Source organism: Uloborus diversus, chromosome 7 (genome assembly GCF_026930045.1).
Source record: "Uloborus diversus isolate 005 chromosome 7, Udiv.v.3.1, whole genome shotgun sequence".
In the NCBI taxonomy this organism is placed as follows: domain Eukaryota; kingdom Metazoa; phylum Arthropoda; class Arachnida; order Araneae; family Uloboridae; genus Uloborus; species Uloborus diversus.
The window spans coordinates 123,724,800-123,868,978 of record NC_072737.1 but is presented as its reverse complement, the minus strand read 5'-3'; the positions used below and the strand labels follow the sequence as shown (position 1 = coordinate 123,868,978).

The 144,179-nt window shown below is 33.5% G+C and overlaps 2 protein-coding genes across 2 annotated transcripts; both read left to right on the top strand.

The window, feature by feature from the left end:
* The first annotated feature begins 4,472 nt into the window (after positions 1-4,472).
* Positions 4,473-32,804, top strand: LOC129226503 (V-type proton ATPase 116 kDa subunit a 4-like). Its single transcript, XM_054861114.1, has 10 exons — positions 4,473-4,617; positions 10,359-10,498; positions 11,103-11,239; positions 11,735-11,822; positions 12,531-12,649; positions 12,743-12,965; positions 15,065-15,157; positions 19,200-19,356; positions 28,110-28,284; positions 31,724-32,804. The coding sequence occupies exons 1-10, from the start codon at positions 4,506-4,508 to the stop codon at positions 31,815-31,817; spliced, it is 1,338 nt and encodes a 445-aa protein (XP_054717089.1). The 5' UTR covers positions 4,473-4,505; the 3' UTR covers positions 31,818-32,804.
* An 8,199-nt stretch (positions 32,805-41,003) lies between these two features.
* LOC129226869 (V-type proton ATPase 116 kDa subunit a 1-like) lies at positions 41,004-101,438 on the top strand. The gene is made up of 17 exons (XM_054861499.1): positions 41,004-41,218; positions 50,700-50,778; positions 50,881-50,978; positions 53,416-53,544; positions 58,046-58,128; positions 60,626-60,752; positions 60,838-60,920; positions 61,647-61,740; positions 63,764-63,976; positions 65,369-65,519; positions 71,642-71,781; positions 78,189-78,328; positions 93,935-94,022; positions 96,651-96,769; positions 96,858-97,101; positions 99,453-99,545; positions 101,271-101,438. Exons 1-17 carry the CDS (start codon positions 41,102-41,104, stop codon positions 101,436-101,438), a joined length of 2,166 nt encoding a protein of 721 aa, XP_054717474.1. The 5' UTR covers positions 41,004-41,101.
* Positions 101,439-144,179: the final 42,741 nt, after the last annotated feature.

Here is a 144,179-nt window from a genome sequence, read left to right as displayed (position 1 = left end):
TTCGGAGTCAAAAAACTAAGTTGGAATGGGGGGCATGGTTCAAGCATCAGGTATCGAGAGAATGAAATTTTTTTAGGTATTGCTAGGACTGGAAATAAAGTGACGAACAAGAGTAGTAATGTTAACAATTGTAATTTAGGAAATTTCAGGGTGTTAAATAAAAGCAACTTAGGCATGCTTAAAGTTTTCTATACCAATGCTCGCAGTATTAGGAACAAGATGGATGAATTGAAAAGCATAGTTATGGATGAGAAGTTGGATGTTATTGGAATTACAGAGACATGGGCTACCGAATCTGATGCAGAGTTATTACATATTGCTGGGTATAATTTGTTCAGACAGGATAGAGTAGGTAAAAGAGGTGGTGGGGTTTTTATTTTATGTTAGAGACAATTTTATCTGCAATGAATTGGTCATAAATGATAAGCCTAGTGATATTGATATGGTTTGGCTGGAGTTGATGAGCAGTAAGGGCAAAAAGCTACGCTTTGGAAACATTTATAGGCCACCTAATTCAAACCACGGACAAGATGAACAGATGTACCGTATTATAAGTGACATGTCCAGTAAAGGATCCGTTATCATAATGGGGGATTTCAATTTTCCGGGTATTGATTGGAATAATTTTTATCCTGGTAATGGCAAAGAAGAGGAATTTTTAAAAGTAATTGGTGACTGTTTCTTAGATCAAGTTGTAACTCAAGGAACTCGAGAGGAGGCCATTTTGGATCTAGTTTTTTGTGACATAGGTAGTTTTGTTCAAGGGTTGAGTGTAGGGGAGCATATTGGAGATAGTGATCATAACAGCATTAGGTTTCCGGGTTAAATTTGAAGTGTGCAAAGATGATAATTTTAGGTTTGTGCCCAATTTCAGAAACACCGATTTTGTTGCACTTAGGCAGAGCTTGAAAGAGGTTTTTTCGTCAGGGTTGGAAAATAATGACGTAGATCAGCAGTGGACGGAATTTAAGGATAAACTTGCTAAAACTGTTGGGGACTATGTTCCATTTAGGAGAAAAGGTGTTAGTACCAAAATTTGGCCCATGTGGTTCTCCAGGGAGACTAAAGAAGTTCTTAATTATAAGCAAGCCACTTTTCGTAAGTTTAAAGAAACTGGTCAGAGTGTGGAGAGGCTCCAGTATGGTAAGGCAAGGCGAAATTTTAAGTATTTGGTACGGATTCAGAAAAGGGAATTGGAGCAAAGGCTGGCAGATGACATTGATGGGAACCCTAAGAGGTTTTTTTGCTTACGCTAATTCTGGGAAAGCTCGAAACAGTCAAATTGGGCCTTTGGTTGATGAGTATGGAAATTTAATCCTAAACGATAGGGATATTGCAAACGTTCTAAATAACTTTTTTTCCAGTGTGTTTAACGATAACTGTATCTCAACAGTTGACACTAACAAGACACAAGCTATTATACAGCTTGAGGATTTTGTATTTTCCAGGGAGGAGGTCTTATTTCATTTGAAAAAGATTAAAGCAACTAAAGCTCCGGGACCAGATAATATTTATCCAAAAATTTTAGTTGAATGTGCAGATGAATTAGTGGATGTTATTTTGATTATTTTCAATGCTTCTTATAACTCGGGGACGGTGCCAGAGGACTGGAAGCTGGCTAACATAACGCCACTCTTCAAGAAGGGGTCTAAAGGTATTGCTGGGAATTATAGACCTGTAAGTTTGACTTCGGTGATTTGTAAGATTTTCGAAACTTTGATCAAAATTAAGATCATGAAGTTCTTAGAGACTAATAGTCTGTTGACTAGTTTGCAGTATGGTTTCAGGAAAGGTAAATCCTGTACTACTAATTTATTGCATTTCTACGACAAGGTTACCTCAGCTTTAGATAACAAAAAATGTGTGGATGTTGTTTATATTGATTTTCAAAAAGCTTTTGACAAGGTACCGCATGTTGCTCTTCTCAGCAAGTTAGCTCACATAGGAATAGGAGGAAAAACTTTACTTTGGGTTAGAAATTGGCTCACTGGTAGGAAGCAAAGAGTAGTTGTGAGAGGAAATCATTCTAATTGGAGTGATGTTTTAAGTGGGGTTCCTCAGGGATCAGTTTTAGGGCCTCTTTTGTTTATTATATTTATGAATGACATCAATGAAAATATTTCTGGAAGCATGAATTGTTTTGCTGATGATGTAAAAGTTATGGGGATTGTCGAAAATGAAGAACAAGTAAATCAGCTTCAAGAGGATTTAAATCATATTACGAAGTGGGCAGATAAATGGGGTATGGCAGTTAATGTAGGGAAATGTCAAGTGCTACACTTAGGTCATGGAAATAAGCGTATGAGATATCATTTACAGGGTTCAGTCATAAATCAGGCAGAAAATGTTATGGATCTGGGTATCTTAATAAATCAGGACTTCAAGTTTAGTCAACAGTGCAGTATTGCTAGTAACAAAGCCAACAGAATGCTTGGGTTTATCAATAGATCTATTTCAAACAAATTTAAGAAAGTTCTTCTGCCTTTATATAGGAGTTTAGTAAGACCTCATTTGGAGTACGCTGTTCAGTTTTGGTCGCCTTATCTGAAGAAAGATATTTTTGTATTGGAAAGGGTTCAAAGAAGGGTAACTAAATTAGTAAGGGGACTCTCAGATTTAGATTATGATACCAGACTTAATAGGCTTAACATGTATAGCCTGGAGCAAAGGAGAGTCAGAGGGGACATGATTCAGTTATTTAAATTTATCAAAATGAAAGATGTAAATGGATTAAATTTTTGTGGGGAAAGCAGGACAAGGGGTCATTGTTTTAAGCTATTTAAATCTCAGGCTAACTTGGAAATCAGGAAAAACTACTACTTTAGCAGGGTCGTGGGCACTTGGAATAGCTTACCGGAAGAGATGGTAATGAGCGAGGGGGTGGATAGCTTTAAGAGGGCCATTGATCTTCATTGGGGTCTAATTAATTGACTAGGACCAGCCTAGCTGGGCCCAGAGCCTGTTGCTGGTCGTCACATTTGTATTTGTATTTGTAATTTTAATTCCAAACGTAATACTGTTGTGGTCACTGTCTCCAATGTGTTCCCCTACACACAACCCCTGAACAGAACCTTCCATGTCGCAGAAAACTAGATCCAAAATCACGTCCTGTCGAGTACCCTGAGTTACAATTTGATCTAAGAAACAGTCACCAATTACTTTCAAAAATTCCTTTTCTCTGCTATTACTATGGTAAAAATTATTCCAATCAATTCCTGGAAAATTAAAATCTCCCATTATGATGACTGTCCCCTTGCTAGAAATGTCACTAATAATACTAAACATCTGTTCATCTTGACCCTGACTTAAGTTGGGTGGCCTATAAATGTTCCCTAAACGTAGTTTTTTGCCCTTATTGCTCATCAACTCCGGCCAAATCATATCAATCTCATTAGTTTTATCATTAATTACCAATTCATTGCAAGTTAAAGTGTCTCTGACATAAAATAAAACCCCACCACCTCTTTTACCTACTCTATCTTGTCTAAACAAATTATACCCAGCAATAGATAATAAATCATCATCACTTTCGGTGGCCCATGTCTCGGTAACTCCAATAATATCCAACCTCTCGTCTATTATTATGCTTTTCAATTCTTCCATCTTGTTCCTAATACTACGAGCATTTGTATGAAAAACCTTAAGTAAGCCCGTCTTACTTTTATTTAATCCTGCACGATTATTTGAATCCCAACTGTCAAAATCTTTTTTCTTATTAGCCACCCTATTTCCGTTTCTACTAAAATTCCAATAGTTAGTACCCTTTTGAATTCTGCTCCTTAAACCATGCCCCCCATTCCAACTTAGTTTTTTTGATTCTGAAGCCTCTGAAACCAAATCACTAACCATTTTGACCCCTGTAGAGCTCAGATGCAGGCCATCCCTAGCAATCCAATCGCGTTTACATTTACCCCACACATCAATAAACCTTATACTACGCTTAACGCAAATTTCCTTGAGTACCAGGTTCATACACCTAGCCCGTTGGTTTAACCAACTCCTATGCACTCCATAGCTGGTAAGTTTTAAAAGAAACATTAAAATTGCAATATCATTACTAATTCAAGTTTTAGTGAGCATTTTATTTATGTGCTATTCACAAACAGACATTCTTATTTTTGTTGATTTTAATTTTTAACGAAAACTTGACTGCAATTGTAATTGCTTCAAATTATATTAAATAAAAAGATAAGTTCATGTAGATGTAGTTACCAAAAAAAGTAAAGCTTTCAGAGTGGCATGGTTGAAACACTTTTGAAAATTATTAGAAGAAATTTTTAGATTTTCAAAAGCTGAATGGTAGTGTACATGCAAATGTGTGTATTGTATATGTGTGTATGTTTTTTTTTTACATCTGAGAATTAAAACCTAAAAATTAGAACGAATCCAATTCACATCTAGTACAACAAATTAGATTAAACATACTTTTTTTTTCAGTAAAAACAATTTACATTTCTCCTCATTAGGAAGAGAGTGGCAGCAGTCTTTCTTCAATTATAAACCGAATGGAAACTAAAGAATCTCCCCCAACGTATAATTTAGTGAATAAATTTACTTCTGGATTTCAGAATATTGTTGATGCTTATGGTGTAGCATCATATGAGGAAGTAAATCCAGGTAATTATATACTTTTTGATCATTGAAAATAAATAGCTAACAAGGGTTAAATGTCCCTCTTGTTGTTCCTCTCCCAAATGTGAGCTGTTGTATAGTATATAGTTGGCTCTCTGTTTAATGACGCTCTATTTAATGATTTTTTCTATTTAACTCTAGAACCGCGGAAATTTCCGTATACCTAAAATCGCGGGCAGGGGTCAATTTGACCCAAAGCTTAAAATGGGTTCTTTGATGTTTAGAAAGAGAGCCTCACTAACTGTTAATTTACGCCTATTTCTTCCAGCCATTTTCACATCAGATCAATTTTATCCCCGTGTAAACAAGGCGCCAAAAAATCAAACAGACTGGTACAACCAAACTATCCAATGCGATGCGAACAACCAGTTGTGAAGTCATAAAGAACCGGATGTGCTCCAGTTCACCACTTCCCTTCTAGGCCGAAACAAAAAACATCAGAAAGAAAACATTCCTTGAATGCACTAACCAGAAGCATTTTTCCCTCAAAGAACGATAATGTTAGGGGAGGGGGGGGTCTGCAATTTACTACTACTGCAGACGCCCCCCTCCCACCTGCACTTCTGTTATCAGTAACAATTTACTGAGCTTGAAGTATTGTTCTGCTTTCATCTGAGAAATGGAGAGAGGACTGAAAAAGCTTTTCCTATTCTAGGAAACGTTGAACTGCAACTTTAGTGCTTGTGATTATAATGGGGTCAAAATGACCCATTCCGCGGTTTTAGGTATAAGTATTAAAAACAAAAAAGTGGTAAGTATTTAACGTATCATAATTTCACAGATTATTATTGGTATGAAAATAGGAAAAGTCACGATTTTTTTTTCAATTTCGTTCGTAGCTTTTTGAGGAAATCGGAAACAAAATTGCTTTTGGGTCAAAATGACCCCATCCGTGGTTCTAGTGTTAAAGACTGCTTTTTACGGTCCCGGATGCTCCACTGTAGTTTTAAAAGCATTCTATTTAAGGAGGCATTCTACTTAAGGAGGATTTTTTGTGGTCCTTTAAAAGTCGTTAAACAGAGAGTCAACTGTATTTTTGATATACATTTTACGGGGCAGGAGGAAAGGGAATGCATAATTTTTTTCCAAACTTAGTTGAATTTTTTCATTTTTCATGATTAAAATTAAAAAAAAAAAATAACTCATTTGCAGTGCCTTTTAGTTGAATAGAAATCATAATTATCATTAATGTTGATACCGTACTGAAGTGTAGCTGGAATAATTATATGATAATGTAATACTGTCATCTTCGCTTGATTGGATTACGAATAAACAAATACTTATAAGAATAAAACCTTCTAGAACCAAATATTTCCCCATAGATGCTACTGTAAAGATCCCTTTTAATTGAATATTTTCCCGAGATAAGCCAATTTACTTGGGACCAATCCAATCGACTGGTCTACTTTTATATTTCTGCTAAGCAGAATTATAAATAAATTAAAGAATAGAAAAACTTATAATCTAAAGGAATAACAGCAAAATGTCTTTTTATATTTAAATGGACAACCTGAAAGCTGGAACCATGCTGGAAGCAAAATGAAGGGCTCCATAAGGTTTTAGAATACTATGGTGATATTTCTGCTAGCAAACTCAGCAGCCAAATGCAGTCTCCTCGACCTGAGAATTGAATTTTGAATATCTAAGTGGGGTTTTTAATTTTTTTTATAGTTTAGGAAAGACAGTACAAAAAAGCTCCCAAAATACTATGAGCAAGCGATTCTATATTTCAAAAAGACCTTGCAAAAAGTTGTGTAGAGAAGCTGATGCCAAAACAAAAATCAGGGGTCAGTCCAGGATTTTTTACAGGTTCTGTTTTTGTGAAAAATCAAATAATTTTGTGAAAAATCAACTAATTGAATAAAAAATCAAATATAATTTTGCAAAAAAAAAAGTCAAAGCCAAATTTCAAAATTTTGAGATGGCGCAATCAGCATTATTGAAACTCTTAGTGTGGTGTTTTTTCTCTTTTCTGTTGAGAATATCATTCGTGAGGGTTTTCCTGGTATTTGGGAGGGGGGGGGGGGGAGAAGCGGCATCGCTTTCTGGAAGATGGGCATCCCCTAAGTATCAGTGTCTATATACCATTCTACATTAACGTTAAATTATACTAGAAACGTTACATGTATAGTATTTAAAATAATTGACACAAAAAAAAAAAAAAAAAAATCAGGCAGGGGTTCAGTATTTAACTTTGTGACCTAAGAAACTCCTAAAGAGCATGGAATTTTGTTTAAAACTTATCAATTTCGTGATTTTAATAAAAATAAGATTTTATTTGCTTACCTCTTAACAAAGCGTACTAAACATCAAATGTTTGAAAAATCCGATTCCGATAGAGGATGCAAAGACATCGCATTCCTCAAAGTGAAGGCATCAAAAGTATAAAAACAGCTTATAAAAGAAATATTTTTTGTAAAATTATCATAGAATTGCATATTAGAGGCCTTATGATAAACATAACATTAATATCTATCGACACAGTTGAAGAAAAAATAAATTAAACCATTAATTCAGCATTTTAATTTTTAACTCATAAAAGGAATTTTACTTTAAAAACTTGAAATGATCATTGTAACAGAAATAAAGACACTTTTCATTTTTTTGCCTCCTAATAAAGCGAAGTTAGCTTGAAAAAAGAATAAAATATGATTCTCATATTGGATGTAAACAGTTTGCATTTTTCAAAATGAAGGCATCAAAAGTATAAAAACGGTAAATGCAACAGTTTATTAAGTTAATCATCCTTGTTAGCATGAAAAATTCAAATCAAACCCGTATAATTTTCTCCCCAAAAAACATTCAAACGTAGCACCGTAAAAACTCAAATATTGCCATGCTGGTACAATTATGATAATATTTTCTCATCAAGTCACTATAAAGGTTTAAGGCCAGGTGCTAAGTGGTGATAATTTTAAAGCTGGTAACCCTATCTGAAGCGATCACATTTTCCCCCCACCCCTGCTATCTGTTTTCAGTTCTAAGCAAGGGCGCCCATATAGGGGAGCAAGGGGGGGGGGGCTCGAGCCCCCCCTTTGAAATTAGAACTTTCTTGCTTTTAGTACTTTTTTCCTTCCAAAAATGTAAAAACATTTCTTCTCCAGCCATTAATGAATAAGTTATTAAAAACGTCAAATTTTAATGACTTTAATCTGTCTTGAAATCAGTTTCCACAGGGAAAATATCCAGCTAAACCACTGGGGAAATATTTGAGCCCCCCCCCCCCCTTGCAACTTTGCATATGGGCGCCCATGGTTCTAAGTTCATTTCGCTGATATATATAATTATTATTTTTATTCTTTGTGTTGTGTTTAAAATCATGAGGGGATGAAAAGTGCTTACGTTGCCTTTGCCTTTTCAGAGAAGTGAGAACTTTATAACAACACCACTGCAGAACAGCTATAATAAAATAAACAAGCAAGATTATTTGAAACAAAACTGACTTTCAGCTGTTAATTTCTTTTAAAGAAACAAACAACAAGCATTGTATTTATTTGACAACATTAATTAATTATCGCTTGCAGAAGTGTCACAAGATTGCCTTTTTTTTTCGAAATTAGCAGATCTTGTATAAGCTGATTCCTCCAATCTTAATATATAAAAATCTTCTGTGCGGACGTTTGTCCCCATAAGGCTTTTAAACGGCTGGACCGATTTTGATCAAATTTTTTGTGTGCAATTAAGTTGTGGCAAGCATGGTTTCGAAGCACGATGGATCGAATCAGAAACGTTTTTGTTAATTAACTAATTAATTAAAACTTTGGATGGTTATATCTCCCAAATGATTAATATTTATTTTAACCTATTGTTGAGCGAGAACTGAAATAAATATTTAACGCCGTTGCCAAAGGACACAACACACAATAAGAAAGCCAGCTCTGCTTTTTGTAATAAAATTTCCTACTGTGATATGTCAATTGAGAATAGATAAAACGTAGAGAGAGAGAGAGAAGCCTTCCCACACACACACATACACGTACATACATTTCTTGAAAGCAACGATTTTAGGTCTCGTGTTATATTTTAAAGTAAAGTACTGGAAGGTTCACGCAAAACGTGTGTTCTGTCGTCGTAGTTGAACCATGTGACCGGATCGGTGCTTTAGGTTTTCCCAACTAAATGATCAGAAAGTACCGTGCCTAGCAACATTTGTTTCTCGGCTGAAATCCATCTGAGTTTTGTCACCAATGTCAAGAATACTTTAAGAATTATCTAACTAATCAGTATATATTAAAGGAAAAGGTGATGGAATTTAAAGACGGAAGAAATTTTACTTTCGTCCACATAAAGTACAACAGGATAGTTCTGTACACAAAATATCAGTGCAGTGGAAGATCTTTATCTTTGGTGGAAAGAACAAATTAGGCAATATATGAAGTTTTAAAAGTTTTTGTTCAAAAGATCGGATTGCTAATCGGTCGGAGTTAGCTTCGCTCACTGATCGGCTGGATTACAGTGGCTTGGCGATTTTGGCTATAAACAATAGAGTTGCGTGATCATTTGTTTACATTTTAAAGCTACTGTTAATGTAATTTATTGTATTTTTTGTTTATTTGGTGAAATAAACAAATTGCAAAGAATTGTTTTTCGTTTTTTAAGGGTGTTTAGTCATTTTAGTTGAAGAATGTTTATTTTACATCGGGAGTGGGGGGGGGGTGGATATGAGTGATTTTCACCTTATTCAGAAAACTGTTTTTACCTTTATCATTTTTTTTAACGATATCCTTTCGATTTTTTTATTTTTTTTTCATATGGGGGATGTTGCAGCGGGATTTCCTGTTTGTTCTAGATGGGCAGTTAGTTTTTTGCACTTAATATCTGAGGACGCTTTTTATCCTTTAAGTATGGCTGAAGAAACAAACCATTAAGTAACGGAGAAAAAATAGTTAATAAAACAACTGCTCAGTGGGCATTAGATAAATAAAGTTGTAATAAATATACGCATTCTGACACCATGCAGCTTAAAACATTTTCTTTTTACTTATATTTTTCAACAAAACGGTTCAAACACTTGATAGTTTATTGAAATTTTTTAACTTTTCAATTTACAAAGTTTGAACAGAACAACGTCTGTCTGGTCCTCTAGTTTAATTTTAAATAAGGTTCCAAAAATTATCGGTTTACATGGAAATATGCATTATTTTCGTTTTAGAGATTTGCTCTTTTAAAAAATAGTTTGTGAAAGATCCGTTTTGTTTATCAGAATTTTGTGAAGGGTCTGTTTCGGTTGATCTGAAGTTTATGAAAGGTCCGTTTCGGTTGATTGGATTTTTCTGAAGGGTCCGTTAACGGACCAGAATTTTCTCTGGCCAGACCCCTGAAGATTTTTTAATTTAAGTTCTAAGTTACTTCCATTTTTAAAATTTTTCTTTAATTATTTTATTTTGTTTACGGAGCATATTTCAAGAACTTCTTACCACTAGCACATTTTTTTTTTTTTAAATAGCTACTTATTTAGTATTATGTTTTTAGACAAGCCTTATCAGTTTGGTAAGGTACAGAACTTTTCTCCACGTAATGAAATACCCCACTTAATCAAATATTGTATGTGGAACCAAAGATATTTGTTTAATTGGGGCTGACAGTGTTAAGTTCTGTACTAGAAATCATACCTTCAATTAAAGACTTTTTTTTCCTTTTTTTAGGGGATAAAAGCTGTGCATTAAGTTTGAAACTATATAGTTTTTTTTCATAAAAATTTTATGCCTTTTTTTAAAACTTTTCAGCTCCTTACACCGTTATTACTTTTCCGTTTCTATTTGCTGTTATGTTTGGTGATGCTGGACATGGTTTACTCATGTCCCTTTTTGCTTTCTGGATGGTAGTGAAAGAAAAGCAACTTTTAGCTAAAAAAAGTGACAATGAAGTATGTTCACTATTTTTTCTTTTATTTTACTTTTTGAATATTATTAAAATTCAGAAATTACTTATAAATGTTCACTTTTTTAACTACTTAATTTTATGTGCGCAAAAATACTTGCAATTTTACGTTAATTTGTTGATTTTGTGTTTCGTGATTTGCTCATAACTTAAGTTTGCCACAACCACTTGGGTATTATTTAGCATTTCAATTTACACAAAAAAGATGAAACTCCTGAAATATTTGAACTTAGCCCTGAGTACAGAAAAATATCATAAGCTATTTTCTAGAAAAATAACAGGAATAAAATCTGCACATTAAAAACATTGTCCTGAGTTTTAATGATTTCTATCTTTATAATATCTATGAGGAAGATCTCTTCAGGGCATGTGGAATTTGTTCTGAAATTTTGAAAAAAAAAAAAAAAAATCCTTTAATTTCTTTAAAGTCATCTCTTGAAAATTTTGTTTTTTTATTTTTAAGTCTGATAGCATCCTAAAATAAATAGCCTTTGTTCTGAAAACAATTTAGAGGCTAAGTAATGATTCTAACATTTTAATGATTTAACAAATACTATTTTTACTATCATTTTTTAAATTTTATATTTTAGATATGGAATACTATGTTTGGTGGACGTTACATTATTCTTTTGATGGGATTATTTTCCATATATACGGGTATGATTTATAATGATGCTTTTGCAAAATCAATGAATATTTTTGGATCTGGATGGAAAATTCCAGCAAAGTAAGCTTTATGTAGCTATTATTTTTCAGTTATTAATTTTTCTGCTGTTTTTTATTATTATTATTATTTGAAAATCATGGTCTGAACAGAAACATAGTAAACACTAAATGTTTTTTAAACTAATCTAACAATGCGCCTTAATTTGAACATTTTTCAAGGAATTTCATTAATCTATTGATTTCTATTTACGTTTGTTATCAAACTGCTAATTCAGTCAGTTTTAGAATTTTCTTCCTCTGAAAAAAGCTGAAAGTATAAGAAAATATTTACTTATCATGTTTTGAGTTAAATGTTTATTCAATAGTTCTTTTTTGCTTTAGTTAATCTGATTAATTGTTGGGTTAAAACAAAGTTTGAATAAATAGGTGTACTACTGTTAAAAGTGAAATGATTTGTACAAAATAAATCATTCCTTTCGAAACAAATGTATTTCATTGTCAGTCTTTCAAAATTGATGTTTATATTTTAAAATTTCTAACCTTTTCTTTCTTGCAGTTTTTCAATCACTGACAAGGTTGCTACATTAGATCCACGAGTAAGTTTCGACTCCAGTCGAACTGCATATCCGTTCGGGGTGGATCCTGTAAGCAAATCTTGAAACTTCTTCCTTAGTGTTTAGTTTTTTTCCCCCTCTTTCTTTCCTTTTCTGTTCTTTTTTCTTTGTTTTGTTTGTTCATACTCACTAGCACACAATAAGCTGTTGGTGTAACTGTTTTTGATTTGACAATCCTAATCGTGAAATATAAGGATGACATTCAGCAATCATCAAAAACACTTAAATGAAGGATTTATTTCTTCAATTTAAAATGAGTCTTTTTAATGTTAATTCTGTGAAAGTAAATAGATTAAGCTATGGTTTTATTTATGATGATAAAGTGATTGAGATTATGATGTTTGTTTTATTATGTTATTTATTATTTAAATTAATGTGTACAATGTTTTTCTAAATGTGAGAATGTATTCAATTCAGGAAGTGTAACTTTTTTATAAATTCTATCATCAACAAAATCTGCTATTTTCTTCATAATAAGAAGAATAAATGAATAAATAAGATAAAAATAAAAATTAAAATGCTGTTTTCACAGATAAGTTTTCACCATACAATTATTAAAATAAATGAAAAAAAAAAGACTGTAAGCACGTTTATTAGTGTGTGAGCACTAGTTAAAGTTTTGCTGCTTGTTTGTATAGCAAAAATGAAATAACTTTCTCTGTTTATTATTATTATTATTTATTTGAACTAAAAGTGGACTCTTTTATGTTTTGATATATTTTTTTGTTCTTTATTTAGATATGGCAAAGCGCAGCAAATAAAATTAACTTTCTTAACTCGTACAAGATGAAAGTTTCCATCATTTTGGGTGTTGCACAAATGTTATTTGGTGTCCTCCTTAGTCTTGTAAATCATGGGTCTGTATAACTGTTCATTTTTTTTTTTCATTTAGGAAATGAAATTTCTTGCTTTGTTCTCATATTGTTATAACTTTTCCCCCCTCTTTCCAGCCATTTTAGGAAACGAATTAATGTTTTTTGTGAGTTCTTCCCTCGAGTTATATTTCTGATGAGCATTTTTGGATATTTAGTCGTTATGATTTTCATGAAGTGGACCAAATATACAAGTAATGAGTCGGGCTGTGCTCCTAGTCTTTTGATATCATTAATCAATATGTTCCTAATGAAATATGTGGATGAACCTTGCTATTTGCTGCCCATGTATAATGGTCAGGTGTGTAGAAATATTAATATGCTATTATTGTTTTTATTTTTTTAAGCATCTGTTGTTGAAAAAATTCAAAAACCTTTCATCATTTTAGTAAAAGAGTCTTCTTCGTCAAATGATGAGTTTTATTGTATTAAAGTGGTTTTTTTTTTTAAATTTAGCCAGTTCATTTACGATGTCTCATAAAACTCTGACGTATTGCTAATTTCCAAAGTAAAGTGATGCAGAAAGGAAGGGGGTAGGGCCTTATTTAAATAAACATTAGCATTCTGTTTTTTTTTTTTTTTTTTTTTTTTTTTTAAAGGTTTAGATTGTGTTTAGTTACAAATTTATTCAACAATGAATAATAGTAAAGTAAAATAGCTGAATAAATAAACATACATTCATATTAATATCCGATTGTATGAAACAACCATTGCTTTTATATAGTGGAACCCGGATTTCGTGTTTTCTGTTAGACCAGTGATAAAAAACATTTCAAGCAAGAAAACATAAAATCTGGGCCACATTAAAAATCAGCATATTGTTTAAATCTTGACTGTTATGCAATGAAGTTGTGGGGAAAATGTGTAATCTCTTTACTTGTTTTTTGTTTTTAGATAAAATTTCATTTATAGTACGATCTATAGTAACAATTTTTTGCAAATTTGCTTATTAGTTGGTACTTACAAATAAAAATAGTTTTATATTGTCTGAAAATACCCGTAAAATATTTTTGTGCTTAGACTAATGTCAATGTGTAAAAGGATGGAGTTTGTGAACTTTAAAAATTTCCAATGTGTCTCTAAGTTCCAGATTTGTTTTGATTGTTCAAAATCTTTGAGTTTCTTACACCTATAACTGGTATTATTTTTTCTACGCTTCGTTTCTGCAACTGTAGAGATCTGGAATCGGGTCGGTAAGACTCCAGCACGTTGTCAAGTGTCTCAGCCACAGGCTATGGGAGATTTCTTCTCCGAGTTATCACTAAATCTCATATTTAGTTTTAAATAATGTTTTTCAACACTATCAACAAATTTATAAGCCATTTTATCACACAAATGTCTTTCTAGTTGCTGCAGGCTACATCTCTGTACAGTTAGTGCACTAAACATGAAACAAGTTGGTGCAAGGTCTTTTTTACAGACACAACTGTAACAAAAGTATTTTAGCAATCAGGAAACAAAAGTTCTTCATATAAAACCACAATGGATAAAAAAATTGTCATGAACCTGTTGTGCATATACCGTATTTTTGGGAATAAGCGCCGCATCGAAATATATTCTCAAGGAAAAAACTTTTTACTGTATGCGCCACACCCGGTATAAGTGCCGCACCCGCCATAAGCGCCAAACACAACATTAAACAACTTAAAAGCACAATTAGTAGTTGAAGAAAGCTGGAATGAAATGCAAATGAAATAAATATTTTTAATTAACTAAACTATATATACTTTACTGTAAATATAATTTTCTTACCTTGAGGGGAGACATTCTTTGGTTAGCCAGAGCGAGGGACGCAGATCCTACTCCTCAATGCCTGGCCTATGTCAAACTCTCTGGCCCTAATGGCACAAAAATATTGACCTACGTAGCACGACATAGGCTGACGTTTGAATATCGAACAATAAGGGATAAGGTTTTAGGAACATATAGAATTATGTCAAAGTACATTTTTTCGCCAACTTGATTTAAAAAGTCATTATTACTAATTATTTTGATGTTTGAAATCAATAAATCATTATTAAAAGCGTTTATATATTAACATTGTTATTTATATAGAAAAAGACTGTGTCCGCCGCACCCGATATATGCGCCACACCGGCAATTTTTTGCATTTTTTATTGTATGCACCGCGGCGCTTATTCCAGAAAATACGGTGCATGTATATCTGCGGTAAACTCTCAAACTGCTCTTGAATGAAAATGCCTGTGAGAAATAATCAAATTCCTAGTTGTAATGAATTTTATGTGAAAGGGGAATTTCTAGAAAAGTAGTTTTCCAGAAAAGCCAAAACTGCTTTCTGGCACTTATTCGCCCCTAATATAAATGTAAATGTAAAAATTGAAGTATAGTGTTCTTTTTAAAAAAAATTCATGCTGATTTTATTTTTTATTTGTTTCACAGAAAACTGTGCAGATGGTATTAGTTTTTGTTGCTCTAATTTGTGTTCCATGGATGTTAATACTTAAACCTATCATACTGCATATGCATAAACAGGTATTTATTAATTTTGTTGTTTTGTGATTAATGTATCTTTTTCTTTTGTTATATTCTAATACAAAAATTTTCTGCTTTGTTTTTGATCTTTATGCAATGTTTATCTCTGAACAATACTTTATTGTATTGATGGTATTTTTCAACCTTTTTCTTTTTATAACACACATAAATTAATTAAGCTTCAGTTGTACATTTAAATGTATATTAAATTTCTTGTTCTCATACATCGCTAATATAATATTAACATTACATTTTATTGATGTAGTATATTGATTTTTTTAATGTAATTTTATTTTCATTTAAAAGAAATAAATTAGAGATTTAAAAAAAAAAACCCTACTAAGCAGAATTCACTATATATATATACCAACTGCGTTGCCTGACATTACAGGGTCTACCTCAAAAGTAAAAGTTGTCAAGTTACTCATGTTAAACAATCAAGCTTAAACAAATATAAAAAAAAAGAAAAAAAAAACAGATTAAAATTTTTTTGTCAAGGTGTAGAAAAGCATACTTTTATGACTCAAAAATCAAATTTAGACCTCATTGAATTTTTGTTAAATTCAAAAAATTCAGTCGTTGCTTTTTATAGTTTTTTGATAAAAAAAAAAAAACCCCATGGCAACTTATGAGCATTAAAAGACCTCTATGCCAAATTTGGCAAAATTCCAGCATAAACTGAATGTGTATAAGGATTATACACACATACACATGCAAAAATAAACATCCATTTATATATATATATATATATATATATATATCTATACATATAATAAAATAAGATGTTTGTGTGTGTGTGTGTGTGTGGCGCGCATCCCGGGAAAACGGTAAGGCCTAGAAAGATGAAATTTGGTATACTGGTGCAGTTTTTGCTGAAGATGTGCACCTCGGGCTTCGATTTTTGATATTTTAATTAGAAAAAAAGTTATTTAATGTTTTATGCGTTTTTTTGCACTTTTTAGTACTTTTTACCTCACAGACCCCGAACCAATCGCACCACACAAATATTTTTTGTACTATAGTGTAGAAATTTTAATTTTAAATAGGATGAAGGAAAAAATTTTGAAGATAGAGCAATTTTTGTATTTTTTATAAATTTTTGAAAAAACCTTTATTTTGCATTTTTTTCTGGGTTTAGTTTTTTTCGAAACCCATCCTGTAAAAAGTATTGTGCCCTCAATTCCAAAATTTTAGTTGGTAATAGTAAAAACATTCCGCCCCCTTCAGAAGAAAAAAGTTTTTAAAAATACGCAAAAGTTTTTTTTTTACAATTTTTTAAATGCAGAACACGACGCGACCTGTAAGCATTGCCGGCTAAGTTCCGCACTTCCTCATCACGTGACCTAACTGAAATCGTTTGCTTTCTCTTCACTTTTTTTTTTTTTTTAACGTTCAGAGATTTCTTAGATCTTTATTTTTCCAACTTTTTTTTTTTCTGGACTGTTTGCTACATTTATTTTTGGTCAAATATTTTTGCGCATTTTAATTCAATAAAAGCGGTGATTTTTTTTTAACTTTTGCAAGCGCTGCTTTTTGGACACTACAGGGAACATAGAGCCTTTTTTTACGTGTAATTTTAAGTAAATAAATAAAGCCCGCGGTTTTTTAGCATGATTTTTGTAGGGATTGGTGGTTGTGTTTGGTAGATAGAGAGATGATATTAAGTGGGCAAAAAATGTTTTTTTTTTTACATATAAAGGATTGTTAATTACTATCAGAGGTAGATCTGCTTGGATCGTATATATAGATAGATAGAGAGAAAGAAAGGTGGACAAATATAGAGGTGGATACAGTAGATGGACAGTAAGAAATAGAGGAACTTCAACGGGGGATCAATAGCCCCCCCCCCCTCACACACCATGACTTTGAAAAAACAATGCTTTCACATAAAAGTGGAAATGCTTTTTGTTATTTTCCGACAAAATTTGCATGAAGAGTATGCCTTTTGTGCCTCTCCTCCCCTCCCCCCCCCAGGACGTTTTTCCAAGGTAATATCGCTGTTTTTTCTAAACATTCGATTTTGGTTTGTCAGACGGACCGCATCAGGACGGGATCATTTTAGTCCCAGTCATACTTTTGCAAACTGCAGGTACCAGAGAGATACCATTTTTTGTGCTATTTTAAAAAATAAGAAAGCGCGCTTTTTTTTGCCATGATTTTCTTTTTGTTAGGGAATAAGGTTGGAGGTTAGATAAAAATAAATAGAGATAGAAATTGCCATCAAGAGGTAAATTTGCATGGATCTGGAGAATGATAAATCTACAGGTCGATAGACACTGAGAGACAGACAGGCCCGTTATTTAAAGAAAAACAACGGGGGGGGGGGGGGGTTTCAAAGCCCCCCCCCCCGCTACTACGATTTGAAAATATAATTCCTAACGACGGAACTGGAGATATATCTAGAAAATATTTTATTCAAACTACTAATGTTATAGATAGATATAGATTGATTGATACTGCCACGAAATTTATTTAAGCAGCCGACGAAGGCGGCAACATTGGCGTAAAAAGGCGAATGATAATATTGATACATAAAGAAAAACATTGATTAATACCGTCCCTAAATTGTCCAAGCAGCCGCCGAAGGCGGCAACCCTGGCGCAAAAAGGCGGACCAGCTGGTCGCCGAAGGCGGCTAGTATATATATATATATATACACTCAAGAGCCAAAACATTATGACCACCTGTCAATAACGTGTTGGCCCACCTTTGACGCGCAACAAAGCTTCAACCCGCCTTGGCATGGATGCCACAAGTCCTTGGTAAATGGCCGGAGACAGATTGTACCAGATGTTTAAGTAATTGTGACGCAAATCCGAGATATTGCGAATTGGTGGTCTTTGAACTCTGAGCTGCTGTCCCATGACATTCCAAATTTGTTCTATTGGATTGAGATTGTGTGAGTTAGGCGGCCAGGACATTAACTGGAATTCAGCATCATGTTCCTCGAACCACTCCAACACATTTTTGCGTTGTGACACGGGGCGTTGTCCTGTTGAAACATTCCATTTCCAGCTGGAAAAACAGAAGCCATGTAAGGGTGCAACTGGTCCGCAATGATGTTCAGATACCCTGTGGCATTCAGGGTCTGCTGTACCACAATCATGGGTCCCAGAGACGCCCAAGAGAACGTCTCCCAAAGCATAATACCGCCACCACCGACCTGTGTATGACCTACTGTACATTGAAGGAGCAACTGTTTTGCTAGGTATATTTTAGGAATGATCTATGTTTGGTATTAAACACATCAGATTAAAAATTAATTCTACTAGCAATTATCTTGTGGATTGTATTTGATTTTACGTTTGAAACATCTAGAGCTAAAGTCGTTCAAAACGATTTTGACTTGATGCACTTTAGCTCTGAACTTGGGTGTTCGAACTTGGCAACAAAATATTATGTTCATACTTGAGGCGTTTAGAGCTAAAGTGAATCAAGTTGAAATGGACTATGGACTTGATCCACTTAAGCTCTGAATGTGTTATTTAAGGTGTATTTGCAGGCTATTTGTGTGCAAAATTTAGATGTATTTTCCCTATGACCTATTTTTTTTTCCTTTTCATTAAGTGTGTTATTTTTATCTGTAATACTTTAATCCCAACCAAAACATATCATAGTTTTGACTTGTACTTGTAATTAATTTTCTACTTAGTGACGTTGGTTTTCATTTGTAGATAGCTTTAATGGGAAATGTTTTAATAAATTTGTTTGTTCAAATTAGCTATTTTCACATAGAAACCCTTTTGTATGAAACAGGTGAAAACTTCATAGATCAGTTTCTTTTTATATCATACATGTATTATTTCATTTTTGTATCAATTGGTATTTGGTTCAATATTTTAAATTTTTATTGTGGAGCAGTGTAATCCTGTTCTGTAGATTCGTTATTTTATTTCTTCTGTCTTCGTCTCAGAGCAATCGTAAGACATCTAATCCCGGAAACAACATTAAGATAACCTACTCTTACTCTGAGGTGACAATATGCCCTATTTGTTTCATCAGTTGTTACATTTTCTGACCCTTACTCCACTCCTACTTTCAGAAATATGAAGTTACACCTGCTGAAGGTCATGATGAAGATGAAGGGTTTGGTGATCTATTTATTCATCAAGCTATTCATACCATTGAATACTGCTTGGGCTCCATATCTCATACTGCATCCTATCTTCGATTGTGGGCCTTAAGTTTAGCTCATGCACGTAAGTATCTCATTTACTCAGGGGTGCCAACAAGGGAGGGGGGGGGGTATATGGTGAAAGCTACATCATTAAACTTTTTAGGGAGGGGGGTAATTTGAGAGGGCTTTTGATTTGGAGGGGGGGGGGTGCACCATAGCTTTTAGGGTTATGGGCATTTTTGCATTTTCAAATTTAAGTTATACGTTACTTTCTGTACTGAATGTTACCAATGTGCGGGATGCATATTTGCAAAAACACTGTAATAAAAATCCTGACTTTTGATAAAGAGAAATAAATTTTGACTGCCACAAGTTTACGACCTTTAAATTGACCAATATTGTTCCATATGTTGGCAGTTGCTTCACTTTGGACAGTTTCCGAATTCACCACTATCGTTATTACAACCAAGTTGTCATCCATAAATAGTGTCATGCTTTGAGGGGAAAAATTGAAGGTGTGACAGCTTGTGACAAGGGGAAGAGAAGAAATGTGACAACACTTATTTTTCAGTCCAATTTGTTTATGTTTTCAATTGCATAAGTATGAAGTAGATTTTTAGCATGATGCATAAATGAATAAGAGTTATACTTGTTTTTCTTTACCTCTGACTGGGATCAAGGGTGATGAATGTGCAAAGGAGAAAGACATACCATAATTTCCTGCGTATTATCTGTTAAAAAAGTAAAACTAGTGAGGTGCGGATTATGTGCCACTGCGGATTATCTGCAGCTTTTTTTTCCCGCAATTTTTTTTCCGAAAGATTATCAATTTTTAACCAGATTCACAAATAGATGGCGCTCATTTCAAAACGTGATCGATAGCAGATGTGACTGTTTCCTTTTGCGCATGCGTAGTAGCCGCTACGAAACTCCCATGCTGCCAAATGCAAATTTTACGTGTTCAAAATTTTTAAATTCTGAAAAACATTATCCTTAGATTTATTTATTTATTTGCATTCCATAAATATATTTTATTTATTGATAACGACGATAACGATCATAATTATAACTTTTGACTTTCGAAGATCATTACTTGTTCTGGAAATAAGTCGAATGTAGAGCATTAAATTAGGGCGATAAAATTTTGACAAATATTAAAATTGGTAAATATTATTAACAATAATTATTTGCTTATTATTGTTCAATTTTATTTTACATTTCTACCAAGTAACTTTCAACTGCTCAGATGTGGCAACTGATAACTTACGATGTTTAAACGAAAAGCCGAAAGGCTAAATTCCGTAAGTCAGTCAACAATGTTACATGCTTATACAAGCAGAGATAATACCACACAGTGGAAGATGCAGAATCAATTGTTAATGTGAAGAAATGAACATTGGAAACTTGTTTAAAATCTTACCAAAAATTTATTGGTCCATAGAAACTAAAATAAATAAATTAACAAAATAAGTTCATAAGAATATACCCTGGCCATAAGTGGAGGCGGAGTTCGCAACTCCCCAACACCTACCGGACCTAACTCACAAGAGGCTGACGAACTCAAAAGAAGAGAGAGAACGATTGGAATAGTTCACTATTTGTACTTGCCTCATTTGCATATGATTGGGCATGAAAGGATGCCAACCTAACCCTAAAACTTTACACGTGCCGAAAGAGTTGAGAACTTAATCTAATTTGAATAAAGTAAATTTTATATTACATTACATTAGGAATGAGAACGCGGATAAATATCGTTTACCGATGTCTATCAGCAACAGCATTGGATCCATTGCATTTTCTTATCTTCGATGTTCGTTGTGCATGTGATCCTTTCTCTGTAGCGTCAGTACTGATTTAGTAGCTTGCTTAAAAATGTCTAAATGAGTTAACTATACAAATGAATTCAAATTAAAGGCGATTAAAAAAGCTGAAGAAGTAGGAAATCGGGAAGCTGCGAGGGTATTCTGTATAGATGAGTCTAATATTCGTTTGTGGAGGAAGAAAAAGGAAAAGTTCTACGGCAGTGAATGGAGTAGGAGATCGTTTCGCCATGGGAAGCAGTCTTGGCTGGAGCTGGAGGATTTGCTGTTCCGGTGGATTGTAGAACAACGAGAAAAGGGAGCCTCTGTGTCCACCGTGCGCATTCGGCTGAAGGCCCACAGTCTTGGCCCAAGAAATGGAGATTACGAACTTCAGGGTGGTCCCACGTGGTGCTACAGATTTATGAAAAGGAAAAGCCTGTCGGTCAGAAATCGCACCACTGTGGAAAAAAAACTACCCGATGATTGGAAAGTGAAGCAAGAAAATTTTTTGCTGTTTACAAAGAACTTAATCCGGGAAAACAATTTCGGTGATGGCGATATCTACAATATGGACGAAGTTCCATTATGTTTTGATTGCCCCCTCGCTCCAGACACTCGATAGCCTTGGCAAAAATACGATTCCTGTCACCATGACAGGAAATGAAGAAACTTCTTTCACCGTTATATTAGCGTGTGCAGCTAATGGATACAAGCTGCCACCAATGGTTGTTTTCAAACGTAAGACAGTCCCGAAACAAAACTTCCCAACGTGAGTTGAAATACGTGCCAATGGAGAGTGGATGAATGAGAAGGCGATGCTCGACTGGCTAGCCAGTGTTTGAAGGAAAAGGAAGTGCAGCTTGTTCAAGCCTCAGGCCCTCCTCGTCATAGACTCGATGAAAGTGCACGTGAGTGATAAAATTAAAAGTGCATGCAAAACACATCTGGTGCCAAGTTGTAGATCATCCCAGGAGGCCTGACCAAAATTTTACAACCCCTAGACATAGGGGTAAATATCGTAGTTTCAAAATGAAGGTCAGGGAATCCTGGGAAAAGTGGATGTCAGAGGGAATGCATTCATTTACAAAGGGAGGAAAGATGCATCAAGCATCTTATGAGGAAGTGGTAGCATGGGTGAAAAGTGTGTGGGAAGATGTTTCTGTCGGAACGATTCGAAACTCTTTCCGGAAAGCGGGACTAATTGAACATGCAGATGCAGACTCTGCTTCAGAAACTGAAGTAAACGATTGGTCTGCATTGGATGCAAACGTTATGGAAATGTTTGTGTCGGACACTGACACTTCTGACTTTGAAGGGTTTAATTAATTATGTTTGTAAATTTAAACTTGTTGTAATATTTTACTGTAAGTATTTCAGTGTTAATAAAACCTGTTAAACCTTTTCATGAAATAATCTTTAATTTTACATGCTAGTATTACTGTTAGTATATTTTGATAAATTACATTCGTTTCTTATGATAAATTTGCTTCAGAAAATGGTATGCAAAATAGAACCAAATTTTCATTTGTTCTACCGTATTATCCGCAGATTATATGCCGCCGCTGACTATACAGAGATTTTTTTTCTTCTCGCCTATTTTTGTTATCTTTTAATAGTATAGTCACCCTATATTATTTTTTATCTCGTTGCTTACTACTTAAAGATTTGTATAAGAATTGAGTGTTTACTTACGGCATTCGGCCGCATGTTATATCAGTAGGCATCCTGTAAACACCATCCATCAAAGTTAAAGTTTGAATACGTACTTCCATGTTTTCGCCACTTGGTGGCGCCCTCGTCACGATCTCTCATGAGCGGGAAAGTTGTAGAAAGTTCCAGAAGCTGTTACATCGATCATACTTGGTACACGTGGACCAATGAGCGTTGAGCACGTCGTTTTGAACTTCTGTTCTTAAGGGGGAATCGCCGTTATGTTCGGTGTGATCGGGCAATTGATCTCTGTCCAAGTATGTGATCTGTTAGCCATTGGAGCCATGTGAAGGCTTGTTTACAGCCAGTTCGGAAGATTGTATCAACGTGAGCAAGGCAAGGAAGGATAGTAGAATGTTCAGCATACCTCCAAGTTATAAGATGCTTAGTTGAATTTCTCCACGTTGGTAATATAAGATTTGAATTTCATCTAGTCATTTTTGCTCACTACTTGAAAGTTTTTACTCATGGTTGTAAACAAGATTAGTATTAGGCAGCAGACGTAGGGTATGATATAGTGCAATATTTTTCCTGCTATTTCAATTAGTGCAATAGTTTAAATACCCAATGGCCCAGTTCATTGTTTATTCTAACAAATGTTTTTAATGTTTTATTTACATAACATTTTTGCCTCAATAAAGGCTTTTGTTGTATTACATAATCGATTCTTTCTTGCAACTTTTGGCACAATTACACTCACAATACGTGAGTATTCTTTTAACAATGCAACAATTTTGGGACCTGCGAATTTTACGCCGCCGCCGATAATACGCACGCAGGAAATTATGGTACTTAAATACATCTTGTTAAAGTGAGGTATCATTTTTAGTAAATTTCTAGTACTTGTACATATTTAACTTCATTTTAAAGCAGGGTTGGCCGGATTGGACTCAATTGGGTTGGACCCAATGGGTTTTTTTGAAAAAACCCATTTAAAAAAACCCATTATTTAGCCCTTTTTTGGTTTTTTTTTAAATTTTCTGAGAAGGGTTTTAAAAAAATTAATTTAACTACTTCCACAATTTAAACTTCTTTTTTATTTGTTCTTCACCACAGACAATAGACATAAAAAATGAATTTTACACTCTAACAGCATTTCTTAACTCTTAATGGCATTAAAAAAATACTTCAAAGATTTTAAATAAATATATTTAACTTTTTTCTTTAACTGGTCAATAAATAACTCAAATTATCTTGGCTAAGTCCTGTCACATCTGATTTTCTCAATATTTGTAGATTGTACAGAGGAAACTACTCTAGCTAAAAGGCTTTCATTTGACTTACAGTCAAACTTCGATATCGCGACACCTGGATTTCACAACACTCCGGATGTCACGTCACCTTCCTAAAGTCCCAAACTTAGGACACATAGTTTTAATGTTAGTTAACTCCGGATTTCACGATGGGGTCACACTTTGAAACTCCGGTTATCACGACGCTTTATGCCATTCAGACAGGATGGAATCTATCTTTATAAATGAAATTCTTGCAATTAAATACTGAAACCATATCGAAAGGTTTATTGTATCCTTTTCTGCAAAGCGATAAGACACATTTCTTTACACCCATGCACTCAAGGCTATCCCCTACCCCCTCAAGAAGCGGAAATCACGAACCAGCAGGGTGCTTGTCTTGAAATCCCCGGGGGACTTGAAAGCCTTTGACATTTGGGACAGTCGAAAGGAATGTAAAGCTACCTAGTAGCATTGTTTGAATACAGCTTTAGATGGACACCAGAAAGGAGGGATAAGCTTCCCTGGAATTGCTCACAGGATTAGAAATCTGCTGTACATATACAGAACAAAGACAAAAATAGAAGAATGCATATGGCCATATGGTATTGAAATTCGACTGTGGAAGCAGCACGAAAGGAGAAATACCATAGTTATTGAGCTGAAGTTGTGAATGATCATAGTAAGCTTCCAACATTAGTGACAAAAAGAAAATTGCACCCTTCCAACTGACAGGGGAAGAGTTTCTCAGAAGAATTAGAAAGTGTTTCTTAAAGTACAAAAGGTGGAAATTGGCTGTCAGGAAAGAGGACCAAGCCAAACTGGTCAAAAGTGAAAATTCCTTCAACTGGAAATTTATCGCTGATAATGCGCTACAGTAGATCACTCCATTTTATTTTTCAACTGAAAATCAACTTGTTGGTTAGTGTTAATCATTCAGTACGCCAAATGCACGCGTAAGCTGCGGCACTTTTATTTTTTTCCCATTCCTGATTCAGAGAGAGAGAGAGAGTGCACATGTTAAAAGACTAATCTTAGATGAGGTGTCTGGTTTAGGATCTTTACTAATAATAAAGCTGAAAGTCTCTCTGTCTGGAGGATGTCTGTATGTCTGTGACGCGCATAGCGCCTAAACCGTTCGGCCGATTTTCATGAAATTTGGCACAAAGTTAGTATGTAGCATGGGGGTGTGCACCTCAAAGCGATTTTTCAAAAATTCGATGTGGTTCTTTTTTATTCCAATTTTAAGAAAAAAATTATCATATGATGGACGAGTAAATTACGAAATTATCATAACGTGGAACCGTAACATGAGCACAAGTCACTTGGCGAGATACGAAATTATCATAACGTGGAACCGTAAGATGGGTACAAGCCAACTGGCGAGAAAATTCACCATACATTATTTGTAAATATACAGGCGAACCAAAAGACCTTTTGATTTTTCTATTACGGGCAAAGCCGTGCGGGTATCACTAGTTAAGAATAAAGTAGTGGAGGTTTGATTGAAATGGCTAAGATCAAAATTTCTTCCTTTTCGTTAGAGGAAAAAAAGATTTTAATTGACGAATATGATAAGTTGCAGATGTCTAAAGCAGCTTTCGCGCGAAGTAAAGGTATTCCACGAACTACTTTCCTAACAATTCTTTCCGCAAGAGAAAAAATTAAAAGTTCCCTATCAGAGCAAGACGGAAACAAAAGAAAGAAACTTCGGAAGTCCAATTTTCAAGATATTGAAGACGCGCTGCTAAAATGGTTTCGCTTTGCAAGAACAAATAACGTTCCGATATCAGGACCGATTTTAAAAGAAAAGGCGTTGGAAATAGCAAAAGCATTTGAAGAAGAAAATATTTCTGCTAGTAATGGATGGATGGAACGATTCAAAGACCGCTACAATTTATCATTAAAAAAAGTTTGTGGGGAAGCTGCCGCAGTAAATTCAGCAGAAGTCGATTCCTGGAAAAACTCAACACTAAAAAATATGTTACAGCGATACGCCCCGTGTGACATTTTTAATTTAGATGAGACCGGGCTCTTTTTTCGAATGCTTCCAGAAAAAACTCTAGGTTTTCAATCTGACCCTTGCTCTGGAGGGAATAAAATAAAGAGAGGGTAACTGTTTTGCTGGGAGCGAATATGACTGGTACCGAAAAATTAGGACCTTTGGTAATTGGCAAAAGTAGCAAACCTCGCTGTTTCAAAAACTTAAAAGTTCTGCCAGTCACGTATAGAGCGAATTCAAAATCCTGGATGACATCAGGAATTTGAAAAGAAACGATTAAATCTTTCGATGCAAAATTTCATTCCGTTAATAGGAAACGTCTTCTTTGTTATAGACAACTGCGCCGCTCACACTGACGTGAAAGGATTGAAAGCTATAGAGCTGATGTTTTTACCACCAAACGCTACCTCCGTTTTACAGCCTCTTGATCAAGGAGTAATTTTAAGTTTCAAGACAAATTATAGAAAATGCCTAGTCCGGAATTGGATTGCTGAAATAGACAAAGGTCGTAACTTTCGTCCAACTTTGATGCCCTGAAGTTAATTCATAAAAGCTGGAACGACGTAACTGAAAGAACAATTGTGGACTGTTATAAAAAAGCAGGTTTCTTTTATAATGACACTGAGCCTATTGAAGATTTATCATGTGAGTTAGATGAAGATGACATTCCACTTGCAGTTCTTTTTGGAGAAATTCAAAATAGAGAAAGTTGCACCTTAGAAGATTTGCAAGCGTATCTTAAAGTTGATGAAACTGTGTCTACTTCAGCTGAAGTAACAATTTCCGACATTGTGGCTGAAGTACGGGAACGTGACATTGTTTTATCTTCGGAAAGTGAAAGTGATGCTGAAACTGAAACAGAAGAAAAATTTCCTACAAAATCGGAAGCTTTACATTTTATTGATGTTTTGGAGAAATACCTTTCTTCTATTGAAGAAGCTGAACAAGCAGATTTTGACTTTCTTGATAAAGTACAAAAAATTTTTTTTAATTGTACTTCAAGGAGCAAACAAATGGTAATTGAAAAGTATTTTAAAAGTGACAAATAAAAAGTAAGTGATTATTTTCCTGTGATTTTTGCCTTGTCTTAATTACATAGTTCAAAATTGTGTCCATTAAATACAATATCCAATTACTTTCTTTATGAAATCCGTACTTGTATTATAATTATCGAATGAGTATGCATTTTATAGCTATTCCGGTTATGACGTCGCTCCGCTTATGACGACATTTTGTGAAAAGTCCCCAGGGTGTCGTGATAACGAGGTTCGACTGTACTTTCTGCAAACCAACACGTCACAAATCTCGAATAAACAGGGTATATTTTTTAGAAATTAACAGGTGTTACAAACGGTCGGACAGGAAACAGAATAGGATGTACAGTATTTTCATTATCTTACGAAAAAATTTAATATCTCTTACTCTGTACACAGAAATAGAAAAACAGGCAACATAAAATTCAAAGAAATGTTTTGATTAAGCTGGAATTCAGTAAAAAGGGATTTAAACTACTTGAGGTTCTACAGTAGTTTTGCATAACAAAATGAAATACAATAAAGTAAAATTCAAAAAAAAAAAATGTAGTAATTAAAAACGAACAATAGATTTTATCACTCGAGAAGTAACCTTGCCTTAACTGTTGATGATCATGGAAACTAAAAAATCTGAAACTTCACCATTCTTGGGTTTCGTGGTATTTTATACTTTTCTTCAGAAAACGCTGAAATTTTCCAGCTTTTTTTACCCTAAGACTATTTTTGTGCTTTGTCCATATACTTATGCTACAATATGCTACAAGTACCCACATTTTCCCCAAAAAAAAGACAAAAAAAACCCACATTTCTTTTAAAAAAAACCCAGCTTTAGTTGGGTTTTTTTGGGTTTTATTTAAAGAAACCCAAAAAACCCTGGGTTTATGGGCTTTTTTTAAAAAAACCGGGTTTTTGCCAACCCTGTTTTAAAATATTGAAGTGTTCAGTTTTTGTGGAAGAGAAGTTTATAAATTAATTCTTGTTATGGACAAAAATATAGCATTTTAAGTTATCTTTTTTAAGTTGATTCATGATGTCCAAAACTTTTAATCTTTCAGAATTATCAGAAGTTCTGTGGAATATGGTTATGAGAATGGGCTTCACTGCAGTTTCTGGCTATGCTGGCTCTATTGTCATGTTTGTGATATTTTCATTTTGGGCTGTTTTAACTATTGGAATTCTATTGGTTATGGAAGGATTGTCTGCATTCTTGCATGCTTTGAGGTTGCATTGGTAAGACACTTTACACTCTGCTAAAGTTTTGGATTTTAAAACTTTGTTAGCAATGAAATTGCAAGCAATTTTGTCAGGATGCTTAAAATTCAGTATGTTTTGTGATTTACTATGATTTTAATATTGTTACAAAGTTGTGAAGGGCAATCGTAAACACATCTTAACACTAGCATATCCAGGACTTTTAATCGATGGTGTACAAAAAGGGCGGAGACAAACACATTTTGGAAATTATCAAATGGTAGGAGCGCACAAAAAATATAATGCAACAATAATTTGATGTATTAAGATACAGCAACTCAATACAAATTAGGTAATCAAAATATGTATCTGCTTGGTAAAATTTATTGCTTCAGTATCCCACTCAGCAGAACTGGTCGAGCTGACGTCCTATAATGGTCGCATGTTTGACATCTGGAGGGCGCCTCAATGTGACGTTCGTTCACAGGATGGCTTTAATTTCATTTAGAGTAAAATTTTTAGCAGAAAATAGTCAAAAGATGAAAAAATTGTTGAAAATAGGTGAAAAATGTATATTTACTTCAAAAAAAGTTTAATTAATCATTAAAACCTTGTTTTTCCAATTGGTCTTACCAGTCAGGTTTCAGTTGGTCCCTGCGACGACACCTCATTGACCTTTTTAGGACTCTTATCAGGTCCTGGTCCTCTGATTGGTCCCTGGGACATCGAGGAGATGGATTCACTGACGTCAAGGAGACAGTTCATTCTTAGGATCCATTCGAGCCAAATGAAAAATATAGTTCCTTCATCATATTTTAAGATTTGCTTCTAAAACCTTGAAAAACACAGAAAACCTTCTGTAATTGTTCATTTTAATTGATTTAAAACAAGAAAAATGGGTAAAATATCGTTCGTAGTTAGCGGAACTTACGAAAATGGGTTCTTTCTAATATTCATCCGCTGTGCATTAAAAATATGGGCTATTGGGTCATTTAGGCGGGAATTGCAGTCCAGTTGCATTGTGTGTCTGAGAAGGTTGTGTATGTTAGATATGTGTTTAATGTCCGCCAGAAAAGGTGAGTATGCTTGTTTTTTTTTTTTCATTTAACAATTAAAAATGGATAACTGTTACTCCGACAGACATTTGCGTCAAATTAGACACCAAGAAGTAGAAGAAAAAAATCGATATGAAAAGTTTGAAAATCTTCAAAATTCTAGCGTTGGCGAAAATAAAGCTCACTCTACACAAAATATAAAGCACTATAAACTGTCACCCCTGACGTCGGAGGGCCTGTTTGTGAGACGACCCTAGGACGCCATGAGACCGTCGCTTTCACATAGTTTGGTCCGCCCTCGGGTGATCCCACGACGCCTCTGCATCATCTTCTTTAGTAATAATAAAGCAGAAAGTCTCTCTGTCCGGAGGATGTCTGGATGTCTGGATGTCTGTGACGCGCATAGCGCCTAAACCGTTCGGCTGATTTTCATGAAATTTGACACAAAGTTAGTATGTAGCATGGGGGTGTGCACCTCGAAGCGATTTTTCAAAAATTCGATGTGGTTCTTTTTTATTCCAATTTTAAGAAAAAAACTATCATAAATTACGAAATTATCATAACGTGGAACCGTAACATGGGCACAAGCCAATTGGCGAGATACGAAATGATCATAACGTGGAACTATAACGTCAGTACAAGCCAATTGGCGAGAAAATTCACCATACATAATTTGTAAATATACAAGCAAACCAAAAGACCTTTTAATTTTTCTATTATGGGCAAAGCCGTGCAGGTACCACTAGTCCCTTAATAGTTGCAATCTGTCTCCCGGACGTCAGACAGTGCCCCTCTGGGGACTTCTGCAGGGCGTAATTGAACCTGGACATGGGGGCAGACTTTGGACGGCTTCTGTCATCAGCAGAAGACGTCCCAGTGATGCCTGGGCAACGACAGCTTGCTGAGTGGGATATATGTTGGCAGGGGTGTGCACAGAAATTTTGGGGCCTGTCACAGATAACTTTTCTAGGTTCCCCTCCATATACACCCTACATTTCACACCTAGTTTTAAGAACATTGCCCGGGCCAACAGGTGTCCCTTCTCCCCCCCCTCCCCCTGTGCATGCCCTTGTATGTAGGTTACTAAGGTTAGGCGTCACTGATCTGTAAATTAAATAATTTTAGACGTTTGTAATAGATTCATGGCCACAGCAAAGGGTAGATTTGTGGAGCTGAAAGACCTCTGGAAAGTTGTCATGAAGTTTATTTTATGACTAGAATTTCAATATTGTTTTTTTCTCTGCTGTAGTTTCGTAGTCGCCATTTATTTAAAATAGATATCAACCACACGGGAATATAGAAATTGTATTTCATGAAGATAAAAATAATGTGACAAATATTTTGTAAGAGTTTTTTGTGGAAAAAAAAGAAAAACCAGTTTACTTTTACTGATTTGAGAATTTATACGCTACATGGAAAAAGGTAGTTAATAACAAAGGAAGTTATTAAATAAATATAAAAACTTGGTTGAAACTTATTTGTTTGAAAAAAGTGCCATTACTTTTAGGTCCTCTAATCTTTCAAATTTTCTGTTTTGCATGATGTTTTTTTTTTTTTTTTTTTTTTTTTTTTGACTAATCACATGCCTGGTAGTAAAGTTTAAATTGAATGCAGCAATTTTTGTTACATCATTCTCTCGTTACTAAATTGATATTTCAGTGAGTAACATATCTTGCAAGGTTGAGTTATTTGTGTTTTACCATATTTTTATGTAGAGAAAGCGACTAGTTTAGAAGGGAAGTGAATCCTTGTGAAATAAAGCACTTTATTAAAGGTCCTCAATTTTTTTTAGTGCAGAAAGGGCATAGGTCCCATGTATTTGATGAATATGATTAATTTTATACGCATGTGAAACTTTTGCTTTTTTCTCTGTTTGTTAATTTTTATTCTTTATTATTTCTTTTGCACCAGACTTTATTATTTCACGAAAACAAGACGAGAGAAAGAGAAAAGTACAAAAAGTATTTTCTTAAGATGATGATTTTATGTATATAGACTTCACTAATTATTTTTGTCTCTTTGTTATATTATTTTCAATTATCATAAATCAGTTTAAAATAAATCTATTTTACTCTATTTACATTTTTATCACTCTAAACTTAAATTTCAGGTAATAATTAAACAGGTGTAATAATTAAATTACAGAAAAGGCATGAGTCCAAATTCATAAGTTCTTTTAAATTAATTTCAGTAACAGAATTAAACTTAATTTAAGGAGAGGTAATGATCCTACTTATGGCTGGATTAGCCATAGAAACTCTTGTAGAGCTTAGCTCATTTATGAATGAAATCAACTTTTTATTGAATCCTGAAAAGTTTCATTATTGGGACTTAATGCGCTTTTTAAAATAATCAATTAAACCATTTATATTTATCTTTTTGGCTGTGTTGACTTTAATGAGTTTTATTTAAATTTTTTTTAGGGTTGAATTTCAGAGCAAGTTTTATGATGGTCAAGGATATGCATTTGTTCCATTTTCTTTTAAAATTCTTCTGGAAGATAATCCAGAGCCTTAGAGCTTGATAGTTTAAAATTAGTCCAAGCATTTATATACAGAGCTTTGTCACTTTCTGTTAATCAAGATATTTGTATTTAGGGAGCGCTTATAAACTGTTAAAATTCTATATTTTAGAGACTTTACACGTTTTTACAGCTGTTTGTGTGAACATTATTCATGTGTGTGTTCCATTCATGTTAATGGGTGTATAGTTTTTGATGAAATGAAAACATTTTGAAAAGCATATATATGTACAGTAATACCTCAGAATTGAGCTTTGGTTGGACTGAAAAAGCAAGGTGTGATTTGAATTTACAAAAGTCGAGGATTTTTTTTTCTTCTTTTTCAAATACATATCATTTCAGGACAGCTGAGATCAAAAATTTTCAAAATGTTGATCTATTTTTAAAAAGTGCAATATAATTGAACGATAAAAAATAAGAAACCTTGTATTTCTGAGTTCTCATAATTCAGGGGTCACATAAGTCAGAGTATTACTGTATATGCATTTATTTTTAACTTATACATCTTGGATAAAAAATTTTACAAAAGCATCAAATTGTTATTTATTTTCTGATAAAAAGATTAAAATCTTTAAAATATTTGCCATTTTACTAAAGCTAACATAATTGATTAAACTAATAAGTTCAGTGATTGTTAGTTTTTTTTTTTTTTAGCAGTTGGAACTCTGTTGGATTTAATTATAAAGGCAAATTTTAATGTTTTTATCCACTTAACTGGAATCTGTAGTAGAATAATGTGATTTGTAGGTTTTTTTATTCTACTATCATTGCAATTTCTGAAAACACAAAATTTTGCAAGTTTTAAACTTTAAAGTTATAGTTTTTTCCAAAATGTTTTTTCTGTATGTTTGTTTTATTTATTGTTGTAGAGATAGTGAGAAAAAATATTGTTATTTTGATACAGTTTCAAATTAACTTAACGAGGTTATTAATCGTCACATTTTAATACATTTAATTTTTAATTCAAGAAGTTTTTTTTTTTTTTTTTTGATTCTGCATACAGTTACTTTTTCTTTCAGTATTAATAAAAGTATTATACCTGTAAAAATTCTCTTTTTAAAACAATGCCATCTGTATAAGTAGAGTGTTAAATTCTTTTTTCTTCAAAAAATGAAAACCAATTTTGAATTTTTCTAGGAGGGGGGGGGGGGGCAAAACGTGCACTCAATGCAAATTTTGTGGGAAAAACCACAAGCACCACACTCACTTATGTGTAAGGATATTAATTTTTCAAAGCCTCGGGGGGGGGGGGGGGGCAATTGACCACTCTTGACTGTCCTACATGACAGGCCTGATGATAAATATGTTGATGTATATTTTGTTCCACAAAACAATATTGCTGAATTCTGTACCATACATTCATTACTGTGTTATAGCAGAAATATATACTAATAGTTGGTTTTGTCCCTTAGGTGTCTGTTGGGGGGTGAAGTTTAATTTAAAAATGATATAACAAGATTTATTTAATATTTTTTGAAGAAAACTTTTAATGATAGATTTTTGCTCATTTCTTTATTTTAAAATTTATGTTTTATCTACACTATCCTAAGCACCAGAGGCTTCTACTTGTTGATTTGAAAAGCAGTGCCTTAGAGATAGAAAAGAAATACAGAACCATTTTTAAGCACTTTTGTTATACTTGGCCTGATTGTCACAGAGTAATCTGAGGCCTGGTTTGGTTTATATCTCAGCAATTAGACCTCTTAGAGACTTCCGGATTTTACTCAATGATTTGCTTAATCATAAGGTACAACTTAACACTGAAAAATTAAAATTCTAAAACAAAATTATTGTTTCGGTTAGGATGGAAAACAGCAAATTCATCACTTTAATTTTCTCCATTAAATGTTTAATATAAAACCCACTGTTACAAATTTTGTTGCCTTGCGACAGTAATGCTAATAGTAATCATAATGAAAATTTTAAATCAAGGCTTCTCTGGACATAAAAAAATTTTGTTTGAAAACAAAAAAGTATTCCTGTAGTTTTCAATTATTCCAAGAAAAAAACTTCTCTAACGAATAAAAGTGGGCTCAAGTCATTTCAAACTAAACCTTCCCATTAAAAAAGATATGCATGTTTCAACACTCAATGATTGAAAGCTAGATAATGATAAAAAATTATCTACATGACTTGAGCCACACATTTTTTTTTTATTTCAGAAGTCTTTTTCTTAGAATAATTGAAAACTACAGGAATACTTAAATTGTCCTTTCTGACCCAGAAAAGTTATTTTGTCATTTTGAGTGCATTGTGAAAAGTGCTTAGTATTTTTTAAAAAATTCTGTTAGTATTATTATGTTCATCTTCGTGATTTTTATCTATTTTAGCGAATATTTTGTTTCTTCTGAAGTAGAAAAGATTTTGTTTCAGAAATGTAATCTAAATTTCTCCTCATTTGTCAGAAACAAGTGTTTTGTTGGTCTTGTGAAAAGTTTCCTCAGGGAGTCCTCTTTAAAAGAATTTTGCCTCTTTAAAATATACTGCGTGCCTTCATAACAGAACCAAAAGCATTTTTAGCATTAAAACATTTTTTTTTATACATTTAAATGAGCAAAGGGGGAAAAACTCATGAGAACTATTTTGAAAGATGTTTTGAGAAACTCCTTAGTGTTTATATGTGTTGTTTAAATCACCTTTGTTTAAAGTACTTAAAACTTCTTTACACTTTTTAAATTATATCCACCATTTGTACAAACTATTTTCAAATAATGCTGCTCTAATCTATCCGAATAAAAAGTAGTTGACTCTTATTCATTTTGATGTGACGTAAACGTATAGGATGTTTAAAATATGTACTTAGCTCTCATTTCCTTGATAAACATGATTTTATGATAAGGGAAAGTTTTAGAATATTGGTACTTTACCACCAACCCGCGAATATACCAACAACTCAGTTGTAATATGTCGCTCAAAATAAAAAAAATTTTACTTGAATCTCGACTTCTTTCCAAGCAATTGCGGCACCGCGAGTGACGACCGCTATCATCAAGACATTTTAGCAATGGAAAGAAGGTGTCAGGGAAAGTGGAATTCATCTATGCTTATGGATTATTGCTGAAATGTCATGAGAGATGCCCCCCCCCCCCCAGATGTATTATTATTAACAAAAAACAAACCAAGAGCTATCAGAAAGAAATTCTGGTACCATATTTTTGTTTTTCGAACTGGTTGGAATTGACTATTTTTGTTCATGATAGAGGCAGCGTTAACTTTTTTTTTCATGACTGTGTAGATATTTATGATAATTATTATTGCTTTTAATATTTCAGTGTGATCTCTTTTGTATTTCTATTCGATGTTATTCAATTGGGCTTTTTTAAATTTTTATCATCAAGTTTAACTCACTTTGTGTCTTCATAAATTTCTCACTTTGGAAAAATTGAGCATTTTGAAATGAAACTTTTATAAATGCATCTCAGTCATTTTGTGGAATCTAGTCAATGAGAAATGAGTTTTTAACCTTTCAAGTTTTTTTATTATTTCTAATAATTTTGTCTTCAAATCCATAAAGAGCTTTTAAAATTCTTAAAATATCCTATATTTTTTCATTCAAACGCATTGGGTACATGTAACCTGTAGTCTTCCAAAATTATGAAACACTGTTGTTGATAAATATAAAAATACTAATGTATTTAAGGGCAAAATATATCAGAATTATTAAGATTTTCAAAATTATTTAAAGATATCAAATAAGTAATTTTTTCCCCCCAATGTAATGAAAAATATTCGATGCACATGAAAATTAGCTTTTTTTTTTTCTTTTCTAAACTGGCACTTTCACGCCTTGACATTGCTCATATTGACATGCTGCTCAGTTATTTTTGATAACAGTATATTGCTTAATTTTAATTTCTATTATACATAGCTCTTTATAAAAATAAAAAGCTTGGATGAGGCTATAATTTGTATGTAGATTTTGAATATGAACGATTCTGTGTATCTTTTGTATCTGCATGCTTTATGAAAATGTATGAAAAAAGTTTTTAAAAATGGTTCATATTCAATGTTGAAAATTGAGCATGAACCCATCCTAACCTATTCTGTAAATGCAATTACAAAAATTTTAATCCTTAAATTAAGCTTTGAGATCTATTTCTTGTGTATTTCTCATTTTTTCAAATCCATTAGACTAAAGAGTTAAATTAATATGGTTGATTTTGGTAACATTTCTGTTTTCTGATATGATGAGTGCATGTAAATTACTGGTTTTATTTTGTATAGTGTGACATTCTAAGTCAAACATAGATTCCTAGCTGTGACATTTTTCCGGACCACAATATAATTTATTGTTATTGAATGTTGAATCATTCTTTCACCAATTTTTATTCCTTACTAAGATTCATTACCTAACTCTGTTACAATATAAGTACAGAGTAGAAATCAAATTTGCTTCCTTACATTCCATTGTTGTTTAAGAATAAGTATTATTTACAATCTGTTTGCATTTAAATTAAACAAAAAATATATCTTTGTTATTTGTAATTTTATATTTACTCAAGTTTTTTTAGAATATGTTGATATTTTTATTTATCTCATTTAGTTTTGAAGCATTCATCTAGTGTTAAATATTTGTTCTATTAAAACACTAGAGTTTTTATGAAAAATAAATATATTCTAGTTACGTTAGTTTTGTTTATGGTCTGTTTTATTTTGAACCATAATTGTAAAAGTTATACTTCTTTTGGTATAATGGAAGTGTAACATAATATAGAAGTAGGGAAATGAGATTGAAATGATTGTAATGTCACAAATAAGCAACAACCCGGTGAATTTAGTGACACAATCGTTCCCAAAAAGAATGTTACAAACTCAGTGTCAATTTGCCAAGATTGCTATAGGTCTTAGTGCACTCTGAAGGCAGGGGCATGCACGAGAGGGGGGGGGTGTAGAAGGAACACCTGTTGGCCCGAGCCTGAAGGGGCCCAATATTTTTGTAACTAGGGATGAAATATAGGATTAAACAATGTGGAGGGGGGCCAGGAAAAGTCATTTGTGACGGGCCCCAAAATTTCTGCGCACACCCCTGCCTGAAGGGAAAGGAGTTGAACTCCAACCCCCTCCCCTCTTGCGTACTCCTCTGTGTCGTTCTTTATGCCATGCCTTTAACAGTATACTTTTAAAATAGGTATTAATGTAAGCACTATTCCTGTCAACATTACAAGGTGCGATTTCAATAAATTTTGCTTCTTGTTATAATAAGGCATTACCTACTATCGGTCAAATTTTTTTTTGCCAATCTAATTCTTATTCCTGATCCAATAATACCTGATTTTTTTCCTTTTAATACAGGATTTAAAATGTTGTCTACTACTGGTTTTGTTTCTCTAAACATGCTCTTTTTGTTTTTCTTCACATCACTGAATTTTGCTTTTTATCCGATTTTCCACCCAGAGCAAACTAGTATATTGTGCACACAGTATCATTTATTTACATTGGGATTTCCCTTTAGTTACAAACTGAAAACAGAAAAAAAAAAGACTTCAACAAGTCTGACTTTTAAGGTACATAAATGAGAGCACCAACTTTTTTTTTGTTTTGATGGAAATGTAATGTGTAAACTGTAATTATGAAATCTTATTCAATAGTCGAAAGAAATGTGCCTGGATCTGCCTCAGTTTATGTATATATATATTTTTTTTAATTATCTCTTAACATTTTTCATTGTACAGTCAGCCTTTTTTATGCAGTACTATATGTTATTTGAAGTACACAAACAAACGAGCTTTAAGTTTACACCCGTGCACGAATTGACAGCTCATGGTGAGGGTTTCAAATTTAAGTGTGGCACTTAAGCATTAAAATAAAAGTTTTTCATAATCCTCTTCCCCATTGACGAGACAAAGGGTTGCCAAAAGGTTTTTGCAGGGAAGTCTTGATCCCTATGTACCTCCCTTGTCACCAAAGAAAGATTAAAATTGCGTTTTAAGACTTCTTAATATTGGAAAAAATCCGGAGAGTCACTTGCTATCTCTATCTCTAGAAACTGTCCCTAGTCTAACAGTGCCAAAAGTATATGTATACCTATAGATACATCTATAACGTAAGTTTCTTAAGAACTACCTAATCTACTAGGGGTGTGTTGTGTACCTGTGCCATCCCCCCCCCCAGGTGGGTACCCTTGCTTCTTCCCCTTTCTTAAGTATCACAAGCTCAAATTTCGTTCTAACGCCTCAATGGCAATAAATATATTTGGGTGAAGAGCTGTTCCTTAAAATGTCTCTACTACTCTTGTCATGTCCTCCTGCTGGTCTCAGCAATGTTCTGAAATGTATTCGGGAATCGTAGAGCAACCGCAGGGGCGTGAAATGTCCCTTCTAGTGAAATACTGATGAGCACATCTTCAACATAACCAGAAAGGGCAACTTGAGGACTTTTCATTCTTTTTTTGGGGGGGGGGGGAGCAAATGCATCAGACCAGTCATTTCAAAGTTTTCCATGGGGAGGTGCAAAAGGTATGATTTCAATGCATTTTACAGGAGAAAAAGCATCAAAATTGCAAAAATGCATAATTTCATTTTTAATCCTAAAAACCTGGCGGGGGGGGGGGGGGGATCCCCCAAATGGGCGGGCCTGAGTAAAGGGAATAAAATCGGTACAAATTATATCAAAGTACAAAAAACAGGCCACTTAGGACAGAAACTTCTGAAAGTCAGGTAGGCGGTGGCCTTCTCTGGGCCAATAGCTACCGCTAGGTTGATCACCAAAACCAATGCTTCATCGAACGCTTTCGGTTGATCACCGGTTAACTTGCGCAGACGAATTCACCAAATTCCAAGCCACGCTTACTCTTTTGAACACTAGGTGGCAGGGCTGCACGGGGTCACTCAACACTTCCGGCGGAAGTCTTATTTGTATTGCTTCTTACGACGAATTGCTCTGTTTACGTATCTGTAATTTGATTGAATTTTTTAAATAATCATGAATTTCAAAGGCGCAAAATTTTCGTAAAAAGAGGGGATGTTGTTCTGCTTTCGGGTACAGCATGAGGACAGGAGCAAATAAGATGTCAGAAATAAAGATGTTCAAATTTCTGAAGGTCCTGATCGTCGAATCAAAGCCAATGCTTTAAAGCGAAAGGATTGAATCTTAATGAATATTATGTAGTAAACACACTTTGTGCGAGGTATTTACGAGCTGGAAACATTCACCTTAATTTCATCAGCTTTGTATTTTTACTGTAATGTGTGAAGATCTATATTAAATTGATTATTAGAAAAACTCAACCTGAACAATTTTTTATTTGCTTCCTGCAAAGCTGAAAGTTTCCAGTGTTTTGAAGGGTTTCAAACAGTTTGATTTGTGTGATTAAAATAAAGAACCACTATTCATTACCTCATGAGAAAAAAACTTCCCATAGCTCGAACTATCAATAACTCGAACCATTTAGCCCGACTCTTGGGACTTCGAGTTATTGACGGTACTTTAATATTAGGCGCTCTAATTGTAAACAAATTTAGATATTCGACAATCGGTAAACAAACTCATTAATTAAAGTTATAGTATAGTATCATAGTACAGCTATTGTTATTACATTCAAAGCAATTTTAACGCATGAGAAAGCACTCGGAGTAAATTTAAATTTTGTTATCTTTCAATTTTTTTTTATGCCTATCAATCTTGCTACAGAAGCAAGTTGATTAAACAAAAAAAAAAGTGATGAACAAATATGTAATAAAATATATTAAATATCAAACCTGAAAATTAGGTAGCAACTGTAATAAGTGTGTGTGAACTGAAAAGCTACAACAGGAGAATTGATTGAATATGACACCAAAACTCCCTGTCATAGCCATTCTGTGTGAACACAGTGCAGAAAAGCTTCCATCTTTGAAAAAATAGCTTCAACTTAAGAATAGGAATTACAATTCACAACGTACTTGCAATCCAGTAGATTTGTGATTCTTGAAAGCAGACTTTGTATCAACTTTATTTCTGTTTAGGAGGTATTCATAAATGCTTATCATTGAAATCGCGGTAATGATCGACAAACGAAGACTCGTTTTTTTTTTTTTTTTTTTCTTATTTCTGTATTTAAAGGATCAGGAAAATCAGATCCGTTGATCGACAATTTTTGAGAATAGCAAAGCCTATTATACTCATTTCATGCATTAAAATACGCAAAAGACATGATTCTACTTAGAACTGAAAGAAAACAAAATTGCCTGAACACTGTAAACATCAATCGTTAGTAATAGATTCGCCAACCATATACTAAAGGATCGGTAAGGTCACAGCCATTGAAAGATAATTTTTAACAATAACTAAGTTTGCCTTTCTTATTTAATGCATTGAAATACGCAGAAGACATTATTCTGCTTTTTAAAGAAGCACAACAAAATCGCTTTCGCTATGAACACCTATCTCTAGCAATGGAGATTGGCGCTTAACCGGAAATAAGACTCGCTACTTCCGGTCTACGTCAGTGGTTTGTTTGTTTATTTAGGATATTTGGTGATAACACGCAGGTGAAAAATACTTACGACTGGTCAGAAATGTCAAGTGGTTCAATCAACCAGCTAAATTGCTGTCGACCGGTGAGGCAAAGAGAACGACATCGGTAGCAACCTCTAGTTAATCGGTAACTCTCATAGCTTGCATTCGACGAACTCAACCGGTAGCTACCGGTTAGTCGATCACGTGAGAGCTAATGATCACGTGCTACAATCAACCAATCAACAGGTTAAAATGGTAACCGGTTGATGATAGAACGCTGCGGTTAGTAACCGGTTACTCACCGGTAAACTGCGAGCTACCGGTAGCTTACCGGTTAAGGTATGTGAACGCAACTCCAAGGTTGCGTTCGACGAAACTCACCGGTTGACCGGTAAGTAACTGGCTACTAACCGAAGCGTTCTATGATCAACCGGTTACCACAGCGGATCGAGCGGATACCATTCTAAGCAGTTGATTGGTTGATTGGAGCAGGTGATCATTAGCTTGTCACGTGATTAACTAACCGGTCGAGCTCGTCGAACGCAACCCGTGTGGTGAAATTTATCGGCTTTGCCATCTATCCATTTAACATATTTTTCCCCTCCAAAAGAAGTTTGTGAAGGCAGGTCTTTATTCTACCTGCACTTAGCTTACCCCACCAAATCATCGTGCGAGTTATGCTTCGAAGCTCTCGCTGTATAACTACCAAAAGTTATGACATCGCACCATCATATGATCAACAAAACTTTAGTGGCTCTTGTGGGTGTATGGTACCCGTGCTATTGTTGATTTACGCTTCCGAGCGTGTAAATTTTTGTGTTGGTCTGAAACAAAGTAATTCAAAATGGGAACACTATTTCGCAGCCGAACAATGGGTTTATACCAATTGTTCTTACAAAATGAATCGGCCTATTCCAGTGTTTCTAAATTAGGGGAATTGGGATTAGTACAATTTAGAGATGTAAGTATATTCTGTGCACATTATCTTTGAAATTGCAACTTTAGTTTCTACACCCATTTAAGGCAACTAAGCATTTTTCGCATGGATTTATTGATTTCTTAATTTTAGAGGGGAAATAAACTTAATTTTGATAGCCACATTTTAATTTTCTTGTGTTTACTTTTACCAGGGTTGCCAGACGTCCGGGATTTCAAGGGACAGTCCCGTATTTTGAAAAATTGTCCCGTGTCCCTGGGAACTTCCATACGGGACGGGTAAAGTCCCGAATTCTATCTCATAACAATATTTTATAGAACGAGACACTATTTTAAGGGAAACAAGCAACGGTATAATTAAAGATTTTAACCCCCCCCCCCCCCGACTGAATCGCAACTGTAGAATCAAAAGGGAACATTGAAAATAATTTTAAAAGCCTTATATTATTCAAAATCAATGTGAATTACTTTATTTGCTACTGGTGGTACCCGCACAACTTTGCCCGTAGTAGAAAATTAAAAGGTCTTTTGGTTCGCCTGTATGTGTATATTTACAAATAATGTATGGTGAATTTCTCGCCAATTGGCTTGCCCATGTTACGGTTCCACGTTATGATTACTTGGTAATTTACTCTTCCATCTTATGATAATTTTGCTCGGAAAAATGTTCTTAAAATTGGAATAGAAAAAGAACAGAATCGAATTTTCGAAAAACCGCTTCGAGGTGCACACCCCCATGCTACAAACTAGTTTTGTGACGAATTTCATAAAAATTGGCCGAACGGTCTAGGCGCTATGCGGTCACAGAGATCCAGATATCCAGACAGAGATCCGGATATCCAGACAGACAGAGAGACTTTCAGCTTTATTATTAGTAAAGATTAAATAGAAACTGGCAACAGATAAAAATTTTAAATCATTGTGTTTTATTTCCTTGTCGGTCAACAATGAATTCAGTGATCAATCGCGTGAATAAAGGCTTAGCCGTTATTAAAATCTGCTTTAAAAAACGTTATAATTTGAATTCTATAAAACATGGATGTTCCAAACTATCCAAACACATTCTATCAGACGCGGAAAAAAAAATCTCTTTATTTTGGTATTAAATTAAAAAATTTTTCACTGTGTTTTCACTGCAAAAATCGCGAAAAACCTTTTAGAGGTTTTAAATTAATATCTTCATTAATTAATGTAATCCAAAGATGTAATCTAGCTAAGAACACTTTTGATCAAATCTCCTTTCGAACAAAATTTTTTTTTTCAAAATCGGTCCATCCGTTTAGGCGCTAGAGTGCCACAGACAGGCCCACAGATACGTCAAACTTATAACCCCCTTCCTTTGTGTGTCGGGGGTTAAAAATAAAGTAAAACAAAAAATGTGAAATAATGAGCAATAAGAAAATCATGTGGCAGCAAACGCAAAAATTGTTTCCGTTTTGAATTGGTTTGTATGTTTTTGTTTTGTAGCAGACCATTAGAAGCCGTAAGGGCACCCACCTGGGGGGGGGGGCATAGCGCAGACTGCGCCATTGAAACTTTTAGGGAGGGCTCTTGCTTTTTGGGGAGGGCACCTCTGAGGAGCCAAATGGTTACTTCTTTGCTCATTCAAGGGCGGATCCAGAAACTTCTCAAGGGGGGGGGGGGCGATAGATTTTTATTATTTATCCCATATATATATATATATATAAACACATAAAAATGTGATAAAAATTGAGTTGTTTTAATTCATTGATAATATTGGAACAAGCTGAATCTGATTCAGAAAAAAAATGTCTTTTGAACGACATCGAATGCTAGGGGGTATGGGAAATCTTTCATCCCGGTAATAGGCAATTAATGTGAAATTTCTGCCTTAAAAATTAATTACAAAAAATCTAATTCGAAGTTTAAAAAATAAAACCCCAGGTGCAAACAATGGGGTGAGGGGGCTCAAAGTAATTTTGTACAAAATTTCAAGGTTGTAGGTGCTATGGGGTCTCCTGGACGCAAGCCCGCCAGACTTCCTTTCATTATTTCTTTGACCTTACTTTTTTTTAATACATAGAGAAAATATAAAACTGACCCCAGCTAAAGTGGCCCTAGTCAATTTATTCAATTTTGTTTTTTCTAATTTAATAAATTTTTGATAAATATTATAATGTGACCAGATTTTTCAAGCTAAAAATCAGGACACATGACGGGGGGGGGGGGGGGGGGTAGAGTAGTTTTTTTTTTCCACAGATTTAATATTTTACGTAACAGAAAAATGCCAAGAAATAACTCAAATGTACCAATAAAGAACTCAAGTTAAAAATAATTTAATGGTATTGATGTAAAGAATATTGCATCACACAACAAATTTATTAATCAAAATTATTATTTTCAGGTAGTTCAGCCTATTAAACATTAAAGAATAACATTTTACATGGTGTTCTTATGCTTACTGACAACAAAAAATAGAAAAAGCGTTTAAAAAATCTAGATTGTATGTTATATTTCTTGTGTGACGGAATTTAAACAAAAAAGCGGGACTTTTTCGACAAAGAGGGACAGTAAGACAAAAAGCGGGACGTCTAGTCACATTAAAATATTATCATCCCGGAACTTAGGTTTTGTGTTTTCAAAGGCTACAACAAGGTTTTCAAAGGCTTAAAACACAAACCGTCAATTACAGTTCACAATATTTTTGAACCGTCTTTTCGATTTTTAATGCATGTGTTTATGAGGAGTTAAAAATATCTATGCATGCACACTCACATACAGACCAAAACTTGTCGAATCAGAAAAAAAAACGAAAAGAGAATACAAAATACATTAAAGTACCTTGCCTAACAACATGTGGTAGCTCACCAGTTTCATGGGTTTAATCTTCGTTTTCTTGAAAAATCCTGATAAATTGATTTGTTTTCTTTTGGACTTATAGTCAACTTTTGGAAGTTAGATGTAACCAGTATTCAAGAGAGACAATGACTGAACATTCCCCCCCCTGTTTCCTAGAGTGACGCTCTACAGACAGAATGACTGGCGTCATCAAAAAACCGGCGGCTCTGAATGTTTGATTGCGAAGGTTATGTTTCCCCCTTTCTCCTTTATGATTTGCATTTTAGCCCGTTAGACTTTTTCTTTCTCGGTGAAGATCTTGAGGTTTCTGTTTCATCATATTGTTTCATCCTGTTGGACAAAGCAACCAACTGTTCGGCAAATGTCCAAGTGGTTGGTTTGCTTCCCAGGTATGGAGTGCATAGGAGTTGGTTAAACCAACGGGCTAGGTGTATGAACCTGGTACTCAAGGAAATTTGCGTTAAGCGTAGTATCAGGTTTATTGATGTGTGGAGTAGATGTAAACGAGATTGGATTGCTAGGGATGGCCTACATCTGAGCTCTACAGGGGTCAAAATGGTTAGTGGTTTGGTTTTAGAGGCTTCAGAATCAAAAAACTAAGTTGGAATGGGGGGCATGGTTTAAGGAGCAGAATTCGAAAAGGTACTAACTATCGGGATTTTAGTAGAAACGGAAATAGGGTGGCTAATAAGAGAAAAGATTTTAACACTTGGGATTCAAAGAATCGTGCAGCATTAAATAAAAGTAAGATGGGCTTACTTAAGGTTTTTTATACAAATGCTCGTAGTATTAGGAACAAGATGGAAGAATTGAAAAGCATAATTATAGACGAGAGGTTGGATATTATTGGAGTTACCGAGACATGGGCTACCGAAAGTGATGATGATTTATTATCTATTGCTGGGTATAATTTGTTTAGACAAGATAGAGTAGGTAAAAGAGGTGGTGGGGTTTTATTTTATGTCAGAGACACTTTAATTTGCAATGAATTGGTAATTAATGATAAACCTAATGAGATTGATATGATTTGGCTGGAGTTGATTAGTAATAAGGGCAAAAAACTACGTTTGGGGAATATTTATAGGCCACCCAACTTAAGCCAGGGTCAAGACTACAGATGTTTAGTATTATTAGTGACATTTCTAGCAAGGGGTCAGTCATCATAATGGGAGATTTTAATCTTCCAGGAATTGATTGGAATAATTTTTACCATAGTAATAGCAGAGGAGAGGAATTTTTGAAAGCAATTGGTGACTGTTTCTTAGATCAAATTGTAACTCAGGGTACTCGAAAGGACGCGATTTTAGATCAAGTTTTCTGTGACATGGAAGGCTCTGTTCAGGGGTTATGTGTAGGGGAACACATTGGACATAGTGACCACAACAGTATTAGGTTTGGGATTAAATTTGATATGCACAAAGTAGAGAATTTTAGGTTTGTGCCCAATTTCAGAAATACTGACTTTGTGGCACTTCGGCAGAGTTTGAAAGCAGTTTTTTCTTCTGGATTGGACAATAGCGATGTGAATCTTCAGTGGGCAGAGTTTAAGGAAAATCTAGCAAATACGGTTAGGGATCATGTTCCTTTTAGGAGAAAGGGTGTCAACACTAAAATTTGGCCAATGTGGTTCTCCAGGGAAACTAAAGACGCTCTAAATTACAAGCAAGCTGCTTTTCATAGGTTTAGAGAAACAGGTCGCAGTGCAGATAGGCTCCAATATTGTAAGGCAAGGCGTAAATTTAAGTATTTGGTACGGATTCAGAAAAGAGAGTTGGAGCAAAGACTGGCAGATAACATAAACAGGAATCCCAAGAGATTTTTTGCATATGCTAATTCGGGGAAAATTCGAAATAGTCATATTGGGCCACTGGTTGATGAGCACGGAATTTTAATTCAGGACGATAGTGATTTTGCTAAGGTTCTTAATAACTTTTTTTCGAGTGTTTTTAACGATAACTGTATCTCAACAGTTGACACCAACAAGACACAAGCTATAGTACAGCTTGAGGACTTTGTATTTTTCAGGGATGACGTTTTACTTCATTTGAAAAAAATTAAAGAGACTAAGGCTCCGGGGCCAGATAATATTTATCCGAAAATTTTAGTTGAATGTGCAGAGGAATAAGCAGATGTAATCGCAAACATTTTCAATGCTTCTTATAATTCGGGGACAGTGCCAGAGGACTGGAAGCTGGCTAACATTACACCGCTCTTTAAGAAAGGGTCTAAAGGGAGTGCGGGAAATTATAGACCTGTGAGTCTAACTTCGGTGTTTTGCAAAATTTTTGAAACATTGATGAAAATTAAGATAGAAAATTTTCTAGAGACTAATAATTTATTGACTAGTTTTCAGTACGGTTTCAGGAAAGGTAAATCTTGTGCAACTAATTTATTACATTTCTATGACAAAGTTACCATGGCTTTGGACAATAAGAAGCCTGTAGATGTTGTTTACATTGATTTTCAAAAAGCTTTCGATTAGGTACCGCATGTTGCTCTACTTAGCAAATTAGCTGATATAGGAATAGGAGGGAAAACTTTCATTTGGGTAAAAAATTGGCTGACCGGAAGGAAACAAAGAGTAGTTGTAAGGGGAAATTATTCTAATTGGAGTGAGGTCTTAAGCGGGGTTCCTCAAGGATCAGTGTTAGGGCCTGTTTTGTTCATTGTCTTTATGAACGATATTCACAAAAATATTTCTGGGAACATGAATTGTTTTGCTGATGATGTCAAAGTTATGGGGACTGTAGAAAATGAAGAACAAGCAAATCAGCTGCAAGAGGATCTAGATCATATTACGGAGTGGGCTGATAAATGGGGTATGGCTGTTAATGCTGAGAAATGTCAAGTGCTACATTTAGGGCATGGAAATAAGTGTACAAGTTATTATTTGCAAGGTTCAGTCATTAGTCAGGCAGACAAAGTTACTGATCTGGGGGTCTTAATAAGTCAGGATTTAAAGTTTAACCAACAGTGCAGCATTGCTAGCAACAAAGCCAATAAGATGCTTGGGTTTATCAATAGATCCATTTCAAATAAATCTAAAGAAGTTCTTCTGCCCTTATATAGAAGTTTGGTAAGACCCCATTTGGAGTATGCTGTTCAGTTTTGGTCTCCTTATCTTAAGAAAGACATTAATGTATTGGAAAGGGTTCAAAGGCGGGCTACAAGACTAATAAGTGGACTTTCCCACTTAGATTATGATTTCAGGCTTAGAAGGCTAAAAATGTACAGTCTTGAGCAAAGAAGAGACCGAGGGGATATGATTCAGCTGTTTAAGTTTATTAAAACGAAAGATGTTACGGGGCTAAAGTTTAGCACTGAAAACAGGACAAGTCGTCATTGTTTTAAGCTATTTAAATCTCAGGCTAACATGGATATTAGGAAAAATTATTATTTTAGCAGGGTAGTGGAACCTTGGAACAGCTTACCGGAAGAGGTGGTAATGAGCAAAGGAGTAGACAGTTTTAAGCTGGCCATTGATCTTCACTGGGGTAAATTGACTAGGACCAGTCTAGCTGGGCCCAGAGCCTGTTGCTGGTCGTCACTTTTGTATTTGTATTTGTATATTTTCAAGCCAAAATTCAATCCCAACAAAGAAGAAAATTTTTTTATAAATTCTTATTCCTATAAAGGCAAGAAAGAATGTTCTTTTGCCTCTGAAGAATATTTTGTTTTGCGAATATTCTTTAGCTGTGTTTTTTTTTTTTTGGTTAATTTCGGTAGGTTCCCGGTTATTTATCTCTTGGCTCAAGGGGGGGGGCGATCGCCCCCATTGCCCCCCCCCCTGTATCCGCCCTTGCTAATGTTGGAAATATATCTGCTCATGCGTCGTCATTCGCAATGAAAACGTTTTTTATACTTTGATAGGCGACATTTTGTGAGTTTTAATGTTTTGTTGAGATTGAATTTACAGCGACGTCTCAAAAATATCCCCCCCTTCCCTTTTCACATCTAGAAGCTTTTCCCGTATTTACTGTTCTTAAATCTGGCAACCCTGACTTTTACGGGAGACACTTTCTATGCTTTGTAACTTCTAATTTTGACTGCCAAAGTGCAGTGATTGTTGGTGCAAGTTATGATTGCAATTGTAGTTTCATCCAGCTTTGACATTCAATAACTTCAATTTCTAAGTACTAGGGTTGACATAAACTTGTAGATATCGCCAATCACTAAGCAATTTTTCATTATTGTCGCCAAGTAATAAATAACCAAGAGGATAAAAAAAAATGAAAAGTAGAAAAGCAGACCAATGCGCCCTATATCTCATTAATGATCTCAAGCTGGAAAAAAAGCTTAATATGTCCATGGGTAATTAAGCTGTGTAATGTAAATAGTATTCAGCTGTCAGGCAGAAATTTAAGAAATGTTATGTGCAATGCTGTGTGTACAAGATGCGTTAGGAAAGTAATGAGATAGGTAACGCTGCAAAAAATCGGACAATGCTGTGCTGCTCCATTTGTCCTACCAGATGCTTTTTAGATGCACAGTTTAAGTTTCAGGTCTGCACAGCTATCATGTGGTTTTTGAGAGTACTACCCAGTTACATGTTAGTTGTGATGTGAGTTTAGTTATGTTTGTCTTTATACTTGCTGTAAGTGTGTGGAAGCACTGTTCATTATTAAAGGAAAAAAAATCTTCTAAATAAGAAAATTTTATGAAGTATACACATTTATATCAAGGGCGAATTCAGCTCAACATGGGGGACAGGGCCAGGGGAGTTACTAAAACCTCCCAAAATTTTTCTGATGATTCAGCAAAGTTGTTATCTTTCGGCAAAATTTGGAGTTCCATTCGATAAATTGAGAGTTTCTGCCTTCCCAAAAATTTAAGTTTGGGGCCCCCCCTGGGCAAGTCCATCATTTGGGCAATTAGGTGACTGGTCTATTCCCCCCACCCCTCCAAAATTTTGGAAACCATAATTTTAAAAGGATATCGGCATTAACCCAACTAAACAGTAAACTCCAACTATTTCCCTTTTCAACGGGCTCCCAAAGAAGATGTATACACTTTCAAACTCTAATAAATTTATTACAGCCGAACTCGTTGATAAATTCAGAAATTGAAGCAATCGTCAATTTAAAGTTTTTTTTTTTTTAAATACAGTGGACTCCCTCTATCTGAACACTCTCTAATGTGAACCCCACAATATTCTTAACACATTTTCATAGTCCCTGCGAATGCAAATGCATTATCCAGTCTCCCTCTATAATGAACACCTCCATAACCTGAACACTTTTGTTTGGTCCTTTTAATGTTCGGAATAGAGATAGAATAGAGTCCAATATATTTTTATTTTATTTTATTTTTTTGGGGGGGAAAGGGGGGGCGGGCAGCTCCCTTCCTTGCCCCTCTCTGGGTAGATCCATGATTTGTATCGTAAATTTTCCTGATAGTTATTGAAATAAATTGATAAATTTGAATGTTGGCAAAATAAATTGAGAAAAGTAGCTCATTCTCTAGAGTTTATTAATACATAATAAAGTGTTGCTTTTAAACTATCATGTAATTAAAAACGACAGTTAACATCAAATACAAATACAATACAAATACAAAAGTGACGACCAGCAACAAGCTCTGGGCCCAGCTAGACTGGTCCTAGTCAATTTACAATCCCCAGTGAAGATCAATGGCCTTCTTGAAACTATCTACTCCCGTGCTCATTACCACCTCTTCCGGTAAGCTGTTCCAAGGTTCCCTGCTAAAATAATAATTTTTCCTAACATCCATGTTAGCCTGAGATTTAAATAGCTTAAAACAATGACCCCTTGTCTTGTTTTCAGTGCTAAACTTCAGCCCCGTAACATTTTTCATTTTAATAAATTTAAACAACTGAATCATGTCCCCTCGGTCTCTTCTTTGCTCAAGACTGTACATTTTTAGCCTTCTAAGCCTGGAATCATAGTCTAAATGAGAAAGTCCATTTATTAGCCTTGTAGCCCGCCTTTGAATCCTTTCCAATACATTAATATTTTTCTTAAGATAAGGAGACCAAAACTGAACAGCATACTCCAAATGAGGTCTTACCAAACTTCTATATAAGGGCAGAAGAACTCCTTTAGATTTGTTTGAAATAGATCTATTGATAAACCCAAGCATCTTATTGGCTTTGTTACTAGCTATGCTGCCTACTTTAAATCCTGACTTATTAAGATGCCCAGATCAGTAACTTTTTCTGCCTGACTAATGACTGAACCTTACACATAAACACTTGTACACTTATTTCCTTACCCTAAATGTAGCACTTGACATTTCCCAACATTAACAGCCCTACCCCATTTATCAGCCCACTCCGTAATATGATCTAGATCCTCTTGCAGCTGATTTGCTTGTTCTTCATTTTCTACACTCTCCATAACTTTGACATCATCAGCAAAACAATTCATATTCTCAGAATTTTTTTTTATAAATATCGTTCATAAAAACAATGAACAAAACAGGCCCTAACACTGGTCCTTGAGGAACCCCGCTTAAAACCTCACTCCAATTAGAATAATTTCCCCTTACAACTACCCAAATATCCTACCTTACAACTATCATAGAGATAAATATTCTCTTTTTAGATGTGTCATGTTCCAGGTTCAGTTATTCATATATAATTTTTTCCCTGTTATATTTTCATTCAATATTCAAAAGTTTTCTAAATATAGATTGAGTTGGCAAGTCAAACTGAAATTACTTTTCAGATTAATGTTTCCACCAGTGCCTTCCAAAGGAAGTTCATCAACCAAGTAAGAAGATGTGATGAAATGGAAAGAAAACTCAGTAAGTTTTTGCTAATAAATTTTGAACGTTCAGGACTTTTTTTTTTTTTTTTGCTTCTAATGTATTATTGTTATTCTTTTGTATTTTATTTTTAATTTTCAGCTTATGTTGAAAAAGAAATCTTGAAGGATGAAATTCGTATGGAAGACGTGTTTGTAAACCCTATTGCTCCTATGCCAAAAGAAATGATAGATTTAGAGGTAATATATTCTTTTCGAGTCACATAAATCTGTACCTCAGAGCCAAACCAACGTAAGTCACATAACCGCTACTTTACAGGAGAGTGGGAAAATGGTTGCCTGGTGCATACATAGGATAAGACCTGCGCTCTTTTAACAGTGGTAAATAATTATGTATTTTGAATTATGTTCATATGGCTCAATGCAGAATAGTATTCTATATACAATGCACTAACAAGTAGATAATCGCAATTTTTGAACTACGTTTGTCTGGCTCTGAGGTACAGAAATTTCAAAATACTTTTTTTAATTATCGCAAAAATCAAGTTTTTCATCGAAATTTAGTTGTTGTGCTAAAATAAAACATTAGATCCTAATAAAATCCAGTTTTGAGAAAGCTGCTTAAACTTTTAAGTTATTTACTTTCTGAAGATAAAAGAAAAGCTAATGTACTCGATTAAAGCAATGTGTACATTTCTGAAAAAAATGTTTAGTGTTCCTGTAGAAATTTATAGCTTTCATGCTGAAATTTTTTACTTGTAAGCATTTTGACGGAATGTTTTGGCAATACTGACTACAAACTATGGTATAATTCCTAACTTGTACAGAAAAAGCCAACTAGTGTCATATAATTGCTGGACCAGTATCTGTCATTTTTTTTCACATCCTTCAATAATGAAAGAAAAAGATAAATTATTAGCTCTTTGAGCATAAGAAGTCTTGCAGCCCAATATAAATCTGAAGTATCTTCAGGAGGGGAGATTATCATACAGAAAGAAGAATTTTGCACATCCTGAAGACCATAGCAGTTTCAGAGGTGCTCACTTTTTGAGTCAACTCCCTTATCACACAAAATGCAGCTAGGAGAGTCTACAAATCTAAATGTAAACATCTTGTAGGAGGTCATGCGCAGTTAGCAAGTGGAAGGAAGAGATCAATGGCTTTAGGGTGGTCTCTGGGAAGACAAGCTGTAAAAGGCTTTCCCAAGATTTATACAAATACAAATACAAAAGTGACGACCAGCAACAGGCTCTGGGCCCAGCTAGACTGGTCCTAGTCAATTTACAATCCCCAGTGAAGATCAATGGCCCTCTTAAAACTATCTACTCCCTTGCTCATTACCACCTCTTCCGGTAAACTGTTCCAAGGTTCCACTACCCTGCTAAAATAATAATTTTTCCTAACATCCATGTTAGCCTGAGATTTAAATAGCTTAAAACAATGACCCCTTGTCCTGTTTTCAGTGCTAAACTTCAGCCCTGTAACATCTTTCATTTTAATAAATTTAAACAACTGAATCATGTCCCCTCGGTCTCTTCTTTGCTCAAGACTGTACATTTTTAGCCTTCTAAGCCTGGAAATGCCCTTTGCAAAGACTTTTCTATTTTCTCTGTTGGAAATGCATGGTACTCACGAATTTTTTGCTTGAGCAAAACTTTGACATTTCTTAGGTTATCAGGGGACACAGGAGGTGTCAAGAGAGAAAGAAGCCTCTTTTGCAAGATTGTCTGCGATTTCATTACCCCAAAAGCCATAATGGCTAGGAAATTTTTTGTATAATAATCACCTTACCTGAAGTTAGGAGAGTATTAATAACTAGAAAATCGCCCGTCAAGGTATGACGGGTGAAAATTGCTTCTACATTTGAACGAAGTTTTTTGATAGTTGAAATTGCAATCCTAACTCCAGTGGATTAACTCTAAACTTCAGTAGTTAGCGTTCATTGTTGACCATTTTTCGTTTCTTTATTCCCCTGAAATGACACAGTCTTACCAGTAAAACAATTAAGTGACCGGATCGAGTTCAGCCTTATCACAATAAAGCCTTTCCCTGCATGTTAAACATTACCAAAACGTATCAAATTATCATGCCGTGGTGCAAGTTTCATTGTTGAAACTCGCGGGTTACTCGATCATTTAATATTATTTATATGAGGATGATCTTGCATTTTAATTCAATGGTGGTAGGAAGCAGCATATAGGATTAATAGTATGGACTGCAACATGACAGTCAATGAACAGTACAGATTTCTCATGTGTGCTATCTTTTGAAGAACCAGGTGAATTGATATTGTCCGAGTTTAAACTGAAAGATTTTTAGTTGAAAAAACCTGGAGAAAACACCACAGTGTGCTCTTCTAGAGGTTCACTCAGCTGAGCCATCTTTGTAAATATGTATCCACTTGTAAAATTTAGATGCTTTGAAGCAAGTTATATTTTTATCTAAGGTAAAACTTGATTTCTTTATGAATTTTTTTTCTTGAAATATTGTAATAAGTGGTAAGTTCAGGTTTTTGTCCATATTTTTGATCCATTAAGTTTAGCTTGAGTAGGTAGTAGTTTATTTGTTGAACTGTTGGCTTGTCAAATTCTTAATGCAGTTTTTATGTTAAAATTGCATTTTAAATTAATGTATAGCTCTTAATTTTTTTATGTAAAAAAGATACTTTTCTTTCCAGACAACATTTGAAAAATTAGAAAATGAATTGAAAGAAGTTTGCTCGAATTCAGATGCATTGAAGAAGACACATTTTGAGTTAACTGAGCTAAAGAATGTTTTAACTCAAGCTCATCTTTTTCTATCGGCTGTAAGTATTTAATCTGTCTGTAGGCACATAATTGATGAATATATGCATTTAATTGCTCTCATTTCAGTTGTTGGTTTATTGGGATAGTTGAATTTTATCTTCAGGAACTGATATGCAGAGCTGTCAACTTTTACAATTCTTCTGTAAATTGCAGCAGTTTTGATTTGGTCATACTATTGTACAGAAGATAGCTCATTTTGTACAAGTTATGATTTTTTTTTTGCATATTTCATGCTAAATGTTTGTCGAACCTAAAAAAACTAAAAATATGGCACGTGTTTAATGCTATTTTCGATGCTTTTAACAGATTACAAAACAAAAACCTGTAAAACTAACACAGATCTATACCCATCAACTTTTAATCATTACACATTAAAATTACTCATTTTGGCTGTTTCTAATTTAGCACTCAAGCTGACTTTTTAACCAAATTTTTAGGCTTACATGCAGGGCCCAATACATTCAGATAACAGTTGTTTATGGGTATCTTCATACAAATATTGCTTGTGAAATTGATAACCTTTTGAAAAATAAAATCAGCCCATTCACAAAATTTTATAAACATTGCAATTTTCACAAAAACCTATTTTTAAACAGGTTTTTGGAGATTTGCTTGAAGCTAAATTTGTTTGTGTAATAGAATACTGAACTGATTAATATGAACAGTGTATGAGTATAACATTTTGTAGTACGTTAACTTAATTTTATCAGTTTTTTGTATGCATGTGGATCACATGCTTACAAGATTTTTTCTCAGAAGTGCTGTAACAAAATTAGGTTAATGGATGGTAAATTAATTTGGTTAATGCATTGAGTTTTAGAATGCATGTATTGTCTCCTTTTTAAATTTTAATTTTCAAAAAGTCATTAAAACGCTATTATTAAGACTCGTCAACAAAACGATGACAGACTAAACACCCTAAGTATTCTCTCAATTGAAAAATTCATGATAAATAACATGCCTTTTTAATGAAAATGTTTTTGTTTTGTTTTCTCCAAAAGTAAATAACATATATAATTTATGGAAATATGACATGGTCAGTTGCCACTGATAAGAAAAGTTTATCAAAACAAAATGTTCGAAAAGAATTTGAAATGTTTCAGTTTGCAAACAGGATGGGAGCTGTGCACCTTAGGGTGCCACAGAGGGACACAAACTGTGCCATCAATTGTCCATGGTATCAATATAATGTAAACATAATAGAGATGGACTAGGGTGCCATGAGAAAATTCTAATTCTTCAAAGGGTGCTGCAAAATGGAAAAAGTTAGAGATCCTATATACAACTACTATATAGGACAACGGCGCACCGCTGTCCGCCATGTTTAGTCCAAGTGTCGCCATGTTTAGTCCAAGTGTTGTCAGCTCGAAATGCTGCACTGTGTGAATTTCTAGCTTTCCCACGGAATATAGGATATGAAATCTTTGAAGAACAGACTGATTTTTTTTTCTGTTCGTATTTTCATTAAACGGAGTTAGCGCCAAGTCTGGCAATCCGGCGCCAATCGTTTCGCATCGTCATAGCGCTTACAAATAATTTTTTTTTGTCAAAAACTTGTTCATAAAGATAGAAAACAAGTAGATATTTGTGATCTGCACATTGCATTTCATAAAATCATATCCAGCTTCCAATTTTTTCGATACAATGTACAGTGATATTTGGGGCAGAAAATGCATTACGGTCTACGGGGAGTGAGCATTAGGGTGGTCACAAGGTACATGGGGAAAAACTTTTTTCATTTAATCTTTTGCGGCACTCCCCTAAAATGTGCCAATAGACTAGAAAATGTGATTTGCAAAGTTTCAAGTCATTTCGATGATATTAACACGTGCCGCAAAGAGGCTAAAGTTACGAAAAATGGCAATTTTTAGCAAAAAATCATAGTTTTTCACCTGTAAAACCAAAACTATTCATTCTAGAAACTTCGTTCTGGTCTCGTTTTATAGAGAACTTTATTCTCTTTAAGTCTAATTTCATCTAAATTCTTGTAAAAATTTATTGAAAATTATTCAGGATTTTTCAAGTCAGGTCGTCGCTAATATCCTCAAAATCGCGTAAAAAGAACAAAACATTATAATATAAATTGTATTGCTTCTTTTAGTTAATGGTTGTAACCCCCTTACAATGTTAAGCTATCAGAGCAAAAACAGCAATATTATCAGAAATATATGCAGTGAAATCCCGTTACCACGAATACCGATACAACGAAATATCTGTTTCAACGAAAGACATTTTCAGCTCCGATTTGATTTCCATACGTTGCTTGAATTTCATTACTACTAAAACCTCGTTACAACGAAGAAAATTTCTGGTAATTTGAAGTTCGTTGTAACAGGATTTAACTGTACTATAGTCATGTCTCTAAAACTCAAAGCCAAAACAAACAACTGCATGTAAAACTTATGAAATTAGCTGTAGAGGCCATAAATACGGAACGTTGCTTTCCTCCTCGGTGGTCAGCGCTAAACACTAGCTTAAAAATCCCAGTCTTGCAAGGGTTTTCGACCCCCCCCCAGAGAAAGGAAAAACTTAGATTCCCAGGATAGTGGCCTGTGTTCTTAGATGAGGACTTGTTAGGGCTTTCGTTAAAATGACAGTCATTTTATGACTCCTTTCTGCAGTACAAACCTGCGTTTTATGAGTACAGTTTGTTAAAGAAAAAGTATTTAGCTTGTTGCTACCATATCTTAGAAGTTGGTTTGAAAGGAGTTTTGATTTGCAAAATAGGTACGTCCACTGGTCCTCAACCAGATATTTTTCAAGAATTTCAGGATGAATGATATCGATAAGAAGCAATTCAAAGCAAGTATAGAAGATTAAAAACAAAATAAGCAATCAAGGTGAAATTCCAAGCTTTCTTTTTGAGAAATGAAAACTAGCAGATTAGGGATGCCTATAAGAAGTGCATTCCACTTTGCACTTCTCTTATTTAGACTCTCTTATTTGGAGAGTCTTTCTCCAAACAATGTTACTTTTCGAGTACCTGGCGCTATTCATCACACAAGATGGATGGCAAAGGCCATATGACGTAGTGAGAAGCAAAGGGATGTAAGTGGTATGTGGATGTAAGTAAAGATAAAAAGTATTGAAGATATTTGGTTGTTTATCAACAATATTTACGGAAAAGTACGGCTTATTGTCTGCGATCCAGCTTTGACCCCCAACCAAGATCTACAGTTAGTAAAATCTTTGGTTCAATACAAGAGTATTTATGAAGATGATCTAGGAACCGAACTACCTAAAATAATTAACCATTTGTGGTCCCCGAACTCAGACAAGGTTGCATTTCCCTTTTTTGATGATACTTTAGGGAGAAAAATGAATTATCAAAACAAAGAAGGCTGCAAAATTAAAATCCGAAGTAGGAGATGATGAAGATGATTGTGATGATAAGGATACAAAAGCACAGCTCAATCTTAAAGAAGCTTAGTTTATTGGACAAAGAAGTAGATTTTTTCATTTCTCCTCCAACTTTTTAAGATATACAATTTTTTAAAGAGATTCGAAATCGGTACAAAGTTTTTAAATACTGATCTTGATGAATAGTGTGAAAACCAATATTATATTAAAGCTAAAACGATAGTAAACAATTAAAGGGTTGTCAGTGGCACAGCTGAAACAGGTGTAAAACTAATTTCTAACTAACGACAGTTTCTATTACAAGTTGTGTCCGAATGCAGGGACATTTTTCCATTCATCAAAATCTGTCATAATCGAAGCCATTACCACTTTAACTTCTCAGTGAAAAGTAATAACATAATGATGTATAATTTGACAGTGTATGCAATAAAATGCATTAGATTTTTTCTTTTCTTTTTTGTAATTTTTTACACTGCTTTCTCTTCTGAACTACATAGTTCCTTTATTTTAAATCAGCAATTTGTCGCATTTAATATTTAAAGTACCTCCAACTGAAGCCTTTTTAATGGATAAATTAAAATTAACCAAGAGCAAATAAATGTAATTGAAGATTGTAATGCTTTTAGGTATTTGCATGAAAATTCCTTATTGATGATATCTTCCACAACCTGACCTGAAAAATGCCAAGTAACGTTCTATAAATTTTGTTTAAAAAATGGATAAGATAACTCATCACGAGAATAAAATTTCCTATAAAATGAGACCAGAACGAAGTTTCTAGGATGAAAAGTTTTGGTTTTAAAGAAGAAAAACTACGATATTTTGCTGAAAATAACTGTTTTTTGTAACTTTAGCCTCTTTGCGGCATGTGTTAATATTATCGGATTGAGCTGAAATTTTGCAAATCATGTTTTCTAGTCCATTGGCACATTTTAGGGGGGTGCCACGGAAGAAATTCGAAAATCGATTTTTTTGACCACCCTGGTGAGCATCTTTGGATATAAGAAGGCCACCGTTCCGAAGTTGTCCAATCTCTCCGTATTTAGGATCTCTAGAAAAAATTGGGAACCCCTACTCTAATGTATAAGTGTGTTGGGATGTTTTATGTTAAGAGAACCTTTTTTTCTCTTTCTTTTAAAGCAAGAAGTAAATCATGTGGATACTATGGATAGTGCAACTTTGGTTGGAAATGAAGTATCGCCTGATATGCCGTCGCAGCATGGGTATGGTTTCATTTTTAAAGAATGCTTCCCCCTCACTTCCCAATTTATTTTATTTTTGATCAGGAAGTTCAGCGAAGCACTGCTTATACATTTTTGAAGGGACTGTATGAAAAAATGTATGAATGAAAAAATGTACAATAGGTATACGTTAATATGTTTTTGGTTTCTACAGGGACCGATTTTAAAAAACATATGAGAAAAGTGTATAAATGGTACTTTACTACATTTTAGTTTTTGATAATTTAATAAGTTTCAAAATAAATATATAAAACTATACAAACCCTTACTTTGAGCTTTGTCAAAACATGTTTTCGGAACTGTACTTCTCCAGATTTTTTTTGTAACTTAAAGTTAATAAGTACATGTGGAAACAGGAACTGTTTTCTATTTATAACATATCATCTAAACAAAACAAAAAAAAAAAGGCTGATAATTAGCACTACAACTCTTAAAGAATCAATGGGGATAGTTTCTCATTTGAATTTTATCCCATTGATCTCCTGCAGTGGCACGATCTGCCGTGGCACGGTAAAGGCTGTATCTACAGAACTTAGTTTTTAAAATACTGTCTGCCCTGCTTAATCAAATGCCGCTACTTACTAGAAACATTAATTGATTAAATAGGGAAATTTTCTTTACTTTACTAAATTCATAGCATTTGTCTTAAAACATAAAAATAATATATCAATACCTATATAAAGTAAGTAACTAATGTTATCGATAAATGTTTATGAAATAAGCAAAGTAAGCACCAAAATAGTATAATATTTAAGTTTGTAAGTCCATATGAAAATTATAAAAATGTGACTTACAACTTGAGCTATAAAATCTTTGTTTTGGCACCTTTTTTCAGCACATTATTTTTGAAAAAGTCCATAATAGTGGATTACTTTCTACTCCTTTTTTTTCTCTGCTCGTCCGCCATGTTTTAATATTTCGATATGCAGTCGAGTCCCGACTTACGCGAGGGATGTGTTCCAAGACCCCTCGATTGAATCGAAATTTTGCGTTGTGGAAAAGGGTATATATACGAATTTTTTATTTACATACGCAAAAATTTTAGACATTTTTAAACACTCCTCAAACTATTTTAGACAATTTTTTGACTATATAATACTGTGTCTTCCATTTAGAGCAAGAACTGAATTTTTACTGTATATTTAAAAAACTAGTATTTAACATAAAATATTGTTACAATGCATAAAGTCAATGATCAATGGGATAGATAGTTATAAAAAAAACAGTACGGTACGTACGGTATTAAGGAGCAATAATAAAATGCAGAACTCTAATAGAACTGTACAGTAGATACAGCAATTATATTTAAAAAGTTAAGATGATGATTTAATTCGGCGAAATCAAATCATGTTATTCTAATATATTTTTAAATACAGTTCCTTCGCCTTTATTTTTTATAACGTTTTCGTCTATGGTAACACCCCTCTTCCAGAGTTTCTATAATCCACAATACAAGAGCAGCTTCCAATGTGTGCATTTTGTTTAGATACTACTCTGCGAGCATTAATATTGAAACTAAGTTTTGAACATTTACAGATTGTCTTTTCTTGAATTTGAACTGTTCGTATTGAAGATTTACTCATACCTCCTAATTGTCATGCTACTTCTGATCCACTTTTTACTTCTTCAAGCATTTCAAGAATCATTACCTTTTCTTAAATTGTCACAAACTTTTCCTTTTACTTTCCATCCTTACAAACTTTGGATGAAACAGTTCTAAAAGTGGAAACTTGTCTTAAAATTTTTAGAATGTTTTTTTCCAATGATTTTTGTATACATATTTTAAGAATTTTTAGAAGGGGGGGGGGGGGGCTAGCTTCCTCTTGGTTTCCAAAAATTACACACTTTCTTCAGAAAATTTTACTTTGATCCACTCTCCCCTGTTTGTGTGTTTCTTCGTGTTATTTAAATTAATAATCGGGTACATTATGTATTGTTTTTCATCTTTTCCTTTTTTGTTATAGCAAAAAAAAAAAAGATTTAGTTGTAGAAATGTTTTGAATGAATATGAATTGTTTTTCTTGCCCATTGTTAGCAAATAGAATTACTTAGTATTAGTATTTTTATATCAAAAATTGTCCTTCTTTAATTTATTTTAAAATTATTCTAAAGTAGCTGCGTCACCCGACTTTGCACGGTCTACCTCGAAAACGTTCAACAATTAGGCTTCAATTAGCGAAAGAAAAACAAAAATGCTGTTAAATTTATCATCAAAATAATTCTTGAATTTCCCTAATGGCAAATCTAAATGCCTTGAATAACTTAAACGCAACACTCCACTTATGTAACTAAAATCCTTGATTATCTTCTGCTGGCTGTACATAAAAAGAAAAGAGTCAAAAGGGGAAAAATTTCCGTAAACAGTATAATTAGCAAACAGGATGAATAAAAATAAATAAAAAACAATAATAACAGTTAATGTAACATTGAATTCTACCTTTATAAAAATGTGGTTCACTTATGTAAAATTATTTTAAAGGTTTGTGGCTGGTGTGATCCTTAGAGAACGCATTTTAGTATTTGAAATGATGTTATGGCGGGTCTGTCGGGGAAATGTTTTCTTAAGGAGAGCAGATATGGATACTGTGATAGAAGATCCGGTTACAGTATGTATCTTTTTACTCTGGGGATATGTTATTCTCTTGTCAGTTGTAAAACAGAAGAAAATTTCAAACTTATGTTTCTTTGTAGGGTGAAAAATTGCACAAAGTTGTATTTGTTCTATTTTTCCAAGGTGATCATTTAAAGAGTCGTGTCAAAAAAATATGTGATGGGTAAGTTGCTTTTTTTTTGTAATGGTCATTGATGACTACTAGAGCCCATATTATATGTGCAAAGAAATGCACATGTGCATATGCAATTGCTCATTTTTGCTTCATTTGACTTTAATGCATGTAACTGCATAAGAACTTCAAATTTTCAAAATAACTGAATATTCCTGCATTTTTCACTCACTTATATATTTGTTTTTCATAAAAGAAAGACTAAAAAAATCTCAGCTCAGAGCTGAAAGCTCAAAGCTTCACTTTCAGCTTTGAGCTGAAAGTGAAAGCTCGGTCACTTTCCTATGCCGGGCTGATGAGTGCTAAAAAGCACGAAACTGCAGTCCTCGGCTGGAATTGACTGAGTTGGCAGTGTATTTCATGTAAAAAAATCTATTTAAATCTTTAAAAGGAACAAAAAATTAGGTGACCTGTGGATTTTTCTCAGGTCACCCAATTTTTTGTGCACACTATTTTTTGCTTATATTGCTACTGAAAATGTAAAAAATACAGGAATAGAAAGACCATTTCTGTGTTTATTCATCTGTGAAAACTTTCATTTGCATGAATAAAGAATTTTTAGAACATTTTAGTGCTATTTTTGAAGAAAATTAATGTTTATTATAGGAATTTTTAGTGTATATTTGCAGTCATATTTGGATGTTTTTACTGTGCACATATTCCGGACTTTATTAATGACATATAATTGTTATTAGAGTTATATTTCTTCTATTGCAGTTTTCATGCTACTTTGTATCCTTGTCCTGAAACATATGACGAAAGAGAAAATATGTTGGTTGGTGTAAAGACTAGGTTAGAAGATTTGAGCCATGTACGTAATCTTGGTATATCTCTATGCCAGTTTAGTTTAGTTTTATGTCAACTATCTGAAGAAAATATTATATAGAAGTTTGGAATTATATAGAAGTTTGGTAAGACCTCATTTGGAGTATGCTGTTCAGTTTTGGTCTCCTTATCTTAAGAAAGACATTAATGTATTGGGAAGGGTTCAAAGGCAAGCTACAAGGCTAATAAATGGACTTTCTCACTTAGACTATGATTCCAGGCTTAGAAGGCTAAAAATGTACAGTCTTGAGCAAGGAAGAGACCGAGGGGACATGATTCAGTTGTTTAAATTTATTAAAATGAAAGATGTTACGGGGCTGAAGTTTAGCACTGAAAACAGGACAAGGGGTCATTGTTTTAAGCTATTTAAATCTCAGGCTAACATGGATGTTAGGAAAAATTATTATTTTAGCAGGGTAGTGGAACCTTGGAACAGTTTACCGGAAGAGGTGGTAATGAGCAAGGGAGTAGATAGTTTTAAGAGGGCCATTGATCTTCACTGGGGATTGTAAATTGACTAGGCCCAGTCTAGCTGGGCCCAGAGCTTGTTGCTGGTCGTCACTTTTGTATTTGTATAAAAGATTTATAGAAAATGTTTTTAAAAAAAGAAAGAAAAGGAAACAGTTTCTTGTTTTTTCAGGCATCAAGTCGTTATGCAGTTGAATCTCGTTAATACAAAATTGCTTAACATGAAATATCACAAAAATACTCGTTCGTCCTATGTTAACAACCATTTAATAGTTGTTCGGATAAAATTCAGTCAAAAAAAAAAAAAAAAAAAACACGGTGATCCTGATTTCCTTAAGAAATCTATCATTAGATTCTCAGTTAGCTATAAATTGGTTTGAAGTAAATACAACTTTACACAAAGCTTCTGGAGGGGGACTCTAAAAGCAAATGAAAAACAAAATTGTCACAATAATCACACAACTGCTAGTGCAAAATGTATTTAAAAACACCGCCACATTTATAAATTACATGATAATTTTAGTGACAAAAAAAAGAAAAGAAAAACACTTGCACTACTCTAATATAAATTTTTAATGTAGTCGATCATTGTAAAAAAACCTTCAACAGACTAATTCAGAACCTCGTTGAAACCAAAGGTTTAGTATGCTCAATTTAAAAAATATTTGAGAAAGAAAATTTCTGGTAATTCATAAGTTTTACTATGCCTTTCACATGAAGATATGCACCGCGCATCAATGTGTGCTTACCTCTGGGGGTGCTGGATCAGGTGTTGCTTGGCTCCTAGTCAAAAAAAAACTCGGCTGCATCCAACCGGTTAAACCATGTATAGTGATATGTACGGGGGACCCTGGAGTGTTATGTTATATCAAATAAATACAAATACAAAAGTGATGACCAGCAACAGGCTCTGGGCCCAGCTAGACTGGGCCTAGTCAATTTACAATCCCCAGTGAAGATCAATGGCCCTCTTAAAACTATCTACTCCCTTGCTCATTACCACCTCTTCCGGTAAGCTGTTCCAAGGTTCCCTGCTAAAATAATAATTTTTCCTAATATCCATGTTTGCCTGAGATTTAAATAGCTTAAAACAATGACCCCTTGTCTTGTTTTCGGTGCTAAACTTCAGCCTCGTAACATCTTCCATTTTAATAAATTTAAACAACTGAATCATGTCCCCTCGGTCTCTTCTTTGCTCAAGACTGTACATTTTTAGTCTTCTAAGCCTGGAATCATAGTCTAAGTGAGAAAGTCCATTTATTAGACTTGTAGCCCGCCTTTGAACCCTTTCCAATACATTAATGTCTTTCTTAAGATAAGGAGACCAAAACTGAACAGCATACTCCAAATGAGGTCTTACCAAACTTCTATATAAGGGCAGAAGGATGTATGCTGTAAATGCTCAATGTATGCTGTAAAGTCATTTGCTTTTGCTTGGGTCCTGTCAACCATTACCAGGACTAAGAGTTGTGCTTAAAAGTTTTGTTCTAGATTGGGTATACCTTCTTGCTGCTTTTACAAAAATCTTTCTTTATCTTTAGATTTTAAATCAAACTCAAGATCATCGTCATCGCTTACTTGCCAACGCTGCTAAAAACATTAAGAGTTGGTTGATCAAAGTGCGCAAAATCAAAGCAATATATACCACTATGAATATGTTCAATCAAGATGTCACCAGAGAGTGCCTTATTGCTGAATGCTGGGCATCTACCAACGATTCAGCTCAAGTCCAACAAGCACTACGGGAAGCTTCAGTATGTGCTGATTTTTTAACATATTTTGTAAATCCTTTCCCGTAATCCCTCTTCCTTTGTTATGGAAATAGTTTAAAATTTACTCTGCTTTCTCATTCATAATTAGCAGTGTATCATTATTTTTAATACTGTGTTCAGTGATAAATTATATTTATTATTTATGTAATTTTTTTTATTGCAATAAGTTTTGGTATACTGAATTAAGTCTGCCATTTTTTCCCTGATATTTTTCTAGTTCCTACTACCCCTTATATGTCCTCAAAATGCCGTTATACATATATATTTTCAAAATTTTCTCCAGGGGAGAATCCCCAGAACCCCTAAAATGGCGGATATTCAGTAGCCCCCTTAAAGAAGGTCCCTGCATCACTTTCCTGTTGCCTTTTCTCTTTCAAGATTAATCGAAAAAAAAGACAGTGGGGAGAGAAAAAAAGAAGGAAAATAATGAAATAAAACCACATGGCTTGATATGTCACAGGGAAGAGACCACACATAGTGAGAGATGAAACTTAAAAATGGCCTGTTTTGCCACCATCATAACAAGTTGTATGGGCTACAAAAAGGGGCCCGCCCATTACCTAAAATAGCTCAGGGGCCTGCTGTCTAAATCCGCCACTATATTTATGTATGTGAATTCGGCAAAATATTATCATTAGAGTTGGCAATTTGAGAATTCTGCACCCCCCCCCCCCCAAAGTAAGAGGCTCGACACATCCCTGCTAATAATAAAGATGAAAGTCTGGATCTCTGTCTGAATACCTGTGATGTGCAAAGCTCTTGGACCGTTTGGCCGAATTTCATGAAATTGGGCACAAAATTAGTTTGTAGCATAGGGTTGTGCACCTCAAAGTGATTTTTTAAAAATTCGATTTTTTTCTTTTTTAATTCCAATTTTTTTTTAAACCCATTTTTCACATAAATTTGATAATATGGGGGGAAAATATTATATTGGGGCAGAAGTATGTTAAAGCTTAGTAAGCAATAGTTTAAACTGCTTAACTGATATTTATGCTTCCCTGAATTAATGATGACCTCAATTTAACAATACCTTTTTTCAATCCTTAAACCCCTACGTAGAGGCACATGGGAACAATTAAAGATACTTTTCAAAATACTATTACAATACATTTTATGGAAAATACTCTAAAAATTCTGCAAGACATAGACTATTTAAGCTTGTTTCATCTCCGAAAAATTGAAGATATTTTTTAAAAATAAAGGAATACAAATATGGTTCACATGTATCCCCTTTCTTCAAAATGGACCCCTTCCTTTTTTCTTTTTTTTGTATTTCTGAAGATTTTAAGTTTAATTGTTTAAATAATTTATTTAAAGTTACATTTTCAATAAATAAATAAATAAATAAAATTGAATGTATTTATAATTTTCCAGGAAGAATGTGGAAGTCATGTTCCTGCTATTGTAAATCGAATGGCAACATCAGAACAACCACCCACATATAATTTAGTCAATAAATTTACGGTTGGGTTTCAAAATATTGTTGATGCATATGGTGTTGCTTCATATGAAGAAGTCAATCCAGGTAACAAAATTTTAAATTCTTCCAAGCATTTTATTGGTCAATTTACATTTTTAAAAATGCATTTTTTAATCATCACTTTACCAATTTCAATATTTATATATTATTATTTTATGTAAATTCAATGTTGTAGTATTATTTTTTTTTGATTGATTTAACATGTATTATTAAAAAATTTCACATCTACTGATTTTCATTTGAATCGAATTTTACCATGAAAATTCTTGTTTTGAGTTAAATTTACTGAATGCTCAAGGCAGTAACGTCTAATCATTTTTTTCAGGGTAAAAGTTTTCTGTATGGAATAACTTTAATATTGACAGTAATAAAAGTGTGTGTTAGTTTTTTTTTTTCCTTTCTTTCAGTTTGCTTCCAAAATTTTTTCACTACCATTCAAGAAGAATATTGACCACCTACAGTTATTAATACAAATACAAATACAAATGTGACGACCAGCAACAGGCTCTGGGCCCAGCTAGGCTGGTCCTAGTCAATTAATTAGTCCCCAATGAAGATCAATGGCCCTCTTAAAGCTATCCACTCCCTTGCTCATTACCGCCTCCTCCGGTAAGCTATTCCAAGTGCCCACGACCCTGCTAAAGTAGTAGTTTTTCCTGATTTCCAAGTTAGCCTGAGATTTAAATAGCTTAAAACAATGACCCCTTGTCCTGCTTTCCCCGCAAAAATTTAATCCATTTACATCTTTCATTTTGATAAATTTAAATAACTGAATCATGTCCCCTCTGACTCTCCTTTGCTCCAGGCTATACATGTTAAGCCTATTAAGTCTGGTATCATAATCTAAATCTGAGAGTCCCCTTACTAATTTAGTTACCCTTCTTTGAACCCTTTCCAATACAAAAATATCTTTCTTCAGATAAGGCGACCAAAACTGAACAGCATACTCCAAATGAGGTCTTACTAAACTCCTATATAAAGGCAGAAGAACTTTCTTAGATTTGTTTGAAATAGATCTATTGATGAACCCAAGCGTTTTGTTGGCTTTGTTACTAGCAATACTGCACTGTTGACTAAACTTGAAGTCCTGATTTATAAAGACACCCAGATCCATAATATTTTCTGCCTGATTTATGACTGAACCCTGTAAACGATATCTCATACGCTTATTTCCATGACCTAAGTGTAGCACTTGACATTTCCCTACATTAACTGCCATACCCCATTTATCTGCCCACTTAGTAATATGATCTAAATCCTTTTGCAGCTGTTTTACTTGTTCTTCATTTTCGACAATCCCCATAACTTTTACATCGTCAGCAAAACAATTCATGCTTCCAGAAATATTTTCATTGATGTCATTCATAAATATAATAAACAAAAGAGGCCCTAAAACTGATCCCTGAGGAACCCCACTTAAAACATCACTCCAATTAGAATGATTTCCTCTCACAACTACTCTTTGCTTCCTTCCAGTAAGCCAATTTCTAACCCAAAGTAAAGTTTTTCCTCCTATTCCAATGTCAGCTAACTTGCTGAGAAGAGCAACATGCGGTACCTTGTCAAAAGCTTTTTGAAAATCAATATAAACAACATCCACACATTTTTTGTTATCTAAAGCTGAGGTAACCTTGTCGTAGAAATGCAATAAATTAGTAGTACAGGATTTACCTTTCCTGAAACCATACTGCAAACTAGTCAACAGACTATTAGTCTCTAAGAACATCATGATCTTAATTTTGATCAAAGTTTCAAAAATCTTACAAATCACCGAAGTCAAACTTACAGGTCTATAATTCCCAGCAATACCTTTAGACCCCTTCTTGAAGAGTGGCGTTATGTTAGCCAGCTTCCAGTCCTCTGGCACCGTCCCCGAGTTATAAGAAGCATTGAAAATATTCAAAATAACATCCACTAATTCCTCTGCACATTCAACTAAAATTTTTGGATAAATATTATCTGGTCCCGGAGCTTTAGTTGCTTTAATCTTTTTCAAATGAAATAAAACCTCCTCCCTGGAAAATACAAAATCCTCAAGCTGTATAATAGCTTGTGTCTTGTTAGTGTCAACTGTTGAGATACAGTTATCGTTAAACACACTGGAAAAAAAGTTATTTAGAACATTTGCAATATCCCTATCGTTTTGGATTAAATTTCCATACTCATCAACCAAAGGCCCAATTTGACTGTTTCGAGCTTTCCCAGAATTAGCGTAAGCAAAAAACCTCTTAGGGTTCCCATCAATATCATCTGCCAGCCTTTGCTCCAATTCCCTTTTCTGAATCCGTACCAAATACTTAAAATTTCGCCTTGCCTTACCATACTGGAGCCTTTCCGCACTCTGACCAGTTTCTTTAAACTTACGAAAAGTGGCTTGCTTATAATTAAGAGCTTCTTTAGTCTTCCTGGAGAACCACATAGGCCAAATATTGGTACTAACACCTTTTCTCCTAAATGGAACATAGTCCCCAACGGTTTTAGCAAGTTTATCCTTAAATTCCGTCCACTGCTGATCTACGTCGCTATTTTCCAACCCTGACGAAAAAACCTCTTTCAAGCTCTGCCTAAGTGCAACAAAATTGGTGTTTCTGAAATTGGGCACAAACCTAAAATTATCATCTTTGCACACTTCAAATTTAACCCGGAACCTAATGCTGTTATGATCACTATCTCCAATATGCTCCCCTACACTCAACCCCTGAACAAAACTACCTATGTCACAAAAAACTAGATCCAAAATGGCCTCCTCTCGAGTTCCCTGAGTTACAACTTGATCTAAGAAACAGTCACCAATTACTTTTAAAAATTCCTCTTCTTTGCCATTACCAGGATAAAAATTATTCCAATCAATACCCGGAAAATTGAAATCCCCCATTATGATAACGGATCCCTTACTGGACATGTCACTAATAATACGGTACATCTGTTCATCTTGTCCCTGGTTTGAATTAGGTGGCCTATAAATGTTTCCAAAGCGTAGCTTTTTGCCCTTACTGCTCATCAACTCCAGCCAAACCATATCAATATCAGTAGGCTTATCATTTATGACCAATTCATTGCAAATAAAATTGTCTCTAACATAAAATAAAACCCCACCACCTCTTTTACCTACTCTATCCTGTCTGAATAAATTATACCCAGCAATATGTAATAACTCTGCATCAGATTCGGTAGCCCATGTCTCTGTAATTCCAATAACATCCAACTTCTCATCCATAACTATGCTTTTCAATTCATCCATCTTGTTCCTAATACTGCGAGCATTGGTATAGAAAACTTTAAGCATGCCTAAGTTGCTTTTATTTAACACCCTGAAATTTCCTAAATTACAATTGTTAACATTACTACTTTTGTTCGTCACTTTATTTCCATTTCTAGCAATACCCAAAAAAATTTCATTTTCTCGATACCTGATGCTTGAACCATGCCCCCCATTCCAACTTAGTTTTTTGACTCCGAAGCCCTTAAAATTTATCCACTAACCATTTTGACCCCTGTAGAGCTCAGATGCAGGCCATCCCTAGCAATCCAATCCCGTTTACAATGACTCCATACATCAATGAACCTGATACTGCGCTTTTCGCAAATTGACTTCAGTAGCAAGTTCATACACCTCGCACGTTGATTTAGCCAGCTCCTATGCACTCCATACCTGGGAAGCAATCCAACCACTTGGACATTCGTCGAAAAGCTGGTTGCTTTATCCAACAGGGATTCCCATTCCCTAGAAAACTCCTCATTTTTACTGTGGCCTACATCATTTGTTCCCACCCACAAAGTAACCATGTCCTCCTTATTCAATACTCCCTTCTTTTCAGTAACGTCTTTTACCCGAGCCCCTGGTAAACAACACCTAGCCACCTTACGCTTTACTCTCCCAACTGTGTTACCCACCTCCCTTACCATAGAGTCCCCCAAAATTACACCCTTAGTTTCCCAATCTAAGTTATTTTCTAATCTTTCTCTTCATACATGACACTTCCTATTGAGTTAAATACAGGATTCCTATAAAATTAGCGCCTATAATATAGCGCCTAGACCGTTCAGCCGATTTTCATGAAATTCGGCACAAAGATAGTTTGTAGCATGGGAGTGTGCACCTCGAAGCGATTTTTCGAAAATTCGATGTGGTTCTTTTTCTGTTCCAATTTTAAGAACAAAATTATCATAAGACGGACGAGTAAATTACGAAATTATCATAACGTGGAACCATAACATGGGTACAAGCCAATTGGCGAGAAAATTCACCATACATTATTTGTAAATATACAGGCGAACCAAAATACCTTTTTATTTTTCTACTACGGGCAAAGCCGTGCAGGTACCACTAGTAAAAAATATATGAAAAAGCTAAAAACAAACAATAACATACAAGGGTGATTGTGTTCCGGTATTTTACTGGAGTTCCGGTATTTACATCTTGATTTCCGGTATCTTCATCTTCGAAAATACCGGAACCATCCTATATTTTCAGAAAAACCCACTTTTGTAAAATTTAGGTGGATGTTTAATGAAACGCCGAAAGTCCAAATTGAAGACGTTTCGTTTGGTATAAAGCGTAAGCTACCGTCATGTTTTGCAATCTCTATGGTAATTATTGACGAACAGCTGGGGTGAGAGATGGAATAAAGGCTAGATAAGAAGAGAAAGGAGCGTTACTTGATATTTTCCCCCTTAATATTTTCTTTTCAAGATGTCTAATATCGTTTCTCTGTTGCATATCTTAATATGCAGATGATGTAACTAGGGTTGCCCATTCCCCCCGTCTGCGATGGCACCCCTCAATTTTACCAAGCCCCCTTTTCCCTCAAGAATTGCCACCCACTAATAAAAAGACTTAAATTCTTCTAAATTAATTTCTCCAAAAGTTTCTGTGGTATAATCTGCTTCATGACCCCCCCCCCCCTCCCCTCCCGACATAAACACATGAAAATCCTTGCTGTAACTATATTATTAGATTAAATTGCTAAAATATTTATTCACCAAGATGGCCTATGGCTTTTCTCTGTTGTAGATGCTTATGTAATAGGGTTTACAGTCCCCCCCCCCCCATTAAATGTTGAATTTAACGACTTATATATATCGAAAATATCGATATTTGGAGAGCGATATATCGTGGCATTAAAATTTGGATATCGCCTAGCCCTATTGCGCAGTGATCATAATACATTCTGCCCCTTTTGCCCCAAACTTATTTAATTCTGAAATATTTATGCACTTTTAGAAAATGAATGTAATAAATGGTTAAGGATTCAGATACAATAGAGGAAAATAAAAGATTCTTTGAAAAATTTTTAGAAATGAGAAAAATTAAAAGAATTTAATTCTCTCCATGCGCATGGACATATTAAGTCCAATTAAAACTTCGAGTTTTAGCCCCAACAAATAATTATGTATATAAATAATGTGTGCATACATGTAATGTATATATGTATGCCCATCAAAACACTTTTTCTTCTTGGAAAAAAGTTCAGGTATTTTTTCACGGAGTCACAATCACCCCTGAACATAATCATCAGTCAGAGGAAAAAAAAATCGTTAAAAGACCTGCGGATAATCCGACCACCGGAGTTTACTGTATTATACTTTTGAATAGACATGCAAAAAATTTGATGTAAACAGTGCAGGGTTCCCATGGCATGCTTAATAATGATTTTTCATATGTTTCAAAAGAACCATAATTTTAAGATAATATGCAAAGCCCCATGTTCAAAAATCAAGTCAGTGATTTCTGAAAATTATTTCTGGAAAACCAGGGAAATTCGGAGAATTTAATTTTTTAAAGTGAGTGGGAACACTAATATTATTCAGTGTCACTCAAATGTTAGAACATCAAAGTACTATAGCCACAATCCTACTTATTGAACACTTATATAATTGAATATTTGTCAATCTGGGCAAGATTAGTTTTGCAACTCAAATATGTTAGAATTTAAATTCAAAACAAATTTAACTGTAGTGAAAAATTAGATTTTTTCAATCTGTGCCGTTCAACTTGCTGGGGAACAATATTTATGCAGCTTTTAAATGTGTTAGTTAGACCACTTTAAAATGGAGAACCACCACATGAAGCATTATAACCTTTAGATTTCCTATCCTTAGTATAGTTTTTCTTTTTAGTAATCACAATATTCTTACTAATGTTTTTTTTTTCTTTTCATTTTTAGCGCCTTATACTATTATTACCTTCCCATTTTTGTTTGCTGTTATGTTTGGTGATGCTGGACATGGTTTGTTGATGTCACTTTTTGCTTTTTGGATGGTTTATAAGGAAAGGCAACTAATGGCTCAAAAGAGTGATAATGAGGTATTTTCAAGCATTATAGTTTCATTGGCTGTTCCAAATGTTATTGGCTTTAATGTGTTAATGATTAGAAAATGTTGCTCTGGATTTTATGCTCTAAGCATCATCAAAAAATGCACTAAAAATACCTTAACTGTGCACTAAACAAAAAAAAAAAAAAAAAAAAAGAAAGAAAGAAAATGCACCAAAATATTTTTTACTTGAAAAAAAAAAAAGATGGTTCAAACACAAAACACATGATAGGTAACAAAACACAAAAATAGTGAGAGCACTATTTTTGTGTTTTGTTATTTAGGCAATAAATATATATTTAAACAATAAAATTTAATTTTTTAGACATTAATTACGTCTATTGCAATATATTATTACACATAGTATCCGTGTTTACATGAGACTTTTGTACTTTGCATTTCCCTGCTCCAACTCCGAAAAAAAAAAAGGTTAGAAAATACACGGTTCACATGCAAAATTAGCTTGTACCCCTGTATCCAAAAAAGCGGTTTCGCCCAGCATCCTTAGCAGCTATACCCAGCTAGTAAACAAGCTCGTTTTGCAAAGTGCATTCTGGGTAAAAACCCCGCATTTACTCCTGTCGATGGCAGGAGGACTAAAAATCAACATTTATGCGGGAAACATGAATGAAGTATGAAGTGAAAAGGGAGGCGCTTGAAACTAGCGTGAGCACTGAGACTTTAGGTCTATTGTACTAGTCCCGCTTAGACTACTAAAGGAGCCCAGTAACAGAAATAAATTTCAGCAGTTGCCTAACCGAAATTCTAGGCAGTTCCCAGGGATCTATATAGTTGTATCCCAAGTGCTCAATTCCTTGCGCAGAGTAGAAACGTGGGAAATAACCAGAATGTGATTAAAAGCAGGTTTGGGGGGGGGGGGAGGAAAGGGAGGTAGAAAATGTCCATGTAAATGCGGCTAATGTTCTTCACGGTTTACTCGACTTTGAGAGTACCTTTTGTCATTTACCATCATTTTTAAAGATGATAGTAAATGACAAAAATAAACACCAACTCCTCCGTCCATTTCCTCTCAACTTCTGCAGACGTTATTGAAGCATAATTTGCCTTTGTCTTGTGCTGTGAAATGCCAGTTATAGTCCTGGCCCCACAATGTAGTCCCGTAAAAATTTTTAGGTCCAGAGAATTTCTCTTTAGAATCTTGATCTGTAGGTGTTCTAATGCGAGAATTTCTTGGGTAGACATGTTGAATCCTGCGCGAAATAATTTTACAGGCCATCAAAGAAAGCGGCCATTTTGGTTCACTTGCACATTACGTTTTTCGCAACGGGCGTACACAGCAACTTCACTACAACTTCAGTTTAATTTTGAACTGCAATTTTTGGAGTTTAGGAAGTCAATTAATGTATTAATTATGTCATAAAAGCCGCTCTAGCTGTTTCCACAATTTTACGTGGAGATATCTCTGACATTTGTTGTTGAATATTCTAGTTACTAAAAAGTGTACAAAAATTAATAAATAATCCAAAATGCTCATTTTAAACTCGTGTTTATCGCATACATGTTTCTTCAACAACACAATAAACGAAAAATACAAGATTAGTTACTTTTAAAAAAGGTTACGACCTGTTTTTGCATTGCATGTTATTGCACTACGACGGACGTCTGTATCATTTGATGCCGCAACCGCTTTTTGAACCATTTTTATCAGTCCAGTCTATGTGTGGAAAAATTCGTAGATCTGCATTTTATAATGAGTTATTCTAATTAAGCTCTTCAATGATCTGTCTCAAATCTCCTATGAAAAGTATTGCAGATTGCTTCTTCATTAACTGTTAAACCGCTAGCACTTACTAAAAATGTAGCATTTTTAGTTACTGTAAATTTTCCTTATTTGATACTGAAGACCAGAAATTTTCTACCTGCATAGGTACTTGCATTTTTCTGTCGATTGCAGCAAGGTTTGTTTTGCCCTTAGTTGGTTCTCTTCTCATCCTTTCAAATTATTTCACAAAATGCTGCAAATAACTATTGAACACAACATGAAGTTCATGAAAAGGGCATACAGAAATGAATCCGTGCAGAACATTGCTGATAACTTCGCCAAAAGTTTTCTTTATTTAGCGGACTTGTGACATGAAATATATAAGGAGTGCAGTTTTTATTGGAGGATACTTTGCTAAATTAAAAATGTTCTGGCAACAGATATTTCTGTAATCTAGCTTGGTAGGTGAATCACCATCACCAGGGGCGTGAAAAAGGGGGAGGGAGAAGAGAAACCTGTTGGTCCGGGCCTGAGCCTGAAGTGGGCCCAATATTTTTAAAACTAGGGATGAAATATATGGGTAAACACTATGGAAGGGGGCCCGGAAAAGTCATTTGTGACGGGCCCCAAAATTTCTTTGCATGCCCCTAACCATCACATTATCTGTTCGTTAGAAACAAGTCGTGAGCTAAAATATTTTAAATGCATTCTCCCCTTTCTTTCGCTATTTCCATGTCTCTGCACCCTCGTTATAGTTGATTCTTTCCCATTAGCTTAGAAGTGATATTTTATGAAGAACTGTGTGCATCAAAGCATGGTAGGTTGACTTTCGAAAGTAAATCAGACAATTTTTGAATTAAAATGTATCCAGCCTAAACTGGCGGTACTGTTCTAATCAATGAATCATGATATTCATGATGCTGAGAAGGCGAATCTTGACACTACCATTCACAAGTCGTTTAGTGAGAAAGCTGTCAAGTTGCCCTGTTTCAGAAATCTCATGGGGATTTATATGTTGATAGATAAAATCAACAAGCCTTTTGACATTTTCATCAAAACACTAGCTACGATTGCCTATAAAAATAACGATGCGGGACACTCTCACAGTGATCCATTAAGTGAGAACTAGTAAGACCGCGAAACATTGCATATCATTAAAATTTCATGATACTCTAAATGCCACTCGACAACATACTTTTTCTCGTCTGCCCTGCAATTTCTTCGGCACTTTTCTGTGACCGTTGAATCGTTTCTTCCAACTTCATCTCTGACTTCAAAGCATTGAATTTACCATTCTATTTTTTAACAACAAATTTACCTTGAATGAATTTTTCCTGCAGGTAGGGACACTCATTTTCTAGCGCCCTTATCCTCTCTAAGTACCATGTTGCATATAGTAGATAAATGATGCAATAAAATATACGAAAGACTGGAAACAGTAATTCAACAGTCTGAACGTATAATTTTTAATTTTTTTCGCGATCCGCAATAATCAAGTGTTTTACAAGTGATATCAGTGAACGAAACACTTTACAATACCTGCACAGTTCCGATTTGTCACTACATCCCTTAACAAAAACTCAATCTCTGTTTTCAAGCTTTCAATATTTGTGCGTAACGATTAAATCATTATTTGACTTTTTTCCTCATCCTTTGAGCCAAGAGCATCCTGAACCATCTTTACTCGCTTAGCAGAACTTCTCTTGTAGTCTAAAATTAACATCTTATAATGATTTTCTCAAGATTCTCAATGATTTTCTGCAGTCTTCACGGCTTCTTGTGAGCTAAAAGCAGCAGCAAGTACTTTTGGAGATAAATGTTTAGAAAAAGCCAACAAAGGTTCATTATTTCTTTCGGAAGCCATAAAGAATGCTTTTATTATACGTTGTTACGAGAAATAGTTTTGTTTCATTAATATAAACCAATGCATTTTCATCTACATTGAGAGTATTGAGCATCAATTCCATTATTTCTGAAAGAATAAATCCATGCCCAGAATTTAAAAGAGGCTTTAATATTTCATTTGCCTTTTTAAACAGTTCAAATTTTGAGGATAGATGTTGCGAACACTGTGTATTGGTTTCTCGCTCATACTTTCGAATATGAGAACTTATACAGTTTGAATGTGCATATAAAATCGCAGCAGTCTGTGCATTTTTTCTACCATTTTTTTAGCGTTTCTCCTGGCGTGTATTTCTTGTAGCACTAGTTGCTGCAATGACACACTATATTTTCTTGCAGCGTTTTTCAATATTGCGTCTTTGTGTATTTCAGCAGCTTCACGAACTCGTTTTTGTCGGAGAACATAATTTTTCTCTTGATTCCTTTTGACAAATTACATATTCGTTTGCCAAAACTGTCTTCAAGGTGTCCTCAATTGCCCACTAAAACTTTCTGAACTCAGTTTAGAAATATCAACCTTTGCTGAAATAGTTATTGTCACAGAAAAACAAGAAACAAAAAGTTTTTGGAACTGTGGAATATTTGTACTCGAAAACAATTACTTTGATAGCAGAGGATAAATAACCTTGAACAGTGGTGGAGCGAAGAGGGGCGGGAGAAAAAACCTCTATAGCCACTGGTTTTAACATGAATGCAGTTTTTAATACAGTAGCTTACGTATATGAAAGGGTTGTTTTGATCAACAACCTCCTTCATAAGGTATTTCTGATCAAAAAATCCCCTTCATAAGATATTTTTGATCAAAAAAACCCCCTTCAGAAAGTATTTTTTAATTGAAAAAACCCATTCAAAAGATTTTTTCATCAATCCCCCCCCCCCCCCCTTCAGAAGATATTTTTTATCAAGAAATCCTCTCCAGAAAGTATTACTGGCTGCGCTGGTGACCTTGAAAAATATTGATTTACACAAAAGATTTTACACTTTAAAATGGTTTGGTTTAATTAAGGGTCATTAATTTTTGTACACTTTTTAGTAACTAGAATGGTAAACGGAAAACGTCGAAGATATCTCACGTAAAAATTGTGGAAATAGCCAGAGCGGCTTTTATGACGTAACTATTACATTAATTGACTTTCTAAGCCCCAAAAATCTCATTTCAAAACTAAAGTTAAATTTATAGGTACGCACGTTAAGAAAAACGTAATGAGCAAGTGAACCAAAATGGCCGCTATCTTTGATGGCCTGTAAAATCATTTCGCCCAGGATTCAACATGTCTACCCAAGATATTATTACATTAGAACACCTACAGATCAAGATTCTAAAGAGAAAATCTCTGGACCTAAAAATTTTTACGGGCATACATTGTGGGGCCTGGAATATTAGAAGACTTATACCTTTTCAGTAACTAGGTATACTACAGTACTGGGTATTCTTTGTTTTTTCCAAAAATATAATTGAATTCTTCCTCAACTCTTCTTCAAATGGATTGCACTTCCAATTGCAATAAAACCTTTTCCATGATAAAACTCTTCATGAGCAGATAATTACTGCTTATTTATGAGTAGAAATTCGAAAAGCAATGGCTTTCCATAAAGTGGCTTTCCATGGATCACTTGGTTATTAGTCTTTGTGAAGAGTTAAAGGTTTGTTTTTCATCTTACTTTAAAGTAAAATAGGAACTTTAAAAAGTCAACTGGAAAATACAGTAATGTGCAATTAATTTTAAAATTTGCTATGCAATACATTTATGTGCATGGGCAAAAAAAAAGGGGGAAAGTATACAATTTCATATACACCTATTCATTTGCAGATAAATTCAGTAGTTGTAAGCTTTTTGTTTTAGAATAACTTTTAGAATTCCCTTAAATACAAATAAATGTCTTGCTTGGAAACATTATCTTATTTTGCTATATTTGAACAATGATTGACGAATTGTTTTCTGTGCAAATTTACCCGTAATTTGATTTCTGAATGTAAATGTCTTTGCTAAAATTCTTTTGCTTTTGATGTAAACTATCAAAAACCTTTTTAACACTAGAAAGACGGAGGGGCCTGTGTGGCCCCTCGCGTAGTTTGTTGTTTAATAACTCGTATAACATCTAACGGAACTTAATGGAATTTTCTGACTTTTCATTATATGACACTATTTGAATGCTTGTTTAATCATTTAATCATTCGCCTCATAGTACTGTTAATAATGATCCTTATACCTAGAAAGACGGGAGGGGCCACAGTGGCCCCTAAGCATTTTGACAATTAAAAAATTTATTTTTTTTCCTTTCTCCTAATTGTTGTAGCATAAAAAAAATGCCATTCACTCTAGTTTAACCTGTAATTTCCTCTTTATGCAGCCGATTGGATATCCAAATGCTATAAACAGTACCGACTGCTTACCATCCTAACGGTGGCCATTGCTCTTCGAAAGGAATACTAATTCAACCTTTTGCCCAGTATAGAGAGAAAAACTAAAAATAATTAAGTACTAAGTTTTTGTTTAGTCATGAAAGAATGTGTATCAGGCATGTGGACTTCCTCAGGAAGAATTTTTAAAAGAATTCACTCCAAAAATGGGTAGGGGCCACACTGGCCCCTTTAGTCTTTCTAGGTATACATAAAATGTCAGTCGTTCTAGTGTTAACATACACGAGGGTTTTTAGTTTACCATTATTAAAATATTATACTTTTCAATTTTAATGTTTATTGCAAGCCATATTCATTTATGAACAAAAGTTAAATTTCTGTTTGTTTTTTAATGTGTCTGATTCTTTTACAGATATGGAATACAATGTTTGGTGGTCGCTATATTATTTTGTTGATGGGACTCTTCTCTATATATACTGGTCTTATATATAATGATGCATTTGCCAAATCTTTAAATATTTTTCATTCACAATGGGATGTATCTGATGTTAAGTATGTTTTTTTTAAAAGTATTTTTAACTGAAAAATATAAACTTTATCTAAATATTGCCAAAAAATACATCATTAACCAAAAAAAAAACCAGCGTCTCATAATATAAATATGATAGTATTGCGATACATTTTATTTCCACCATTTTTAATTAATTTACTGGCGATGAAAATCATTTTTTTTATATAGCTTGGTTATTTTTATGGTCAAAATTATTTTACGTAACTTGATTCCCCTTTTATTTTTCATTTATAGTCATGATTTAAAATTAAAAAAATTATGTTAAATTATCCAAAACTTTATAAAATGTTCAACTTTACGCTTATAAATTAAATATTCTTATATTTTTGATGGAAAACAATTTTTGCTTCAACATCGTTTCTAATTTATTTTCAGGGGCATACAATTTTTAAGTGTTTTTGTAGAATTTCTGTGTTTTACCCTTAACTACACCATTGGCGTCGTCAGCTGAAATTTATTGGGGGGACCATTTTGACTATCATTTTCAAGTTGCGTTGCATTAAGAAAAACTCGTGTATGTATATATATATATATATATATATATATATATATATAATGGGTTTACATTTAATACAATATTTTAAACAGGTACATCTTGAGTCACATAATTACACAATAAGAAAAAAAAAATTAATACCAACAAATACATTTTTTCTAGACTGCACATGGGATACGAATATCCGTGCTATTTTTTTGTGATCAATTTCGTCCAAGATGTTTTTGTGAATGTAGCATAAAGCAACATGATTCAACCGCTTTTGTGTCATAGTCGACCTTAGATACCATTTCAACTTTCTCAGCGCACTGAAGCTTCTTTCAACTTTACACGACGAAGGGCGGCACACCAAGAGTAGCCGCACCAAATTTTCAACATTTTGAAACAGTAGACAATTGAATCAACCGTTCTTAATGAATGAAATCAGCAAAAACGAAATCCAGCTCTATTGAATCAGCCGCTTTATGGAATCAAAGCTGTTCAGAACAAAATGTGACTCATATAAGCCGCAACAACTGTATAATTAAATTTTTATATTACATAGTGATAAACCCTGCAGCTCTAAGTTCTTGGCACAAGTTGGATTCGAAGGAGTTTAATTTGATGTTTTTTAATTAAAAAATTAAAGTATATAATTCACCGTTATGACATTCACGAACCTACGAAAAACACAACTACAAAAATAAAATAAGACACAAATAATTAAGCTCTCATAATATCATATTTTAATAATGCTACCTTTTGAAGTATTTTCTTAATTTTTTTCAGGATTTTTGTAACAAATGCACCAGAATTTTGCTTTTTTGTTGAATCCTCCATACACTCAATGCATATGAAACCAAAAAACAACAAAAACCATGTCCATGTTATTTTATTAATTTCTAATTTCTCAAAGTCAGCAGGGAAAGTGCCCCTCCTGATCCTCTTTAAGTGACAGGCATGCCTTGAGAGGCACACCTCACAGATTGAAAAGTACTGGCCTACACAGAGAACAAACAGCATTTGGTGTATAATTGAATTCTGATCAGCGGACGATGAGGAAGAGATAGAGAAACGAACTGCTTTTTTCTGACACGTGACAATAAGTTTTAAAATGGTTATTTCAATAAAATTTGCTCAGTAAAGCAGGATTATTAATGGATAATTTTCTGTTAAGCTTTAATAACTAAAAGGAGTATTATTTATTCCATTAAAATTTATAAAAGTTGAAACATTTCAAAAAAAAAAAAAAAAAGAGAAAGTTGAACGCATTAGCTCCCATAGGACTCATAATGTCAAAATATTGACTGTAAAGCATACCTGATTAGCAGGCATTCAGGGGCTACTCGATAAGAGGTCACTGTGAACTTTCATAAACTTTCCTTTCCTAGAAAAAATTTTCTGACGAATCTTCAAATTTCGAGTAGTTTTTTGCGAAATATTGCATTAAGGGGACCAGGTAAGTCAATTTCGACCAAAAATTCGATTTTTACTTTTTTATATCATTAAAAAGTTTAAACTTTTATCTTTCTAATGATGCATCACATTTGTTAATCCAAAAAGCAGAAGTGTTTGAATTCTTCATTCTACCAAATGCATTCAAGCGTACTGGCTCATTTAAAGGGCCGGTAAATGTAAACAAACGAACTTCGTATGTAAACAAACCTCTTTTCTGTCACAGAGCTGCAGCATCTGCTCTCCATTAAATAATATTTTTATTAAACTTTTATTATATTTGTTAGGATTGGCAACAGTAATGTTGACTGCAACTGTGTTGATAGTTTTTAACTGTTTATTTTGTTCTTACCGCTTTTTATAGTGAATTTTGATTTGAACTTCTGTTATTGATACTTCCTGTGTATCTTATGCACATACGCTCTACTTTAGTAACATTTTACTAAAATATCTAGTTACTTAACGTGCTTATAATGCCACGAAGTAAGCGTTTATTTAAAAAACGTAAGAATGTTGGAAAATCATCAGTCGCTCATATTGATACAGGTAATGTTTCAAATGAATCTGTGGAAAGTGACAATGCCTCTTTTGACAATTTATGTACTAATTATGATCAATATGATGCAAATATGAATCCCGGATATGATATTTTATCATTAGATATTTTGAATATTGCTTTGGACAACTTAGCTGCTTGTAAAAAATGTATTGGGAAAATATCTCTAAAAGTGAAAATGCGAATAGGTCTTGCATCAGAATTGCAACTCATTTGCTTGGATTGCGAAGAGTCTTTTGAATTTTCGAACACTGGCCCATCAGAAAATACTAAACAAAAAAAAAAAGTCTATGATTTAAACCTCAGATTTGTGTATGCTCTTCGCAGTATTGGTAAAGGTCGAGCAGCTGGTAGAATGTTTTGCGGAGTCATGAATTTGCCACCACCTCCCACAAAATTTTCACAATACCTAAGCATTTTGACTCCTGCTTCAGAAAATGTATGCCTTGAGCAAATGAAAGATGCTGTAGAAGATTCTGTAGCGAAGAATGATAACAGTAGAGATTTGTGTGTTGCGCTAGATGGTACATGGCAAAAGCGTGGACATCTGTCTTTGAATGGCGTTGTTACAGCAACAAGTGTTGACACGGGAAAAGTTGTTGACGTCTCCATCATGTCCAAATTTTGTATGTGCCCGGATAAAAATAAATCCAAACATTTAAATGCATGCACTGCCAATTACAGTGGAACAAGTGGAGGCATGGAGATCAGTGGAGCGAAAGAAATTTTCAATCGATCACAGTCTTTGTACAATGTGAGATACGTGAATTATCTCGGAGATGGTGATTCGAAAGCTTTTCAAACAGTTGCTTCATCAAAAATTTATGGCGATACACAAATTGAAAAATTAGAGTGCATTGGGCACGTTCAAAAGAGAATGAGCAGCAGATTATTTGAATTGAAAAAACGATATACTGGCAAAACTCTTAGTGACGGGAAAAAATTAGGAGGCAAAAAGAGGCTAACAGATGATGTTATCTTGAAGATCCAGAAGTTTTATGGGCTAGCGATCAGAAGAAACATTGGGTCCTTAAAAGATATGCAACAAGCTGTTTGGGCTGAATATTTTCACCTGCTGTCAAGCAATGAAAATCCGAACCACGGACTCTGTCCAGAAGGAGCTGAAAGCTGGTGCGGGTATAATCGGGCACAGGCAAAAGACGAAATTTATGACCACAGCAAACACACACATATTGCCCTTCCAATAATGGAAATTATTAAACCTATATTTAGGGATTTAGGAAATCCCGATTTGTTGAAGAAGTGTCTGCATGGAAAGACACAGAACCCGAACGAATCTGTGAACAATGTTATCTGGACTCGGGTACCAAAAACTGTATTTGTGGGCATTGACACTTTAAAATTTGGTGTTTATGATGCTGTTTCTTCTTTTAATGTTGGAAATATTACTAAATGTCACACTTTATCAAAGTTGGGAATTTTCCCTGGCTCTCACTGTGTAAAAGCAATGAAAGACATGGACAAAGAGCGGCTAATTGATAGAGAAAGGAAACTCTCAGAGTATCAAAAACTTGCCAGGAAAACAAACAAAACTATTAAAAGGAAACTAGAAACATCATACGAGGTGGAAGAAGGTGGTCCTTCATACAAAGCAGGTTGTTTTTGAGGTAAGCTACTTAATCACTATTAAAAACACAAATGAAATCTTTAAATGCGTTTTTCTCGAAACATGAGTTTTTCATGTTCATGTTCCTTTTTCTCAATATCTTTCAAAGTTACAGACTCAATTTTTTAAAGACAATTACACTATATAATACTACATATTTTAACACAAGGATTTGATGATATATTGATAAATATTTGTTTTACACAGTAAAAAGTCATCAAAAATGCAAATTTAAAAGCGATTTTGAGTAAAAAATTCAGAAAAAAAATTTATTTTCACATAAAGAGAAATTGACATGTTAAAGTATGTAAAACATGTTATTCTAACACCCATAAAAATTTCATAGTCCTATCTTTTACCATTTCTAAGTAAAAGGTACATAAAGTTGGTGGTCGAGAAGTAACCCCACCTGAATAGTATAAAATCGGGGAGCCCCTACATGTATTACACTCAACAGAATGGTACTTACCTATCACAATCTTTTGATTTTTTGAAGGTGGTTCCGTGGATGTTGATGATGATGATTCAGTTGTTAAAAATTGCTAAGGTTCATTTGATGTAGAAGGTTTGCTACATTTTCCCATTTCAAGCCACCTCTCCATATTCGTAATCGAATATGTAAAAAAAAGCATTTTTACCAAAATAGGAGCGCTCTTCAGGTCACCTACTCTCAAGGAGACCAAAAGACCACATGAAATTATCTTTATTTTTGTCGGAACGTCCTTTTATTTCTGTCTTTTTTTTCTGGTCGTCTTGCGCTTCTTTTTTCGTTGGTCTATCGGAAGTGACATCACAGTATCCATCGTTACGCTGGCTTACGATTTGCTTTTGAAATTGCACGTTAATTTTTAGACTCCTCCTCTTTTTTTTCTGTAACGTGACGCTTTTTTGGTCAAATTTGAGATGCCGCAATACATTTGAGAAACCGCGCTTCGGTAAGGTACTTTGAAGCCACGTGTTGAATAATGTCAAACAATGCCGCGTCTCCTTTCCCTTTCTACCCCAAACTTAACCTTTGACCAGCTAAGTGGTCTTCTAAATGTGCATCCTTTGGCCAGGGTGTTGTTGCCAGTTGCAAAAAACCGCCAAAGAAGTCTGGTGTCTCATTTTGTTTGGGAAACATCGGGGTCGCTATTGTTAGATTTTTAATTTAAACTTTCACAAAAAGTGAAAGAATCACTTAATTTGAAAAAAAAAAAAAAAAAACATACGTTTTTGCATCATGCAGAATCAATCCCTTTTCGATGTAAACATTGCATCACGTTGTGACGTCATGTGTGCGATCGGTTGCAATGACTCAGTAAAGTGAATGAACTTTTGGGTGAACCGAGTCACCAGTTCATTGTATCTTATAACCGCGAGAATTTTTTTTTGTAGATTGAGTTACTTTTTGATTGGCAACATATCTTTAATTTTCTTGCATTGGCAACACATCTTGTATTTTGCATATTCTTAATTTGAAAGCCATGTAAAGACCTTTAAATACTTCGAGCGATCTTTTTCGCTCTCTCTCTCTCTCACCTCACATAGCCGCAAAATGTGTTGTACGTGATTTCGTGATGTCTGCCAGTGCTCTTTACTCCTGGCAGGGCGTAATACAACGTGATGTCAATTTTAAAGTCATAAAACGCCTTTAGGCCTATTTTTGTATGTTACGTTAATGCCTTATATTCCTTGGAATCAGCATGTTCGTAAAACTGAATGTTTCGTTGTATTTTAGCGGCTAATCTTTGTCTATTCTTCTAAATGTTTTTTAAATATCAATGAAGATGTTGTTCGTCAACTTTAGGAATCCTTTGAGGATAATAAATACAGATTTTCCATGAGGAAAAATGCTTCACGTGTTTTTCTTTTTCTCCAACTTCAGGCTATGGACATTTTCTTTGCAAGTTCACTTCTACTAGCGGTGTAGTAAGTCTAAATTTCACTACACATAATGCTCACAAGTGGTTATGGGCCCAGGTCACCTGGACTTTGCAATTCCTGGCCATAACCTGAAGAACTTGGAAAATTTGAATTTTTATGCTCTGAAGAATTTTTAAAACATCGTGAAATTTTTGAAAGTATGGAAGTCCCTACAATACCTTTACTAAATGCCAATAATTGGAATACTTGGAAGAGAAACATACAAGTTGTCCTGCGTCATTCGGGCAGCTGGGAATTCATCGAAGCTGACGAAAAAGAAAAGAAACTTGAGGAAGAAAAATTGACGTTCCGAGATAAAGCGGAAATAAATCTTAGAAGAACTCGAGCTTATACTACTATTTATCAGTTCCTGTCAGAAGAATTCAAGCCTCTCATCGAATGCACTACTGAAGGAAAGATAGCTTGGGAAATCTTGTGCAAGTATTTTGAACCTGACACCCGTGCCAGATTAATATCCCTGTTGGATAAATTTTTTCAAGTCAAGTTTCAAGAAGGCGAAACTGTTGGTCTTTTCATCTGCCGAGTGAAAGCAGCTGCGTCACAATTAAAAGAAGTTGGCCATGCGATGTCCGACCTTTACATAGGTTTCCAGTATATCCGGAGTTTACCCCCTGAGTTTGCATCCATTGTACAGCAAATCTACAGATGGTCTGACGTGGACTTTACCCCATTGAAAATAGAACAAGAACTGTTGCTCGAAGCAAATAGAATTTCTGAAATGAACGTTCCACTACAGACACCTGCTGTGTATGTGACCGTTCCGAATTCGCTACCTGCCGGTAAGATCCATCCTTGTAAAAGTAGTTGTAAACCTGTGTCAAATTTTAGTAAAAATAGATTTAAAGGGAAATGTAATTTTTGTGGGATTTTTGGGCATAAAAAGGTTGATTGTTTTAAATTTAAGGCAAAGTCAAATTCTAAAAATTTATCTCAAGGGTCTTCTAATTCTCAACATAATGTGAGTGAAATTAATGAGTCAGAAGCTTTGAATATTACTTTATCTGATTCAGATATAACGTGGATTGCCGATTCTGGAGCTACGTCACATGTCACTAAAAATAAAAATCTTTTCTCTGATTTTAGGCCAGTTAATAATTTAAAAATGTCGATGGCTGTTGACGGTAAACAAAGCAATATTTTAGGGATTGGTACAATTCAATTGTTGGTCAAAATTAATGGTAGACATAGGAAAATTATCTTGAAAGATGTTCTGTACAATCCTGAAATCCGTCGTAATTTATTGTCATTATCTAAATTGGAACAGGAAGGAAACAAATTTGTTGGTCATAATACCATTCTTAAAGTTTATGACAAAAATTGGAATCAATTATTTTATGCAAAGCGTAGAAATGACATAAATTTATATTTCTTTAAGCCTAATAGATATTTGTATTTGAAAAATAGTGAACATTGTGATAATTCTGAACCTGTTTGTAACATTTCTGAAAAAATTGGTAAAATTTCACCTGAAGATTTATGGCACAAGAGATATTGTCACATTAATTGTGAATATATTTCTAGAACTAGCAAAAACAATAGTGTTAGAGGTCTTCCTGAATTGAATAAAAATGTTAACTATTGTGAAATTTGTAAATATACTAAAGCTAGGAGTATTTCTTTTAAATCGATTGGGGCCGTGAGATCTTCTAAACCTTTAGAGCTTATACACATGGATGTAGGTGAAGTCCCAAATTTAACTTTGAGGGGAGAGAAATATTATTTATCCATTATGGACGATTTTTCAAAACGCGTTGCTGTATACCCTATGAAATTGAAGTCGGATGTTTTCAATATTTTTGTAAGATTTTTAAATCGTAATGAAAGGCTTTTAGGGAGGAAAATTAAATCAATTCGTACAGATGGGGGGAAAGAATTTTGCAATCAAAATTTTGAAATTTTCTTGAATAACCGTGGCATTAGGCATGAGAAAACTAATCCCTACACACCAATGATGAATAGCATAATTGAACGGTTTAACCAGACATTAATGGGGGGAGTTAGAGCACTTTTAAAAGACAGTAACTTACCCTCGAAATTCTGGGGGGAAGCTGCATTTTGTTTTTCTTATGTTTGGAATAGGTCTTGTCATGGGAGCAATCATACCCCGTTTGAACTGTTTTTCAATAAAAAGCCTAACGTGAAACATCTCAGAACTTTTGGCTGTTTAACTTTTGTAAATGTTCCAAGCCAGAAAAGAAAGAAATTGGACGATAAATCTAAACCAGGAATTTTGTTAGGTTACGCTCAAAATACTAGAGGTTATCGTGTCTGGCTGGAAGACGAACAAAGAATCATAGAAACATGTAATGTCAGTTTTGATGAGGGAACTAAAAGGGCAGATGTTGTACTAGGTTCTGGATCAAGTAGTCCAAGGGTTATGAAATACTTACCTGACAATTTTGATTATGAATATCCTGTAACTTCAAATCAGGGAGTGGATGAGCTTTCCGGTGATAGTCCTAGTGAAGAATTAAAACCTTGTTCCGAAATTAATTGGTTGCGTCAAGCTGTTCCTAGACCATCAGGTGATAGAACTGATATTTACTATAGGATTGAAGGTTCAAATATTCGCTTGCGTTCTTTAAATGAAGTTATTAAATATTGTAATGATAACAAAATTGAATTTGATGAATCATATTTTGACTTTTCGGGCAAAAATTTAAAAGAGGGAAAGGTAATAGAAATTTTAGAGGGAAATCTTGCTGAAATTAAACTTCCATTAAATTTTAAAGAAGCCATTAATTCTAGGGAATCTAAACATTGGATTAACGCGATGGATCAGGAAATACAAACCATATATAATCGCGGTGTATGGGAGTTAGTGGATCCACCTGAACATAGTAAAATTTTGGGAAATCGGTGGGTATATACGGTAAAAGAAGATCAGCAAGGGAATATTGTGAAATACCGTGCTCGGTTATGTGCCCAAGGTTATCTTCAGGAAGCTGGAGAATCATTCCAAGAAGTTTTTAGCCCAGTCATTGATTTTTCTATAATCAGATTGTTTTTCTGTATTTTTGTATGTCTTTTTAAATGGTGTCATCTGCATGTAGACATAAATAACGCTTATTTGTATGCTAATTTGGATACTAATGTATATATGAAACAACCTAGTGGATATGTACTAGAGCCTGGTAAAGTTTGTTTGTTAAAGAAAGCTTTGTACGGTTTACACCAAAGTGGCAGAATGTGGTACTATCAACTCCATGAAACACTTTTGAAAATGAACTTTACTAGTTTAGATTGGTGTAATTGTTGTTACATATATAAAAATAAGGTTATTCTTCTTTTTTATGTTGATGATATCATACTTTTTGGCAAACTAAAATCTGATTTGAATGAAATTGTAAATTTTTTAAGAAATCATTTTGAATTAAAAATTTTGGGTGAAATAAGAAAACTTCTGGGTGTTGAATTTCAAAACATTGATGGTAATTGGTATATTCATCAGACAACGTATATTAATAAAATTGTTGAGTTGTATTCTAGTTATAATATTCCAATTAGTAATGTTCCTATTTCGGTTGGGGTGGTTTATTCAAAAATTGATTCGCCTACTAGTAAGTTAGAAATAGATAAATGTAATTCTTTACCATATCGAAATTTAATTGGCTGTTTATCCTTTTTGGCTAGTAGAACTCGTCCCGACATAACATATGCTCTGAATATATTTTCCCAATTTCAATCTAATTATGGTGAAAAACATTGGCATGGTTTACTTCGTCTTCTTGGTTATGTTTTGTATACGAAAAATCTTAAATTGAAGTTATCAAATATTTCAAATTTAAATATTAAATGTTATTCTGATTCAGATTGGGCAGCTAGTAGAGATGATAGGGTTTCAATGGGAGGTTACATCATTTTGCTAGATAATACACCTATTATGTGGAAAACCTTTAAGCATAAATGTATTGCTCTTTCCACTATGGAAGCCGAATATGTCACTTTGACAGAGGCTGCTAAAGAATTTGTCTGGATCATAAAAATTTTAAAAAATGAAAATTTGAATTTAATTTTGAAAAATTGTGAAATATTTTGTGACAACATTGCTGCAATAGATTTTTCCAAAAGTCCTATACAAAATCAAAGAAGTAAGCATATTGATATAAAGTATCATTTTTTGAGAAATTTAGTAAATGAAAAATTGTTTAAATTACTGTATGTGAGTTCTAAATTAAATTTAGCTGATGCTTTGACAAAACCTTATACCAAATCTCAACTTGGACATTTTTGTGACATTATTTTTGGGGGGGAAAAATATATAAACTAAATTTGAACTTTTTGGGTGTGTAAAATTTTTGTGAAATTCAATGGTGACTTTGTCAATTTGAATTTATTGTGAATTTTTCTGATTGTTGTGCATGTTGCAAAAATGGGGCCGCTTGTTAGATTTTTAATTTAAACTTTCACAAAAAGTGAAAGAATCACTTAATTTGAAAAAAAAAAAAAAAAAACATACGTTTTTGCATCATGCAGAATCAATCCCTTTTCGATGTAAACATTGCATCACGTTGTGACGTCATGTGTGCGATCGGTTGCAATGACTCAGTAAAGTGAATGAACTTTTGGGTGAACCGAGTCACCAGTTCATTGTATCTTATAACCGCGAGAATTTTTTTTTGTAGATTGAGTTACTTTTTGATTGGCAACATATCTTTAATTTTCTTGCATTGGCAACACATCTTGTATTTTGCATATTCTTAATTTGAAAGCCATGTGAAGACCTTTAAATACTTCGAGCGATCTTTTTCGCTCTCTCTCTCTCTCACCTCACATAGCTGCAAAATGTGTTGTACGTGATTCCGTGATGTCTGCCAGTGCTCTTTACTCCTGGCAGGGCGTAATACAACGTGATGTCAATTTTAAAGTCATAAAACGCCTTTAGGCCTATTTTTGTATGTTACGTTAATGCCTTATATTCCTTGGAATCAGCATGTTCGTAAAACTGAATGTTTCGTTGTATTTTAGCGGCTAATCTTTGTCTATTCTTCTAAATGTTTTTTAAATATCAATGAAGATGTTGTTCGTCAACTTTAGGAATCCTTTGAGGATAAAAAATACAGATTTTCCATGAGGAAAAATGCTTCACGTGTTTTTCTTTTTCTCCAACTTCAGGCTATGGACATTTTCTTTGCAAGTTCACTTCTACTAGCGGTGTAGTAAGTCTAAATTTCACTACACATAATGCTCACAGCTATAAATTGAACCGAATCGGCGAAACAAACATTGCAAAACTTGAAACAGAAACCTGGAAGAGCCGAGAAACGAGATAAGAAAGAAAGGGGCAGAAGCTCAGATCCCCGTCTGACGTCTGTTGACTTATTAGCACGAGAGTCGTAAAAAAGGGGGGGGGGGTGCATATACGCTGGAGACTCGACTATGGATGGTTGACATTGCACTCGGGAGCGTAGAGCAGAGCAATAATTTGTCAATGAAGTTCACTTTCCGACTTTCCGTTCACTATACACATCACATATTTTGTTTTTTTTAGTTCATTTTTTTTCGATGTTCATTTCGTTTTATTTGATATGAATTAAACATGGTAAATTATATATTACGCAACTGTTTAAAGTCTTCAAAGCAAAAATAATTTCCCCAAAATAATGAATTTCATCTTGACAATTATCGAGGGGGGTCCGATTTTCAAATATTGAGAGGGTCCGGTCCTCAAATATTGGGGGGGTCCGGACCCCTTGGACCCCCCCCCCCCGGCCGCGACGCCCATGAACTACACAAAAGTTTAGACTCTCTAAAACAATTGCTTTAGAGGGAATAGGATTGATGAAAGGTAAAAAGCTTGCGGCCCTTGGCTGAAAATTTCAATAAGCTATTGTGCCTCTGTATCTCTTCAAAAGACAGCCAGTTTGAAACCAATTAAATTTATTGATTGCTAAAGGTCTACTCATATTATTATTTTTTCTTGTGAGAGTTCCAAGGGACCGACTAAAACGTTCGAGTTGTGGAAAGTTTCCGCAACAGTCTCAAGAGTTTGGGACCCCATGAAATTTCGAGATAAAGGAATATTCGAGTTATGAGTTTCGAGTTATCAGGATTCAACTGTATACATTATATATATATATATATATACTGCCGTGTGCAGGTAACCGGCAGTATCTGCTGAAGTGGGTTTTCGAGATATTTGAAGAAACACGTTTTGGATTCAATACTAACAATAGGGAAATGTTGGAATTGGACGTCTTTTTCACGCCTTTTTTTCAGCAGAAACCAAATAAGCGAGCTTGTACAATAAAGATAACCTACAATAGATGACAAAAATGCAAAAAAATGAAAAATGAAAAATTTGCAGTTACTGCCCTTTACCTGCTCACGGCAGTATATATATATATATATATATATATATATATACATACAGGGGCGGACTGGCCAGGTCCGCTAGTCGGGGAACCCCGACTGGGCCAACCGCCAAGTGGGCCACTTCAAGCAATTTTGTCATTGAACATAATACATTTAAGTTCCCAACTTAACATTTTTAAAAGTGTTCTAACTTTTTTTAAAAAAAATTATTTTGTTTATTCTATGTGAAAAAAGCGTTTTTAATCAGGGTTTTTTTTTCCATCCTAAGTAAGGACCAAAGTAAATAGCTGAAGTCCACACGTACGAATGCTTTCCTCTCTTATCAACTTCCTCTCTAGTTTTTAGAGCACTGGGGGCCATGGCCCACATTGTGGAAACGGGAGGGGCCTGACGCGGCCTGTAAAAGGGCCCGGGATGAAAAAGGACTATTAAAAACTTATATTTGAACATCTATTAACAAAAATTAAAGGGGCCTACACCATTAGACAAAGCGGCCCCGACCCTGCTATAAATGCGTGGGCCATGCTTAGGGGTGTTTATACATCATCAGGGGCGTGCAGAGGGGGACACCTGTTGACCCGGTTCCGAGCCTGAAGAGGGCCCGAGATTTTTTAAACGAGGAGTGAAAATGTAGGGACGTAGGATCAAACAAGATGAAGGGGGGGGGGGGCAATAAAAGTCATTTGTGACGGGCACCAAGCTTTCTGTGCACGCCCTTGTACATGAGAATATCAAAAAACTGGCTGAAATGAGCAGAGCTTCTCTCCCGTTCCAAGCGATTTTCATCGAACAGCAAACTTGATACATACAAAAAAGGGAAATGAACTGAAAGCAGGGGTGCCAATTCCACCCAGGTTCAATGGCGCAAATTCCCCCCCCCCCCCCAAATTTTTCTCAACACTCTTTTCTCTCTTTTTTAAATTTTTGGCTCCCTTTTTTTATTTTATTCATTTTTTAATATTTTTTATTTAATTTATTTTGAAAAATACTTTTATGTATTTATTTATTTATTTTTAATTATTATTATTTTATTTGAAAAGATCTGTGCTACGCCAATGACATACAAACACACACACAAACTAAATAAATAAATGAAATAAAATATAAACAGAATAAAATAAAATAATTTAAATTAAAAATAAATCAATGAAAAAATTTAAATTTAAAAATTACTCCCCCCCCCCTCTTTTGATGGCGCAACTTGTGCCATAATCCCCCACCCCGGGGGCACCCCTGACTGGAACCCCAAATTAGTGACCCCAGCTGAAGAAGTGTTGAAATGCTGCATCTTCAAGCGTAATTAAAGTTTAAGTAAAGAGATAATTAAGGTTTTCTGGATAGAAACAAATAATCATGAAGCCAGCACCCCCAAAGGAGAGCTAAGAATTGGAATAAATTTATTAAATTGCATACTTTACATATTTTTCCGGAGATCAAGTGCTTTATACTGCCGCGGGCAAGTTAACGGCAGTATATGCAGAAATGAGTTTTTGAGGCAGTTGAAGAAACGTGTGTTGGATTCACTACTACTAATCGGAAAATGCTGGAGTTAAACTTTTTTTCAGCAGAAACCAAATACGCAAGCTTGTACAATAAAGCTAATGTACAATAGATGAAAAAAAAAATCAAAATTTGCTGTGACTGCTCTTTACCTGCCCATGACAAATACAGCCCTATAGGTTATGTTATAGTTTGCAAAATGATGGTTTTGCCCTACCCATGTTACAAAATCATCATTTGCAAAGATTCACAAAAAATCAATAGTGAAATAACCGCATACACTAAGACTTCTAAAAACTCAGAATATTGCCTCTCAAATGTATTACGAAGTATGTTGACTAGTTTTTATCCTTGTAATATCTCTAAATGTTTCTAATTTCACTTCGAAGCTTTTAGGTACGGTTTTGCCCAACTTTCCTCGAACTGAAAATAAAGCAGCGTGCTTTAATTTAACTTATTTTCCACCAAAACATTCACTTAATAAAACTATGCATTTATTCGAAGATTCGATGAAAATTTCAAACTTTTGCAACGTTACTTTGTTTTGGTGTTTCAAAACTCATGTCATTGTTCTGCTCTCAGCCACAGTCAACAAATTGTCAATTACTTTTGAAACAAATTACTACAGCTACTTGACAGCCACCAAGAAAATTCACACCGTAATTTTAGAACTTGAGAGAAAACGAGGGAATTTCGATTCCATTCTTAAAAAGGCGAGTGAATTCGCTTCTTATCTGCAGAATAATTTAACTGAAGAAAAAAAATCGCTTACGTTCAAACATTGACCAAGATCTTCTTGTGGACTACATGCTAATTCATGTCAAGCGATCATTTAATAACGACTATGATAAAGTGATTGACAGTATAGCTTCCTGTTCAGCAGAAATATCTCGGTTGCTCAACGATTCAGAGAAATTAATTTCTTTACTTCAATGCCCTAATTTTACAGTTCAACCTTTTTGAGCCATTCCACGAAAAAACCGCAATTTTGTCCCGCGCGTGAAAGCTCATCTATTTTATCAAAAAGCAATGATTTTAAAATGTAATGAACAAATTTTTTTTCTTGCGATTCCTTAAACACGAAAATTTTGTTCATCACCCCTTTAAATTATTATTTTTAATGAAATACATGAGCTGTCATGCTATTGACAAATTGTTCGTTTTTCCGTAGAATGGTGTTGTTGTACTATATATGTATGCAATTTAAATACAGATTAAAAACTTAAGTATTTTGAGGGCCAAGTATTTTTTTTTTCCTTTCTTTCAATTTGAGTTCTTATCGTTTCATATATGTTTCTAACCTGACATAACTATTTAAGCTTTGAAGTATGGTGGGAATAGGGCCAAAATGTAGTTTTGCTCATATAGAAGCAGTATACATTTTTTTTTTTAATTCACAATGGTGGGCCAAAATGTGATTTTGCCGACCGGGCCAAAGGTAGCCAGTCCGCCCCTGTATATATATATATATATATATATATATATATATATGTGTGTATGTGTTAATAACAATGTGTAAAATGCAACCTAGTATTTTATACATTGTCATGTAGAATACTGGATTTCATGCGTTGCCTATAAAATTTTGCTCTATAAGTTATAAACTGAATAGCTTTTTATTAACCTATCAGTTGTTAGAAATATTATTTTAACTAATGCCTACTTTTGTTTCATTATATATTTTTGAATGATAGTAACTGTATTATTTACTTCTTTAAATTTTTCTATTTTAGTATCACAAAGGGTGCTATAACTATTCAGACCTATGCAGAATACAGTTTTCCCAATACCAGTGTGCCTTATCCGTTCGGGATTGATCCAGTGAGTATTTATTAAAAATATGTTTTTCTCTAATTGATAAACTTAATTTAACTTTATAAGTACTAATCAATATTAGTTCATTGTTTTTTGAGCAAATCAAACTTTTCACTTCAATGCCTTTTTTATTAAATTTAGAGCAGTACTTAATTTAAGTTCAAATTTGCTTTTATTCTGCTTGCATAAACTCCTTTTTTAAGCTCTCGTTTTCAATTGTTTTTTAGTAGCCTTTACTGAAGAGTTATCTATTTTAAATATTGCATGAATTCTTACTAATAAGGAAAAAATATTGGAAATAAATCCCTCAATTAGCATTCATTTTCTTCAATGTTAAAATTAATTTAAAAAAAAAAAAACTCTTAATATTTCCTCTTAGATCTTATGCTTTGAATAAAATAAACATCCATTAAGTTTGCTTCAGCTTTTGTGTGAAGATTTAATGCAATAGCTTTTAGGCAAATGTATATATTGAACAAACAAATCTGAACTACAGCCGCTGTTTCTCAAAATAAAAAAAAAACTTTTGTGATGCAATAAATAAATAAATAAGAAATCACTGCTAGCCTGATAATAATTTAGAAATTAAGAAAATAAGCATAAGTTTGGAACTGTGGTTCCCAAAAACAGTTGCCCCATCATTGCCTGGTACCATCTAACTCAGGGTTCCCAAACTTTAACGATTCGCGGCACCCTTTGAAGAATTTGAATTTTCCCATGGCATCCGAATCTTGTTTTATATACATACTAGCTGTACCCGCACAGCGATGCTCCTGCTAAGAAAGAAGTCCGTTGAATAAAAAATAATCCACACCCCTCCCCCTGTTTTTATGCCAAGTTCGCCAGCGGCAGCTGTTTAGATAAATTTGGCAACGGTATTAACTAATCAATATCTATCTTTTTCTTATTTTCTATACCTATTTCCAGTTGCGTTTTGTGTCATTCACCTTTTTACGCCAAAATTGGTGTACTCAAATATGTAACATAAAATAGATACAGCGAATTGTCCGGCGGAAGCGACCACGCTACAGTAACCCACCTAATTAGCGAGCGAAACGTACTCTGGCCGATAAGCAATTGCAATTAAAAGGCACGGTACATCTAGGACAAAAAGGAAATCCCGTATCCTGTACAAAAAGGATTCAACTCCCCAGCAGAAAAACAACACAATTAAAAAACACGGTACATCTAGGACAAAAAGCAAATCCTGCACCCTGCATGAAAAATACTACTATAGAAAAGCTAACGTTTGAGAAAAGGAAAAAAAAACCTCTTGAATTAAAAAAGAATACCCCACCCCCTTCTGATGTCAAATAATCAACAATCATATTTTATAACTAAAATGAGTGAACACCCTTTAAAATTTTAAATGTGAAATAAACAAATAATCTGCAACTCCATTGTTTATCTCCAAATTCGCCAAGCGACTTTCAAATTAAAAAGAAAATTAATTAACAGTCGCACAATGAATTTAACAAAAATGACAAGCACAAAAATGACAGCACAATAACCAAATCAAGAATCCATTGGCTGTACTATTCAAACGCAAAAGTATACCGAAAATGACGTCACTGCAAGCACATTTAATCTGCATACCGAAGATGATGTCACTGCAGAAACAAAAATCAAGTTTAGCCTTGAAAATTGGCTCAATTAGGATCATAATTAGAATTGCTTATATCTCCTGTTCTAATTAATTGAGAGAAAGGGAACAAACATCTTGTTCGGAAAGGAAAGTTCTTTCCAAAAACATATAATGTTAGGGGGCGGGGGGATTTTTTACCCCCCAATTAGGCAAAAAACGTGAAATTTCAGCTTAATTAGTTAATTATGAACAAACTAATTAGAAATTTAACATTCAGGCTTCAAGGTGCAGACCTCCCGGGTACGTTCGAATTTTGTGCCAAGTTTCAGGACTGTAGGTGCTATGGGGTCTTCTGGCCATCAGGTACAAAGAAAGAAAGAAACAAAGAAACACAGTCACCTTTATATATATATAGATTATATTTACCATGTACACTTCGCGGCACTCCTCATCTCTTCCTGCATCACCCAATTCGAAAGTCTCTGATCTAACGCACCATAATTATTATCACTATCATATTTATTTATTCTTTTTTTTTATGTTTGCTAAAAGTTTGGAAATTGTTTGTGAGCAAATAAAACCTAAAATAACTACCTTTATTTAAATTTTTTCCAGATTTTGGAGGGGGTCCAGGCCCCCTCTGCCCCTCCCTTATATACGCCCTTGCTGTATTATTTTAATCTTTTTCAAAACTGGCATTTTATCCATTTCAGCCTTTGCTTGTAATTTTAAGTGTCAATATATAGATTATAAAATTCAGCCTGTCGTCTTTTCCAAATCACAGTGTTTCAACGATTTCATCAGGTGCTGCAGTACCAATGTTAGATATTTATACTGTAGTAAGAATTATTAATTGGTTCGTGAGAATACTTTACATGGATGGATATTTGTCATTTGAATTTTTATTTTAACCCATCTAATCAAGAGACAATACAGCAAAACTGTAAGGTTACTTAAACTAAGTTTGAAAACCACTGGCTTAGATTATGCTTTAAAAAACAAATGTGAAATTTTTATGAAATGACTTTTTCCAATATTTTTATTTTTAGATTTGGCAAAGTGCAAGCAATAAAATTCTGTTTCTGAACTCTTACAAAATGAAAGTATCCATCATTTTTGGCTTTAGTCAAATGATATTTGGTGTGGTGCTCAGCCTGTGGAACCACGTGTAAGTAGTATGTTTGGCAAAATCAATAAATTTTGGATGTAAAAATTTGCTGTTGATGCTGCAATTATTATTTTTTCATTCTTTTCAGCCACTTTAAGAAACCACTTAGCATATATCTCGAATTTTTGCCTCAAATTATTTTCATGTCATGCATATTTGGATACTTGGTGATCCTGATTTTTGCAAAGTGGGTTATGTATACATGGCAGCAAGCATATTGTGCACCGAGTCTTCTAATATCTTTGATTAATATGTTTTTGATGAAATATGCAGATGAAGATGAATACAAAAAGCCAGAGTTTTGCTACCTTGCTCCGATGTATGGTGGCCAGGTATGTAATTTTTAATAACAGTAATTGATTTCTGAAATTATGTGATAAACTGACACCTGATATTCTCTAATCTGGGACTTTGTAGGTTTTCATCTGGGATTGGGCAAAGATGCATGAAATTCATTATACTAATAATAAGTCGCAGCAAGTTATTCCTAGTGTTTAAATTGTGCCCTATATTGTATCAGTGGCATAGAGGGGCATTGTTCCTCACTTTTTCAAGATTTTTTTTTAAATTAAAGCATTAAATATCGCTGAAGACTACAACTTTATTCATTTATAATTTTTATACAGTCGGACCTCCATATATCGAAATAGCAAATTGCCGGAAAAAAATTCGATACATAGAAATTTCGATATATATAAACGATCCTTTTTTATTGTACAAATCTCCTAAAATACCAAAATTAAAGCTAATTTTTGTGTATGAAACCCAATTTCCAATTTACACGAGCATCGGATTAAATGAAAGTTGATAATTAAAAAATTAACAGAAATTACATCTTTGCGCCGTCATACATCTTCATTCTACGGCAATTAACTTGATCGCAACATTAGGGGAGTTTCATTTTGACAATGTAATCGAGAGAAAAGTAAAAAATCAATCTACTTAACTTGAATGATTTTTACAGCAGCTAAAAAGACTAGGAATGACAATCACTAGACAAAAGGGATGGCTTGAAACTGATTTTACAGTGTTACTGGTTACAACTTAGATTTGAAATAAACTTGAGGGAATTTAAGAACTCAAGAACGGAACAACGACCTATCTACACACCCCTCAAACCCAGATTTTTTATGAATTTCTTAGCAACCTTTAAGAAACATAATATTCTCCCCTAACCTTCATTTTTCATGAAACAAACAGTCTGAAGTGGAAAAAAAATCTACGAATGTCTCGAAAAAAATTTCAATATATAGAGATTTTTTCGATATATAGAAGCACTTTTTCTTTGTAATAAACATAAAAATTGGCTAGGATTTCAATATATAGAAAATTTCGATATGTGGAAGTTCGATATATGGAGGTTCAATTGTATTTGATATACTGGGTGTTTGATAAGTTCTTGACATTTTAAAAATTCACAGAAAATCAACATTGTTGTATGAATATGCGGTTTGCGTCATAATGCTTCACAGGTTCAAGAATTTTTTTGTGACGTTTTAAATAAAATGGGAAAAAAGAAAACCATGTAATATTACATGTAACTGTTGTGCTGACTGACAAACCTATGTGAGGTGTTTAATCATTTCATTACACAGAAAGCATGTACCTTTCATAAGTAGAATTAAATTTGTGCACCATTTGTGGACGTTGGATGAACTCGAGTACCATTTAGACGTAGTCAGAGCAACATACGGTGCACACATTGAACTCTAGTCATGAAAGGTATTGCTTTCTGTTTAATGAAATAATTAAGCACATTGCATTTTGTTTGTTTTTATTGCTGTGACCATAACAATCACTGTAAGTTACTTATAATTGCACTTTTTCTTTTCGTTTTTACTTAATTTTACAAAATAGAAAGTATTGTATTCGCGAAAAAATTTTCACCCAAAAATCGACCTTAATTTCCATTTTGCTCACCCCCAAATGAATGTTAAGTTATTTTTTCAACCCGACCACATGTAGATATGTGCCTAGGAACGTACAGACACCCGAAATATCCATTTTGACGATTCCCGAGTTAATTACAACGAGGTTTCTCGTGACGTCTGTATGTACGTATGTATGTGTGTATGTATGTATGTCACATAACTCAAGAACTGAATGTCCTAGAAAGTTGAAATTTGGTATGTAGACTCCTAGTTGGGTCTAGTTGTGCACCTTCCTTTTTGGTTGCATTCGTAGGCTCCAAAGGGTTTCTTTTGCCCCTTGTTTTGGGGAAAATCATTGTTAATTTCGATTTCAACTCAAGTGGTGTTATAATTTGGCAATATATCCCGTCTTTTGTTTGCCAACTTGGTGACAAATTTGGCGATTTTTTTTTTTTTTTAATTTTTTAATCTGGTTTCAATTTGGCCACTGTTGGTGATATTTAGAGAGTAAACTATTGAATCACATTTAAACTGCCAGTAATGAGAAAATGACATTAAATTGGAATAAAAGGAAGTCATGTGACGCACACATCAGCTCGTTCAGGATGTTATAAAAAATTCTTGAACCTGTGAAGTATTATGGTACAAACCACATATTTATGTGACAACTTGTTGCTTTTCAATTAATTTTTAAAACATGTGAAAGAGTTTTAAAATGTGTGATAAAAAATATTATTTTTAATTTTATGAAGGTGAAATTTTGGACTGTATGATCATCTATATTTCTTTCTAAATAGTATTAATTTTTGCAGCAAGTGTTGCAGACAATATTAGTTGTTGTTGCTTTCCTTTGTGTTCCTTGGATGCTGGTACCTAAGCCTATTATGATTCACCTAAGGAACAAAGTAAGTAATTGCTTCCCTCTAAAATACTTATTGTGCATTATTCCCCGGGGTGCCCTCCGCCTCCAAGAGTGTTGATGCATCCCCCCCCCTCAAATCTTAGATCATTAACAAGCAGACACAGTGAGTGGGTGTGGTTGTTGATGCAGGAATCTTTGGGGGGAAGTGGGGGAGACCACATGACTCCAGCCTTACACTGAAGCACTTTCTCATGTCTGCACTAAAACTCGTAGGGATTTGAATAGTCGTCAATTTTAATTTTTTACCTTCTGCCTGAAATTTTTTGGCACTTTTTTTCTGTCCACCTCGAGTGCATTCATGGCTGAGTGTTTTTTTTTTTTTTTTAAATCTCTACAGTAAATTGTTGAGTTATGCCGATTTAAAAATGGCTCTAAAAGTTGCGCTCTCGTAGAATAGCAACAGAGAAAGAAAGTGCTGAAATCCAAAGGACCAGTGACCGAACTACATGGTTCACGGCAGCGAATCTATTTGATCTTCTCCCTGAGTCATAAAACTTGTCACCTTTACTTCTAATTCAGCGCATGCAATAGCGACTGAATGGATAGCTTGTCTATCTCTCAATGGTCTAAGCCTCAAATGAGATCAAAAACCCTCTCAATTTACCCTCTCCCCAACAACATTAAATGACACAGTCTGTACCATGAACCCCTCCTTGAGGGCACCCCAGTGATGTCATATTCATATCACATTAAGCATAATTAAGATTAAAGATTAATTATGATTGCTATGCCAAATGGAATACTTTTTCGTTACCTTTCCTTTTCACTTGAACAATTTTTAATATTGAGTTGCTTTAAGTCAACATTTTCGGAGAAAAATCATCTGCCATATAAGTTATGATTACTTCAGTTGAGGATAAGGCAATTTATGCAAGGAAGTTTATATATCTAGAACAAACTGCGTTAATAGAAAGAAGTATTCTAAAGAATACAACATTTTTTTTTTTGGCATTTTAAGTATAGCAAGAATGAGACAGTAATCAGTTTCCATTGTAATACCATTAAATTATCTTTCTTTACTAATAATAAAGCTGAATGTCCCTCTACCTGTCAGGATCTCTGTGACGCGCATAGCGCCTAGACCGTTTGGCCGATTTTCATGAAATTTCGCTCAAAGTTAGTTTGTAGCATGGGGGTGTGCACCTCGAAGCGATTTTTCGAAAATTCGATGTGGTTCTTTTTCTATTCCAATTTTAAGAACAAAACTATCATAAGATGGACAAGTAAATTACGAAATTATCATAACGTGGAACCGTAACATGGGTACAAGCCAATTGGTGAGAAAATTCACCATACATTATTTGTAAATATACAGGCAAACCAAAAGACCTTTTAATTTTTCTATTACGGGCAAAGCCGTGCGGGTACCACTAGTATTTGATAAAAATAGAATTATTGTAAAAAAAGGTGAAAAAAAAAATACATTTTACTACACCTCAAGTGAGATTTAAGCTTTAGGATGGATCAAAAATGGTAGAAAAATAAGTAGACATTTTGTACTTGGGAAAAATTACAAAGCATTGAATTGTCATATTTAAAGAAATTCAGTTGCTAATCCATGAAGTCTTTATTTAAATTAAAAAGCATGAAAATATGTTTGACTCGATTTTTAATGTGTAGTTTGGATTTTTCAATGCATTATCTACTCGAAGTGTTCAAAATATCTGTGGTTAAATATATCACCTAATCTGGATTCTTTTTTCAATAGAGACTTTCAAGTTCTTCTTCAGATGACCATGATAACAAAGGACTTCCAGATTTATTTATTGATCAAGCTATTCACACCATCGAGTTCTGTTTGGGGTCCATATCTCACACTGCATCTTATCTCCGACTGTGGGCTTTAAGTTTAGCTCATGCACGTAAGTTCTTATAATGAATTCTGATATGCATCTACATCAGATTAACTCTGCACTCCAAGAGTACATAGAAAAGTCCTCAAAGAACTGCATCCCTACGACCCGTGGTTTTTGAGAAAATGCGAGAAAAAAGTACAACGTTATATCAGGTGGCGTACCTAGCATGGGTGACACCCAGAGCGGTAATTTGAGGTGTCAACGCACCCCCTCTACAAACAGACACACAAAAAAAAGGGTTTTAATGTCCCATAGAAACATGAAATTCCTACCATTTTCAGAAACAACTACATGTGTTTAAAAACAAAATTTTATGTGGATTAATGTGCAAAAGACATGAATGCTATGTATGTAACTCACCTTAGAAGTATGTGTGCAGAGCCATTGTAAAGTCTAAGAAGAAAGGGGGGGAGAGTGAAATTGATGGCCTCTTATTTATTTCAAACGTATCTCAAACACAGGGGAAAATAATGATTTTCAGTTTATGGTTTAAGAGGAAGTCACTACTGGGTCATTCCATACGAAATGAGCAAAATTCGCAAAAAAGTGGTGGCCGCATGGTAACAGATTTTTATGAAATTTGGTATACAGGTTCCTTTTATGCCTATATAAAAATATCTAAAATATTTTTGCTTAAAATTTTTTATTTGGATAGTTACATGCGATTGAAAATTGGTCAAATTGAACAGCATTCTCATAAATGCTAAATGTTGCATTTTTGAAGGCTTGTATCTTATTAACTATTTAATGAAAACATAAAAGTTATATGTTGTTGCAATCTATGGAGTAGGGTAATTAATCAGATGTCAGTAAAATTTTCAAAGTTATTATAGTTAACGTTTAACCGAGTTTCAGAAACTGAAAATATTTCAATTTTCTTATAATTAAGCATTTTATTTTTTAATCTCAATCTTTAAGGAATGCATTAGCTTTGATGAAATTAATACCCAATAATGTGCTAAGTATCATAAAAGAAATACCTTACTTTTGAAGTTGTATTAACTCCTTTGTCTTCAAAATCAGTTTTAAACTTAGTGACATTTTGTAAAATGATGATTTTCCCCTTCACATAGACACAAAAATTCAAATGAGGGAAAATTCAGATAACTTTAAAATTTTACAAGAATATAGAGCTGTGTTTCTACTATTTGCTTGAAGAAACTCGAAATTGGTTTTTGAAATTCAGAAAAATAGCATTTTCTTTCTGTTTTATGGGTCACTCCATACAGGTTCAACGAATGGGTGCGCTGGACCATTTTTAATTTTTTTGAAATTCATATCCCTAAAAGCTGGATATGAAAGATGTTTAAAACCACTTTTATTTTTTCTCTCAACTGGACCTTTGATTTTTTAGAGGTCATCAAAAGTGATTTTCATAGTCAAAAATGGGACTTTTTAATCTTTGCATTTTGGCAAAAATCTATTTGAATTACATTTATGACAGTTAATTTAACGCTTTGATGTTAAAATGCATAAATTGATAGTCTTACATGCTGAGTTACATAGCTGTAAGTTAATAATTAAAATAACGGCAACAGGTTAAAGTTCAGGGTCAAATGTAAAAATTTTACTCATTTCAAAGCGGGATAACTTGCATCGGGGACAGAAACCAGTGTTGGGCATTAATCAACTAAATCCTCAATCGACTAAAGTAATCTGACTCTCATTTAGTTCCGACTAATATTTTAAAAATTTAATTCAATTGCAGACGAAGATTAACGTTAGTTTAAACTAACGCGTTAGTTGATTAAAAAAACTAATTTAGTTCAGATTGATTTAGTTCAGATTAAATTAATCAAATTGAATTTAGTCAGATTGAAAGTAATCAGATTAAAAGTAATCAAATTAATTTGATTAAATTTTTAATTCAGATTAAATTCGTAAAATATAAATGTCACATGAACAGAGACACATTTGTATTTCTACGTGTATGTACATATTTACGCAAGCATACACGAGTTAATACGTGTATATACGACTATGTGCGTAAATATATGTATATAAACGTGTTATCCCGCGTATGTTCGTGTACGGAGGTATATTTGAATTTTTAAGTACAAATATACATATTTATGTGTGCATACACGAGTAAATATGTGTATATACGAGTATGTACGTGTACACAAGAGAATATGCATATGGATATGTGTTACCCGAGTATACTCGTGTACAGAGGTAAATTTGCTTTTAATTGTGAAAACACATACTTATGCGTGCACACAAGCGAAAATACGTGCATATACGTGTACACATGAGAATATGCGTATAGATACGTTTTATCCTGAGTCTAATCGTGTAAAGAGAAACATTTGTATTTCGACGTGCATATTCATATTGAAGCGTGCATATTCGAGAAAGTACGTGTATATACAAGTATGTTCGTGTACACACGAGAATATGCGTATAGATATTTGTTACCCCGAGTATACTCGTGTAAAGAGGTATATTTGTATTTGTACTTGTATATACATATTTCTGCGTGCATATAGGAGAAGGAACGTGTATATACAAGTATGTTCATGTACACACGAGAATATATGTAAACATACGTGTTACCTCGAGTATACTCGTGTACAGAGGTAAATTTCTATTTAAACGTGTATAAATATATAGATGCATGCATATAAGAGAAAATACGTGTATATACGAGTAAGTACATGTAAACACGACAAATAAGTGCTTAACCCGAGTATACTCGTGTACGAAGGCACATTTGTATTTCTACGTGTGTATGCATATTTATCGGTTTATAAACGAGTAAATACATATATACGATTATGTACGAGTACACACGATAGTATGCGTATAGATAAGTGTTACTCCGAGTATACTCGTGTACAGAGGTAAATTTGCTTTTAATTGTGAAAACACATACTTATGCGTGCACGCAAGCGAAAATACGTGTATGTACGTTTACACATGAGAATATGCGTATAGATACGTTTTACCCCGAGTATACTCGTGTAAAGAGGTACATTTGTATTTCTACGTGTTCATGCATATTTAGGCGTGCATATACGAGAAAGTACGTGTATATACAAGTATGTTCGTGTAAACACGAGAATATGCGTATAGATATTTGTTACCCCGAGTATACTCGTGTAAAGAGGTACATTTGTATTTGTACGTGTATATACATATTTGGGCGTGCATATAGGAGAAGGGACGTGTATATACAAGTACGTTCATGTACACACGAGAATATATGTAAACATACGTGTTACCCTCGAGTATATTCGTGTACAGAGGTAAATTTCTATTTAAACAGTATAAATATATAGATGCATGCATATAAGAGAAAATACGTGTATATACGAGTAAGTACATGTAAACACGACAAATAAGTGCTTAACCCGAGTATACTCGTGTACGAAGGCACATTTGTATTTCTACGTGTGTATGCATATTTATCGGTTTATAAACGAGTAAATACATATATACGATTATGTACGAGTACACACGATAGTATGCGTATAGATAAGTGTTACCCCGAGTATACTCGTGTACAGAGGTAAATTTGCTTTTAATTGTGAAAACACATACTTATGCGTGCACGCAAGCGAAAATACGTGTATGTACGTGTACACATGAGAATATGCGTATAGATAACGTTTTACCCCGAGTATACTCGTGTAAAGAGGTACATTTGTATTTCTACGTGTTCATGCATATTTAGGCGTGCATATACGAGAAAGTACGCGTATATACAAGTATGTTCGTGTAAACACGAGAATATGCGTATAGATATTTGTTACCCCGAGTATACTCGTGTAAAGAGGTACATTTGTATTTGTACGTGTATATACATATTTGTGCGTGCATATAGGAGAAGGGACGTGTATATACAAGTACGTTCATGTACACACGAGAATATATGTAAACATACGTGTTACCCCGAGTATACTCGTGTACAGAGGTAAATTTCTATGTAAACGTGTATATATATATAGATGCATGCATATAAGAGAAAATACGTGTATATACGAGTAAGTACGTGTACACACGACAAATAAGTGTTTAACCCGAGTATACTCGTGTACGAAGGCACATTTGTATTTCTACGTGTGTATGCATATCTATGCGTTTATAAACGAGTAAATACATATATATACGATTATGTACGAGTACACACGATAGTATGCGTATAGATACGTGTTACCCCGAGTATACTCGTGTACAGAGGTAAATTTGCTTTTAATTGTGTATATACATACTTATGCGTGCACACAAGCGAAAATACGTGTATGTACGTGTACACATGAGAATATGCGTATAGATACGTGTTACCCCCGAGTATACTCGTGTAAAGAGGTACATTTGTATTTCGACGTGTATGTACATAACATATTCAAGCATGTATATACGAGAAAGTACGTGTACATGCAAGAATGTTCGTGTACACACTAGAATATGCGTATAGATATGTGTTACCCCGAGTATACTCGTGTAAAGAGCTACATTTGTATTTGTACGTGTATATAGATATTTATGCGTGCATAAACGAGAAGGTACATATTTATACAAGTATGTTCATGTACACGCGAGAATATATGTAAACATACGTGTTATCCAGAGTATACTCGTGTATAGAGCTACATTTGTATTTCTACGTGTATATACGTATTTAAGCGTGCATATACGAGAAAGTACGTGTATATAAAAGTATGTTCGTGTACATATGAGAATATGCGTACAGATGCATGTTAACCCGAGTATACTCGTGCACAGAGGAAAATTTGTATTTATGATTGTACATACACTTTTATGCGTGCATGTAAGAGAAAAGACAAGTATATACGAGTATGTACGTGTACGCACGAGAATATGCGTTTAAAACAGTGTTGTGCATTAATCAACTAAATCCTCAATCGACTAAAGTAATCTGACTCACATTTAGTTCAGATTATATTTAATCTGATTTTTTTCAATTGCAGACGACGATTAACGTTAGTTTAAACTAACTTGGTTAATTGTAGGGAAAAAGAAATCTAATTTAGTTCAGATTGATTTAGTTCAGACTAATTTAATCAGATTGATTTAGTCAAACTAATTTAATCAGATTGATTTAGTCAACTAAAGTAAACAGATTAAACTTCGTCAGATTAAACTTTATTCTAAATCTAGAGAGATTGAAATAAATCTACACCGTATGTACTTGTATTATCTCATGTATACACGCATAAAAGTGTATGTACAATCTTAAATACAAATGCACCTCTACACACGAGTATACTCGGTTGTAACATTTATCTACACGCATAATCTCGTGTGAACACGTACATACTCGTATTCTCTTATATGCACACATAAATATGTATATACACGTTTAAAAGCAAATTTCTCTGTGCACAAGTATACTCGGCGTAACAAGTATCTTTACGCATATTCTCTCGTGTGTTCACATACATAATCGTATATACATGCATTTACCTATGTATAAGCGCATAAATATGCATATACACATATAAATTCAAATGTACCATTGTACACTAGTATACTCGGGCTAAAAAGGAATATATACGTCTATTCTCGTGTGTACATGAACTTACTCGAATATACACGTATTTTCTGGTATATGCATGCATATATATATATATATATATATATATATATATATATATATATATATATATACGATATATATACGTCTATTCTCGTGTGTACGCGAACTTACTCGAATATACACGTATTTTCTCGTATATGCATGCATAAATATATATATATATATATATATATATATATATATATATATATATATATATATATATATATATATATATATATATATATATATATATATATATATATATATATATATATATATATATATATATATATATATATAATATATATATATATATATATATATATATATATATATATATATATATATATATATATGTATATATATATGTATATATATATACATATATATATACCTCTGTGCACGAGTATACTCGGATTAACTCGTATCCATACGCATATTTTTTGTGTACACGTACATACCCGTGTAATCACGTATTTACTCGTGTATGCACAAATAAATTTGTACATACACTTAGAAATTGCACATACCTCCGTCCACGAATATACTCGGGATAACAGGTAGAAATGCAAAAAAAAAAAAAAAAAATTGGGTTTACACTTATCTACTCGTATATACACGTATTTACTTGTGTTTACACGTACTTATAGGTATATACACGCAGAAATACAAAATTTCCAGTATACACGAATATTCGGGATAACGCGTATATATACGGATATGCACAAAACTACTCGTTAATACATGTTTTTACTCGTATATACAAGTGTATGCGAGCATAAATATGTTTTTTAACGTATTAACGTACAAATACAAAATGTACCTCTGTACACGAGTATACTCGGGTTACACGTATCTATTCGCATATTCTCTTATGTACACGAACATACTCGTACATACTTGTCTTTTCTCGTATATGCTCGCATAAAATTGTATGTACAATCTTAAATACAAATTCTCCTTTCTGCACGAGTATACTCGGGTTAACACGCATCTATATGCATATTCTCGTGTGTACACGAACATACTTGTATATACGCGTACTTTCTCGTATATGCAAGCTTAAATATGCATGAACACGTAGAAATACAAATGTACCTCTTTACACGAGTATACTCGGGGTAACACGTATCTATACGCATATTTTCATGTGTACTCGTACATACTCGTATATACACGTATTTAGTCTTTTATAAACGCATAAATATGCATATACACGTAGAAATACAATTGTGCCATCGAACACGAGTATACTCGGGTTAAACAAGTATCTATATACCTATTGTCGTGTGTACAAGTAATTACTCGTATATACACGTATTTTCTCGTATATGCATGCATCAATGTGTGTATACACGTTTAAATAGAAATTTACCTCTGTGCACGAATATACTCGGGGTAACACATATCTATACGCATATTCTCGTGTGTACACGAACATACTTGTATGTACACGTGCTTTCTCGTATATGCATGCTTGAAAATGTATATACAACGTCGAAATAGAAATGTACCTCTTTACACGAGTATACTCGGGGTAACACGTATCTATACGTATTTATATTCTCATGTGTACACGTACATACTCGTATATACACGTATTTACTCGTTTATAAACGCATAAATATGCATATAAACGTAGAAATACAAATGTTCCATCGTACACGAGTATACTCGGGTTAAACAAGTATCTATATACCTATTGTCATGTGTACACGTACTTACTCGTATATACACGTATTTTCTCGTATATGCATGCATCAATGTGTATATACACGTTTAAATAGAAATTTACCTCTGTGCACGAGTATACTCGGGGTAACACGTATGTTTACATATATTCTCGTGTGTACATGAACATACTTTTATATACACGTACCTTCTTGTTTATGCACGCATAAGTATCTATATACACGTACAAATACAAATGTAGCTTTTTACACGAGTATACTCGGGGTAACACATATATATACGCATATTCTCGTGTGTACACGAACATACTTGTATGTACACGTGCTTTCTCGTATATGCATGCTTGAATATGTATATACACGTCGGAATAGAAATGTACCTCTTTACACGAGTATACTCGGGGTAACACGTAGCTATACGCATATTCTCATGTGTACACGTACATACTCGTATATACACGTATTTACTCTTTTATAAACGCATAAATATGCATATAAACGTAGAAATACAAATGTTCCATCGTACACGAGTATACTCGGGTTAAACAAGTATCTATATACCTATTGTCATGTGTACACGTACTTACTTGTATATACATGTATTTTCTCGTATATGCATGCATCAATGTGTATATACACGTTTAAATAGAAATTTACCTCTGTGCACGAGTATACTCTGGGTAACACGTATGTTTACATATATTCTCGTGTGTACATGAACATACTTTTATATACACGTACCTTCTTGTTTATGCACGCATACATATCTATATACACGTACAAATACAAATGTAGCTTTTTACACGAGTATACTCGGGGTAACACATATTTATACGCATATTCTCGTGTGTACACGAACATACTTGTATGTACACGTACTTTCTCGTATATGCATGTTTGAATATGTATATAAACGTCAAAATACAAATGTACCTCTTTACACGATTATACTCGGGGTAACACGTATCTATGCGCATATTCTCATGTATACACGTATATAAACGTATTTTCGCTTGTGTGCACGCGTAAGTATGTGTATACACAATTAAAAGCAAATTTACCTCTGTACACGAGTATACTCGGGGTTACACGTATCCATATGCATATTCTCTTGTATACACGTACATACTCGTATATACACGTATTTACTCGTGTATGCACACATAAATATGTATATTTACTTAAAATTTCAAATATACCTCCGTACACGAACATACGCGGGATAACACGTTTATATACGTATATACCCGCACGTAGTCGTATGTACACGCATTAACTCGTGTATGCTTGCATAAATATATATATACACGTAGAAATACAAATGTGCCTCTGTTCATGTGATATTTATATTTTACGAATTTAATCTGAAATAAAAATTTAATCAAATCAATTTGATTACTTTTAATCTGATTACTTTTAATCTGACTAAATTCAATCTGATTAATTTAATCTGAACTAAATCAATCTGAACTAAATTAGTTTTTTTAATCAACTAACGAGTTAGTTTAAACTAACGTTAATCTTCTGTCTGCAATTGAATTAAATTTTTAAAATATTAGTTTGAACTAAATGGGAGTCAGATTACTTTAGTCAATTAATCAATCAATTACAAATTTAGTTGATTTTTTTAGTTGATGCCCAACACTGCCATGACCAATTGCCAATTTCCATGATTTTTGAGCACTTTTTGCCGAAAATGATGACTTTCTATGATCATTTTTGATCATAGCCGAAATCCATGACTCACTAAGTGCATGGACACATTGCCTTTAGTAGTATTGAAAACTTATGCTGCCAATTTCCTATATTCATTGATATACCTTGGTAAGATGTAGGAAACAAATTGTCCTAGAATTACATTGAATTGTGTACTTACTATTTTCTTATGAACTAGTGGTACCCGCACGGCTTTGCCCGTAGTAGAAAAATTAAAAGGTATTTTGGTTCGCCTATGTATTTACAAATAATGTATGGTAACTTTCTCGCCAATTGGCTTGCCCATGTTACGGTTCCACGTTATGATAACTTGGTAATTTGCTCGTTCATTTTATGATAATTTTACTCGGGAAAATGTTCTTAAAATTGGAATAGAAAAAGAACAAAATCGAATTTTTGAAAAATCGCTTCGAGGTGCACACCCCCATGCTACAAAATAACTTTGTGCCAAATTTCATGAAAATCGGCCGAACGGTCTAGGCGCTATGCAGGTCACAGACAGAGATCCAGATTTAAAAACAGACTTTCATTTCATACAGACTTTTTTATTAGTAAAGATGGTTTCGTAGTGGTAATAATTATTCAGTTCATACTTACCAAAGTTCATATATATAATACTTAAGAAGTACGTTCATTTTCTTTTACTGTTTTTTTTTTACATTAGCGTTCAAAAAATACAAATACAAATTTTCTACTAAAATCTCTTTATTTTATCCTAAGTACGTATGTACTTGGAATAAAGAAATGTACAATAAAAATGTGATTAATGTATTGGTACTTAATGTAACTATCATATTGAATCAATTTTATCCATCAGTTATTTGAATTCAATGTGAGTAATGCAAATTCTAAGGAAAGGATGTCAGATGGCCACTACTGACTTATGCATGTAGCCAAATTATTTGATCAACTATTGGATCAAATTCGAAGTTTGGGAAAAAATGGATAAAAAAATGAAAAAATTGAAATTCTGGCATTTTTAGAAAATGGGACGATTTAGGAATAGTTGGGCTATAATACGCTCATCGAGCTAAAAAAATTGAAATTAATATTGTAGACCCACAGTTTAAAAAAAAAACAAATTATGCTTAACTGTGGCCACTACTGGTGCGTTACCTTACTTAGATTTCCTGTAAATATGACGATATTTAAAATATATATATATATATATATATATATATATATATATATATATATATATATATATTATATATATATATATATATATATATATATATATATATATATATATATATATATATATATATATATATATATATATATATATATGTTACGGCCAAAGTCCGAAATCGGCCAGTTCGCGAATTGGCTGGCCAATTCGCGAACTGGCCAACATTATAAAAAACGTACCGGCCAAAGCCCGAAATTTTCTTCATTTCGGGCTTTGGCCGGCCAATTCGCGAAGTGGCTATGGACGATCGGCCAAAGTACGAAGAGAGAAACCAAGACCAGATTGTGCTTCCCTGTTAAAAATGTAGCATTTTAAAATAAGTACTTTTGTGTACAGTTTTTTTTTTCTTGAAGTTCACTTGTTTCACAAACGAAGTTCAAATATAAGGGATACCTCTGTGTTAAAAATGAACTTATAACACATAAAAATATGATCTCGTGTCATTCTGTTTCTATATTAAAGCCATAATAGATATTATTCAGTGACAGTAAATGATGTAACAACGTGATTGCGTAAAAAGATTGGATTTGCCCCTTCATATGAGCGAATTACATCTTAAATAAATGCGTTGTGTTAAGTGTGCGAATACAAAGGTAAATTGAGGCAGTGAGAAGCAAGGGATGTAAGTGGACATTTTCAAGTTTTGAGCAAAACGAATATAAAGATAACGTCCTAGGTAGGCTTTCATTTAATTTTTTTCTCTAAATCATGCTGTACAGCAGTACCTACCAGGGCTACTATTACTATCTCTTGCCCCAAGACAAAGGAGGGGCTCACCTACCATTTGTACGCGTTATCACCAAATTTTTAATTTTGTCACATACATCCGTTTACTTCTCACTGCCTCTATTGAATTAAGGACGTTGGCAGTCTTTTTCTGCTCCATAGACCTAATTTTAAAGATTCTAGATCATATTGTACCAAGAAGTATTGTTTCAAAAGATTTTAAAGTATTTTGCAAAGCCTCAATACTAAGGGTTCATTAAGACAAACATAAAGAAAAAATAGCTTTCTTGTTAATATTATTTAAAGAAATTACTTTGATGCCGTGTTTTGTCGAAATTCCTCTACATGTACTTATTAATATTTTATACATAAATGTGATTATGTTTATTTTAATTTACACTTAGTATTGTTTTTTTTCCCTTGTAAAACAGTTCGTATTTTTATGAATCAATATTTCGGAAGGGAATGCAATCTGGAAAACTTAGCATATTTTTCTTATTTTTTTCTTTTTACATTAAGGAAAGGTTGTTCTTACTGTCATAGTATTTATTTTAATTCTTCCTTTTTTTCAAATAGTTTTTACTCACGTTTTACTACATTTATTTATGTTAATCTGATTGTGCGTATTTTAACTGAATTTCTTTTCGTCTTGCTGTACTTGCAATGAGTATTTTAATTTTAAACTTTTTCTTCTAGAGGATACGGAGTGATCATTTATATAAATTGTTCTGTATTTGAGCTAAATTCTTTTTTCCTAAGGGGGATGAAGGAGCAAGATTTTCTTTTTGTTCTAGATACAACGTGTTTTTAATTACCTTCTTTTTTCCTGCGAGGAAGGTGGAAGAGCGGGATTATCGCTTAAACGTTTTCGTACGAAAGGTATCATTAATCCATGCGAGTTTGATTCGCTCGCTAATCGACAGGGTTACGGTAGCGTTGTTATTTGGCGAGTTTGGAGAAAAAACTACGGAATTTTTTCATTATTTTACATTTTAAAGCAACTGTTTATGTAATTCAATTGCTTTTCATTTAGTGAAATATTTTAAATTGCAGGTATATATTATTATTTTTTTTAGGTTCTCTTAAAAAGTGTATGCATTTTAGTATAAGAAAATAATTATTTTGCATCAGAGAGATGGGGTGGGGTAGATTTTCATTTATTCAAGTAACTTCCTTTAAATTCTTTGTACGGGCATCGTCATGTAGGTATAGCTCATAATTAACAAAAGTTCTCGCATAATTTTCGAAATGGCTTATCGCACCAACGCAACGGTGTGAATAGCCCGTGGGTACAGACTAATTGCACGGACTGGGCGCAAAACAGGCTAAATTTCTCCTCTTCACTATCTCGTTTTTAAATTGTCAATTCTACACAATTGAAAGCAGAAAAAAAAGAAAAAAAAACATTTGTAGCTTTTTAAATCTCGAACTTTTTATTTCCAACAAAGTATATATTTCAAGAAAAAAAAATCAGACATGGATATTTAATTAATTTTTAAATGGAAACAAGTCTATATTATTCATGCAATAAGTCACTTACAAAACTTGTGCTGCCGACAATTACTCGAATATTTGGATTCTTATCACTATTTTATGGCTATTTTTTTTAGTCATGATTAATTTTGACTTGGAGATTTTCTCTGAGATATGGTTTTGCAAAGATTTTTTGAAGTTTCTAGTGTAATAGAAACTAATGATCATACATCTACCCTTATTGGGAGTAAGGGTGGTAGAGGAATCTTAAATAAAATTGATTTCAAGTAGAATTCTAAGGAGAGGAACACACAACAAATCCCTTACTTGTCATTAGGTTTGGTTTCAAAATGAAAATTATACTATTTAAAATTTGTGTCGAAAACACTGAAAGGTTGAGAAACACGGCCCTTATGTTTAATTTTAGCTGGGTCGGTCAAGTATTATGTAAGCAGAAAGGAAAGATCCCGAGGTCTACTTATTTTCTCTGACAAGAGGTGAGGGGCAATAAAAATTCTAAGGTAAGCATTAAATAACGAAGCAGTTACAGTGCAACAACAAAAAAAAACGTGGGGAAAGAGCATACTGTGACGTACAAAATGTCATAAAATCTTATGTAAGCAAAAGGGGAAGGGAGTATAGCGTATGTTTATTTTTTCTCACTAGGTGAGAGAGAGGGAGGGGGTACAAAATGACCAAAAGTTGCTTAGACAATACTTGAATGACCCCTTATTAGCTATCGAATATGATTTCAACTGAAAGTATTCACATATAGAAGTGCAAATACGAGAAATACACACTCATAGCTCCGTCGAAGAACTAACGGCAAGTAAAACGCGATCGAAGTTTTTAATAACCATTGGCAGGACCTTCACAGGGACGTGATAGCATCCTCCGATGCCATCATGTCAGCCTAATCCAAAACTAGGGGCCCAACTCGGAATCAAAGTAGTATAACTTTTCCTGGTGTTGTGAGGAGGGGGGGGGGGCAGGTGACGATAATGACAAGGGGCTCGATTTGGCTCTCGGCGACCCTGGACCAACCTCCTTCCTAGTTTCTATCACTTGCACTCCCCGCCGTACCTTTGGAAGCGACAGATATGTCATATACCTGTCAACCTAAAATCTACCGTAATCATTTCGGGCTTTGGCCAAGGATTCCCGGCCACTTCGCGAAATGGCCAGCCAAAGTAGAAAATGCAATATTAATTGCAAGTATTTCGGGCTTTGGCCAAACCTCTTGGCCAGTTCGCGAATTGGCCAGCCAATTCGCGAACTGGCCGAACTTCGGGCTTTGGCCGTAACGTATATATACATTGCAAAAGTCCAATTTTGGAATATATGTGCTTATATTGAACCATGCGCTTCCTAAATTGGACCGTAACTGATATAATAAAGAAGAAAAAAATCTATTTTATGAGGTTGAAGCTTCTAAGCAACTTACTTAATAAAAAAAAAGTGTGAATGCTTTAAAAAGTCGTAATTTATATTTTAAGTAATCCTAAATGTGCATTTAAATGTCACCACTCACCACTAAATTATTTTCTACAAAACAAATTTCAAAGTGTGTTTGAATTTCATGTTCTAAAACTCGACTACCGGTTCTTGTTATTAATAAAATAACCAATCAACAAGTAACGTGAACAAGCACAAATTTCAGTCAAAAAAAAAAAAAAAGAAACTATATTGAACAGAACTGACATTGAAGCTTACTAGATAAATACCTAGTCTTATGGGTGGCAGCTTCTAGAAAGAATGCTTAAAAAAAATAAAAATGAATTTCCTGAATTAGTGTTAAAATATGCTGAAAATAATCCTAACTACGCTAATTAATTACACTAATCACTTATTTTATAACGTGATAAGTAAAAAGGCTTCCTTTATTACACATACTTAAATTGGACCACCGGTTCGATATAGGAAAACTTTTTCGGTCCAATGAAGGAAAACACGCCATTTTTTATTCTTTTACTTATACCTTGTCAACAAGTTTCCCAATCGTGCATGTAAATGCATTGTTGTAATCCCCATTAAATACTGTTGATAATACTATAAAAGCAATTTTCTAAGTTCACAATTTTTAGTATTATTCTACTAGATAAAAGTTCTCAAAATAAGATCGAACGCGTTTTCAACACAAATCACATCGTAACTCAAGCTACGCAGATCGAAATGTGACGAAACTTCATCCTTAATGGCTTCAGATACATATCTTAGTATTTCCACCGTTACAGTGTAGCACGCTAGATTTTAAACCCCCAGTCCAATTTAAGCGGTGTTCCAATATAGACGGTTTTCCCCTACTGTCACATGTATTGAGTAACTTATGTAATTGAACCAAAATTGCCAAATGATATGGGTGTTTAACACGTCACATTTCTTAGTTTTAGTTTCTATAACATTTTCATGCGCCCTCGCTTCTAATTTAATAAACGCAATTTAATTCCATACATATTTTAATAATTTGAAGTATAAAACTGCCTGCTGTGAAATATAGCATCTGAAGCAGTTAATGTTTAATGGAATATTTTATTTGAATTAGAATTGCTGTAAGTTTTTGAAGTGGCAACACTTAATTTTTTAATTTATCACTTATTCGTGCAAGAAAATGATTCCCCCCCCCCTTACATATAAAAGTCGGTTTGACGAAACATTTTGTCAAACCTATAGATAAAAATGGCAAAGGAGTTTTGCCTCTGCATTTTTTCCAAACTGACCGATGCAAATTTAAAAGAAGGCATTTTTGTCGGCCCACAAAAAAAAAAAAAAAAATTGTGAAAGAACAATGACTTTAATGAAAATCTCACCCCAAAAAGAACTATCGGCTTATTTGTTTCTAAAAGAGGTAACTCGAGTCATTAAGCTAAAAATTCCAAATTTTTTGTAAAAAACTTGTTGCAAAAATATGAAACGATAAAGTGCAGAATGTCAATTACATTTCTTGAATTTTCACTTCGATGCCCTTTTAATCTTGCGAAGGTGAGTTATGAAAAAAGTGAACGCTTTCATCAAGATATTAAACGAATAGTATAACGTTACAAACGAAAATGGAATGCAAAAATGTTGGGAAACATAACGTTGATTTCAAATTTCAGAGGATTTCATTATTCACAAGAGGAAAAGTTAAATTTTTATCACTTTCTTTTACAGCATGTGGCTTGTTTTGCTACTCAGTGATAATACCTGTACTATTTCTCCTCACAATTTATGTATAAGAGTACATTATTACTATATGTGCATTAAGGTTAAAAATTTAAGTAGATATGCATGTTTAGATTAGATTTTAAAATTTCGATTTTTAGCCATTTAAGGAAATTAAATTTGTTGTAACTTTAAAATGGTGCGTGTTACAAGAACTTGCTTTATATATTCATGTTTCTCAACTCCAACCTAACCTAAATCAGGTGTTCTTCTCAATGTTATAGAAAAAAAGTGAAATTTTGTCACATAGTGTTATTTGTAGTTTTTTTCTGTGCTGCAAGGACTCAAATTTACAGTAATATTTACGATAAAAGTTTCCTGAATTTTTAACAGCTGCTGACAGAGTAATATCTTATGGGTCATTGCAATGTATTGCAATTATAATTTTTAAGTACACATACTAAAAAACTAATCATCACAAAGATAACGATAACATTAAAATCTAACCATGAATGTACAAGTTGTACATCTTTTTAGGTCTTGAATAAAATAAAATCAAACAATTTACGATTTTAAAAGTATTAGCAAAAAGTATAGACGCTTTACAAATTCTAGAAGACAGCACGTGACCTTTATTGGTTTATTAGGAGTGCAATCTTATATAACATTAAATGTAATTGTTCTATTATGAAGTGTCGAGCAATAAGCAACTTATTGTGTTGTTTCTGGTTAAAAAAAAGCGAAATTGCTTATTAGACGTTCGCTAAAAGTAAAAATCACACTAATAACATATTGAGTTCCCCACGCAATGTATTAATTAACTATCGCGGAAAGTGCATAACGTATTTTACATTTGCAAAATAATACACTTTTATTTTTCTTGCATGATAAAATGCAATAAAAAAAAGTTTACACAAAGACTGGGGGGGGGGGGGGGGGAATCTCCTTTTAACATTTTTTTAAGAAAAAGCTAATAATTCTGTAAAACTTTTTTTTAAATTTTATCTGCATTTTTGAAACAATAAAGCTTATCCATTAACTAAAGCTAAAAAGGGCGAGAAATGTTGGGGAGAGAGTCGTACCTTGGGACACTTTTCATATTTTTATTTTTAACGTCAATTATTTAAATCAAATTTAAAATCTCATTAAAACGTCACATTAAAATACCCCAACATATTTTTTTGCACTATACTTTTTTTTTTATAATTCAGACAGTTTAAAAATGAAATATTGCCAGTCATTTAAAGTAAGAGTTCCAAATTGCCCCAAAGTACAACATCCTATTGTGTCCTTTGGACACATCCTGTTTTACCATGGCAAATTCTTTATGTTTCAGAAAACAGCCATATACTTCAACTAATTTTGCACCAAAAAACAAAAACCATTTTTCCATATTCCTAAACATATCTTAATTATTAAGAATCATGCATATGTTGCATTTTGGGACGTGTTCTAAGATACAATATGTGTTACTGTCCCGAGGTACAATCAACACGAGGTTCAAGAAAAACCAAAACAGCTGTCAATTTAGATGCACTATCATTATATTTTCAGAACCAAATATTTAAAGTACTTCTCTTTTATAAAAAAAATAAAATTCAGTTGATTAGTTTTACAAATTCAAAGACAGAAACTTAAATAAAAATGAAGAAAATATTCACTTTGGAGTCATGAAATTTCCTTCTTTCACAAAAATATCAATTTAACTCTTTTGATGCTGATTTCTACTATGGCACTATTTGATGGTGGAGGTTATTATAAGAGATTACAAAAAACACGGCTGCTAAAAATAGATTCTTAGAAATTAGCAGTGCCCCAAGTACAACACTCTCCTATACTGCTTATGTTTCAAATTTTCTTATTTTCACAGTAAAAGCTTTAAAACGGTGTGTTGTGAAACCATCTACTCTATAATTATAATTTAGCAAAATCACATATTGGGTAACTGGATTCTGCTTGTCGTCCTAGCTATCATCCATATGCAGATGTGCATTTAAGCATCTGATATGAAACGCTATTATATATTCCCATTTGCTCATGTTTATGCATTTAATAAACGGCTAAAGGGGGATAATTTATATCGTGCAATATTATCTCACAAATATATGATATACGACGATCTATTGCTTATTTGTTTTTTATTTATTTAATTCATTATATTTCTAAACTCGAATCATCTAAAAGCAACATTTTCCAACTTAATCTTAGTCTGGGTAATTATCTCAAATTTCAATTCAGATTTAAGGAAAATTTATACTGAATGTTCAAAGTTGTTGAAGTGAAAAGTAGGTTTGCTTTATTCTGGATGGTTTTAATGCTTTTTGCAGTTCTTACTTTAGTAAATCAGCCGAAAATTGATTTGTAACTATTAAATCTGTAACTATGTCTGACTTTTCCTGAAAAATGTTACATGATTTTGCGGTAAGCCTGAGACCAATAATAATGGTACTTAAAGCAGAAATAAACTTTTAAAATAAATAAAAAATAATTATAATAACTTTTTTTTAAAAGGCATACTTAAAATATGATTTTTTTAAATAAAAACTAAAATACAAAAATTCTTAAAATACTATCTTCTAAGCAAAAGTGTTCATACTTTTATTATTTAAAGAACTTGACAAACGAAGAAAACATAAAATACAAAGTATTTAAAACACGCACAGTAAAAACATATACAGGTAGTTATCAAAATAATGGAAACACTGAGACAATTGTGGTGTTGGGAATCGCTACTCTGCCGTAAATGTTCTGTTAATAAAGGTACCTTCTGACTGTAATCACTTATACTGGTGAATACAGATCGTAATTGAGTACTGTGGTCACTTTTGCTACTAATGTTCGTTTTTTAGACATTACAATCCGCTTCAATACCCGTCGGTCCCTTTCACTGAGCTTTTCTTTTCGTCCACTATTTTGCTTTATCGAGCTTGTCCTACCATGCTGTGTGTATGCTGTCATGACTTTAGATACTGTACCTCTAGAAACGCCAAAAAAAAAAAAAAAAGAGATGTTTTAGTTACACTTGCTCCAGCTAGACGTGCTCCAACTGCCTCCTCCTGTGGCCTCTTTTAGAATTTAAGAGGTCCGACATTTAACGTGCTTGAAAAAAATTCAGGACTTCCAGAACTTCAATTGAGCCACCATATACTACCAGAATATGTACATTGCTACTTATAAAAAACCAAACATCTGGTTTTATTCCTTATAACTTACGAAGTAGAGTCAACAATGTCACTTTTATTTACAGGTTTTTCCATCATTTTGATAATTACCTGTAGATCATTGGGTAAAACATAAATAAATGAATAAATTAAAAAAAAAAAGTTGATTACTTTTATTTCTTACTTCCTTTTACAAAAAAGGAAGTATATTATTCGCGAAATTTTTTTCATTCACTCAAAATTCGGCCTTAATTTCCATTTTGCTCACCCCTGAATTAATGTTGAGTTTTTTTTTCAACCCGACTACACGCGGATAAGTGCCTAAGAACGTATAAAAACTCGAACTATCTATTTTGACATTTCCCGAGTTAATTACAACGACTTTTCTCGTGACGTCCGTATGTACGTATGTATGTATGTGCGTATGTGCGGATGTGAGTATGTGCGGGTGTGCATATGTATGTCGCATAACCCAAGAACGATATTTCCTAGAAAGTTAAAATTTGGTATGTAGACTCCTAGTGGAGTCTAGTTGTGCACCTCCCTTTTTGGTTGCATTCTGGTGTTTTTAAAGGGGTATTTTACCCATTTTAGTTGGAAATCATTGTTAATTTCGATGTATACTCAAGTGGTGTTATAATTTGGTGGACACTTGGCGATATATCGCCAGTCTTTTGTCGCCAAGTTGGCGACAAATTTGGCGATTTTCTGGTAATAAATCTGTTTCAATTTTCCACTGGTGGTGATATTTAAAGAGTAAACTATTGAATCACATTAAAATTGCCAATAATGAGAAAATTACATTAAAATTGGAGTAAAAGAAATCATGTGATGCACACATCAGCTTGTTTTCAACAGTTACGTTGGAAAATAACGTAGCTAAAAGATTTTAACTAACAGATCTTTTCAAATGCTAATTTTATCTAACTTGTAACTGGCTTTTCTGTGAAAATTTCGAGAAAAAAGTATAAATAAACACCAAATATGTCTGATTATATTATAACAGTATCGTTAGAACTGAAAAAAATGATTGGTTAAAAAACTACTCGTACATAATTCCAACAGAGTGCCGAGAATTCACCACTTGAGAGCCCGGCCGAATCCCGGAGTTTTCAAATTCTGTTACTTTTCTTTCCACATTACTCCGAGTTTTCGAGATTCTACTGGATTTGAAAAAATAAAAATTATTAGGGGAGAAGTGGGGGAGATGGGGAAGTGTGTGTTCGTCGGTCGATCTGTCCCATCTAGTAATTTTTGAGGAAATAGTCAAATTTGATAAAGCTAGAATTTTTTCGAAATATCTTAACTAGGTAGTTATTTGGTGGTAAACTTGATATCAAAATTTAATTAATTCTGAAATAAATTTTGAAAAGAAATAATCTTTCAACTACTAATAATAAACCTACATTAAAATTCTGTGTTTTCCATCATTTAATTTTTCTCAGAACAACTTTTCGTTCCATTTTTAACAGTTCGAAACGACTCAATATTAGCACCTACACCAAAAATCAAAAACTGTTAAGCAGGAATTCTTCGAAAATAATTTATTTAGAAAAACTGATGACGTAGAATAACAAAAATGAAGAAAAAATTAATATTTTATTATTTAACTTTTTTAATGGCATAAAGTTTTTACAAAATAATAATAATAATAATAATAATAATAATAATAATAATAATAATAATAATAATAATAATAATAATAATAATAATAATAATAAACTAGTCGACCCGTGCGGAACTCCGCACTATGCTTCGAATCGTTTCATAAGGTATTTCGCTCTTTAAGAGTTTCAAAGTAAAAACATTATGAAGAAGAACCGAAAAAAAAGTATGCGCAGAAGAGAAGGCATGTAATTTAAACACATCAGTAACAAAACCTCGTTCAATACAACGTTGTAATAATTTGATCATTGCTCACCTTTTGGTTGTACGTAATTTCAATGCAAACATAAATATCATTAAAAGTGTGGCTGAGTAGTGACTCGTGAAAAAACAATAATTGTGCATGTAAAAAAACGGGTTGTGGCAAATGCAATCCTGCCCATGTGAGCATCTGACGGGAAAAAAAGAAATATTAAAGAGATATTTATTGGCACGGAGTCGAATTAGCGCCATTCTGATTAACAGCCCGACACCCCAACAAACCTTGCAATTGCGCCTTCCTTTTCGAAAGCTATTCATTGAAGGAATGCGTAGTAAAAAACAGCAAAAAAGCTTTCTGCCAAAAAAAAAAAATAATAATAATAATAATAAGATCATGCTTCTATGTTTTGTCATTAATTAGCATAATACGATTTAAAATTATTCGAAAAGCATTGAATTTGATTAAAGAATGACGAAGATCTCACGTTTCATTTAATGCTTTATATCGTATTCGCGCGAATAAAAAATTAAAGGTTTAGTGGGTGAAACTCGTAGTTTTAATTTGGCGTAGTATTTTTTCATTTTTACAAAAGGTCGAACACTGCTATTAGAAACATCTACATTTCAGCATACAATGAAAATGTTTTTCTGCGCAAAAAGGATTTCCTTTAGGTAAATCTAATACCTTTTTATGCTTACATTATGCTGAGTGGTCTGGCTGTAGTCAAAGCTTTAAAAAAAGGAAGAACACTCTTCGATTAACAGTCAACTTATCCGAATTATAACTGTAGCCTGCATAAAGGAGTCGAAACACCAAGTAGCATTCCCACTGCATTTATTTTATTACGTTTGTATTTTATGAGTACATGTAATGCGTAATACTAATATAAATTTGATATTTTATCGGACAGCCCAAACTTGCCCGAAGTTCAGATAGTTTATAGCCGAACGCTCTACCGAAAAAAACTTATCAATTTAATCGAACAACTAAGTCCAGTGCTTTTAAGCTTTATTAAAATATGAACACACACACAGGCTATTTTTTTTGCCGAAAGCGACGTAAAAAATGGAAAACTGCATTAGAACTTTGCTTTTAAAAAATGCATAAGAACTACAGGCAGCATCAAAGTTTTGAAACAGCAAGGGGCGTTTTCGAAAACTTGATTTTTCGACCGTAAGTCTATTTTTCTTCATTAGCCAGCCTGATAAGTTTTAAAATGAGAAGGGAATAATATATAAGATAAGATATTGAAGAAGCATTTTTTTATTCTTGAAAATTTTTACAATTTGTTACCGCAGGCTGCTTGAACCGTTACGACTTAGATGGCAGCACGTGTTCATCATTTAACAGCACGGTTAAAATACAAAATAAATTGAACTATGCGCTTTTTTAAGCGTAGCTTTTCGAATGTAGCAAAAATGTGATAAGCTATTTGTTTTTTTGCAAAAAGAAGAAAAAAATTATATTTTACCCTTCAAATTGAGGTAGTAATTTTTTTATTTGTACAAAGAGTCAAAAACTCATTAGAAAAGTATATATTTCAATATACGATTTATTATTTTTTTCTGAACAAAAAACAATTCTATTGCAGTCTGAAATCTTAAACCTGTTACTTATATTTTCGCTTACATTTTGATTTAATTTTCTTACCAGAGCCAAAGCTTAAAAAGAAAAAAAACCCGTACAATTCCAAAGTAATTTAGCACAAAGCCACTTCAAGTTTTCATATCAGTAAGGAGCGTTTCCTTCTCATTTCCTCTATTCCTTCACAGTTGTTATTCACTTAATTAAGTGTTCATGTAATGCGCGATATTATTTTATTTTTTTTTTGTTGCAGTTTGTCCGGACGTGGGCCCGAACACGCATTCTCCTGGTTACGAAGAGAACGCTCTGCCGATCAAGCTATTCAGCTCTGTCGAGCATCGCGCAAATTAAAGTTATAAGTTTAACCGAAAACCTCATTCTGGTTCTTTAAAACAGGTTTTTCGGCTGAAAAAAAACAATTTTTAGACCGTGGGTCTATTTTTCGTCAGTAGCCAGCACCATAAGCTTTAAAAAAAGGCTTAAATCAAAGAAATCGATCAAGAATTGAGGAAAATCTGGCGTAGAAACCAAAAATAGGCTACAGAAATAATATATAAGGATAAACAATCGAACATTTTCAAGAATTTGATTGTTTCATAGTAAAAAAGTCAACGTACTTAAAGTTGCGTTTTATATATTTTACTGATAAAATGCTTTTATTTAGAGGGTTTTGATTTTTCTATTACAATTCGTAACTGGCTCCTAAAACGTCTACTTAGATTTAAACAAGTCATTGAAACATAGTTGTTCGAAACTTTGTTTGAAAAATAAGTGGAATCCATGTCACAATTTGAGACTTTTTAAACCATAGAACATTTTTCTTTATCAAGAAATAATGCTTGCAATACATCAGAACAAATCATTTTATTGCTTTGAAATAAAGTGAATTGTGGTCTTTTAGATACTTTAGCGCAAGATAATGCCAAATTCAAGCTTTAAATACCAAATTTATTTCTATAATGCCATTTTATTTTTCAAAGAGAAAGTTTGAAATATTTCAATCTCAAAACTTTTATTTTTTCGATTTTTCTGACTTACGTGACTGTTTTAAAGAAAAAATATATTTTATGTCTCGTCAGGTGATGTACTTTAAAATGTCACTAGCACCCATGTTATTTATTACCCTCAATATCAAAAATATACACACGTGGGTGGGAAAGATGGACTGAGGATAAAATGATGCAAAGTGCATTATGTTCATTTAGGAACTTGATTTTCTGGAAATTAGTTTCTAAATGGACGTTCTATTTCATAAGTTTAATCGACATCATCTGAAAAAGTAACTGACGGGTTTTTATAAAATATTTCAATACAATGTATTTTTTCTCGTTGTTTTTTATATATAAGATAATAAATTTAAGATATTATTATTGACTTAGGAACCAAAATCAAGGAAAACTAAAAAAAAGTTGCATTCATAAAATTTTTTCAATTTTGAACTTTAATCCTCAATGTTTTTAAAATAAATGACTATGTTTTGTGAACTGTAGCAGTTTAACAAAAATACATATGATGCATTCTAAAAGGCGGCAGAGTGCAATTTTGAAAAATTAAAAAAAAAAAATTGGAATGCAAAATAACACTTTTCTAGAAGAAATATAAATTTTTAAACATTGTAACATTCTTAAATATTACATTGTAGTTTGAACAATTTGAACAGACTAAATGAGAAACGTTTTTAAAAACACACGTTGTGAAAACTAAATTTACATTTAACATTTGATTTATTCTTAAAACAATGTAAACAATTTCTGTCGCTTAAAAATCACTTATATTTACTAAGATAATATCATGCCTAGACGGTATTGATTAATTCACTCAATACTTCCCTACGCAAAGCTGATAAAGTATTAATTGCAGTTACATTGTCGTTTAGGTTGTCCTAGCGACATCAATATGCATTATGCTCTTCTTTTTTTCTTTTTTTTTTTTTTTTTTTGCAGTGTTAGTAATTCCTAGTTATAAAACATTTTGCTTCATCTATTTTATTACGTAACAGTTAGTACGAATTATTTTAAGTGATAAAATATTTTAAGAAATATTTATATGAAACGTGGATATTTTATTTTGTTCTTTTGAGCTTAACCAAATAAGAAACTATACGGCCAAAAAATGCCTTTAATCAACATCAGGGAGTATTGGTTAAATTTGTATGCTTTCTATTCTTTTTTAGTTGCTTTTTTCTCGAAGTTTTTAAAAATTAGAAATGTAAATTTTGTTTCCTACAATCGCGAAGTAAATATAAGTTGGGGAAAATAAAAACTCATTCACATGTTCAGACGCAAAACAGCATTTTTTCTTTACTAACAAGCAGCGAATGGATTTATTCCTCACTTGTACACATTTTGCTCCAAGCTGATGAAACAAATACTTAATCGCTATTAATATTTTGAGCATATTCTGCTTGAGCCATTTTGTTTCCACTGCGTGACCAAAAAAAAAAAACCGAGCTGCATCACATGACTTCCTTTTACTCCAATTTTAATGTCATTTTCCCATTAATGGCAATTTTAATGTGATTCAATAGTTTCTTCTCTAAATATCACCACCAGTGGCCAAATCGAAACCAGATTTTAAAAAAATAATTAAAAAAATCGCCAAATTTGTCGCCAAGTTGGCGACAAAACTTGGCGACCAAAAGACAGGAAATACATTGCCAAGTGTCCGCCAAATTATAACACCACTTGAGTTTGCATTGAAATTAACAATGATTTTTCCCCAAAAAGGTGTAAGAGATCCCCTTTGGAACATCCAAATGCAACCAAAAAGGGAGGTGCCTCCCCACTAGGAGTCTACGTAACAAATTTCAACTTTCTAGGACATACCGTTCTTGAGCTATGCGACATACAAACGCACATACGCATATCCGCAAATACATACATACGTACATACGGACGTCACGAGAAAAGTCGTTGTAATTATCTCGGGGAATGTCAAAATGGATATTTCGGCTGTTTATAAGTTCTTAGGCACTTATCCGCGTGTGGTTGGGTTAAAAAAAAAAAACTCAACATTGATTCGGGGGTGAGCAAAATGGAAATTAAGGCCGAATTTTGAGTGAAATTTGTTTCGCGAATACAATACTTCCTTTTTTGTAAAAGGAAGTAAAAACATCAAATAATGACGAAAATACAGTTACTCGTGAAACTCAATGTTCTTTATTTCAAGAATTCAATTCAATCTAGATGATACATAACATTAATATTACAATTTATCCGAGGATCAGCGAGACTTTTATTTTACACGTTATAGAGGAAAGTAGGCCCAAACGCTCCCTATTTTGCATTGGAAAATGGTCCGTGGAGTTTGTGACAAAAATACCCAAAACATTTCACTTCCGAATACCAGTCTGAAATTTTGCACAATACTTATGCACATATCTAAGAAAAAAATCCGCCGGGAGGCATTTGATCAGAGATCATGAACCCCCTGTGATGACGTCATCAAAATGGCCCCCTTTTTAAGAAAAGTACGTTCGTTTAACTGTTTAGATCTCTTATGGATCTTAATATTGTAATATTATAGTATATCATTTAAAAGCCCTTTAAAAGAGCTATTTAATAGTGATTTAATTTTTTTCCTATCACAAATAGTTTAAGAGTTATTACAATTAACGTCATCAAAATGGCTGTCTGGAAAGGTAAGTACGTACGATTAACTGCTTAGAACTACATTACAGATCTTTATATTGTATTATTAATGTGTATCATCTGAAAGAGCTTTGAAACAGCTATTTATCAGAGATTGATTTTTCCTCCGAAGACAAGTAGTTTTAGAGTTATTAAAATTCCCTTCATCAAAATGGATGTCGTGAAAATGTGAAAAGTTTCGTTTAACTGCTCAAAACGCCATTAGAAGTCATACTTCCGTAAAAAATAAGTACACTATATAAAAGCTCTAAAATAAACTACAAATATATATATATATATATATATATATATATATATATATATATATATATATATATATATATATATATATATATATATATATATATATATATATATGTTCCCCCCCAGTAAATAGTTTTAAAACTTTCACTGCATTAACGTAACCACAGGGGGCGGGGCATTCTCATTGAACTGTTCCAACTGTTCCCCCGCATCTAACCCGCAGTGAAACTTTTAATTAAAAATTCCTTACCGGATTAAATACACATATGTATTGTCCCATAATAATTCACTTCTCTTGCAAGTGCGAACGACTGCCGTCTAGCGGAAACAATCAGAACGACTACTCCATTTTTTCCCGCCAACAAGCTGGTAACTTATTCTTTCCAGTTCTGCTGTTCTCAGCAATAATTAATTCCATAGTGATACGTTTATTATTCATATATAATTTTCAATAACTGAATATTTGACTAGTTAATGCTGTAGCAAATAATATCAAATAAAGGTAAGTCATATAATTCTATTATGGTTTGAAATCGATAACTTCGATTGTTCGCTCCAGCTAGCATTAAAATTATCATATAGCTTGTATTCATTCCTTTACGTCATTTTCCATAAGCAAAACGTATTAAAAACTCGCAATATATTTTAGAATAAATTTTTCTCCTTCATTTGTTACATGTGACCTCAAAATACTAACATAGCTTGCAATTATTTCTTTAATGTGCTTTTGAAAGAGTAAAATATTTAATGAATTAAGTGTTTGTAATCTAGGTCCCATCTACACGCCCTGCTAAAATCTATTCAGTGGGCTATGCCGAATGAGTATGGCGAAAATAAAAAATTGATCATGTTAGGTGGTCACCACAAAGAAATGGCTGTTTTATCTGCAATAGGTACATGGCTTGAAGGAAGTGGATGAACTGAACTCCTAGTAGAAACTCGTGTAACATCATCGGGAAGAGCAGAAGGAGCACTGAAAGTTTCGCATGTGAAGAGAAGTCGATACGCTCACGATTTTGCAGAAACCACTCTCCAAGTTCTGTTAAAGAAAGCGTATCAAAATCGAAAAGATATAGACGAAACGTTTACAGACTGGGTTAAGCGAAGATCAGAAGAATCGCCTCAGTTTAAGTACTGGAAGATCACCATGGAGGTAGAATGTGTACTATTTAATCTGTTGCGCACTATTCATCAAGGAAATTTCTCAGGTTTTACTGTCACTCTTGAGAACATATGCCATAGATGTTTGCTCTTGATCATACAAATTGTGCCCGATGGCCTTCAGTATTTCTGTTCAATTGGAAGCAGTTACCAGAGATGCATCCAGCTATTTTCCAGGAGTTTCATAGGGGAAATATATCTGGCTGCAAAACTGAGAGGAAATTTTCCAGGATGGCACACGACCATTTGCTTGAGCAAAACAACAAATTAATTTGAAAATCATCAACTAGTCTATCCCGTTTAAGTCATATGAGACTTCATTAATACAATGGACCGTTGCTGGACCGGAAGTTGTGCGCATGATTGGGGAGTTAGAAGAAAATCAGAGCTTGAAGTCTGACGTCGCTACTAAAGAGCTAGATACTATATACATGAACATACTAGAAACTTTTGTATTCGATATGAAACTCATGTTTCCAGCCTAATTGAAACAATTGAAGAACACGAGAATCCTTTCGAAGATGACGATTTAACTGCAGTAAACAGCAACAAAATTATTGTCTCGGAAGAAAGTGCCATTTCTGTGATGTCAGCGCAAGCCAATTCAATACATTTGTAGAAGATCGCTTAGCATTAAGAAAATTATCCATACATGATGTTATTAAAAGAAACAATCTCCTCTTGATGAGCAGAAAATATTTCTGTTCAGTCCGAAGACAAGCAAAACATTGTTGATTTGAGGAGGGCAGCACTCTTTTTACTAAGCTATATGTTGCCGGCCAAGCAACTCAAATGGATGTAAAAGAATTTTTTCCCATGAAAACAGCTCGGGTCCACCTTCTATATCCAACCTTGGCAAGTAAAGGAAACGAAGTAAAAAGTCCGACGTAGTTTCTTGTATCGTCCAATCTGCTAGACTGGTTTTGACGGCTATTCTGGAACCAAATTGTTCATTGATGAAGCTGCACTGATTCACATGCCTTTTCCTCAGTCTACTCAAATTTTCCAACAATACTGCGATCAGATTGTGAAGTCGTACATATTAATGAAACTAAAAAGCGTTCATAGGGTAGATTTAGTCTTTGACCGGTATTTAAAAGGAAGTTTGAAAAGTGACACGTGACAATCGAGAGGATCTGGACCAAGAACAAGTATTAAATCCAATGTTTTGATACCAAAATCATTTGCTAAATTTCTTGCAAATAATAAAAATAGAGAAGAACTTTTCGAATTTTTGGCAGAAAATCTCGTGAAGATGGATCTACCAGATGAGAAGCAGGTTGTTTGCACCTAAAAAGACACTGTAATTGCTTTAGTCAAGAATAATTTTTTAAACCATGTCTCCTGTATCCCACGAAGAAGCCGATGCGATGCTATTCCTTTATATGCAGCATGCAATAGAATACTCGGGTCATGCTAAGATCACCGTGAAAACTGTTGACAGGGATGATGTAGTGATTGCTATATTCCGAGTTCCGAAACTGCAAGAGTTATGGATGGAGTATGGAAGTGGAGAATATCTGCGGTATCTTTCCTTCCACGTCTTGCACCGTAAAGTTCCACAAGGTGTACCAGATCTTCTGCCTTTTTTCCATGCCTTTACATGAGTTGATCCGGTGTCTAGTTTTGCCAGCATTGGTAAAACTAGGTACTGCATGGAAAATGTGGATGGCGTTTAGAGATGTTGACAAAGTTTTTTTGTACTATATTAAAGTAATCGAAAGCATCAATGAAGAGAATAAGCATTTTCTACTTATTTAACGCTTCGTCGTCCTAACGTATCATTCATCAAGCTCAGTGGAAACCGTAAATGTGGCTGGGAGAATTTTCTTCACCCAGCAAAACAGACCAGTTGAATGTATTCCACCATCAAACAACGTTCTCCTGCATCACCTAAAGAGAGTAATGTTGCAGTGTTCACAATGGACAAAAATGTCTTCAGCAAAATTTTCAACTCTTGGATGCATGTCAGTGGGGATGGAAAAAAAAAATTGGTGAAGAGTTTGAACATCTTTGGTATTGCACGCCCCGAAATAACAATTGAGAAATTACAGGAACTTATATCAAGCAACTGCAAAGAGATGTCTACACGCTGTCGATGCGTCAGATCAGGTCTGAATTGTACACTTCTTTGTAGTTGTGAGGGTCAGTGTAATACGTAAAACGTTCCTTAAAAAAACTTATTACAGTTTTCGTTATAACAGGTACTTTTTCTTTGTATTAAAACGTGTAATTTTCATCTATTTCTCTTAAATGTTTAAAATGTAGCATATTTAACAAAATTGTTTTATTATACGCTAGCATTAATAGTTAAGTCCTCGATCCATTTGGGGCGATGACTTTGATTATTTCTGTATTTTAACCTCCTTTTCAGTATACAGGTAAAATACTGACTTAAAGTGTTAAAACATTAAGTACAAATTTAAGTTTAATGAAACTTGAAAGTTTCTTTTATAATGCAGGTATAACTGTAAAACTTTTACTCCAATATCGGCGAATACAAGAAAGTCATTGTTTTCCTATCAATTTTCACGTTGATATTGTAATAATTATTAAACTATTTGCCTTCTTTACTAATAATAAAGCTCAAAGTTTCTCTGGATATCTGTCGGGATGTCTGTCCGGATGTCTCTCTGTGACGCGCATAGCGCCTAAACCGTTCGACCTATTTTCACGAAATTTTTCACAGAATTAGTTTGTAGCATGGCGATGTGCACCTCGAAGCGATTTTTTGAAAATTCGAATTTATTTTTTTTCTATTTCAATTTTAAGAACATTTTACCGAGCAAATTATCATAACGTGGACGAGTAAATTACCAAATTAGCATAACGTGGAACCGTAGCATAAAAATTTTTTTGAGAAGGCCAGGGCCCACCCAGGGCTGTCTTGCAACTGAGGAAGGAAAGAAGAAACCATGGCCGAGCAAATTAACATAGCAAATTGGCGAAAAATTTATCATCCATTGTGTGTAAATATACAAGCGAATCAAATGACCTTTTGATTTTTTTTACTGCGAGCAAAGCCGTGCGGGTACCACTAGTAGAAAATAAAACTAAGAACTATTGAAGAGCTTTTTTAAACGGCTTTCAGATAATGTATTTAAATTTTACAAAATTATGACCTATTATGTAGTTCTAAGCAGTTAAACCGACGTACTAACCGATACATGGCGGCCATTTTGATGACGTCACCACAGGGGGGTTTTGACCTTCAATCAATTGCCTCCCGGCGTTTTTTTGCTCTCTTATATGAACATAAGTGCTGTACAAAATTTCATACTGGTATCCGGAAGTGAAATGTTTTTGCACTAACTCCACCGACTAAAAGAAGTTCTTTAAAATACCGAAACACATCGCTGCAGTAATCTGTAAATTTGTGCTACAAAACGTTGGTTATGCGGATTGCAATAGCGGAAAAAAATTCAATACCGGTATTCGGTATTTTTAAAACGTGACATCGGAATACCGGTATAAATATCGGTGTTTGAAATTTCTCAAAATATACTTGAAAACATATTGTTTCGTTGCCATATTTCATAATTTTGTACAAAAATTGTATTATTTATGAAAACGTATTGTGAACAAATGTAAAATGAAGGAACAAATGTCATAATAAAAAATCAATTATAGTAAAAAACATTATGCATCGGTTGAATTTTTTCTACTTTCCAACAGTTAAAGTAATCTTTCTGAATTCACGCAGGCTGGTAGTACTGTTACTAATGCGCGATACACCTCCTCTAATTGTCTAGAAGTCTTTCATCTTCAAATATTTTTGGATAAATCCTTTTGTGTGTGTGAGTTTTTCTTTTATTACATGTATTACTAGCTTACTACCCGGCGTTGCCAGGGTGCTTTTTAATGCAACATATCTTTTGGATAATCAATTGATTAAATTCTATCTAAATGAGCGTAAAAAATACATTCACAACGCTTTCTAGGCTCAAATCTTCTAAATACTTTAAATAACACAGAGAATCAAGCATTTGCCGAAAAAGTAGCATCAACTTAAAGCAAAAATGTATGAGGTTATTGTTTGGACTCTGTAGTGTCCACTGGTACGTTGTCTGAGGTCGAATCAGACGGGCGGTACGTAAATTGTCTAAAAGCAAAGACAAAAAATTGTCTTTTGCACATCTTGTGGGACAACCTTTTACCTGAAGCTTCAAAAGAAAAGCGTTGTACCGCCTTTGTAGGTTTTGTTTTCCCAATACATCAAAAAATGCAAAAGTACTTTTCACATGCATTTTATGCAGAAATAAATCATTGAATGTTTCGTTAGAAAGAGTCGTGAGCTCACCAAAAAATAAAAGTCAATCCCTAGTATCAGGCACAAATATATACAAAAAAGTCTTCTTGGACAAGGTTACAATATTTTCAGATTAATTTAAAATCATCCTCAATGTCCAAAAGCTAAACAAATGGTCCACCGTAACAGAAAATAAAGAATTCAGTCAATGTTGTTAACAGACGATAACACTCCGTTTTACGGATTTTTTGGCAGTGTTTTGGGAATGAAGGTATCAAGTGATAGGTTATTTCGTATGTTTTCAGGCAAGCACATTTCGCAGAAAAAAATTTCTTTGTGCAAAAGAAACTTCACCAAATGTGTCTGCTCGCTCGTCTGGTGATTTTGTGTCATGCCATAGAGTAAAATTGGATAAGTGTAACTTGCCTAAAACGACGCACGTCAGCTACATTTTGTTTTCTTATATTGACGTCAAATTTCTATTTTCGTACGTAGAAATAACAGTTAGACAGTAATATTAATGTCTTGTAAAGATTTAAAATTTGTCAAGATTTAAGTTCTAGTTCAAATTTTTAAGACCTAATACTTGCCGTAAATGTTATACATGATATATCACACTGATGCAGGTATTGAGAACACGTATTTAAGTTTGTTGATTTAGACAGAGTATTTCTTAGACAGCATCAAAAATTTAATTTAGAGAGATACAATCGTCGTGAGAGGTGGGAATGGGTCCACTGACTATATTATAGTCATTATTTTAAGGTATGTAAAACATTAAAAATGGAAGTAGGTAGACGTGAAGTTATTGAACGAACATTTAAAAACCGTCAAATAAACTGCATTATAGAAAAAAAAAGTATGTGTGTTCATTTTGGTCACTATCCGTGTTAGATTTTGTTTTTTAATTATTTGCAGGGCGTGAAAATAAAAAAATGTCTTGTTTGTACTTACAACTGTATAATAGACAAATCTTTTGTTTACATTTTACAGAATCTTGTTGCATATTTTGCTCCTCTTATCCACAACTTAAAAGCAAACGAAATGTATTTCGAGTTTCAAAACGTAGTCTAAAAATTTAAAACTTATGATTCAAATTTTTTTCTAATCCATAAATTTAATTCAAAACTTTCTCCTAAATATTGTTCTTAGTCCCCCTCCCAGCTGCAAGAAGAATTACATTTATAAGTGAAACCAACCTTAAGCAAGTAACATAAAACTATCTGTATCGAAAATAGTTATATCTCACACACATTTATAGCACTTAATCGTCCACAGGAGATACAAAGTTTTTTTAACCTTATCCCTATACTGTTTAAGAGAGTTTAATCTATTATAGTGATAATTTTTCATTCATATCTCACAGCATTTCTTCAATGACTGTTGAAATGCTTAACGGTAGCTACAAACTTCCAATATTTTTCGATTGTTTAAAATAGCAATTATCGAACTTAGCTTTTTAATTGGGAATACAGCTTTTTTTAACTTATTTCACGATAAAGAAAAATTGTGGAGTAATATTTCATCACGCCTTTTTCAATAGTAATCTCTGTGTGTCAAAAGTTGTATCATACCTGCTAACAGATATAAAAATTATTGCTAGTCGGCGAAGATGCTTCATCAGATGTACTATTACTCGAGCGTTATAGTAATATAAAATTTCAAAGAAAGAAATTTGTTTATATAAAAAACGTAGCAATTTTTTGCAGTTTTCAACATTTTAAATATAAATTAATATTTATTTGCATTTTTTTCCAAACTTAAAACTCCAACCCTCTCAAAGTGTATGAATTCCGCCGAATTATATTTCCGTGTGGTTTTTCGGGTAAAAAAGGTGCACAAACTTTAATTTTAGCTGATATTGGCAATCCTAGTATGGTAGCTTATGTGCATGTAAGAAACGTCATGACCATCCACCTCCCCCTTGAAAAACAAATTCCAGATACGCTACTGAGCAAAAATATGATTATTTTGCAATTTACTTGCGAAATTAGTATTTTTTACTCTTGTTCTTTGTTAGCCTTCAGCAGTTAAACTTAGTTGAACCGAATTAGGTAAAGATTCGACGTAAATCATGGCATAGTATAAAGAACATACGCAGGTTGGTTTTAAGGACCATCCAACATTAAATTGTTGAAGCTTGTATATGGATAATGAATGAATTATTGATACCGAGCTGGTTTTGATATTTTATGGGCTGTTCATGTGGGAAATACTGATCTATAACTTCGTTTTACCATTACTGTAACGGAAATACCAAAAGAAAGCATACAAAGAAAGTAGAACCGTCGAAGACCGCAATGCATTCCTGCTTAGCAGGATGCTATTCAAAAAAAAAAAAAACGCTTAACAGCAGCATTTCGATTCAGTTCGGTTTTCTTGCCAAACATGCTTTACTGCAGTCTCGAATCGGCGCTAACGGCCAACGTAGAGAATATATTTAGTTTTGATTGCATTTAAAATATTTCCTGGTGGTTATAAGTTGCAAATCATTTTTTTTTTAGCCTCGAATCAAAGTTCCTAAATTTAACGATAGTAGTTAATCTTTGAAGAAACTTCATCAACGGCAGTTTATTACGGGCTTTTCATTAAAACTAAATTAATAACTATACACAAAATCGTTCGTGTAGAAAAGAGCAATTTTATGACTCAAAATATGAATTTAGACCATTTTGGGTCTTTTTAAAATTTTAAAAACCCGCCTATATGAGCTCCTGAGCAACAATTTACCTTTGTGCTAAATTTGGAAGAATACGACGAAAACTGGATTTGTAGAAGGAACATACACTCCCACAAACATACATGTTCTTTGATAGCCTGGAGCGACTTCTATTTAACCGAATCAGGTTATTGGTTATAGTTGAACTGAATTACTTAAAGATTCGACGTAAATCAAGGAATGGTATACAGAAAATTTACACATTGCAAATTGATTTGGTAAGGATCATAGAACATTAAACTAAATTTTTGATGTAAGAATGAAATAGATGTGGTTTTAATAAAAGTATTTTGATGCTGAAACAGTCGAAGATAGTACGTCCAATCTTGAATGTAATATTACTACCTTACTCATGTTTGTATTTTCTCTGCTATTAACGTGGAAAACACTGATAAAAAATTTCACGCAAAACCCTTACTGATGTGGATTTTTTAATTAAACAATACTGAAAATTAAAATTTAACGGTAGCAGACAAATTAGGTAGAACCATGGGTAGCATCAACGTATCCATGGGGCTACGAAGCGATGTTCAGCATTATTTCGGATATCTACGGCTCTATGCGTTTCACTTGTCGCTGAAAAACATTAACGGCCGTTGTTTATGATACCTTTTGTGTTGATTGTGTTTATTATATTTCCTGGTAGTTGTAAGTTGCAAATCATTTTTATTAACTTGGAATCAAAGTTCCTAAATTTAACGATATTAGTTAATCTTTGAAGAAACTTCATCAAGGGCAGTTTTTTTACGGGTTTTTTCATTTAGACTAAATTCATAACTATACAAAAATTCGTTCGTGCAGAAAAGAGAAATTTTATGTCTCAAAATATGAAATTAGACCTCTTTGGGTCTTTTTAAATTTCCAAAATCCCGCCTATATGAATTCCTGAGCAACAATTTAATTTTGTGCGAAATTTGAAAGAAATCCGACGAAAACTGTGGATTTGTATAAGGAATATACACACATACCCACACACCCACAAACATACACCCATTTTTATATATATAGATTTCTCCCCCTTAATTTAAAGCTTGTTGTAATTTCTTTCCGAGCGACGATACTTTTCCATTATTAACATTATTTTCTCTTGAGAAGGAGAGGTTTGGGTTTGATTTTTATTATTAGTCCTTTAGATTGAAATTTACGATAAACTTGATTAAATTTAATCTTGTTAGTTTCTCTTATTCGTTTTTAAGTTCTTTTCAAAATTCTTTACAATTCAAATATGTAAATATCTGAATATATGTTTCAAATGATTATGCTTAATCTCTATGCAAATTTTCAAGGCACTATATAATTTCTAAATATTATCTTGCCAAGTACAAAGCGAGACGTGACAACAAACGAATAACGGTGACAACAAATTACCATTTGCTTTACTAACAAGAAAACGTTTTTTGCCAAGATTCAGTACGATTGAGAACAATATGTAAAGGAAATATCATAAAGTATTACTGCTTTTGATGGTTGAAATAAATTATTCGTAGAACAAATACATTCGAAATCAAATTTCACAAAAGGGAAATAGAAAAAAAAACATGGTGCACAAAAACGCATAAAAATTAGATTTATTTCACCATCTAGCAATGAAAATATCATTTTGCAATCTTTCCGCTGCTTTTGTTTCATGATATTTAATTATTTCGTGATTTTGAAGCTAATTTTTTGCATCAATAGATTGATTTTGGCTCTGTCATGGTAAAAAGAATGTAAATTTAAAATGTAAGCAGATATTTAATAAGTTAAATTGAATATTATTTAATAAAACTATTTATTTTTTCAGCTAATACCGAAAATAACGGTATTTTACCTCAGCAAATACCGGTATTTCGAAATAGCAAAATTACTTCAAGTACCGGTATTCGGTATACCGGTATACCGGTATTGCAATCCCTAGTTGGTTATTTCCTCTTACCTTTCGGCACAAAGGTACCTTATTTGTTTCGAAGCTACGCGAGCGAATATTTCGAAACAAAATAAAATTGAAAACGTGCCATTGACACAAGCATTATAAAATTCAACAACATCTAACTTGAAGGCAATTGAGCATCCTTATTTTTTTTTAAATTTATCTTTTGATTTAAATTATTTGAGATGTTATGATGGTACACTGCAAATCTTCAGAAACTTTTTGTGTTTTCAAAAAATTTCTGAGAAAACGTATTTGGTTCAGCATGCTTTTTAAACACTTTGAGAACACATGAGTCAATGGTATATTCAGTAAATTACCGCCCTGATTACCGGGCTGATGAGTGCAAATAAGCACGAAACTGCAGTCCTCGGCTGGCATTGACTGAGCTGGTGGTGTATTTCATGTACATGAGTCAATGTTCAAGAATATTCTTGAACATTGACTCATCTTGCTCTTTTAAGACAAAAAAGCGGTTTGGAACATTTATGGAGCAGTCATTTTTTCTTGAATATGTTACATAGTTTACTAGTTTTTGCTGTTAAGTTTACATCAATATCGCGTAGCAGCTATCAAACAGTCCAATGCCCAGGCTTTTGGCCGCCATTTTAAGAGGCGGTGCCACTCAGCAGTAATTCCTTGTAACAAAATATCTATAAATATTTCATTAACTAGTGGTTGAAGGAAACTGCTAAAATATTGTTGGTAGGTAAGAAGACGATATTTTTACAAGTGTTCATAAATGTGTTCTCAATCTGTTCGCAAATGTGGCTCTAATCGGGTTCTCAAATGTGGTCTGTTTTTAAATGTGTTTCAAAGTTAAAATTCAACATATAGCCTGAGGGCATATTCGGAGCAGATTTCAGTGAACTTTCTTTTCAACAGAGTCAATTTGGAACTCATTCCAGAGCACATTCAGGTACTTTTAATGAACTAAAGTGCTGCAAAAGTATTTCCAATGTGTACTGGGAAGTTGTTATGAATAATTGCTGTATCAAAATTATTCAGATTGGTTTATCAAGACCCCTTTTTTGCAATATCAACAACATCTTCTGCAACGTTCAGGAATATTTTTTTCCTTTCATTTTTTGCTCTACCTTAGTCAGAAAAAAAAAATAAAATAAAAAATAAACGAATAAATAAATAAAATAAAATAAAATAAAATAAATAAATAAATAAAAATGGTATGCAACCTGGTGTTTAATCATACTTTTTCGGAGTGATACACTTTCATGTACCCTATGTAATGAATTATAACTTCAGCCTTTGATATATGAAATATTTTATGTTGTTGAGTGAAAAATGAAAAAAGGTGTATGAGCATTAAAATTAATTATTAGCTGAACAAATTGATAGTTAATTTCATTCTGATCCTTTGTTTAAACTCCATAGGTGTATTCGGAATTGATAAAACTGTTGAGTAATATATTTTTTTTTAATTTCGAATACATTGATTTAAAATTTTGCTTTATCAACACCATATATTTGCTAAATTTTTTAAAAATTTGTGATTTTTTCATCGCGCACTAGTCGATATAAGTAATAAATACTTAATAAAATTTAACATTTTCTTTTTTCTTCTTTTAGTCTTTTCGTAATATTTAATTAACATATTTTGCATCAGAATATTTATATTTATTCACATAAAACAGTTTAGTGCATTTAATTGCGTAGTTCATTACTTTAGTAATGAAATCGAATATGTTCAATCTATTCGTACACTGACATAACACAACATGAATGGAAAATAATATAAAAGAACTTTACCTCTATCTAAGCATAGGTAATATAATTTTCCCACAAGTGAAATCGACTTTGCTGCTGAAGAATTTGAGAATGTATCAGCTAGAATATCTAGAAGAAATTAGGTTGAAAAAACTTAAAAATTGTGAAAATTTGTTCACTTTTTTTTTTCACAAACTATAAATATGCACTTTAAAAACAACAAATAAATTATAGCAACATGTCAATATTAAGTAAATGTTTTGCCTAAAAGTTGTTGTTCGAAATAGTTAATAAGCATTATCCTCATCATATAGTAACTCCATTTTTGTGTTGATAATGGATCAATAACAATCCACCATCAAATAAGGACTATATAATCAGATAAAGGATCAATAACAAAAGATAAAGAGACCAATTCATTTTTCCTTAAAGTTCATTGAGTTTCTCTTAAAACATTGACAGAGTCAACACTAGGCTCGTCATTCCAAAATTTTGTAGCCTAGGACAAAGGCTGTTAACTTAATTTATATTATACAGATAAAAAACAAATATATTTTGAAAATTTTTAGATTTTGTTATTTTTTATTTAACATTGGTCATCAAAATAATTGAGACTCCAGTAAATAAAAAGGATTTTTGAATGCGTTTCGTGAGCATTATAATATAGCGAAAAAGGGGGCACATGTGAAATTTTTTTTTTTTTTTTTCATTTTTTTACTTTTCAAAAATATTATCAATTTCTCAGCGCAAATGTGTCCTCATGATTGAATTAACTTTTCTTTGTGTCATAGAATGTTTTGGGGTTTTTTAAAAAAATATTTCTTTACTTCATGGTGTTTTTAAAAAACGTCTGCAGTTGTAGAGGGGGGCACATGTGAACAGTCCTGGGACACATATGAAAACGGAAAAAAATGCAGAAGAAGCATCATATTTGAAAGGAAAATTCTTCAATATAAAACCATTACCTAAATAATAAATACATTGAAGGGTTTGTACCCAATACTGCGTCACTTTCAACTGTACAGTTATTGTTACACTAAGAAAATATTTTTTCCCGAATATATAACTGCTCACTGTCAAATTTTAAAGTCTCGTAGCCTGTTCTGTTCACTGAATAGACCAGAAAAAACTTACATGACTACACAATAAAAATATTTTTGTTTTATTATGTAAGGGTTATTCTACATATACTTTGCTTTTAAGCCTCATATATTGTTTAAAACTGTATTTTAAAATGATTTTGAACTTCAGTACTTAATTAAATAAAAATGTTTTGGTTCGTTTTATTTCCTGTAAGTATTATATAACACTAAATTATTTACCTACTATTTCATAACAAAAAAATTTTAAAAAATAAAAATAATAGACATAAATAAACAAATATTTAATAGTATTTTTACAATTAACAATAAATTTACTAACTGATTTTAGGAAAATAATAATTATCAATATTTACACATTTTATAACACTTACACTATCCTACAATAATTATAATATTTCGGAGAGCTGCTACTGGAACTCTTCACTTTTGCCCTTAGGTGTTGTGTTCACAAGTGCCCTTTCGTTTACTTTAGAGCTAACTCACAAATATAAAGAATTTTTAATTTAATAAAAAATTTAATCGTTGTCATAAATTTACTTGAATGTTCATACAATAGTTTGCGATACTTAGATTTAGATTACCACTTAGTTTTAAAAATGTTTTCACGAGAAGAAAAAAGTGATAAAATTTTCCAATAGGGGAAAAGGGGGCACATGTGAACATGGTATGTTTTACTAGGATAACACACACACAAAATGTAACACAAGCACAAAATGTAAAAATTCTCAAGTAATGGCAGTACCACCCTACTTCTTAACCAAACTTTCAGAGCAAAGAACCAGTTTATGTTCCTGTAGTGACAGCTTTTTTGTTTTAGCAGATGCTGATGCAATTTTATCACTGTCTTTCTCGTGTAAAAACATATTTTAAACTAATTAATAAGCTAAATTTAATTACTACAAATCATTATATGAACATTCATGTAAGTGTATGGCAGTGTTTAAATTTTTAATTAAATTAAAAATTCTTCATTTTTGGAAATTAGTTCTAATGTAAATGACGGGGCACTTGTGAACACAACATGTAGGGGCACATGTGAACAGTTCCGATGTCCTCTCTGCAATATAAATTTCAGTGTAGGCTTATTATAAGTGTTGAAAGGGATGTAAAGATTTAAAATTATTTTTTTGCTGAAATAAGTTTGTAAATTTATTGTTAATTATTATTACATAATTATTAATTATTTATTTTTTTTATTTTTTATTTTTTTAAGTTCTTTTATTACTAAAAAGTTGACCAAAAATTTAGTGGTATAATTTTTGCAAGAAAAATAAAGACAAAATATATTTTTTTAACTAAAAACTGAAGTTTAAAATAATTTTAAAATTCATCATCATATTCTATAAGAAGCTTAAGCGCACTTTACAAGTATAACGAGAATAAACCTTATATAATAAAATATTCTTTGTATTGTTTAGTCTAATAAGATTTTTTCTTGTTGATCCAGTGATTAGAACATGCTGTGAAACTTTTTAAATTTGACAGTGAGCAGAGGTAATTTGGAAAAACTATTTTCTTAATGACAGTTACTGTACAATTCATAGTGCACAATTCAGTTTTAACTAAAACAGTATAGGTTACAAACCCTTGAATGTAATTGGTATATACGTATATGCTTCATTATAACGAGTTTTTCGTTGAAATGTGTTAGTCGTCTTCACATGTGCCTCCATATAGGGGCACATGTGAACAATTGAAGACATTTTTTTTAAATTCCATAAAAAAAAAAAGAAATGTATTTTTTAAAAATCTGAAAAAAAATCCATGGCACAAAGAAAAGATTGTTCAATTACGAGGACCCTTTTGTATGAGAAATTTATAATATTTTCTGAGAAATTAAGAAATGAAAAAAATTGTTCACATGCGCCCCCTTTTCCCCTACCTGCTAAAACAAAGAAGTTGCCACACAGAAACATAAAATGGCGCATTGCTCAAAATGTTTGTCAAAGGTTGCGTTCGACGAGCTCGACCGGGAACGACCGGTTAGCTAATCACGTGACAGCTAATGATCACGTGCTCCAATCAACCAATCAACTGCTTAGAATGGTAACCGCTGTGGTAAGGTTGATCATAGAACGCTTCGGTTAGTAACCAGTTACTTACCGGTCGACCGGTGAGTTTCGTCGAACGCAACCAAAGAGGTACAAGTGGTACTGTCCTTACTTGAGAATTTTTCCAGATTTTTTGCTTAAAGTAATCTTAATAAAACATACTATGTTTACATGGGCCCCGTGCTCACATGACCCCCCCTTTTCCCCTAATAACTTTTATCAGTATATTCATAAATAGAAATGTACAGATTCTAATAGTATGCTGTAGCTTTTTTGAAGTTCTGTAAGTCTTGGGATTTTTCTAAAAATCGCAAAATATCGGATCTATCAGATTCTAAAAAAGGCCTAATTGTAGGAACCCATCTAGCTGGAGCAAGTGTGGCCGAAACATCCAAACTTTTAATTGTTTCTGGAGGTACGGTGTGTTAGGCCGCGACAGAATCCACACAGGGTAACAGGACTAACTTATTTAAGCGAAACAATGCGGACGGAAAGAGATTGTAATCATTATATATATATAATGGCCAAAATCACTGATCGAGTAACGCTGACATCACCAATCTTGCGCCGTAGCATGCGTGGCGGCATTTCTTATTGTTGAAGCACCAAACATTCAGTAAGTTATTAAAATGATTTAATAAAAATTTTTGGCAGTGTTTGACATGCAGAGAAATGCTTCATTTTGCCAAGGCTGAACTGGAGCAGGCGAAAAGGTCTATATTTTCAAAATTTTTTATTTTATTAAGGAAACATTTTACAAAGCTGATTTTTTATGACTGCAAATACACATATTACTGTATGATGTAGTACCTTCAAATTGGATTTTCATTCAAAATAATTAAGACTATGATGCAAATTTTATATGACTTTCCTCGAAATCGTGAAAAGTGAGCATTTCGCTCCGCGCATGGTTTTGAAGTAAATAATGAACTTATATTTCCCAAAAGGGTCTTAAATTGCACCTAAGTGTCACAATAAGATGATATAGACCTTTGTTTAGCTCATAAAGTGGTAAATATTTTTAATAGCTATATATATTATAATTTTTTATAAAAATCAGAATTTTGATATAAAAACTTTATTTAAAAAATATTTTTCAACTACTTTTACCGAAATTGATGTATAAGTGCTAGAATAGGTTCCACTAAATATGTACACAAAATTTCAGAGCAATAGAACAATAATTTTTTTTAATATGATGCACACAATCAGAAATTTTACGTTTTGAGAAAAACGCGTTTAGTTAAAACTCACTTTAAAAATAAAATTAAAGTGCTTACATACTCCTAAAACTCTCCAGCAGCATAAATTTCACCTTCTTCTTACAGAAATCTTTCTTTTTCAATAGCATTTTTAAGTTTTTTGGCTTTACGAGCTTCATGCGACGAGTTTGAAGAACGTTTCTTCGACACGACAACTCGAACTTTGTCAGCATTTAGGCAAAATGAGTGCAAACTTTTAGCTATTTTCAAATTCAGTTCCTTGTGAACATATAAAAGATCTTGCTGTCCATCATTAAATGTAATGTAATAGTAGCTAAATTTGCAGCAATATTAACTGCTGTCACACTAGATCCTGTCACTTTGGGACAATACTTCCACACGACAGAATTGTAAGATTCATTCGCATTCTGCGTTCTTCCTCCTAAACACCTTCGCAAAAGTTTTACGTGGGATAAGTCTTTGAAAATTGGCTTAATGGCCACCATAACAGCTTTAGGCAAGGGGTTTTTATGTTTAAATTGTTGCACTTCATTGTTTTCAACTGCAGCATTGTATTTACACCAGCTATTTTGTCCCTTAGGGCACCACCAATGTATAGGTTCTGCGTCGGTGCTCCCAGTGTGAGCCCAAAA

What these genes read in the sequence shown, in the direction of transcription:
- LOC129226869 (XM_054861499.1), top strand. Translation starts at nt 41,102, where the DNA reads ATGGGAACACTATTTCGCAGCCGAACAATGGGTTTATACCAATTGTTC. An exon ending in AAGAAATGATAGATTTAGAG is followed by an intron (nt 50,979 to 53,415) that starts GTAATATATTCT and finishes TTTTCTTTCCAG; the next exon opens with ACAACATTTGAAAAATTAGA. An exon ending in TGATTCACCTAAGGAACAAA is followed by an intron (nt 99,546 to 101,270) that starts GTAAGTAATTGC and finishes TTTTTTCAATAG; the next exon opens with AGACTTTCAAGTTCTTCTTC.
- LOC129226503 (XM_054861114.1), top strand. Translation starts at nt 4,506, where the DNA reads ATGGAAACTAAAGAATCTCCCCCAACGTATAATTTAGTGAATAAATTT. An exon ending in CTTAAGTTTAGCTCATGCAC is followed by an intron (nt 19,357 to 28,109) that starts GTAAGTATCTCA and finishes TTAATCTTTCAG; the next exon opens with AATTATCAGAAGTTCTGTGG. An exon ending in CATGCTTTGAGGTTGCATTG is followed by an intron (nt 28,285 to 31,723) that starts GTAAGACACTTT and finishes AATTTTTTTTAG; the next exon opens with GGTTGAATTTCAGAGCAAGT.